This window comes from Ovis canadensis, chromosome 2 (genome assembly GCF_042477335.2).
Source record: "Ovis canadensis isolate MfBH-ARS-UI-01 breed Bighorn chromosome 2, ARS-UI_OviCan_v2, whole genome shotgun sequence".
NCBI classification, from domain to species: Eukaryota; Metazoa; Chordata; class Mammalia; order Artiodactyla; family Bovidae; genus Ovis; species Ovis canadensis.
The window spans coordinates 205217973-205352061 of record NC_091246.1 but is presented as its reverse complement, the minus strand read 5'-3'; the positions used below and the strand labels follow the sequence as shown (position 1 = coordinate 205352061).

The following is a 134089-nucleotide window of genomic DNA, read 5'->3' as shown; positions in this document are numbered from 1 at the left end:
TTTAAGGAAAGTCAAGTATAAAGGCTTCAAAGTAAATGTCTCAAAATTTTTAGCATTTATTTTCCTCCCATTACTTAGTATCAAGTTTTATGACATTCTTTCTAGATCTCTGTCTTTAATATGTTTCGGTGCTTTTTTCATTTTCCCTAAAATTACGAGTGAAAAATTCAAAGTACAGTTAACCCTTAAACAACTAACTTGGGTATTAAGGGCACTGACTGACACACACACGCTGACACCCACATACACTGACACACACACCCTATCTGCGTATAATTCATTAATCAGCCCTCCATCTACACACACAAACACACACACACCACCTACCTGTGTATAGTGCATTAATCAGCCCTTCATCTGCAACATTTTATATCCATGATTCTCCCCTGGTTCCTTACCTGCAGATTCAACCAATGGAAGATTTCCAGTATGATAATGTAACTTGAAAACATTCAAGCAATGTGGGGAACAATGTTGGAAAGGTATTTTCCAAAGGAATTTGGAAATCCAAAGGAATCCAGCTCACATAACTAGTTGATACTTGAGAGTATCATTCTTCATTTTCACAGCTGCTTTCCTTCTTCCATTTCTGAACCCATTAGTACTCTTGAAGCTTCATGTTTTTCACAGTGGTTCCTAATTATAACAGAGTGATCATTTTCTAGGTATGAAAAAAGAGAACTCAGATAGCTTTTGCTTGAACATAGAATGTTTTATCCTTTTCTTTCTTTTGTTTAATGTATTATAAATATTATAAAAGGAAACTTTAAAAGATGGTTGTCAGGCACAGTTATCTTTGAATCTAATTCTTAAAGATCAGATCAAATTAGAAAGGTTGTTAGTTAATAGTCATCTTATTGTAAATCTGTATCTTACTAGATTTCAAAAGGGTTATCCTATTTCCTCAAAGAATCTCATAACTCTAGATAATGAAATACAGACATTTTGGTTTACACTTTAACAGATTTATACTTTTGAAGTTAAAACCATTTTAATCCATTGACCTGCTTCTTGAAAATTACTTTCTAAATCATCATCACCTTTGCTTAAATTTTGTATACCCATTACAGAGAATTCAACTTCCCTGACTTTCTTCGAAAATGGACTGTTAGGGAAAATATCCAAAATTAATTATAAAGATCATCTCTTCATGTAAGTCGTCCTGTTGATCTACTTTATTTATTAAACATCTTTCAAACCAAACATCTCGATACACTCTAGGTAGAAAGGTAGAAAGTGTTAGTCGCTCAGCTGTGTCTGACTCTTTGTGACCCCATGGACCATAGTCTGCCAGGCTCCTCTATCCGTGGAATTCTCCGGGCAAGAATACTGGAGTGAGTTGCCATTCCCTTCTCCAGGGGATCTTCCCAACCCAGGGAGCGAACCAGGGTCTCCCACATTGGAGGTGGATGCTTTACCATCTGAGCCAACAGGGAAGCCCTAGGTAAAGGTTGCCAACCATATTGTATTTAATCTCAGGTCATACAGTTTCAAAAGACTCTTATCTTTATTGATAATAAATATAGTTCTAATAAGACAAGCTAATCATTAGAGTCTGTCTGAGTGGGGTCATGTGAAAGAATGTAACTATATCTTTTCTCAGAGATAGTTACATCAGAGACTTGTCAAGTTCCAAAATGAATATTAGCTTCTCCAAAATGATTGTATGAGTTCAGTATTATGAGTCCTTGTTTTCTAGTACTTATTTCCTCTTGAATCTCAGCATCACCTTCATTGATGAGCAGCAGACAGATGATTTGATTATCTTATAGAAATCAAAGCTATTTACCTATAGATGAGATCCTCTGATGTTTTATCAATCATATTAAGTTCTGTTTTCACTTCTCTCCTTCTAGTAGTCAGAAAGATCTTGACTTTGCTGACCTCTGCTCCCAGTCCTTAAATGTGGAAATTATATATTTATTATTCAAATTGGGACACTTGAAAGTAGACACTAAAAGTAATTTATTATATAATTTTTAAAATATGTACTTCAGTTCAGTTTAGTCGCTCGGTCGTGTCTGACTCTTGGTGACCCCATGAACAGCAGCACATCAGGCCTCCCTGTCCATCACCCAACTGCTGGAGTCCACCCAAACCCATGTCCATTGAGTCGGTGATACCATCCAACCATCTCATCCTCTGTTATTCCCTTCTCCTCCGGCCCTCAATCTTTCCCAGCATCAGGGTCTTTCAAATGAGTCAGCTCTTTGCATCAGGTGACCCAACAAAGTAGATTATCCTATTAATAAACCTATTAAAATAATTCTATTCAAAGACTTTTTTAGAATAAAATTTTGATATTACAAAAGGCGTAAACCTAGATTGTCTCAGGGAAATCGAAATGTAAGTGATCCTATTAATACATTAAAAAATGAATGCAATATTAGGATCAAAAAGTATAGTCTGAAAGACATTAAGCCATAAAAAATAGGTGTGAATTCCTCTTACTTTAACCCTTGAAGCTTTATGGTTTCTGGCTTAGCCATTGATACCGCTGTATAAGTAAACTGAATTTTGCTCAGGTAGAATAAGCCTGTTTCCCTGTGTTATAAACATGAAATTGTAGAATCTCATAACTGAGGGACCATATGGTCTACAACTGGAATAGTCTTTTGATATTAGTCTTAAAATGTAGTAACTTAACCCAGGTAACTCACTTTGCTATATAATTTCTAGGTAGTTCTAAAGAAAAGCTTTCGTTTAGTCATTGAAGATTGTTTCAAGTCTATGATAACATTCCTTGGGGCTTCCCTCGTGGCTCAGATGGTAAAGAATCTGCCTGCAATGCAGGAGACTCAGGTTTGAGCCCTAGGTCGGAAAGATCCCTTTCAGAAGGAAATGGCAATTCACTCCAATATTCTTGCCTAAAGAATCCCATGGACAGAGGAGTCTGGTGGACTGCAGTCCATGGGATCTCAAAGAGTCAGACACAACTGACCAAATAAAAACTGCATTAACTTTATTGATGGATGATAATCTGCTATAAAATGATGCTTAAAATACCATGTTTTTGCTTACTATATTTTTCTAAGACAAAATAACACTTTATTTATATAGCACCTTAAAATTCATGAGCACTTTACATGTATTAACTCATTTTATCCACTCAATATTTTTGTGAGGTAGGCAAATTTTTTTAAGAGAAGTGAAGCTTAGAAAGGTAAAAAAATGTTGCGAAACATGACATTACTATTAAGTGATAGAAACTCAAACTTCTGATTACTAATAAATAGTCACCTGTAAGGAGGCAAGTGGGAAGTGGTTGTGTGGGGAAATGAGAGGGGAGGATCCTTAGAGAACATATTACTTTGCAGAAATAGTGGTTGTCTTATTCAAGAGTTTATAGAACATCAGTTGTCGAATCACTAAAATTAGATCTTAGATACAAATGTCTATTCTAATCCCTTAAGCACCTGGGAGTTAGAATCAAAAAATATTTCAATACTGAAGTAAATTGATATCTCTTAAGGTAGCTAGATGCCTCATTATATAGTTAGTGACATCCATGAATGGATGAAGGAGACTCCCATTGTCCCTACCTACTATCTAGCAAAACCACAGCCAAGGGAACAGGTGTGGCAGAATCAGCAGGGAAAGAAGACCCTATTGAACTTGACTCTAGTCTGGCATGGTGAAGAGACCTGAGACATGTAGAATAAGTGGGAGGCCCTCTGAGGCCCCTAACCCTCCTTTCTCCCCATGGGGACAGGGGTGGGGCCCACTGGCTTTACAGGCCTCTGGTAAAATACTACTATTGTGATGGGGTTTTTTCCCACTGACTGGGGGGTAGGGAGAGATGAGGGGAAGCTCCAAAGGGCTCTGGATTCTGGTGCCAAGCACCAGGTTGCAAACCACAGAAATAAAAATGAAAAACTGTGATAAACTTGAAACTGTTTAATCATGCTTTTATCAAGTAACCTAAGTCTGAAGAGTTCCCCAACCAAAACAGGGTAATAGAATCATCCTATAATTTAATTTTTAGATTGTTAATCAAAATTTGTCCTAAAAAGTGTTGTGCTGACCAAGTGGGCTTTATTCCAGTGATGCAAGGATTCTTCAGTATTCACAAATCAATCGATGTGATATACCATATTAACAGATTGAAAGATTAAAAACAATATGATTATCTCAATAGATGCAGAGAAAGCTGTTGACAAAATTCAAAACCCATTAATGATTTAAAAAAAACAAACTCCAGAAAGCAGGCATAGAAGGAACATACCTCAACATAATAAAAGCCATATATGACAAGCCTACAGCAAACATTATCCTCAAATGGCAAAAAAAAAATCCTCTAAAATCAGGAACAAGTCAAGGGTGCCCATTATCACCACTACTATCAACATAGTTTTGGAAGTCCCAGCCGCTGCAGTCAGAGAAGACAAAAGAAATAAAAGGAACCCAGATTGGAAAAGAAAAAGTAAAACTCTGTAGATGACATGATCCTCTACATAGAAAATCCTAAAGATACCACCAGAAAGTTACTAGAGCTAATCAATGAATATAGTAAATTTGCAAGATATAAAATTAATACACGGAAATCCCTTGTATTCCTATACACTAACAATGAAAAAATCAAGGAAATAATTCTATTCACCATTGCAACAAAAAGAATAAAATACTTAGGAATAAATTTACCCACAGAAACAAAAGACCTATATATAGAAAACTCTAAAACATTGATGAAAGAAATCAAAGATGACACAAATAGATGGAGAAGTATACAATGTTTGTGGATTGGAAGAATCAATATAGTGAAAATGAGTATATTACCCAAAGCAATCAACAGATTCAATGCAATCCCTATCAAGCTACCCATGGTATTTTTCACAGAACTAGAACAATTTCACAATTTGTATGGAAACACCAAAAAACCTCCAATATCCAAAGCAATCTTGAGAAAGAAGAATGAAACTAGAGGAATCAACCTTCCTGACTTCAGACTATACTCCAAAGCTGCAGTCATCAAGACACTTTGGTAGTGGCACAAAGAAATATAGATCAATGGAACAAAATAGAAAGCCCAGAAATAAAGCACCTATGAACACCTTATCTTTGACAAAGGAAGCAAAAATATACAATGGAGAAAAGACAGTCTTTTTAACAAGTGGGAGCTTCCCTGGTGGCACAGCTGGTAAAGAATCTGCCTGCAGTGCAGTAGACCTGGGTTTGATCCCTGGATTGGGAAGATCCCCCAGAGAAGGGAAAGGCTACCCACTCCAGTGTTCTGGCCTGGAGAATTCCATGGACTGTATAGTCCATGGGTTTGCAAAGAGTCAGACATGACTGACTGACTTTCACTTTCACTTTAACAAGTGGTGCTGGGGAAACTTGTCAACCACGTGTAAAAGAAAGAAACTAGAACACGTTCTAACACCATATGCAAAAGTAAACTCAAAATGGATTAAAGATCTAAATGTAAGACCAGAGACTGTAAAACTCTTAGAGGAAAACCTAGGCAACAGTCTCTGATATAAATCACAGCAAGGATCCTCCATGACCCACCTCCCAGAGTAAGGACATGGAAACAACCTAGATGTCCATCAGCAGATGAATGGATAAGAAAGCTGTGGTACATATACACAGTGGAGTATTACTCGGCCGTTAAAAAGAATACATTTGAATCAGTTCTGATGAGATGGATGAAACTGGAGCCGATTATACAGAGTGAAGTAAGCCAGAAAGAAAAACACCAATACAGTATACTAACACATATATATGGAATTTAGAAAGATGGCAATGATGACCCTGTATGCCAGACAGCAAAAAAGACACAGATGTGTATAGCGGACTTTTGGACTCAGAGGGAGAGGGTGGGATGATTTGGGAGAATGGCATTGAAACATGTATACTATCATGTAAGAATTGAATCACCAGTCTATGTCCGATGCAGGATACAGCATGCTTGGGGCTGGTGCACGGGGATGACCCAGAGGGATGTTGTGGGGAGGGAGGTGGGAGGGGGGTTCATGTTTGGGATCGCATGTACACCTGTGGTGGATTCATGTCAATGTATGGCAAAACCAATACAGTATTGTAAAGTAAAATAAAGTAAGAATAAAAATTTTTTTAAAAAATGGGACCTGATTAAACTTAAAAGCTTTTGCACAAGGAAGGAAACAGTAAGCAAAGTGAAAGGCAGCCTTCAGAATACAAGAAAATAAAAGCAAATGAAACTTAGAATCTTCAAAATACACAAGCAGCTCATGCAGCTCAATAACAGAAAAACAAACAACCCAGTCAGAAAATAGGCCAAAGAACTAAACAGACATTTCTCCAAAGAAGACATACAGATAGCTAATAAACACAAGAAAAGAAAATAATCACTCGTTATTAGAAAAAGGGGAATCAAAACCACAGTGATGTATCATCTCACACCAGTCAGAATGGCCACCATCAAAAAGTCTACAAACAGTAAATGCTGGAGAGGGTGTGGAGAAAAGAAAACCTTCTTACGCTGTTGGTGGAAATGCAAGCTGGTACAGCCATTATGAAGAACAGTGTGGAGATTCCTTTTAAAACTGGGAAGAGAACTGCCATATGACCCAGCAATCCCACTGCTGGGCATACACACTGGAGAAACCAGAATTGAAGGAGACATATGTACTCCAGTGTTCATTGCAGCACTGTTTACAATAGCTAGGACATGGAAACAATGTAGATATCCATTGGCAGATGAATGGATAAGGGAGTTATGGTACATATACACAATGGAGTACTTAGCTATAAAAAGGAACACGTTTGAGTCAGTTCTAATGAGGTGGATGAAATGAGCCTATTATACAGCATGAAGTCAGAAAGAGAAACATTCTTAGAGAAATACTGTGTATTAATGATATATATGAAATTTAGAAAGACAGTAACAACAATCTTATATGCAAGGCACCAGAAGAGACACAGATATAAAGAACAGACTTTTGGCTCTGGGAGCAAGTGAGGGTGAGGTGATTTGAGAGAATAACGTTGAAACATGTATATCACTATATGCAAAATAGGTGAACAGTGCAAGTTCGATGCATGAAGCTGGGCACTCAAAGCCAGTGCTCTGGGACAATACAGAGGGATGAGATGGGAAGGTGGGAGGGGGGTTCAGGATGGTGGGCAACACATGTGCACCCATGGCTGATTCATGTCGATGTATGGCAGAAACCATCACAATTTGTAATTATCCTCCAATTAAAATTAATTTTTTAAAAACTGCAATTCAGCACTCTGGGAAATATAAAGAACTCAAGGTGAGAGAAGGGCCTTTTAAATTACCCCAGAAAAACTTTAATCCCTGGGGTAGCAAAAGATACTTACAGGCAGTGCCATCTACTTTATATTCTGGGAACATGACACATTTCCACATGTTTTTGAAAACGCAAAGGCTACCAACAAAACAAATGTTCGGTTGCTTTTCCTCTTCCTTTCCATTCTTGGTAATAACTGCAGTACACAGCCATCCAAGGTGAACGGGTCATGGTAGAGAGTTCTGACAAAATATGGTCCACTGGAGTAGTGAATGGCAAACCATTTCAGTATTCTTGCCTTGAGAACCCCTGAACAGTATGAAAAGACAAAAATATATGACACTGGAAAATGAGCCCCCAGGTCAGTAAGTGTCCAAGATGCTACTGGGGAAGAATGGAGAGAGAGCTCCAAAAGGTGAAGAGGCTGGACCAAAGTGGAAATGACGCCTAGCTGTAGATGTGTCTGGTGGTCAAAGTAAAGTTCAATGCTGTATAGAACAGTATTGCATAGGAACTTGGAATGTTAGGTGCATGAATCAAGGTAAGTTGGACATAGTCAAACCAGAGATGGTAAAAGTGAACATCGACAATTTAGTAATCACTAAACTAAAATGGATGGGAATAGCCAAGTTTAATTCAGATGACGATTAGATTACTACTGTGGGCAAGAATCGCTTAAAAGAAATGGAGTAGCCCTCATAGTGAACAAAAGAGTATGAAATGCAGCACTGAGATGCAGTCTCAAAAACGACAAAATGATCTCGGTTCATTTCCAAGGCAAACCATTCAACACAGTAATCCAAGTCTATGCCCCAACCACTAACACCAAAGAAGCTGAAACAGTTCATATATGAAGACCTCCAAGACCTATAATTAACAGCAAAAAAAAAAAAAAAGATGGCCTTTTCATCGCGGGGGTTTGGGATGCAAACTAAGGAGTCAAGAGATACCTAACGTAACAGGCAAGTTTGGCCTTGGGGTACAAAATGCAGCAGGGCAAAGGCTAACAGAGTTTTGACAAGAGAATGCACAGGTCATAGCAAACACCCTTTTCCAACAACACAAGGGATGGATATCATCAAATAATCAATACTGAAATCAGATTGATTACATTCTTTGCAGCTGAAGATGGAGAAGCTCTGTGTACAGTCAGCAAAGAAAAGACCTGGAGCTGACTGTGGCTCAAATCATCAGCTCCTTATTGCAAAATTCAGGCTTAAATTGAAGAACGTAGGGAAAACTACTAGGCCATCAGGTATGATCTAAATCAAATCCCTTATGACTCTAAGTGGGAGTGACAAATAGATTCAAGGGATTAGATCTCACAGAGTGCCTGAAGAACTATGGATACAGGTTCCCAACATTGTACAGGAGATGGTGACCAAAACCATACCAAGGAGAAAGAAATGCAACAAGGCAAAATCGTTGTCTGAGGAGGGCTTACAAATAGCTGAGAAGAGAAGCCAAGGAGAAAGGGAAAGATATATCAATCTAAATGCAGAATTCCAAAAGAAAGCAAGGAGAGATGAGAAAGCCTTATTAAGTGAACACTGCAAAGAAATAGTACTCTTGCCTGGAAAATTGCATGGACAGAGGAGCCTGGTAGGCTGCAGTCCATGGGTTCACGAAGAGTCGGACACGACTGAAGCAACTTAGGAGCAGCAGCAAAGAAATAGGGGGAAACAATAGAATGGGAAAGACTAGAGAGTTCTTCAAGAAAATTAGAGATACCAAGGAAATGTTTCATACAAGAATGGGCAAAATAAAGGAATGAAATGTTAAGGACCTAACAGAAGCAGAAGATATTAAGAAGAGGTGGCAAGAAGATGACACAGAAGAACTGTTCGAAAAAGGTCTTAATGACCTGGATGACCATAAAGGTGTTGTTACTCACCCTAGAGCCAGACATCTTGAAGTCTGAAGTCAAGTGGGTTGTAGGAAGCATCACTACAAACAAAGTTAGTGGAAGTGTTGAAATTCTAGCTGAGGCACTTCAAATCCTAAAGGATGATGCTGTTAAAGTACTGCACTCAATATGCCAACAAATTCGAAAAACTCAGCAGTGACCACAGTACTGGAAAAGGTCAGTTTTCATTCCAGTCCCAAAGAAGGGCAATGCCAAAGAATGTTCAAACTGCCATACGATTTCGCTCATTTTGCATGCTGGTAAGGCTCAAAATCTTTCAAGCTAGGCTTCAGCAGCAGTATGTGAACTAAGAACTTCCAGGTGTACAAGCTGCGTTTAGAAAAGACAGAAGAACCAGCGACCAAATTGCTAACATTTGTTGGATCATGGAGAATGCAAAGGAGTTTCAGGAAAACATCTACTTCTGCCTCACTGATTATGCTAAAGCCTTGTGTAGATCACAACAAACTGGAAAATTCTTAAAAAGATGGGAATACCAAACCACCTTACCTGCCCTGAGAAACATGTATGCAGGTCAACAATCAACAGTTAGAATCAAACATGGAACAGTTAGAATCGGCCAGGTTCAAACTTAGGAAGGGAGTGCATTAAAGCTGTACAGATTGTTACTTTGCTTGTTTAACTTATATGCAGAGTACATGTGAAATGCCGGGCTGAGTGAATCACAAGCTGGAATCAAGATCACTGAGAGAAATATCAACAACTTCAGACATGCAGATGATACCACTCTGATGGCAGAAATTGAAGAGGAGCTAAAGAGCCTCTTGATGCGGCTGAAAGAAGAAAGCTTGCTTAGAGGCTTCTGGTTCAAGATGGTAGAGTAGAAGGATGTGTGCTCATCTTCTGTAAGACCACCAAAATCGCACCTAGCTGTTGAACAGCTGGTTCAACAGGAGGATGCTGGAACCCACCAAAAAACAGATACCCCACGTCCAAAGACAAAAAGCCACAACAAGAAGGTAGGAAGGATCCAATCACAAGAAAGTCAAATCCCATACCTGCTGAGTGGGTGACCCACAAACTGAAGAACAGTAATAGCAAAGAAGTTTTCACACTGTTGTGAAGGTTCTGAAGGTTCTGTCAGGGCAGGCTTCCCAACCTGGAGTTCTGACAAAGGGAGTGCAAATCCCCAGGGAATCTGACCTTGAAGGCCAATGGTATTTTATTATAGGACTTCCACAGGACTGGGGAAAACAAGGACTCCAGTCTTGGAGTGCACAACCAAAATCTTGCATAAACCAAGACCCAGAGGAAAGGAGAAGTGACCCCACAGGAGACTGAACCAAAACTACCTACAAGTGTTGGAGAGTCTCCTGTGGAGAAATGGGTCAGCAGGGGATCACCTCAGCGATAGGTGCACTGGCAGCAGCAGTCAAGGAAGGACTCCCTTGTCATAAGCCCTCTTTTCAGTTCAGTTCAGTCGCTCAGTTGTGTCCGACTCTTTGCAACCCCATGAATTGCAGCACGCCAGGCCTCCCTGTCCATCACCAACTCCCAGAGTTCACTCAGACTCACATCCATCGAGTCAGCGATGCCATCCAGCCATCTCATCCTCTCTCGTCCCCTTCTCCTCCTGTCCCCAATCCCCCTCAGCATCAGAGTCTTTTCCAATGAGTCAACTCTTCACATGAGGTGGCCAAAATACTGGAGTTTCAGCTTCAGCATCATTCCTTCCAAAGAAACCCCAGAGCTGATCTCCTTCAGAATGGACTGGTTGGATCTTGCAGTCCAAGGGACTAAGAGTCTTCTCCAACACCACAGTTCAAAAGCATCAATTCTTCAGCACTCAGCTTTCTCCACAGTCCAACTCTCACATCCATACATGACCACTGGAAAAACCATAGCCTTGACTAGACAGACCTTTGTTGGCAAAGTAATGTCTCTGCTTTTCAACATGCTATCTAGGTTGGTCATAACTTTTCTTCCAATGAGTAAGGGTCTTTTAATTTCATGACTGCAGTCACCATCTGCAGTGATCCTCAGCAGTCAATGCAAAGAAATAGAGGGAAACAACAGAATGGGAAAGACTAGAGATCTCGTCAAGAAAATTAGAGATACCAAGGGAACATTTCATGCATAGATGGGCTTGATAAAGGACAGAAATAGTATGGACCTAACAGAAGCAGAAGATATTAAGAAGACGTGGCAAGAATACACAGAAGAACTGTACAAAAAAGATCTTCACGACCAAGATAATCATGATGATGTGATCACTCACCTAGAGGCAGACATCCTGGAACGTGGAGCCCTCTTTTATGTCGCTGTTAACATGACATATGAGGGCTGGGTCGCCTCAAGCCAAACAACTACCAGTTCGGTTCACTTGCTCAGTCATGTCTTGCTGGGGTCCAGCCCAAGTGGATCCAGGGAATTTGAAGTGGGAACAGCGTTGGTGAGGAAATTTTATTTATTTATTAATATAAGATTAGATTAGGAAGAAATTGTGTAGTAGGAAAATTAAGTGGAGAAAGAAGGCTGAATAACTTGGTTTACGTGGGAAACCAATAAAGTTCCAGACAAGGAGCTTGCACCATCTACATTAGGCCACTGGGGTCCTCTTGAATATCGGGGGGTGCCCCGCCATGGGCTCCCCCTCACATGGATCTTAAAAGCCGGGACAAGTAAGTAGACATGGTGGGCCTCCACGCCCCAGATGGAAATTCAGCCAGAAATTAGAGAGGAGACACGGGGGAAATCAGTCCAGCGACTGGCCCCGGCCTCTATTGTCTAGAAAGGCCTTTTATACCTTTTTGATTGTACATAGAGATCAATGGGTAATACAAAATTATGCAGTGTTAGCAGCCCAGACTCTTACCAAAACCAGGCTTTTCTCTCTGCATACCTAGTTGTATACACAAGTCTTAGGTAATTTACATCATCTTCCGGCCAAAAGGGCCAATTAACATTTTACAGCCTTTTTTCTGATAAGGGTTTGTCAACCAGAAGACTTATTTGTGTTGATCTTCCCAAAGTCTGGTGCCACTCTCAGAAAGCACTAAATAAAGTTACATTCTTACATAGCAAGGACACAAGAGGAGTGCAGTGATATATAACAAAGAGAAAAGTAACTCAAAAGTCTAGTGTTGCTAACATCAAAACTACTATATATCTTTTTCCATATCCCGTTTACATTGATTAACATCCTCCCAGGTGCCTAAAAGACAAAGAATATGGAGGTCTGGTGGCAATCATTGAGTCAACAGTGAAAACCCGTCACCAGTATGATTTTTACCTCTTTAGAAAAGGCTCTGTATCTTAAGATGCTTTAAGCTCTGTGCCTCTCGCGGTTGGGGGTGCTGTAAGCAATTCACAAGCTGTAAGAGGTCAGGGGGAACCTGTTAGGCAAGCTAGAGAGCTATCAGAGGGGTTTTAACTGAAACATCCCTTTCAAAAGTAGAAGACTAAAGCCCCGATTTGACTTTTTCCGGAGAATATTAGAAGAGTGGAAAAGCAGGCAGATTCTTATTTTTGAAGGGGGTGGATGCTCAGGAAATTCCAGGGGGAAAACCTGAGGTCTGATTAGCCTTGCCATCAGAGCTCTGCCACATGACCTTGTCACGGGTGGAATTCCTCACGCTGGCTCCTGGCAGTGTCTGACTCTGCAACCCCATGGACTGCAGCATGCCATCACAAACTCCCATAGTTTACTCAAACTCGTGTCCATTGAGTCGGTAATGCCATCCAACCATCTCATCATCTGTCATCCCTGTCTGCTCCCACCTTCTATCTTTTCCAGCATCAGGATCTTTTCAAATGAGTCAGCTCTTCGTATCAGGTGGCCAAAGTATTGGAGTTTCAGCTTCAGCATCAGTCCTTCCAATGAATATTCAGGACTGATTTCCTTTAGGATGGACTAGTTGGATCTCTTTTCAGTCCAAGGGACTCTTTAAGAGTCTTCTCCAACACCGCAGTTCAAAAGCATCAATTCTTTGGCACTCAGCTTTCTTGATAGTCCAACTGTCACATCCATACATGACTACTGGAAAAACCATAGCTTTGACTAGACAGACCTTTGTTGAGAAAGTAATGTCTCCGCTTTTTAATATGCTGTCTAGGTTGGTCATAATTTTTCTTTCAAGGAGCAAACATCTTACTTTTATGGCTTCAGTCACCATCTGCAGTGATTTTGGAGCCCAAAAGAGTAAAGTCTTGTCACGGTTTCCACAGTTTCCCCATCTGTTTACCATGAAGTGATGGGACCAGATACCATGATCTTCATTTTCTGAATGTTGAGCTTTAAGCCAACTTTTTCACTCTCTTTCACTTTCATCAAGAGGCTCTTTAGTTCTTCTTCACGTTCTGCCATAAGGGTGGTGTCATCTGCATATCTGAAGTTATCGGTATTTCTCCAGGCAATCTTGATTCCAGCTTATGCTTTATCCCTCCCAGAGTTTCTCATGATGTATTTTGCATTTAAGTTAAATAAGCAGAGTGACAATATACAGCCTTGACGTACTCCTTTTCCTATTTGGAACCCGTCTGTTGTTCCGTGTCCAGTTCTAACTGTTGCTTCCTGGCCTGCATACAGATTTCTCAGGAGGTCTGGTATTTCCATCTCTTGAAGAATTTTCCACAGTTTATTGTGATCCACACAGTCAAAGGCTTTGGCATAGTCAATGAAGCAGAAGTATATGTTTTTCTGCAACTCTTTTGCTTTTTTGATGATCCAACAGATGTTGGCAATTTGATTTCTAGTTCCTCTGCCTTTTCTAAAATAGCTTGAACATCAGCAAGTTCACAGTTCACAAGCTGTTGAAGCCTAGCTTGGAGAATTTTGAGCACTTCTTTGCTAACGTGTGAGATGAGTGCAATTGTGCGGTAGTTTGAGCATTCTTTGGCATTGCCTTTCTTTGGGATTGGAATGAAAATGGACCTTTTCCAGTCCTGTGGCCACTGCTGAGTTTTCCAAGTTTGCTGGCATTTTGAGTGCAGCACTCTCACAGCATCATCTTCCAGGATTTGAAATAGCTCAACTGGAATTCCATCACCTCCACTAGCTTTGTTTGTAAGGCCCACTTGACTTCACATTCCAGGATGTCTGTCTCTAGATGAGTGATCACACCATCATGATTATCTGGGTCATGAAGATCTTTTTTGTACAGTTCTATGTATTCTTGCCACTCTTCTTAATATTTTCTGCTTCTGTTAGGTCCATACCTTTTCTGTCCTTTATTGAGCCCAACTTTGCATGAAATGTTCCCTTGGTATCTCTAATTTCCTTGAAGAGATCTCTAATTTTTCCCATTCTATTGTTTTCCTCTATTTCTTTGCATTGATTGCTGAGGAAAGCTTTCTTATCTCTCCTTGATAGTCTTTGGAACTCTGCATTCAAATGGATATAGCTTTTCTTTTTTCCTTTGCCTTTTGCTTCTCTTCTTTTCATAGCTCTTTGTAAGGCCTCCTCAGACAACCATTTTGCCTTTTTGCATTTCTTTTTCTTGGGGATGGTCTTGATCCCTGCCTCCTGTGCAATGTCATGAACCCCCATCCATAGTTCTTCAGGCACTCAGTCTATCAAATCTAATCCCTTGAATCTATTTATCACTTCCACTATATAATTGTAAGGGATTTGATTTAGGTCATACATGAATGGTCTAGTGGTTTTCCCTAATTTCTTCAATTTCAGTCTGAATTTGGCAATAAGGAGTTCATGATCTGAGCCAGTCAGCTCTCAGTCTTGTTTTTGCTGACTATAGAGCTTCTCCATCTTTGGCTGCAAAGAATATAACCAATTTGATTTCAGATATAGTAGATAATCAAGTACCAGAGATAGTAGATAATCAGCTATCAGCAAATAATTAGATTAAAGCTTTCCTGAGCAAGGCCCTGCCCACTAGAGCAAGACCCAGTTTTTCCCACCACCAGTCCCCATCAGAAAGCTTACACAAGCCTCTTAGCCTCCTCCATCGGAGGGCAGACAGAAGAAGCACAAATAAGCACAGTCCCACAGTGGCTAAAATGAAAACCACCTTACAGGAAGTTACCCACAATGAAAAGGCAGAATATCACAGATGAAGAGAAGATAAAAACCCTAGAAAAACAACTAAGAAGTGAAGATAGGCAACCTTCCAGAAAAAGAATTCAGAGTAATGATAAAGAACATGATCTAGGATCTCAGGAAAACAATGGAAAAGATGAAGAAATGTTTACCAAAGACCTACAAGAACTAAAGAACAAACAGAGATGAAAAATATACTAGAAGGAGTCAGTAGCAGAATAACTGAGGCAGAAGAATGGATAAATGACCTGGAGAACAGAATGGTGGAAATCACTGCTGCAGAACAGAATATACCAAAAAAGAATGAAAAGAAATGAAGACAACCTAAGAGACTTCTGTGACAGCATTAAATGCACTAACATTTGCATTATTGGGATCCCAGAAGGAGAAGAGAGAGAGAAAGGACAATGAGAAAATATTTGGAGAGAGAATAGCTGAAAACATCCCCAACATGGGAAAGGAAATAGTCAACCAAGTCCAGAAAGCACAGAGTCCCAGTCAGTGTAAACCCAAGGAGGAACACATCAAGATACATAATAATCAAGCTGACAGAAATTAAAGGTAAAATATTAAAAGCAACAAGGCAAAAATGACAACACACAAGTGAACTCCCATCAGGCTATAGCTGACTTCTCAACAGAAACTACAAGCCAGAAGGGAATGGCATATCTATATATTTAAAGTGATGAAAGGGAAGAACCTATAACCAAGAATACTCTACCCAGCAAGATTCTCTTTCAGATTTGATGGAGATACCAAAAGCTTTCCAGGCAAGCAAAAGTTGGGAGAATTCAGCACCACAAAGCCAGCTTTACAACAAATGCTAAAGGAACTTCTCTAGGCAGGAAACACAAGAGAAGGAAAAGACCTACAGAAAATAAACCCAAAACAAGTAAGAAAACAGTAATAGGATCATATATATTGATAATTACCTTAAATGTAAATGGATTTAATGCACTAACCAAAAGATATAGACAGGCTGGACAGATGAAAACATGTGCATGTATGCATTTCTACTTACCACATCAGTCTACTTGACCCACCCAAATTGTTTATGTAATTATTTTGTATTGTTAGGTTAATCATGTTCCCATGATTAGCTAATTATCTAATTTTTTGTCTGGCTATTGATTGTGAAAACTGATAAAATATCTTTTACGATTGTGATTATGTAACTACTACTCACTCAGTACCATTGTAACATGATTGGTCAACAGAAAAGTAATAGAACTCTATATCACCAAAATTACCATGTAATAATAAGACCTGTAATCACTTTTTAAAATTCAGATGCATATCAGAATTATCCTGGAAATTTTTGGAAAATACAAATGCCCAGGTATTGGTTTTTCTTTTGCCAGGACTCCAGATATGTTTCTAATGAGCAACCATGTTTAAAAACAACTGGACTATATGATGATCTTTTACTTTTATCTAGTTTGTTTCACTTTTTCTATTTCATATTCAGTGCTCTCATTTCATTTAGTTTATATTTTCCAATTTCTCCATCTCTTTGTTTTTTTAAAATGTTCTTTCTCAAGCCTTTATCAAGTGTAGTGGAAAAGCTTTTGTATACATATATATAAATAATGTTAATATATAAGAAAACTTGAATATTTTTGCCTAACTAAGGAATTTATGACATTTTTATTCCACTTGTTTGACTTACTATGAATAGAATGTTAGATTCCTAATTTTAAAAAAATAGATGTGCAACAAGCAACAAAGGTTTACTCTATAGCACAAGGAACTGTAGTCACTATCTTGTAATAACCTATAATGAAATTAACTTCAAAAATAATATGTATGTATAACTGAATCACTTTGCTGTGCATCTGAAACATTGTGTCAACTATACTTCAATAAAATATATATATGTTAAGAAAAATTTTTTTAAAAAGCTGGCTTAAACTCAACATTCAAAACACTAACATCATGGCATCTGACCCCATCACTTCATGGCAAATAGATGTGGGAAAAGTGGAAACAGTGCCAGATTTTATTTTCTTGGGCTCCAAAATCACTGCAGATGGTGACTGCAACCATGAAATTAAAAGACACTTACTCCTTGGAAGAAAAGTTATGACCAACCTAGACAACAGAGTAAAAAGCAGAGACATTACTTTACCAACAAAGGTCCATCTCGTCAAGGCTCTGGTTTTTCCAGTAGTCATGTATGGATGTAACAGTTGGACTATGAAGAAAGCTGAGTGCTGAATAATTGATGCTTTTGAACTGTGGTGTTGGAGAAGACTCTTGAGAGTCCCTTGGACTGCAAGGAGATCCAACCAGTCCATTCTAAAGGAGATCAGTCCTGGGTGTTCATTGGAAGGACTGATGCTAAAGCTGAAACTCCAGTACTTTGGCCACCTCATGTGAAGAGTTGACTCATTGGATAAGACTTTGATGCTGGGAGGGATTGGGGGCAGGAGGAGAAGGGGACGACAGAGAATGAGATGACTGGATGGCATCACTGACTCGATGGACATGAGTTTGAGTGAACTCTAGGAGACAGGGAAACATGGAGTGCTGCAGTTCATGGGGTCACAAAGAGTCGGTCACAACTTAGCAACTGAACAAGGCAATTGCTAGTCTTTGTATAGACCCTCCACGTAGTGTTTGCTGTTGGGGATAAGAGCTATTCTAGTTATCTTTTTTTTTTAATTGGAGGCTAATTACTTTACAGTATTGTGGTGGTTTTTCCCATACATTCACATGAATCAGCCATGGGTGTACATGTGTTTCTCATCCTGACCCTCCCTCCCCATTCCATCCCTCAGGGTCATCCCAGTGCACCAGCCCTGAGCACCCTGCCTTATGCATCGAACCTGGGCTGGTGATCTGTTTGACATATGATAATATACATGTTTCAATGCTGTCTCTCAAATAATCCCACCCTGGCCTTCTCCCACAGAGTCCAACAGTCTGTTCTTTACATCTGTGTCTCTTTTGTTGTCTCGCATATAGGGTCATCGTTACCATCTTTTTAAATGCCATATATATGTGTTAGTATACTGTATTGATGTTTTTCTTTCTGATTTACTTTGCTCTGTATAATAGGCTCCAGTTTCCTAGTTATCATTTTTTATATCCTAATGACAAGTACCAAACTCATGCTGCTGTTGATACTGATGTTTTTCAGTTGCTAAGTCGTGTCCAACTCTTTGTGATTCCATGGACTCTAGCCCACCAGGCTCCTCTGTCCTTGGGATTCTCCAGGCAAGACTGCTGGAGTGAGCTGCCATTTCCTTCTCCAGGGACCTTCTCCACTTTCCTTCCTTCCTCCCGGACCAGAGGCTGAACCCACAGCTCCTGCATTAGCATGCAAACCCTTTACCACTGAGCCACCAGGGAAGCCCAATTTTTATACTAATAGAATGTGTTATTCCAAGATAAATGGATCACTATCATAATTGCCTACTGAAGTCTCCTTAGCTCAAAAATTCTAACAGTGCCCACAGTTAAATATAGCTTAATATCACTGGAATCACAACACTTATTTCTATAACTATTAGGTTAGTACAAGCATAATTGCAGTTTTGGACCATGAATTTTAAATCATTATAACTAGACTCAAACACATCTTTATTAATCAAAATAGGAACCATTAGAATCAACACATTTTTGCCAACAAGAAATAAGTTTGCTTATTTCTGTAGTGTAAAAATCTGTGCTTCGGGATTCGATGAACTTGGAAAGCATTTTCTGCCTCCTACTGGTTTTGAAAGCTGGTTTGGAAGCAGAAAAACTCCTGCTGGTTTGGAAGCTGGTATCAGAAGTGCTTTTGATATCTCCAAAAAATTGTCAAGATGCTTGAAGAAGTCAGGTGACTAGTGGCGAGAGGTCAGGTGAATATAGTGGATGAGGCAAAACTTCATAGCCCAATTTGTTCAACTTTTTAAGCGTTGGTTGTGCAACATGTATTCAGGCATTGTCATGGAGAAGAATTGCCCATTCTGTTGACCAATGCCAGCTGCAGGAGTTGTGGTTTTTCAGTGCATCTCATCAATTTGTTGAGCATACATCTCAGATGTAATGGTTTTGCCAGGATTCAGAAAGCTGTACTGCAATGTTGTAATTATCTTCCAATTAAAAAAAATTTTTTTAAGAACTGAAAAAAAGCTGTAGTGGACCAGACTGGCACCAAACAGGGATCATGACCTTTTTTTGGTGCAAGTTTTGCTTTGGGAAGTGATACAGAGCTTCTACTCAGTCCAACCATTGAGCTGCTCATCACAGGTTGCCATATAAAATCCAGTTTTCATCACACATTACAATCTGATTAAGAAACTGTTTGTTGTTGGTCGTGTAGAATATGAGAAGACAACACTTCGAAATGATTATTTTTGGTCAGCTCATGAGACACCTACTTAAGGAGTTTTTCACCTTTATAGTTTGCTTCAAATGCCAAATGACTGTGGAATGATCAACAGTGAGTTCTTCAGCAACTTCTCCTGTAGTTGTTAACAGGATCGGTTTGAATGATCCTCTCAGTTGGTCATTGACAAATTCTGATGGCTTGCCACTATGCTCCTCAACTTCAAAGCTCTCATCTCCTTTGCAAAACTTCTTGAAACACCACTGCACTGTACGTTTGTTAGCAATTCCAGGGACAAATGTATTGTTGATGTTAAGAGTTGTCTCCACCCATTTTGAACTCGAGCGAAAAATCACTCGAATTTGCTTTTTGTCTAACATCCTTTCTATACTCTAAAATAAATATAAAGTAAACAGCAAGTAATAAATCATTAGCAAAAAACTAAAGCGAGAAATGTACATTAAAATGATATATAACATAATCACATTTATTTAAGTATATATTCCAATATCAAATGAAAGAGTTAAATCTAAAACTGCAATTATTTTTGCATCAACCTAATAGCTTTTCATTTATTTTACAATTCTTTATACTTTTCTGATTAGAAGAGTTTCGTACTTTCACAAAGTATCCTTAAGTGATATTAGTAAATTCTCTATGTAACTGCACAATTGAAAACATTTTTTGACCCTAGAAGCATCTAGATCTGTACGCTATAGAATACCCATTGTTTTTATGACTTACTCCTGATGGTTAACTATTCTAGCATTGTCAGGTTGTTTCACTGTCAGTAGATGTGTTCAGTCTTAAGTCAATAGAATGGCATGTATGTCCAAATCCTGGAAATTACAATAATCAACCATGCCTCTTTAGAGAAATGAGGCTTTTTATCTTAAAAACTTTAATTTCCCTTAACTATAGATAAATTGCTAGCTTTTAGAAGAGCTACTAGAACACCTGTTCAATTTCTGTGGTCACATTCAAGCTGGACAATTGATTTAGCCTACATGCTACTTCCAATGTTTTATTCAGTTTTATGAGATAAACAGGCTCTTGATGCTTCCATTCTTCTTGAATCACAATGTGCATGCATGCTCAGTTTCTTCAAGTCATGTCTGACTCTGTGACCCATCAGGCTCCTCTTTTCATGGGATTTCTCCAAGCAGGAATACTGGAGCAGGTTGCCATGCCCTCCTCCAAGAGATTCGACCCAGGGATGAACAGTGTCTTGTGTCTCCTGCATTGGCCAAGGGGTTCTTTACCACTAGTGCCACCTGGGAAGCCCTGAATCATATTTAAATTCAAATCATCCAAAGGAAAAGGACTGTATAGTCAAAGCTATGGTTTTTCTAGTAGTCATGTACAGATGTGAGAGTTGGACCATGAAGGCTGAGCACCAAGGAATTGATACTTTTGAATTGTGGTGCTGGAGAAGACTCTTGAGTCCCTTGGATAGCAAAAAGATCAAATCAGTCATTCTTAAAGGAAATCAACCCTGACTGTTCATTGGAAGGACTGATGCTGAAGCTGAAGCTCCAGTCCCTTGGCCACCTGATACAAAGAGCTGACTCATTGGAAAAGACCCTTATGTTGGGAAAGATGACTGAGGGCAGGAGAAGGGAAAGATAGAAGAGATGTTTGGATGGCATCACTGACTCAATGGACATGAGTTTGAGGAAACTCCAGGAGATAGTGAAGGACAGGTAAGCCTGGAGTGTTGCAGTTCACTGGGTCACAAAGAGTCAGACATGGCTTAGCAACTGAACAACAATATCTAAAGGCAAAGCAAAGAAGAGCTTTTTTAGACAAAAGGATTGGGCTAAACACTAATGCTCTGAAGTAGGCATTTAGTCATTAAGAGATGCCTTAGCTAAAGTTTTTATATTTTCAAGTGTTTTGAGCAAAGTAGTATCTCCAGTAGTCCTATGTTCAGCAGTGGATCAAATAAAAATCATTTGTTGGAACTCAGTCTATTCATGAATATTTTACTTAACAGTAAGATGTTACTCCATTAATACGAAAGTTTACTAATATCTGGTTTTCTCTAGATAGTCACTTTCTAAATCATAGGATCTGCCTTCTAATTGTGTATATCAGTGTCTTTTTTTTTTTTAAACAAATCTTTACCAAAGTTCAGGGCTGGCACAAAGAAGGAAGTATAACATAATAATTTAGAAATGCCACTAGATATGGCTATTCTCAGGTTCTTTGCAGTTTTTTATAGCCCTAGGATGCCTTCCAGTTAAGCAGGTTATAAAGTAGCCTACTCTCTCTCATGGGAATTTCCTAAAGTACACCTTTCTCTCCTGAGAATCCAGGCCCCGTTAATATTATTTTAAAAATCTTTCCCTTTGGTAATAATAAAATAAGAGCCATTTACTATGCATAAAACCCTAATTTTCTTTAAATCTCTTAATAGGAACCAAGGTTACATTCTGTGAGAAGCTTTCTCAACCTTCATCTGTAGGTTTGAAACCTCGATTGATATTCTCGAAGCTCACACTTTCATCCTAGAAAAGATATCAGAGCAGAGGATTCAATTCTTACTCCACCTTCTTCCACTGATTCTGTTAAGTAGAGTCTCGGATAACTGTTTTATCCAGTAATAGAAAACAACTAGAGCCATGTGTGGTCTGGTAACATATATGAGGGATTTTGATGTGCCTAAGGTTAAATGTTTTTGCTTTTTTAAGGGAGGTAAAAACTCTTAGTAGCCAGAACACTGGAAGTACAGGATAAAATCATGGTTTCCTTTATTAATTCACACACACTTAAATAACACAGACTTATATTCTGTAACAAACAGAACAAAGGTTATATATATAGAACAAGTATCTTGATAAAGTTTGAAAAGTTTGGTCATCATCTGGCTCTTATCCACATGATGTCATATACAACCACTTAAAAACATCTTTGGTGTTTGGATTTTACAGTTTTATTCCAGATGTTTTATATTTTTTAGACACAGCATGGCATATATATAGAATATACATAGGAACAAGTCATTTGTTGCAATAAGATAAATTCAAAAAAACTATCTTATTAGGGAGATAATATCTATAGAAGATTCTAGCTTCCACATTACTTTGTGTTTGTTTATATTCTACTTACATTAAATATTTTTGATAAAACTTTTCAAATTCTAGGTTTACATTAGAAATTTTGCCAGATATTAATATATAGACAATTTGTATATATAATATCTGGAAATCTTTCATATGACCATGTATTTTATATCAATTACTATGGCTAAAGTTGACACTATTCTTAAATATACTTAAAGGTATCTCCATATCTGCTTTTTGCCATCTTTTGTTATTCATATGAGAAGTATAAGGGTTCTTATAGCATCTTAGCAAGTATAAGCATTCACTGCATATATCATATACAATTCAATACATTTTTCTTTTAACACAATGACACTGTCAATATTCCTTTGTATCTTTCTTTCAGGTCTTAGTTTGTGAGATTTCTGGACTTTCAAAACATTAACTTGGACTAAGTAAAACTTAAGCATAACATTATTTTTCACCTTTTAAATACAAAGCTTGATTGTCTGCTTTTACAGATTAGAAAAATTTATTATTAAGAAAACACCACACTAAGTAGAACTTTTTAAATTAAAAAATGGCCATGCCAATTTCTCTTTAAGTGCTGCCTGTTTAATATATATCCCAATTTTCTTCTGCAAAAACATTATATTCTTTTTAATAATAAAAATAGAAATTATTACATAAATAAGCAATATATAAACTGACTACATGGAAATTTATTATAGCATTTATTTACATTTGATTGCACAATGCTAGGAGTCTTATTTTTTTTCACTATTTTAATTTCATGTCCACTCAAATAACTAGAGTTGGTTTGCACCTCTATTAGGAAAGAGTAAGAATTACATATTTTTTAATTATATATTAAACTTTCTTTTATATTAGAAAGAAAAACCAGTTATAACGAGTTAAGTTTTTTTAACCCTGTCTCATAAAGAATAATGAACCACCATTGACGTATATATTTTTGGAGTATTTCACCAAAATGTTTCTGGGCTAAAATATTTATGTTTAGCAATAAGATATAGCACAGTTATAGAATAAATAATACAAAGATACTCTGACACATCCAAAGGCCAGTCCATCTATTGAGAATATTTTATTTTCCTACATTAATTTTGAAAGCATGCTGTTTGTTATGGTCCAGTGTTCTATAATTAGAGCCCTAATCAAAAAAAAATCATGAAACAATCTAATTACTCCATTTGTCTTGTATTTTCAGTATACATTTTAATCCCATATTTATAATTCAGGCTTATTTAGTATACACCAAAGCATTTTTTTCTAAAACTTTAATAAATTTCTAGAGTCCAAGAATAATTGCATTTTGCTTCAAAAACAGATTTACATTGGTATTTTTCTTAGGTAATATATTGTAGGCAAATGTACTCTTTGCCAAAATGTTTTCCTGTATTTCCACAGTGCATTCACTAAATTCTGTAAAGATTATATTACTTCATCTTTCTCTTCAGATATAAAATATTTTTAAGATGCAGGTAGTATTAATGTATCCCCCCAAAAAACCTGTTCCATTTAAATTGTGATGTTTTCCTCTTATTTTATAGCTAATATAACACATCCATGATAGCAAAAGCAGCTTTAATAACTATGAGATCAATGTTTTAGCTTTTAATTATCATGTCCTTTTCATTATAAGTCATGATATAAAAATGAACTAAGAAGACTAAACCTTAGCCTCATAGTTCTGAAACAACCAATGACAGTACATAAAGGAAATGTTTAATTAATATAAAAAGTATTACCTAAAAAAGCATATCTTTTTTGTTTTGGAGAAAAAATCTAAAGTATAACGATTTTAAAGTATACAGTAACAATTTGAGATTATTTTTAATACTTTCAGTGTGTTTCTTGCTAGTCATATTTAAGATCTTAGTTTTCAAAATGTCTTAACTTTGGTACCAAAGCAAAGAAAGCTACACAATATCCACTTCTATAACATACTTTTAACAACACAGAAAAGAAACTTCCTAAAATCCTTAGTAATATTCCTATTATGCAAATTATTTTTTAAAAGATACTAATAGATGTAAATTTTTCCTACCCTATAAAGTCAACCTTAGGATTATTTTATTCAGGCAATATCCAATTGTTTATGAGAATAGTTCTCAATAAAATAACACATTTAATATCCTAATGTCTACGTGGAAAGAAAACTGAAAATAAACTCAGCAACAATCCTATGTTTACAAATACATTTTTATGCCTGTGCCCTATCTATGTGTCTGTCTTTAGAGAATGACTTGTTTAAAACTCAAGCTCAGACTTACCTGTCCTCACATACTGAATATTTAAAACATCTACCTCTACAGACTTACCGATGATGGGTTTTGATAACTTGGTTGAATTTGGTTAGTCTCTTTCACACTTCACTAGTTAAGCAGTAAGTTTTCACTATTTTTCCTTTTTTTTTCTGTCTGAGATTAGGGTGATTTCTTAGTTTCTACACTTAGCTACAGTATAAAAACTGTTATACATTTATATTGGGACATTCTTTGTGTCCCAGAACTGATAGATTCATTTTTAGATGATCTTAATACATTATGGAAAAAGGAAGATGTGCTATATACTCTTAGGGTAGAAAACTGATTTTATGACATTAATTATATCTAAAAATGTTTTACTTAAAATTTGTTATGAATTAACTACATTCCAGAAGCTGATTTTTATGTGAACATTTTAATAAGAAAAAACTTTATTCTTTGAGGATTATTAACTAATAGACTTTTTTAACTGGGTCAATGTCATCATGAACATTAAGAATATTTCTATTACATTCAGCAAAAAATACTCCATCCAGATCTTAAAATGGTGTGAACATCCAACCATCAACTTTCATACAATTAACCATACAGATTTTCAAACAATTCATTTTATCTTAGTACTTAACAATTTTCTTCTATAATACCAAAATGGGCTTCTTATACACTGTAACATTTATTTAATCACATTCCAGTAATGAGTTGTAAAATGAAACTGAACTCAGGACTAAAAAGTTTCTCTTTTTAAAAACTTAGGGAGTTTCCATAGAGTAAGTTTTATAAAAATTTAAATATAAAGAGTTAATGCAATAATTTGAATTTACCAAGACTGAAGATTCTTTGCGTTAGGAAAGCCTTTGTAAATTCCTTTAGTAAGTGAATTTTAATGGTAATCTTAAGAATGTAGATTATGTAGACTATGTAGGATACTTTTTATATTTCACTCTGATTCTATTAGCAATTCATAATTTACCATGCAAATACTGGAAAAGTACCCATCATGCCTTGCTAACTATGGGACTGGATAGTTTGAATTTAAAGCATTTGGAAGAAATTACTTAAAACATAACATAAAGATGTAGCTGTTCCTAGCTTCCAAGTTAACAAGGACTTTAATATACAATTTAGATGATAACCAAGAGACCTATATACACATAGGTTTCATCCTAAACTTCTTCAGGGTGTAGCCCATGTCCAACTTTAGCTACATTTCATTAAAAAAGTAAAATATGACAGTGTCCTTTATGAAATTCATAATAAAGTCTATATAGAATTTGCAGAAGTTAAAACATGTCTTGACTGGCATATGTGACATATGTCAGATATAATTTACCAGTAGTTATCCAATATGTGGCATTTTAGCTAACAGGGTGGTATTTGCTTTAGTAGTAACTGGAGTCAAGGGCATTTAATCTGGTTCCTGCAAGCTTGTTAGGAAAGATGTCATAAGAATATAGTAATAAATGTTCAGTAAAGTCATACAACTTAAATTGTTAGTAAGTAGATGAGTCTTTTAATAAGTTCATTTGTATTAAAACTGTATGTATGAAATGAAAAAGTTTCAGTGTGACCTCTAATAAAATTCTCTGGCTTTATTACTATAATAGTTAATTCAAATAAAACTTGAATATTGCCATGTTTTCATGTTTAGTGATAAATGTATAAAGTATTAATTAGTAAAATGTTATTTTTAAATACTTGGATTCATGAATTTATGACAACATACTTTCACTTAGAAAACTGTTGGATTCAAAAATTTGGAACACTTCTGAAAATAAGAAACAATAATCTTAAGGAAAAAGAAAAAAGAGATTATAGAGTTATTAAAATTTTTAACCATTTACACCAATACACATAAGCACCATATATAAAGGAAACTGTTGAAAGCAAGAAAAGGAATATATTTCATTATAAGCTAAGTATTTTTCCTAGGTTTCTTTTTTGGCACTTGTATGTTTCGTAATCTAGCTATCAAGAACTAACTCATCTTGAAACACTGATTAATGTATTTCAATTAAGTGTTCTTTTTTAGACTTTTCATTTTCAGATCTTTGGATCTGATTTTACTATTTCCTCTTCCTCACAGTACAAGGCTCAGTATACACTCAGAGACTGTTGTGGTGTTGGTGTTAAGGATGGTGCTGAGGCTCTGGCACTAAAACAAGTTTGAGTCTAGGCTTGTTTTATAAACTGTTTAAGTTTAGCTAAGTTACTTAACTTCTTTGGTGTCTCAATTTCTTATCAGTTAAACAGAGTTAAAGGAATACTTACTAAGGTTGATGGAAAGAGTAAATGAGAACACAAATAAGGAACATAGAACTGGTGGTCCTCTCCCTTCACCTTCACTTATTATTGAATTAACAAAAAATTGGTAAAATTATGGCCATGGGATTGTTCTCTTTTAATAATCTAGAAAGGACTCACTGAACAGGTATATTTGTTGGCATTTCTACTGAAAAAGCAAGTTATTATTTTCACAGAAGCATGCATGGAAAAAGACAAGGTTTTAAGAGTCACAAAACCTTACCTGCTATAACTTTTTCATTTTTTTCTACCCTTAGAAATGATGATACACTAAGTGGTGAGCATTAAAGACTGAAATGCTAACATATAGTGTAAGTTATTTTACTTTCTCATTGCCTAGTTTCTCAGAACTCACAAATGGCAGTTTAATTTCTTTCCAAATTTGAACATTTCTTGTCATCTTCAATTTTAACTTTTTATATTTTGAGGCTGTTAGATTATACAAGTTTAATTGTTAAAACTTACTGGTATATTGTTATTTTTATATTCAGTCTCACTTCATCTTTAGTAATGATTATCCCTTCAAAATAGATTGTCTACTATTATGATGCCAGCTTTTTTTTTGGTTAATATATGCCTAATGTTTCTTCATGTCTTATTTTCTGTTATGTTTAAGTATATACCTTTTAACTACATATAGCTAACTTTTAAAATTTAAGCTTCAATATTGCTTCCTTTTGACAGAAAGTCCATCCTATGATATTTTAATTACCAATATATTTGTATTTATTTCTGCCATGCCATTATGGGTTTTCTTTTACCATATTTTTCATTTTTCTTTGCTCTTTTTTTCACCTTCCTGTCTTCTGTTGTATTGAGTTCTTTAACATTTCATCTGGCTAAGAAGAAATACATTCCAGTTGTGTTATTTTAGTGATTAACCAAACTGTGTAACATGCTTGTTAACTTTTTATTTTTAGTATTTATAGCCTTTTAACCAGTAGATATTTCTAGATTATTTCAAAGGAAGTCAAAACTACTGACACTATCATATTTAATGTGTTCCAAAGTAAAGGTTATTATCCTTTTAAAATATTTTAATTAGGAAAATGTATAATTAGTCACACTTTTATTGACTGTATTAAGAGAATAAAACAATGATTCATATCTGTATCAATCATAAACTAGTTCTCGAAGGTTCACTGCCTGTTCAATCCCATAAACCAGTAAGTGTCAACTAATGAAGTGGTATATGTACCTTGAGAGTGGTAGCATAGAGGTTAGTACCATTTTACCCATACCATACACTAAGATAACTGGCATCATCCATTTCCAGTTATTCCTAGAGCTGTCCCTTCAGCTTACCTAAGTGAGTCTTCTAGGCCCTCTGCAAATGTTTCATCCAAAAATCCTTAATGACGTGAAGGCAGATCTCATCTTTCCTTGGAGTTATTTTCTTCTTGCAGATCATACATTTGGTTTCCTGAAACATCCTGACATTTCATACCATCATGTTCTTAAGTAAGAAGCTGTGGACTTATGGTGAATAAACTGTCACGACCAAATGGGAGTGAAATACAGTTCATAGCCAAGGATGAACTTCTCTAGTCTCACCTTACTTTGGTGAAGATCCAAGTAAGGCTGAAGCTCCCAACAGCTATACACGAGAAGAAGCACAGTAGAGAGTATATTATTTGTAGTTGTCTATACCACAGGAAGATCCTCTTGGTATATACCTCTTCCCAATCCCCTTTACTCATCATGGAAATTTAAGTAGAAACTGATTAATATAATTAATGTAATCTAAAGCAAAGTATTTTAAATATGGTCAACTATTCCATTAGATGGTTCCTCTTAATTCACAGGATCTATACAGGGTAAAACTAAGAAGTCAATTTCACCTCTAAACTGTCTGCTTCCTTCCCCTCAAGCCAAAGTAGTTCTTGATAGAAGAAAGCAGCTTAGGCTAGGATTCTCTTATCCTCTGCCTCAAAAAAGAGTAAGACCCTCTCCTTGAAAGGTTAAAATCCTCACTAATTGACCTTAATTAACTTGGTTGTTACTGTTCTGGCCTTCCAGCAATATTAACCTCCAAATATAGTGTGTTCCTATTGATAGAAGTTAACCAACCCTATCTAAAGCTCCTAGAAGAAAAAGGGGCAGGGCCAACTGTGTTATGCTGAAATGACATATTTTATACCGTCTTAGTTTTGCAAGGGGCTACAAGGCTTTGTTCTAGAACTGATCCCCCTAATTTGTAATCTTGGTTACCTCCACCTGGGCCCAAGCTCCCTGCAGTCTCTCTGAACTAGTTAACTTTTGCAGCAAAAACAGACACATCACTGCCAGTAGGTCCACATCTTTTCAGGTCCACTGATATTCATTCTGGCAAAAAATGAGGACAAGGACCTATGAATGTTTACAGCATCCCAGACCTCATTAGCAAGAACAGTTATTCTGCATCTGGTAGAACTATGGATGGGGTGGGGACTGCCTCCAGGAGACAAATATTATACAGTAACTTTATGGACCAAGTCTTAAATCAAGAGACATGGCTGCTTCCCCACTGTAACTCAAAGTTACACTAATGCATGCTGACACTACAACTACCCACGCGCTCAGGGATGAAACAGATAGCCAGTAAACTATCCCTACCATAATGCCCAAGAAGCAGTCTGTTGATTGCTCAGTACTGCCGCCTGCTACTCAAAGTTCATGATTATTTCATCCTAGTTGGAGGCCCAAAACCTGACCAACTATTGGCTTTACTTCAGTTTCAGAACTTCCCAGATCCAGAGTTATGTGCCAATAATAGATACAGCTATGGGGGGTTGGGGGTCTTTACCTAAGTGTAAGGGTCTATACCTGAGAGCCCATGTAGCAGCCTAAGCCTTCTTGAGTGATCAACTTAATACTCAATTCCTCAGGCTCTTCTCAGTCCCTATAGAGTCACACAGGTGCTCAAGAAAAATAATAAGGCCTACTTCCAGAATAAGTGTGAGATTTCAATGAAATGAGACTGTAACTATTTCCTGTTCCTGCCTATTCTTGATCCCCATATAGCCATAGGTCTTCTGACTTCTGAGGTGTCTATCTGTGAGTTCACTTGTAGAATAGCCCTCTAATACAATGGTGCCATATATACATTGCCCACAACTTCTTGCATGACTTCATAGTAGACTGTAGTCTTCTGAGCTGACAGCTTATTATTACTTTAACATGACATTCCATGGACACCTGATCAGTGCTCTTATCACCTCCTGCAACACTGCCTCCAAAAATACCCGAATATCAATATTTGAGAGCCTTAGGGTAATATTGGGAGAAACTTCCTTTCTCGTCAAGGAATCCACAAGATGCCAGATAAGGTGTTAGCAGTTCTGGAACAGGGAAATTCTTAGAAGTCTACATACAAGTTTATCATCTTTTCCCACAAAGTGGTTAAGGTGTACTCTCTTAGAAGTGCACGTCTTCCAGTTTTAAGTTTCACCTATCCTCTACTTGCCATTCTTAAACTGCTCAATCAAACTGAACATACCAACTCAGTACTCAAAGGATCCCTGCTTTACCTATTCTGCCTCCTGCAGAGAATCTAACTGGTTCATCTTCCATATCACAACAGAGTAAGTCCTATCCAACTTACCACATTTCTTCACTCAAAATATCCTGTCTTCTGTAATAATTATATCCTTTCTTCTCGGCTCCCCCTGTTTTCCTGTGTCCTCTGCTACCACAAACACTCTGGTAGAACTTAAGTGCCTACAAATGACAAGACGGCACAAATGGAACTCCATTAACACCCAGCAAGCCAAGGTGCAGTGTACTAACCGGCATTCAGTTCAGTTCAGTCACTCAGTCGTGTCCGACTCTCTGCAACCCCATGAATCACAGCACGCCAGGCCTCCCTGTCCATCACCAACTCCCAGAGTTCACTCAGACTCATGTCCATCAAGTCAGTGATGCCATCCAGCCATCTCATCCTCTGTCGTCCCCTTCTCCTCCTGCCCCCAATCCCTCCCAGCATCAGAGTCTTTTCCAATGAGTCAACTCTTCGCATGAGGTGGCCAAAGTACTGGAGTTTCAGCTTTAGCATCATTCCTTCCAAAGAAATCCCAGGGCTGATCTTTAGAATGGACTGGTTGGATCTTCTTGCAGTCCAAGGGACTCTCAAGAGTCTTCTCCAACACCACAGTTCAAAAGCATCAATTCTTCAGCGCTCAGCCTTCTTCACAGTCCAACTCTCACATCCATACATGACCACTGGGAAAACTGTAGCCTTTACTAGACGGACCTTAGTCGGCAAAGTAATGTCTCTGCTTATTAGGCCATAGCAAAGACCATTCCAGTGAAAGACACTGTCCCCCAATTCATGATAGGGGTTGTAAGACTTATAATGGCACTACAAAGGCAGAGGTTATCAACACTGCTTTCCAAGTCTGTTTGCCTTCATCCATGTAAACATCCCATCTCTTTCACTGCTCTGCTCTCCAGCCCCAAGAGATATATGCCATCCTAGGTCCCAGTAATCTACCCTAGTAATCCCAGCAGATAACTGGAATATGTCCTATGGAAAGCCCAAGATTACATTATGAAGAATAAGGAGGATCTAAAGGAACACTGGTAGAAATGGTCCTTCCACCCTTAGAATGCCTTCAAGCATTCTTTTCTAAGCAATGTTCCCAAGCAACCAGAAATCTCTCACTACCCTAATAAACAGAAACTGAAGCTGAACAGTAGCACCCAGAATAAATGTAGGGGAACTACTAGCACAATAGTTTACTTTATAGTGAGCTCTCTCTGCTTGCTACCATGCTTAGAATGGATATCTCAAGGCAAGTTCCCATTTTAAACTTCGCCCTAGCTGTCTAATCACCTATGAGATTAGCCATGAGAGGTAGTCTGGGCAAATAATGCTGGCTTACTATGTTGTAGTCACTGTATAAATTGATACCCTAACATCTTCTCTGTGATGTTCTCTTATGGAGCCTCGGAGAGATCCCTAAGTCCAGTTTGAGATTCCTGGAGCACTGATCATTTCCTCCCTTCACCATCACCTTCAACAAACGCAACAGAACTGATCTGAATAAGGTACTTAGAAAACTTTTAAACTTTTAATAAGTTAAAGGAGCAAAAGAAATAATAAAAACTACTTGAAAGTAAATGTATTAAATTTATAATAGCTATTCCACAATTTCTATACTGTATTATACATACTGATTGACCAAAAGAAATCATATAAGGTAAATTATATATGTGGATAACAAAATTAAGACCAAGAAATATAAAGAAAAGATTACCCTTCTGAACTTTCTACAGATTTTTTAAATCACACCTGTAAACCTGTTATTAAAAGTTTAAAAAAATTTTAACATACCAAGTAAATCAGGAGAGCTTTATAATTTATCATGGTCCAAACACATGGGATAGTTACTTATTAGCTGACTAAACAGCTAATGCAGTGAATGTCCTTTTTCAGTAGTCTGAAATGAGGATTTTGATCTTTTTTATTGCTTACTGTAAAACAGCAGTGATTGCAGTTATCCTTATTTTAAGAAAATAAAATTTTTTCTTTAAATTATACAAATTTATAAAGCAGAAAATTTATTTTAAATATTCTAAAACCTCATTAAGTAATTAAATATGTGAGACTAGAGCCATCTACCGGTTAAAGTATAATGGTACAAAGCACAACTACTGGAAAATTAACTAGCAAAACTGGGAGTCAAGATTGTTAAGAATTAAAAATAAACATAGGCAAAAATCATCTAATCTAGGACACTGGTTTTTAAAGGTTTAATGAAACAATGTTTTCAACAGGAGACTCAACATATATAACAAAGTAAAAGCTGAGGTAGGGGGCCTCCAACCCCCACTCTCATTTTGCCTAGCAGAGGCCAGGCCAATGAAAAACAAGCCAAGAGAGGTAGTCTGGGCAAATAACTGTGGTTTGGACGGAGGTACACAATGAGAAGGAATAGTATCAGCAAAGTTGTCTCTTACCCCTGGAGACATCTCAGAGACACTGGGGTACAAAGGACAGTGGTTAATGGACACACAGAACTGAAGAGTAGGGAGTAGGCTCCTGAAAGGCTATCAAAATTCACAGGGACATTACTTATGTGCTCATTTGATGCAACACTTTAGAAAGCATTAATATAATTTCCCTGAAAATGCAAAAAATTAGAAAATAACAAATTTACTTTTTGACAACAAGCTAGTAAGAACTGAGTTTCTAGGTCTTGTGGGCTTTTATGAGCCAGGACCTAGACTGGTCCAGTCTTGGAAACAAAACCCCAGTTTCAGGTCCCAGTCTCCTTCCTTCAAAAGGTGATGGATGTCCATAGAATCGAGACAAGAAATGGAGCTCTCCAAGGCTCCTCTCCGTGGAAGAAACCCCCAACCTAGACAGCAGCCTGTCAGCTAGGCTTGGGGTGACAGGCTGGAGCAGAGTTCCAAAGACTCGCAAACACTCCAAGGCCACATGAAGCACAGTACCCAGCCAGGGAGCATCCACCGGGCTCTCCCAGTTCAGCTTCCATGGCGCATGCCTTTGGACAAAGCCGTTAGTCTGCCGGACACAGCTGGACACTGCCTCCAGAGCCTTATAGATCTGAAAGTTATCGTAGTGGTCTGCTACCTGCTTGGGCAAAGTAGCCACTGCGCTCACTAGAGCATAGTCCTCTGCCTGAGCACGACCTGACGGCCCCACCAAGCCTGGCTCACTGGGAAAGCAAGTAGTGCAGAAAGCCGGATAGATCCCAGAAGGATTGATCCTGTTGGCAGTACATCGGTTCAGGAGACCTCCCAAAGCATCTGCCAGCTCAGAATCCAACAACTTAACCACCTTTTCATCATAGTAATCACAATCCCAGCTGGGGACACCCTGCCGAAGAAGAAAGTAGCGGAAGCCATCCACCGTATAGCGGTCAAGACAAGTCCTGGGATCCACCACGTTACCCAAGCTCTTGGACATCTTCTGACCACAGACTGTCCAGTGGGAATGGACATAGATGCGGTGTGGTGGGCTCATGCCGGCCCCTAAGAGGAGGGCAGGCCAATAGATAGCATGGAATTTGAGAATGTCCTTGCCTATGATATGAGAGGTGTTCGGCCACCAAGATTTGAACTCAGCGTTTGGGTAGCCGATTACAGTAAGGTAGTTGACCAAGGCATCCAGCCATACGTAGATGGTCTGTGAATCGTCCCCGGGCACCGGAATGCCCCAGTGCAAGTGGCTACTCCTTCGAGAGACCGATAGGTCCGGCAGCTCCTCCTCCAACCACTGAAGGACTGTGTGATGGAATGGCTCCGGTGTTATGGCCTCAGGGTCGCCCCGCAGCCACTGCTGGAGCGGCTCCCGGAACTGGGAAAGCCTAAAAATGTAGTTTTCTTCCTTGGTCCAGGAGACCGGGTGTCCGCTCTCGAGAGATACAGGACACAAATCCCCCGACGGGCCGGGCTGCCTGGTGACCTTGGCTTCAGGCAGGAAGCACTCGTCGGAGGCGCAATACCAACCTTCATAGAGGCCCTTGTAGAGAAGACCCCGAGCCTTCAGCATCCCCCAGAAGTGCTGCACAGCTACCCGGTGCCGGGCCTCGGTGGTGCGGATGAAGTCGGTGGAAGAGATGTCAGCCTCCCGGAAAAGCTGCTGGAACTGGGCAGAGACTCTGTCGCACAGCTCGGACGGAGCCAGGCCCGCGGCGGCGGCTGCCTGCTGAATCTTCAGGCCGTGCTCATCGGTACCCGTGGAGAATCCCGTGGCGGCGTCACTGGGAACTCGGAGGCGATGGTGTCGGCACAGGGCGTCCGCCAGTAGCGCGGAGTACAGGTGCCCGATGTGCGGCGCGGCGTTCACGTAGAAAATGGGTGTGGTAAAGTAGGCGCGCGAGTCGCGGGTATCGTCGCGGACACCAAGAGGGCCCGAGCTGTAGTGGCGTAAGCTAAAGTACTCCGAGAGCGAGACCCTACTCGCCCCCCTGCGTCGTAGCAGCCGGAAGGCAGAAACTCGCAGCATGACGCCCGCGGATCTCAAGTGGCGGAGGGGGCGTTCTGGAAGCACGTGTGAGGGGCGCATGCGCAGCCGGGCCGCACCGCCGCTTCCGGCCAGAAAGCCAATGAAGTCCGGCCCCGAGCTCCGGCCCTCCGCCGCCCCTCCCGCGCTCCTCCCTCCACGGGCCTCTGAGCAGATGTTGTGAATTGTGGGAGCGAGCGAGCATAGCTTAGAGGAGCTGAGTGTAGGAGAGGTTGTGAAAGCAGATAAGTTTGTATCTGTAATATGCTGCTTGTCCTGCTCTGGGATATAATTTTATATTTATGGATCTGTTTTTTGGTTTTTGTTTTTTGTTTTTTTCTCCAGGCTGAGTTGCTTGTGGGGAAGAATTTTATATTCAGGCATTCCTCAAACTCCTGTCAGTGACCAGTTAGTTGCAGGAGTATACCCTCTACATAGCCCGGTCAGCGTAGGAATCTAAAATATCATATACATTTTCCTCTCAGAACCTAGTGGATACAATAAATCCAGAAGGGAGGAGGGAGAAGGGAAGGAAGAAAAATAATGACCTAAATAAAGCACTTGAGGAAAGGGTAAGATCTGAAAAAGTAGCAGAAATATTTTCTTCAAATGCATTTTTTGTTGAATCCATGAAAGAGGTTAGCCTGTGATATGTCCAGTCTTTGCAGAGATTATTGAGATTCAGAAAGCTGGAATGCTTTCCCTGTGCACCTAAGGAGAAAAACAATCCTCAGATTTATTTCTCAGGGTAGTTGCCAGTAGTATTCTTCTAAAATGATCCTGAGGTTCTCCTAGAGAAGTGTTTTTCATGTTTGCTTTTAGTAAGGGAATCCTAGCATTTTCAAAAAGGATGCCTCCAGAGCCCAGAACTGGATTCATATTAAACCTTGCTTCTTGACAAACTCTCATCTTTGGTCTATGACTGGCCATCTTTTTTCTCTCCCATTTAACTTAATGATTTAATAATAACATAACTTTATTATATTATTTTAATAAAGCAAATGTAATGCCTGTGAACCTACAATCCAATTTATAAACTGGAAGTGGTTTTCTCTGTGTGATCCCAGCAGAGCTGCATTAAAACAGCACCTGGAACCTTGTTAGAAATGCATATTCTTAGGCCCCACACTCACCTCCTGAATCAAAAAACCTGGGGGCTCCCAGCCATCTAGGTTTTAATGAGCTTTATAGGAATTCTGATGCACACTAAAATTTGAGACCCACTGAACTAGAAGATCATTGGCAATTTAGGTCTATGTACTCTTTTTCTCCTTGTATTCCTGTCTTCTTCCCAGAGGTAATCATTGTCCTGAATCTTGCATATATGTTACTATATATATAGTATGTCTAAGTCTATAGAGACAAAAGCCTTGAGAATCCCTTGCACTGCAAGGAGATCAAACCAATCAGTCCTAAAGGAAATCAACCCTGAATATTCATTGGAAGGACTGATGCTGAAGCTCAGTCCTGATGCCAAGAGTGGACTCATTGGAAAAGACCCTGATGCTGGCAAAGATTGAGGGCAGGAGAAGAGGGGGACAACAGAGGATGAGCTGGTTGGATGGCATCACTGACTCAATAGACATGAATTTGAGCAAACTTGGAAATAGTGAAGGACAAGGGAGCCTGGTGTTCTGCAGTTCTTGGGGTCGCAAAGAGTTGGATAGGATTTAGAAAGTGCACAACAACAAAGCAACATATTGTTTAATTTTGCATGTATTAAACACTCTAAAAAATGATATCATGGGAATTCCCTGGTGGTCCAGTGATTAGGCCTTTTCACTGCATGGCCCAGGTTCAATCTCTAGTCTGGGAACTAAGATTGCAGAAGCCATGCTGGCACAGCCAAAAGAAAAAAAAGATATACTACCTGTAGTAGATTCATCCTTTTTGCCTGTAACTCTATAATTCATTTTGACTGCTGCACAGTAATTTATGAGTTGAGGTGTACAGTAAGTTGGATCTGATTTCTGTGGTGATAGAGAAAGTAGATGCTCTATAAGAGTTACAACAGATATACAAATAGCCTTTGGGTACTTAGTTGATATGCTGTTTGGCCAAGTAGTTTAAGAAAGGGCAAGAGAAGGATAGATAAAACTGGAAGGTATGTACAGTACCCTCCAAAACTAGGAGAAAAATCCAGTATCTGAGAAATCAGATTCTCCAGAAATTTTTTCTCCATATTTCTTTCTTTTACCTTGTCCATGTAATCGATTCTTAAACATAAAAATGTGCTATTTTCCCCTCATCTTAAAAAGAAAAAAATTCTCAATCTCCACTACTGCTCCATTTTTTTCCTTCCCTTTATAGCAGAACTCCTTAAAATAAATGGCTGGTAATACACATTTAAGTGGTTCAAGTTTTTTACTCTTAGAAACAGTACTGCTATTAACCTTCTCATCTATATATATCTCCTGGTTCTTACATGCTCAAGTTTCTCATGGGTGTATATCTAAGAGTGCTATTGCTCAATCATATAGGATGTAAAAGTTCAATTTCACAAGATAATGCTATTTTCTAGCATGATTAAACAAATTTAATTATTGATTTATTCCCATCAGTGCTGTTGCTGCTGCTGCTAAGTCGCTTCAGTCGTGTCCAACTCTGTGCGACCCCATAGACGGCAGCCCACCAGGCTCCCCCGTCTCTGGGATTCTCCAGGCAAGAACACTGGAATGGGTTGCCATTTCTTTTTCCAATGCATGAAAGTGAAAAGTGAAAGTGAAGTCGCTCAGTCGTGACTTACCCTTAAAGAATTCTCCCTAATTCTTGATATCATCCACTTCTTCATTTTTGACAAATAAGTATAAAATGAGTTATCTCACTAATATTCATAGAAACACTAGTCTCAATAACCAAAAGGTAGAAACAACCCAAATATCTATGTTCTGATGACTAGATAATCAAATATCCAGGCAGTGGAATATTATTCAGCCGTATAAAGTACCGATAAATACCACCACATAGATAAATCTTTAAAAGTAACCGGACACAAATGACCACATGTTTTATATTCCATTTATATGAAATAGAATAGACAAATGCACAAAAATACATACTAGTGGTTGCCTCGGGGTAAAGGAAGGTTGGAATGGAAGGAAAGTGAATGCTTAAAGGATAGAGTTTACTATGTGGGGGGTAATAAAAAATTCTAGTGCTAGATAATGATCATTGTACACCACTGTGAATGTACAGCTGACCCTTGAACAACATGGATTTATCCACTTATATGCAGATTTTTAAATACACACTACACAATTCACTGTTGGTTGAATCCACTGATGCAGAGGGGCTTACTGTAAAGTTACACTCAAATTTTCCACTATATGGAGGTTTGTGCTCCTAACCCCCATGTTGTTCAATGATCAACTGTCCTTAATGCCACTGAATTGTACACTTTAAAATAGTTAAAATGAAACCCTAAAGAAGCCACCAGAAAATTACTAGAGCTAATCAATTAATACAGTAAAGCCACAGGATATAAAATTAATACACAGAAATGTCTTGCATTCTTCCTATACACTATCAATGAAAAATCAGAAAGAGAAATTAAGGAAACAATCCCTTCACCATTGCAACAAAAAGAATAAAATACTTAAGAATAAACCTACCTAAAGAGACAAAAGACTGTATACAGAAAACCATAAGACACTGATGAAATCAAAGATGACACAAACAAATAGATATACCATATTCTTGGATTGGAATAATCAATACTATGAAATTGATTATAAGATATGGTAACTCACTCCAGTATTCTTGCCTGGAAAATTACATGGATGGAGGAGCCTGGCAGACTACAGTCCATGGGGTCACAAGGAGTCGGACACAACTGAGTCTGCACACCCAAAGCAATCTACCAATTCAGTGCAATCCCTATCAAATTACCAAGGGTATTTTTCACAGAACTAGAACAAAATTTTTCACAATTTTATAGAAACAAAAGACCCCAAATAGCCAAAGCAATCTTTTCTTTCTCAAGCCATGCCTTCCTCCCAAACTCGTGTCTCTTATGTCTCCTGCATTGGCAAGTGGGTTCTCTACCACTAGCAACACCTGGAAAGCCCTCTCAAAGCAATCTTGACAAAGAAAAATGGAGCTGGAGGAATCAACCTTCCTGACCTCAAACTATACTACAAAGCTATAGTCATCAAGACAGTAAGGTACAGGCATAAAAACAGAAATATAGACCAATGGAACAAGATAGAAAACCCAGAGATAAACCCACACACCTATGGGCATCTTATCTTTGACAAAGAATGCAAGAGTATTCAGTAAATAAAAGACAGCCTTTTCAAAAAGTTGTGCTGGGAAAACTGTACAGCTATATATAAAAGAATGAAACTAGAACACCTAACACCATACACAAAAATAAAGTCAAAAATGGATTGAAGACGTAAATGTAAGGCGAGAAACTATAAAGCTTTAGTGGAAAATGTAGGCAGTACACTCTTTGACATAAATCACAGCAAGATCCTCTTTGACCCCCCACCTAGAGTAATGCATATAAAAACAAAAATAAACAAATGGGACCTAATGAAACTTAAAATCTTTTGTACAGCAAAGGAAACAATAAACAAGATTAAAAGACAACCCTGAGAATGGGAGAAAATAATTGCCAATGAAACAACTGACAAAAGATTAATCTCCAAAATATATAAGCAGCTCATATAGCTGAATATCAGAAAAACAAATAGCCCAATAAAAAATAGGCAGAATAAAACAGACATTTCTCCAAAGAAGACATATAGGTGGCCAATAAACAAAAATATGCTCAGCATTGCTCATTATTGGAGAAATGCAAAATAAAACTACAACGAGGTATCACCTCACACCAGTCAGAATGGCCATCATTGAAAAATCTACAAAAAATAAATGCTAGAGAGGATGTGGAGAAAAGAGAACACTCTTACACTGTTGGTGGGAATGTAAATTAATATAGCCACTATGGAGAACAGTATGGAGATTCCTTAAAAAACTAAGAATAAAATTAGCATATGACCCAGCAATCCACCATAATAGAAAAAGACACATGTACTCCCAATGTTCATAGCAACACTATTTACAATATCTAGGACATGGAAGCAACATAGATGTCCATCAACAGATGAATGGATAAAGACAATGTGGTACATACATATAATGGAATATTACTCAGCCATAAAAAATGAATTTGAGTCAGTTCTAGTGAGGTGGATTAAACTAGACCGTGTTACACAGAGTGAAGTAAGTCAGAGAAAAACAAATATCATATATTAATGCATATATATGGAATCTAGAAAAATGAAATTGATGAACTTGTTTGCAGGGAAGGAATGGAGATGTAGATATAGAGAACAGAATTGTGACTATAGTAGGGGAAGGAGAGAGTGGGATGAATAGACAAAGTAGCATCAACATATATACACTTGCTAAGTCACTTCAGTCGTGTCCGACTCTGTGTGATCCCATAGACGGCAGCCCACCAGACTCCCCCGTCCCTGGGATTCTCCAGGCAAGAACACTGGAGTGGGTTGCCATTTCCTTCTCCGATACCTGAAAGTGAAAAGTGAAAGGGAAGTCGCTCAGTCGTGTCCAACTCCCAGCAACCCCATGGACTGCAGCCTACCAGGCTCCTCCATCCGTGGGATTTGCCAGGCAAGAGTACTGGAGTGGGGTGCCATTGCCTTCTCCACTACCATGTATAAAATAGCTGGTAAGAAGTTACTATGTAACACATGCTGCTCAGCCTGGTACTCTGATGACCTAGAAGGGTGAGATGAGAAGAGAGAAGGGAGGGATGTGATATGCACATAATTATGGCTGAATTGTGTTGTTGTACAGCAAAACCAACACAAAATTTTAAAGCAATTTTCCTCCAATTAAAGAATAAATTATAAAAAATAAACATTAAAATGGTAAGTTTTTATTGCTTGTATTTTACCGTAATAAAATGTTATCTCACTGTGGTCTTGATTTGCATTTCCCTAAACAGAAGTAGGGGGCTCCCCAGGTTATGCTAGTGGCAAAGAACCTGCCTGTCAATGCAAGTAGACATAAGAGACGTGGGTTCAATCCCTGGGTCCGGAAGATCCCCTGGAGGAGGGCATGGCAACCCACTCCAGTATTCTTGCCTGGAGAGTCCCATGGACAGAGGAGCCTGGCAGGCTGCAGTCCGTGGGGTCGCAAAAAGTCAGACAGGACTGAGCAACTAAGCACACAGCACGGTGCTTTTAATAAGTCATTAATTACTTAGGAAATTTGACTACACTTTGAATCTAACCTTACATTAAATAGTTAAAACTCAATGTTGGTCTGCTAGGTTGTGAATTCTGGAGAACATAAACTGGCTTTTTGATCTTTGTGTCCACATAGTGCCTTACTATATAAGTAGGCATTTCATAAAACTGTTTTGAGGGGTTTTTTTGCCTTGCTTGCATGCAGAGTCACTTTCAACTCTTAGTGACCCCTATGGACTATAGCCCACCAAGCTCCTCTGTCCATGGGATTTCCCAGGCAAGAATACTGGAGTAGGTTGCCATTTCCTCCTCCAGGGGATCTTCCTCACCCAGGGATCAAACCCAAGTCTCCTGAGTCTCCTGCATTGGCAGGCAGATTCTTTACCACTGAACTACCAGGGAAGTCCTCTTTTTTGGATCAGGACCACATAAAATAGATTGAATTTTAAAATTTTATGATTATGCAAAAACTTTTCTCTCTATGGAATGGGTTGGATGATACATATCTCTTAGAAGCTTTAAGACGTCAGTGAACTCACATGTTCCAAACTTGAGTAGTTACCATGAGAATAATATGCTACCGATTACAAAGAAAGCTGAGCACCAAAGAAATAATGCTTTTGAACTGTGGTTCTGGAGAAGACTCTTGAGAGTCCCTTGGTCTGCATGGAGATCAAACCAGTCAATCTTAAAGGAAATCCACCCTGAATTTTCATTGGAAGGACCAATGCTCAAGCTGTAGCTCCAATACTTGGCCACTTAGTGTGAAGAAGACTGACTGGAAAAGACCCTGATGCTGGGAAAGATTGAGCGCAGGAGGAGAAGAGGGTGACAGAGGTTGAAATGGTTGGATGGCATCACTGACTCAACTGGCATGAGTTTGAGCAAACTCCAGGAGATAGTGTAGGACAGGGCAGCCTGGCGTGCTGCAGTCCGTGGGGTCACACACAGCTTAGCAACTGAACAACAAATTATGGAGAATGGTTTCACAAAGCTCATTCATTCATTCATTCATTCAAAGACTAACTGGGGCCATAGTGGAACATAGACAACTGATATTATATCTTCATCATATCTAACCACATAAGAGTCTGCACTTGGGAAAACCCCCTATACAGTACAGAACTGAAAACTGTCCCTGAAATCTATAATTGACAGCAAATATAAATCAATAGAAAAAAATGACCAATGTTAAGAAACATTTATTCCAGAAATGTATCCTACTTAATGTGATTACTCAATATACAACAAACCTGGGGATACACGACAGGCAAAAGATTATCTATGAAAACAAATATGATTGTGACAGTTGAATATCAGAGGGGGGAAAGAACTGACTATCTTACCATTTATATTACAATTAGCAGATACATCAAAAGTTAAACAAGAAATAAAGATGGGATGAATAGGTAGAGCACAGATTTTTAAGACAGTGAAAACAATTCTGTATGATACTGCAATGGTGGATATATGTCAATATATATTTGTCAAAAATTTGCTGTACCTATTTGTCCAAAGGTACAACACCAGGAATTAACTCTAATGTCATCTAAGGACTCTGAATAATAATGATGTATGAGTGATGTGTGATTGATTGTAACAAATGCACCATAACAGTGCCACAATGGTGCTGGGTGTTAGTGGAAGGTTGTGCCTGAGTGGGGATAAGAGGATTTATAGAAACTTTCTGTACTTTCCACTCAATTTTTCTGTGAATCTAATATTATTCTAAAATATCAAGTTTATTTAAAAAACAAAATAACAAAACCAGAAAACAGACATTTTTTTCAAATGGAAAAATATATTATTGAAGAAATGTACGTTTTTCTTAAGTACAAGTTGGAGATGCAAAACATTGTTTCACCAAAAGTATTTGTCTAAAAATGTACAAGCATTAAAGAGATATGGAGCAAAGATGTATGATAACAAACAAAAGCTTACTGCCCAAAATATAGTTATAAAGAAAAATCTAAAACTTCCCTGTTGTTCCAGTGACTCCAAGCTTCCAATGCAGGGGGCACAGTTTCCATCCCTGGTCAGGGAACTAAGATCCACATGCCATGCAGAAGAGACCAATAAAAAGAAAAAATATCTAACATTAATATCTTAAACAGTTTATATTTCTACAGTTTATATTTCTACAGAAACTACATATTTCTGTAAATAATGTAAATAAATTATTTACTCATTAGAATACATTTTCTCAGCTTATTTCTGATTTCCTTGTATGTAAACTATTTCCTCTGACCATTTATGAAGTAAAATCAAAGAATTTAGGAATTAATCCAAAGTAGGGAAAAATGTAATCTTTATAAAATTCTTCACCATAAAACATTGAAAATAACCAAAATGCTGTTTATTAAATGCACAATATTAATATAAATCCTATATAGTTAAAATAGGAGGAATGTGTGTCATATTGACATGGAAATAGTGTTTTGAAATCTCGTTAATAGTCAAAAATTTCTTTTGTTGGACTTTTTGAGAGAAAAATGATTAAGCGAAGCAATTTTGAACTAAAGGAAGTGCATTTCCTTTTTCTAGAGATAATAGAAATTCTTTGAGGACATAATGATGCATCTTAGTCATTCATCTGTTCAATCATCAGCTCTCAACTGGACTACTGCTGTACTTTCCAGAATGACTGGCCTTCCCCCATTTTGATCCTATTAAGACCATCTTCCTCAAATCAACCATAGTAACCCACCAAAAACACTTATGTCACTTGCTTATTGCAAACTCCTCCTTTAATTTTTCCATTTGATTATATGATTTTCCATTGTTGCATACAAAATAAAGTCAAAATTCCCTTTGTGCAACTTAGAAAGCCCATTACACTGACTCTTGCCTCCCTTAAAGCTTAGTCTTCTTTCAAATTTTATGCTCTAGTAATTCTCAACCGTGTTGTACTCCTTCAAATTCATGCCATACTTTTTCATGATTCCGTAGTATGGTTCATGCTTTTGCCTTTTCCTGGCACATACTCCCCAGCTCTATTTATCTATCTTATACATACTCATCCTTGAAAACAGCTCTGTTATACTTTCCAAGCTGAGTTACAGGCTCTTTCGAGAGTTTCTATAGCATCCTATGCATGCTATCTTCAGTTCAGTTCAGTTTAGTTCAGTCGCTCAGTCGTGTCTGACTCTCTGTGACCCCATGAATTGCAGCACGCCAGGCCTCCCTGTCCATCACCAACTCCCAGAGTTCACTCAGATTCACGTCCATCGAGTCAGTGATGCCATCCAGCCATCTCATCCTCTGTCGTCCTCTTCTCCTCCCCATCCCCTCCCAGCATCAGAGCCTTTTCCAATGAGTCAACTCTTCACATGAGATGGCCAAAGTACTGGAGTTTCACCTTTAGCATTCCTTCCAAAGAAATCCCAGGGCTGATCTCCTTCAGAATGGATTAGTTGGATCTCCTTGCAGTCCAGGGGACTCTCAAGAGTCTTTTCCAACACCACAGTTCAAAAGCATCAATTCTTCAGCTCTCAGCCTTCTTCATAGTCCAACTCTCAGATCCATACGTGAATACTGGAAAAACCATAGCCTTGACTAGATGGACCTCAGTAGGCAAAGTAATGTCTCTGCTTTTCAATATGCTATCTAGGTTGCTCATAACTTTTCTTCCAAGGAGTAAGCGTCTTTTAATTTCATGGCTGCAGGCCCCATCTGCAGTGATTTTGGAGCCCAAAAAAATAAAGTCTGACACCGTTTCCACTGTTTCCCCATCTATTTCCCATGAAGTGATGGGACCTGATGCCATGATCTTAGTTTTCTGAATGTTGAGCTTTAAGCCAACTTTTTCACTCTCACCAAGAGGCTTTTGAGTTCCTCTTCACTTTCTACCATAAGGGTGGTATCATCTGCATATCTGAGGTTATTGATATTTCTCCTGGCAATCTTGATTCCAGCTTGTGTTTCTTCCAGTCCAGCATTTCTCATGATGCTGCATATAAGTTAAATACACAGGGTGACAATATACAGCCTTGATGTCCTCCTTTTCCTATCTGGAACCAGTCTGTTGTTCCATGTCCAGTTCTAACTGTTGCTTCCTGACCTGCATACAGATTTCTCAAGAGGCAGGTCAGGTGGTCTGGTATTCCCATCTCTCTCAGAATTTTCCACAGTTGATTGTGATCCACACAGTCAAAGGCTTTGGCATAGTCAATAAAGCAGAAATAGATGTTTTTCTGGAACTCTCTTGCTTTTTCCATGATCCAGCAGATGTTGGCAATTTGATCTCTGGTTCCTCTGCTTTTTCTAAAACCAGCTTGAACATCAGGAAGTTCACGGTTCACATATTGCTGAAGCCTGGCTTGGAGAATTTTGAGCATTACTTTACTAGCATGTGAGATGAGTGCAATTGTACGATAGTTTGAGCATTCTTTGGCATTGCCTTTCTTTGGGATTGGAATGAAAACTGACCTTTTCCAGTCCTGTGGCCACTGCTGAGTTTTCCCAATTTGCTGGCATATTGAGTGCAGCACTTTCACAGCATCATCTTTCAGGATTTGAAATAGCTCAACTGGAATTCCATCACCTCCACTAGCTTTGTTTGTAGTGATTATTTCTAAGGCCCACTTGAAATCAGTGGAGAAATAACTCCAGAAAGAATGAAGGGATGGAGCCAAAGCAAAAACAATACCCACCTGTGGATGTGACTGGTGATAGAAGCAAGGTCCAATGCTGTAAAGAGCAATATTGCATAGGAACCTGGAATGTCAGGTCATGAATCAAGGCAAATTGGAAGCATGCTATCTTAGCAGCTACCAAATCAAATTAAAATTATCTGTTTATAAGTCTGTCTTCCCCATTAAGAATTCAGTTTCTTTAGGGCAGAGGCCACATTTAGTCCGCTTGTGTACCCAGCCAGCATTTAATTTAGTGCCTGGAACATAGCAGATACTTAATAATACAATGATTATTTAATAAATAATTTACCAAGTTCAGCAATAGGGGTTCAGTTCAGTCATTCAGTCATGTCTGACTCTTTGCAACCCCATGAATTGCAGCGCACCAGGCCTCCCTGTCCATCACCAACTCCCAAGTCTACTCAAACTCATGTCCACAAGTCGGTGATGGCATCCAGCCATCTCATCCTCTGTCATGCCCTTCTCCTCTTGCCCCCAATCCCTCCCAGCATCAGGGTCTTTTCCAATGAGTCAGCTCTTCACATGAGGTGGCCAAAGTATTGGAGTTTCAGCTTTAGCATCAGTCCTTCCAATGAACACCCAGGACTGATCTCCTTTAGAATGGACTGGTTGGAACTCCTTGCAGTCCAAGGGACTCTCAAGAGTCTTCTCCAACACCACAGTTCAAACGCATCAATTCTTCAATGTTCAGCTTTCTTCACAATCCAACTTTCACATCCATACATGACCACTGGAAAAACCATAGCCTTGACTAGGTGGACTTTTGTTGGCAAAGTAATGTCTCTGCTTTTCAATATGCTATCTAGGTTGGCCATAACTTTTCTTCCAAGGAGTAAGCGTCTTTTAATTTCATGGCTGCAGTCACCATCTGCAGTGATTTTGGAGCCCAAAAAAATAAAGTCTGACACTGTTTCCACTGTTTCCCCATCTATTTCCCATGGGAAAGTGATGGGACCGGATGCCATGATCTTAGTTTTCTGAATATTGAGCTTTAAGCCAACTTTTTCACTCTCCTCTTTCACTTTCATCAAGAGGCTTTTTAGTTCCTCTTCACTTTCTGCCATAAGAGTGGTGTTATCTGCATACCTGAGGTTATTGATATTTCTTCCAGCAATCTTGATTAGTGAGCTTCAGATATTCTATTTGTGCCATTCTACAGCTCATAGCAAAAGAGAACATGAAAAATGACAGGTATGGAAACACTGGGAATAGTCGAATCAGTCACACTAAATCAGAATCTGCTGTCTTTCTAGCCAAATTTACCCAGAAGTTGCTTATGACCAACCCTGCTCATCCTTGAGAATGAAAGACTATGGAATTTTCCTCTGTTAAAAAATACTTCTGAGAAGTAAACTATTTAAAGAAGGCAGAAAGAAGAGACAAGAGGTCACAGTGATCTACAAACTAAATAATCTATCCCTTTTTGAGAGTTTTCATGTGCACTCTTCAATGTAACTGAAAAATCTTTTCAGACTTGTGTTCTATAAAATCTGAAATTGATCAAGATTTGCTTTGTAAATAATGGGAATGGTGGCAGAATCACTTCCTTTCTATTACTATTCTCAACCCTGTTTTATAATGTAAAAGCACATTAACAAATTTATTTTATGCTATTTGCCAATCATGATGTTAAGATATGAGATAAGATTATCTCTTACAACCTTCATAACAAGCCTGTGAGGTAAGTACTATTATTAACTCCATTTTACAAGGGAGGAAATTGAAACTTGGGAGGTCCGTAACTTGCCCAAGATCACGTCTCTAGTAGGCATTAGAAGTTGTATTTGAACCCAGGTAGTCTGATTCCAGGGCTCACAGTTCTGATTAGTATATCATACTCATCAGAATATGTAAATAGTAAAATACAGTAACACTCATTACATTGTTCCATTATGAATTGTTCTTGACTTCAGGTAAATAGCAACTTGTAAGGCTGAATGAATCAAGTTGCCAGTTGTTGTTGTTTAACTGAGGATACTCCGGGACCTGTGGAAGTGTTAGTTACTATCATAAGTCTTCTAACAGAATATTTTAAACTTAATAGATGTTAGTGAAATTAATAATCCACATTAATGTCTCTTCTTTGCAGTTAAATCTTTTTATTATGTTTAATATAAACATTTTATTTGTGGCAGTTTAGAATATGATTTTTCCAACCACAACAAAAAAAAACCTTCATGTGAAAAGAAATCCTCAAAAGTGCTATCTAAAGACTAAGAATGGAGTTTTAACTTTAACTTTTTTCCTTCTAGACTCCAGAAATAGTTTCCTGACTTCCTTTCTGGAAATGATTTTTGTTTCCAACCACGTTGAGAATCCATTTTTTTCATTCTCTCTCTCTCTCTCCTTTTGCTTTCTTGGTAGTAGCAGGGAGGAAGGAGGGGGTGGGTGCAAAAAGAGGGAAATGAGAAAACAGAAAAAGAATTGCATGCCACTATGTCTGAATATAGCCTCTACTTGTAGGTATTTCCATCTGATTTGCACTTTTGCCTTTTTATTTCCGTTTCTGGACACCTTCTTTATTATCCAGCCAACTGGAATAGACAAAGCACTGTTGGTGCCCTGAGCGACAGAACTCTGGTAGGGGGCTGGCTGTAAATTGACGTGGCATGGAAATTCTCCGCTAAGTTGTAGCAGCTTGCATGTTTCTACTAAGATCAAGCCCAGCCTCCCAGAGCTGTAGCTTAATCATCATGGGTTCAGCGACTTTACAGAAAAATGGATAGAAAAAATCTTCAGCTCCTTTCTTTGGACTCAAATGTTTTCTTTTTGAGTATCTATGTTTTAGCGGAAAAAATCCAAGCAGTTAAGTCTGTAACTTTCTCTTTGCAGCTTAAACAACAGAGTTTGCTGGTCTCCCTCCCCTATTCTGCAATTTAATTCCTTACAGATTTTGCCATGGGGTGCGGACTTAGAAAGCTAGAAGACCCTGATGATAGCAGCCCTGGAAAAATATATTCTACCCTGAAGAGACCGCAAGTGGAAACAAAGACAGAATTTGCTTACGAATATGTATTGCTGGACTTTACATTACAAGGTATTTTTGCTTCTATTTTATTTGTTAAATGAAAGATTTCAAAGATAAAGGACTACTAGTTTTTTAAAGGGTTGATTTGTGGCTTTTTACATGGTGCTTCATAATTAGATTGTGCAATCAATCTAACAATAATGCTTTGTTTCTTAATTACATTCTGAAAGATTTCAGTTCTGTTTGCTTTGTTTTTTGTAAATTTGGCTCATATGTACTTTATAAAATTAGAAAAACTGCTTGGAAACAGTTCTTTCACTTTTAAATCAAATGCTTATTTGTAGAAGGATACATGAAAAACGCTTGCTATTCTCGGCCAAGTAGCTATAGCCTTAATGACAGTTTATGTTTTGAAAAAGATCTGAAAGGCACAAGAAGGTGGCATGTAGGAAATGTTACTTGCATCATGTGGAAGGATATTTGCTAAGACAATTCTGAGGCCTCCAACTGTGTTAAATGTTGTGATTGTGCTAGTCACTTGATATTTTTGACCAAACTAAACCTGAAGTTTGAAAATACAGTAAAAAAGAAAAAACTATAGTCTTCTGTAAGATACTTCCTTTGCTGGATACCAGGTCTCTAACAGAGAAACTCCCTGTTCCAGAAAGTTGGAAACACAAATAAACAAGCCCAGATGGCAGCCTTGTGCACGGAATAGAGGCAGCTCGACTTCACAAATACTTTACCTCACTTCTTTTGGAAACTTTACTGTACAATGACATTGATAAAACTTAGTTTTTAAAAAGCAGAAGTATATCTTTAATTATAGGGTACTAAAAATGAAGTTGAGTGTCTTGCTTGCTATTAGAATGTCCAGATATTAGTATTAAGTTCTTGGTGGCAAGTTATGCTTTTAAATTCTAATAAGCTGCACATTCATCAGTTAATAGATTTATACTAAGTATATTATCAGGTTGGATATTAATTTCTTTTAAACACAAATTCTCCATTTTTTGGTTTGTTCTGTAAACAGTGCATCTTTGTGCAAATAGCAAGAGCAGCCCATTTTTCTTTGTCAAAAACTGAGCTAGCCAGCAAACAAACTCCCTTCTAGAGGCATATGCAAAGTCTGTACATATTTTTAATGTATTTACTTTTCCATTTTTACCTAAGGTTAAGGCTACCAAAAGGAAAACTGTCAATATTCTTACTTTTCTTTTTAATGATGAAAGTTAAAAGTAGATAAAGATAATGGTGATAATCAGAGAAGTAACTACTCAAATGAATTTTTCTATACTTTTTCAAAAACCATCATTTGAGAAAATATTTGTAATGCGGTGCTATATTTTCTCCATTGATTGTCGTTGTCAGTTAATTTTTAGGACTGATTTTTATAAATTCAAGGACACAAACACATATTTTCCTTAACCTCAAAACCTTATGTGTTCATAAATATTAGGCCAGAGCCATTCTGATCTGTGCTTTAAGATTTGCTACACAAATCCCCATAGGTCTTAAAGTAACTTGAATTTTCTTTCTGATTTATTTCTTCCCAACAGTGTTAGCAATGTCAAACAAATTTGTTTAAATGCAACCATCCTTGAATCAGAAAGATCTACAGTTTTCTTCAAAAGTCATTTTTGTTTTGTTATTATTAGAAGCCCTTTTCTCTGTGAAAGGAGTAAAATTTCTACCTTTCACTCTACGTGTTTGGATGAGATGATAGAGTATTATAATATAAACTGGAGATATGGGCATAGTTTGCAAACACTAACTCAGAAAGCAAGCATGTATTTTAAAGTTGCACCTGGTTCCTATTTGGTCCAGGCGCCTAGTCTCCTGGTGTTCCCTTTCTCTCCGATTCTTCCACATGTTTTTGGTTTTGTTTTGTTTGTGTCTCTGCCTTTGCTTCAGAAGCCAAAACTCAGTATCAGCCCAGCTCCACAAATCACCTTGTTCTCTTCTGTTGTATCTCACCCCCACCTATTCCTCTAGTGTACAGAGAAGTGAGTCACATGGGGGTTAAAGCACGCCAGCCTTCTAGGTTTAGCCCCAGCCATTCTGACCTGGAGTTGCTGTAAGGACTACTGAATAGTGGCATCTTCTGCCTCTCAGAGGCCATGTGCAGTGAGCAACCTTCCAGGAAACAAAATGGTCTGGTGGCAACAGCTGTGTGTGCTCATGAAGAGCCTGTCTCTTACATTGTTCTCCTCTGTTTTTCCCAATAGAGAACATGGGATAGGGAGTTAGTCCCAGTGGGGCAGGAGACCCTTTGAAATTGTCAGTGCCCTGTGTTATAGTGGCTATAATTATCTTGAACAATTTGTTTTCCATTTAGTTCCATTCCCTCTATGTGTGTGTGTGTGTGTGTGCCTTTCCCACACCTGTTTTTTAGTGCAGTGGGGACTTTGAGCCATTATTTATATATCTCTGGTGGTGGTGGTGGTTTAGTTGCTAAGTTGTGTCCGACTCTTGCAACCCCATGGACTATAGCCTGCCAGGCTCCTCTGTCCATAGGATTCTCCAGGCAAGAATACTGGAATGGGTTGCCATTTCCTATGGGAGAAATAATAGTCTAATCATTAAGCACACAAGGGTCTGGAGTCAAGTTCCTGGCTTCTGAATCTAGGCTCTTTCACTCACTAACTTAGCAAGTTTATGAACTTTGCTGTATCTCAGCTTCCTCATCTATAAAATGGGGATTCTAATGGTGCTTACATAATAGAATTGTTTTAAGGATTAAAGGAGATTATACAAAATAATCCCTTTGAAAAAGTACTTGTCATTTAGTAAGCAGGGCTTCCCAGGTGGCTCAGTGGTAAAGAATCTGCCTGCAATGCAGGAGACACAAGTTCAACCCTTGGGTAAGGAAGATCCCTTGGGTGAATAAATGGCAACCCACTCCAGTGTTCTTGCCAGGATAATCCCATGGACAGAGGAGCCTGACAGGTTACAGTCCATAGAGTCACAAAGAGGCAGACATGACTGAGTGACTGAGCACCCATGCGCAGAACCACTTATTAAAAGTTAAGTATTAAAAAAAAAAAAAGTTAAGTATTATCCCTCCTAGCTTTATGCCAGGTCTACTAATTGCACTATTGAGATTTCAGCACAGTCTTTGTGATAAATTTTCTGAATTATTGTATAGTAATCTATACATGTGTATTTATGAGAGTGTGTGTCAGAGTTTCTGACACACATTACAGAATTTATTAGTGAAAAGTTAAATGAATTCTGCAAATGATCGAGAAGGGTTGGTTTGCCTTCTTGTGCAATCCCAGAAAATAATCTGAATAACCATGGCCTTAAAGATTTTTAGAGCATGTATAGCTTTATGATTAAAGAGAAATTTCTATAATATTAGAAACCCAAAAGAAGGACGGACAGTAACTTCCTTATTTTACTTTCTAATAGAATTAAAAATGCATTGAGAAAAATTTTGCTGGGCCCTGGCTAGCTTTCTTATTATGAGAACAGAAACTCTCATTGTCTTTTGTTATCATTGTTACAGTAATAAATATATTGATGTATGGATTCCATAGAAGATGCTGATAAGTAATGAAATACAAAAAGAAATAACACATAGTTTTTGCCTTATGGTATTTTAAATTCTAATTGGTCAGACTGGACAAGATTATGAACTCCTCAAGGTCAGGAAGTATACCATGTCCACCTTTGCATTGCTGTGTTTGGCACACTGTTTGGCACAAGACTGATGGCCAATAAGTGGTGCTGAAATAATGGGCTTCCCAGGAGGTGCTAGGGGTAAAGAACCTACCTGCCAGTGTAGGAGACATAAGAGACGAGGCCTCAATTCCTGGATTGGAAAGATCCCTGGATCAGAAAGATCCCCAGATTGGGAAGATCCCTTGGAGGAGGGTATGGCAACCCTCTTGAGTATTTCTACCTGGAGAGTCCTGTGGACAGAGGAGCCTAGCAAGTTACAGTCTATAGGGTGGCAAAGAATCGGACTTGACTGACAACGTGGACCTGCAATGAGGAGAGGATGCAAGGGGCATTTGTAACAGACATTACCAAAGAGGAACTTAGCCTGTGGCTGGCTGGATAGAAAGGAACAGAAAAAATGAGAAATCCAGGATAACTTCCCAGTTCTGAGCCTAAGTAACTGTGGGAATAACCATGCCTCCCACAGTACGAGGGGCATCCCACAAAGAGTCAGTGGGTGAAACAGCAATTCCATTCCAGGCACGATGCCTGTGAGGTGGCAGTGGAACATCCTGGCAGAGAGAGTTATAGGTACACAGCTGGAGATGATGACTTCCAGGAGGACTTGAAGTAAATAAAGTCTTAAAAGAGGAGAATATGGGCACAGCATAAGTGTCTTGGGCTGAGTCATCAGGCATATTTAATGATATTGAGGACTATTCAACAAAAATGACAAAGTCTACAAGTCATTCCCTTGTAGCTCAGTCAGTAAAGAATCTGCCTACAATGCAGGACACCTGGGCTCAATTCCCTGGTTGGAAAGATCCCCTGGAGAAGGAAATGGCAACCCACAACAGTATTCTTGCTTGGAGAATCCCATGGAACAGAGGAACCTGGAAGGCTACGGTCCGTGGGGTTTCAAAGAGTTGGACACGGCTTAGCAACTAAACCACCTCCAATAAAAATGATAGAGTCTGAGGACAACTGCAACTTATATAGCACCAGAGAAAACAAGGAAATGAAAAGTTTCAAAAAGCAAGAAATTATCAGTAATTTTAAATACTAGAGAACTTTCAAGAAGAATGAAAATGCAGGACTGAAGAGAATGCATCTAAAAATCATCAAGAGATGAATAAAGTATCAGAAATGAGGGAAGGAAGGAAAGAAAGAAGGTCAGTCCAGCTAAATTTTCTTTATCTGTTTGACTCATAAGTTCTTGAATATTTTCTCAAGCCGTCAACAGATTTTCAAATGTAAAATGCTGCATAAAAAGAAATTTATAGCAAAAATTGCTAAATTTACTCAAGCATCAACATAATCTTTGACATGGTGCCTAGTGCAAACTCCTACCAGGTGAAAAACTGCATACAGACTTTTCTTATGTTTAAATCGGTGGGATATTTTGGTTTAAAAATGTAATAAAACCTCACAATTTCAGAGTGTTATGAAAGAGAAAGATCCCATTCTGACCTGGGGGAGTAGGGAATCTCTGATAATAGCATACAGTTAACCCACCTGTTAGCTAAGATGGTAAGGCATCTGCTAACAACTTGGGAGACCTGGGTTTGATCCCTGGGTCGGGAAGATCCCCTGGAGAAGGAAATGGCAACCAACTCCAGTACTCTTGCCTGGAAAATCCCATGGACCAAGGAGCCTGGTAGGCTACAGTCCATGGGGTCACAAAGAGCTGGACACCACTGAGCAACTTCCACTTTCACTTTTCAACCCACTTGGATGAATATTGATGTTGGGAGGAAAATACATTTCTATTGGCAATCTACATTATATTGGGGTTTTTTCTTATATCTGGGTGGACATTTATTTATTCTCTGAACTAACACTTACTCAGCACCTACTGAGCTCGGAATGAGGATACAGAGATAGGTAAAGCCTAGTCCTTGACTTGTAAGAACCTGCATCCTAGTGAGCATCCTGCTGAGGGGCATTCATTTACGGTGCAAACACTCTATGCTGTGATACAGGCTTCGCTAGAAACCTGAGGGTTGTAGAGGTGGAAAGAAGAGCACCTCCACTTGATAGGTAGATCCAGAAAGACTCCTTAAAAGACATTCCACCTCAGGCTTCCCCCAAGTGGTAAAGAATCCACCTACCAATACAGGAGACACAGGTTGAATCCCTGGTCTGGGACGATGGCACATGCCCATCATGGCAACTAAGCCCATGTGCCACGTATACTGGGTCAGTGCTTTAAAACCAGGAACCACAACTACTAAGCCCATGTGCCAAAACTACTGAAGCCCATGCCCTACAGTCAGTACTTCACAACAAGAGAAGCCACTGCAATGAGAAGCCCACATATCGCAATGAAGAGCAGCCCCCACTCACCACAAGAAGAAGCACGCACAAAGCAACAAAGGCCCAGTACAGTCAAAATTAATAAATAAAATTATTTTTTAAGAAAAAAAGCTTGCTTAGTTGCTAAAAAATGTTTAAAAAAAATTTTTTTAACTGCCACCTCCTATCATCTAAAGAATGAATGGAAGTTAGACAAAGATTTGTATCCATAATACATAAAATGAAATTGAAAATCAAGAAGGAGAAAACAACTGAATAGAAAAACGGACAAGAAATTTGGACAGGTAGATGACAAAACAGGAAATCCAAATGGCCAACAGACATATGAAACTGTGCTCAGCTTCATTAGTAATCAGGAAAAATACATGCTAAAACCACAATGAGAAACCACTACAAATTATCCAAAAAACAGCTAAAATGTTGAGAAAATGAAAGTCATTTTCAACTCTTTGTGACCAGGCTCCTCTGTCCATGGAATTCTCCAGGCCAGACTATTGGGGTAGGTAGACATTCCCTTCTCCAGGGGTTCTTCCCAACCCAGGGATTGAACCCAGGTCTCTTGCATTGCAGGTGGATTCTTTACCAGGGAAGCCCCTAAAATGCCAAAAGACTGCTGATACCAGGTGTTTTTAAACTGGTACAACCACTTTGGAAAAAAAATGCTTTATCATTATCTCTTTAGCAAAGATCCATATCCCAGTGGAAGCGTGGCTATGCATTCACCGGCAGCACATACAAAAATACTGATAGAAGGACTACTTGTAATAACCCCAAAAGAGTGAACAACTTAGAAATCTACAAACAAGAGATTAGAAAAGTAAATCATGGTATATCATATGGTGCAGGGCTTCCCAGGTAGTGCTAGTGGTAAAGAACCAGCCTGCCAGTTCAGGAGACACAAGAGATGCAGGTTCGATCCCTGGATCAGGAAGATCCTCTGAATTGGGAAATGGTAACCCACTCCAGTTCTTGCCTGGAAAATTCCATGGATAGGGGAGCCTGGAGGGCTACAGTCTATGGGGCTGCAAAGAGTCAAACACTACTGAGCGACTGAGCACATGTACCTGTACATACAATGCAACCCTATACTATGGAAGCAAGACTCAGTTCAGTTCAGTTCAGTCGCTCAGTTGTGTCCAACTCATTGCGACCCCATGAACCACAGCACACCAGCTTTTTCTGAGAAGGGCCAGATAGCAAATATTTTAGGCTTTGTGAGCCATGTGATCTCTGTCCTGACTACTCAGCTCAGCCAATGTAGAGTCAACATACCATATGCAACAAAACAGGCCATAGGCAGTACTTTTGTGGTCCTCTACTATAATGCAATCAGGAAAACAAATCATAACTACACAAGCTGTACCAGATGAATCTCATGAGCTTAATGTTCAGTGAAAGAAAACAAACACAAAAGCACATATTGTATGATTCCATTTACATAAAGCTCCAAAAATTGGGAAAACTGAACTATAGTGTTTATTTACATGCTTCAGTCATGTCCGACTCTTTGCAACCCTTCGGACCATAGCCCACCAGGCTCCTCTGTCCGTGAAATTCTCCAGGCAAAAATACTGGAGTGGGTTGCCAAGCACTTCTCCAGGGGACCTTCCTGACTCAGGGATCAAATCCACGTTTCTTATGTCTCCTGCTTTGGCAGGCATGTTCTTTACCATGAGCGCCACCATTCTTGTATAGTTAATTAAGAAGAAGAGCAAGGAATTGAGGACCATAAAAGTCAAAGAAAAAGTCAAGTTAGCACGGAGTGGGAGAGAGGGATTGTGATTGGAAAGGGCGGAATGGTAGGCTTCTGAAGTGCCTGTCATTTTCTGATTTTTGAATGGATGGCATTACCAAATGTTGGCACTTTTAAGTATGTTTTGTGCTTTTTGTATGTTATGTTTCTACCCCCAGACAAGGTTAAAAAAAAAAAAAAGCCAAGTAGGAAGTGGGAGTAAGGCAAACAAGGCTGAAAGACAAGATGAACAGACTCAGAAACAAGAGAATATTTCATGGTTTGGGAACTGCAAATAGAATAGGTGGAGTGCAGCACATGAAGGAGGCAGCCGTGGAACACAGACTGCAAGAGTTTTAAGTGATCATGTTGTGATCTTTTGCACAGCTGCCTATAATGAACTATGTAGTTCCTCGAGTTGGAGTGTATTTCAAAACTACAACTGTATTACTTCAATTAAATATACTAATGAGTGACTACAAAGATGGTAACTTTTATTGAAAACAAAAAGTTACATAATTTGGATGTTCCTTATATAGTAGTTTATATTTCTAAGCAACAAAACATTTTGACAAGTAGTTAAACCAGATACTCCTTTTAATATCCATACATTAAATTGCTTAATAATTTATAGAAATCAAAAGCTTTAGTGCAGCTCATGTCTGAATTTTCACAAATTTTGAATTAACAAAATTGCAAATGAAGTTTTACTTTCCTGTAGGTGCTAAAAGGGCTTCCCAGGGGGCACTAGTGGTAAAGAATCCGCCTGCCAATGCAGTAAGAGACACAGGTTTGATCCCTGGATCGGGAGGATCCCCTGGAGGGTATGGCAACCCACTCCAGTATTCTTGCCTGAAGAATTCCTTGGAGTCATTCTGTCTGGTTCAGTCACAGCCTTTGTTGTTGTTGTTGTTGTTGTTCTGTTGCTCAGTTGTGTCGGACTCTTTGCAACCCCATAGATTGCAGCACACCAGGCTTCGCTGTCCTTCACTATTTCCTGGAGTTTGCTCAAACTCATGTCCATTGATTCAATGATATCATCCAACCATCTCATCCTCTGCTGCCCCTTCTCCTGCCTTCAATCTTTCCCACTCTCAGGGACACAGCCTTACCACTCACTAACAATCTGGGCAAGTTACCAAACCTCTCTCTTCCTGAGTTTCCTTATCTGAGAATAATTACAATATCTACTTTATGGAGTTTTTGTAAGGACTTATTAATATTAGGCATGTACAGCACTTCACATAGTGCCTGACACAGAATACCTTGGTATATGTTACTTGTTATTTTTTACTATAATTGCTAAATAAAATAGGGAGTTTGACAGTCTGTTCCCTTTTGAAAATATGGTAAAATTACTTGCCAGTGTTTGCATATTGTATCTTTATCTGAGGAACTAATGTTTCATAAATATTTCAAAAATACATACCAATCTTCACAGAAAAACACATTTATATGTGTTGGACTTTTTTCATAGAGTTACATCATCAGGGCGAAGCTTTTGGTATTGAACAAGTTCTTAGCTTTATACTAAAAGAATGTGACTTTTTTTGTATTTTTAAAATTTGATCTTGTCTATGAAGTTTTTAAGCAAAGGACCATAAAAAATTGTACTGATATTTTATTTCAGAAACTATGAGGAAAAATGAGAGAACATTACATAACCTTCTATATGTTTACATTTTAATGAGAAAAAAATCCACACTGCATGTGGGTAGTTTTCAAAGCAACTACAAAATACTTTCCTTCACAATGGCCTTGTAAAGTATAATAAAGTATTACAAATCATGTAGCATTGATTGAATAGCAACCAACCCCACCCATTACTGCTGTCAACAACATTTGTTCCTTCTCCCAAGGAACTGAGAAGGAACTCTTGGTGGCTGAGGAGCTAAGAGCAAGATGGCTCACAGCTGCTGCTAACTGCCTGTGCTCTACAGTTCTAGCCAAAACAACCACGCCTCCCCCCTAATTTCCTAAGTTTTAAAGTAATAGAGTCTCTGATATTACCACCCCAGTGTAAGGAGATCAAATTAAAGGCTTGACGCAGACACCAAGCCTATCACAGAGACGTAATTATCCACTCTAGTGAGCACTTAGGCACTCTTGGTGGCTCAGAGGTTAAAGCATGTGCCTGGAATACTGGAGACCCAGGTTCGATCCCTGGGTAGGGAAGATCCCCTGGAGAAGGAAATGGCAACCCACTCCAGTACTCTTGCCTGGAGAATACCATGGAGGGAGGAGCCTGGTAGGCTTCAGTCCATGGGGTCACAAAGAGTCGGACAAGACTGAGCGTCTTCACTCACTCACTGAGCGCTGATGAAAATACCTCACTCTGTGGGTACAGCTCGCCCTTCCTAACATCTCTAAGCTGAATCAGGTTGCCAGTCTCTATTCAGCACAGTTTAAAGCATTATTAAGAATAGACGGGATTACATGAAGGGATGTTCTCAACAAAACTTCCAGATTTATTTCTCTTTTCCTTGCTCCTGGATTTACTTTTCTTGAATGACACTGGCATGTTTATTTCTTTATTTTATTTTATTATTTCTTTTTTTTTTTACTTTACAATACTGTATTGGTTTTGCCATACATTGACATGAATCCACCACAGGTGTACGGTTCAGTTCAGTTCAGTCGCTCAGTCATGTCCGACTCTTTGCGACCCCATTACTCGCAGCAGGCCAGGCCTCCCTGTCCATCACAATCTCCCAGAGTTCACTCAGACTCACGTCCATTGAGTCTGTGATGCCATCCAGCCATCTCATCCTCGGTCGTCCCCTTCTTCTCCTGCCCCCAATCCCTCCCAGCATCAGAGTCTTTTCCAATGAGTCAGCTCTTCACATGAGGTGACCAAAGTACTGGAGCCTCAGCTTCAGCATCATTCCTTCCAAAGAAATCCCAGGGTTGATCACCTTCAGAATGGACTGGTTGGATCTCCTTGCAGTCCAAGGGACTCTCAAGCATCTTCTCCAACACCACAGTTCAAATGCATCGATTCTTCAGCGCTCAGCCTTCTTCACAGTCCAACTCTCACATCCATACATGACCACAGGAAAAACCATAGCCTAGACTAGACGGACCTTAGTCGGCAAAGTAATGTCTCTGCTTTTGAATATACTGTCTAGGTTGGTAATAACTTTTCTTCAAGGAGTAAGTGTCTTTTAATTTCATGGCTGCAGTCACCATCTGCAGTGATTTTGGAGCCCCCCAAAATAAAGTTTGACACTGTTTCCACTGTTTCCCCATCTATTTCCCATGAAGTGATGGGACCGGATGCCATGATCTTCGTTTTCTGAATGTGAGCTTTAAGCCAACTTTTTCACTCTCCTCTTTCACTTTCATCAAGAGGCTTTTGAGTTCCTCTTCACTTTCTGCCATAAGGGTGGTGTCATCTGCATATCTGAGGTTGTTGATATTTCTCCCAGCAATCTTGACTCCAGCTTGTGTTTCTTTCAGCCCAGCGTTTCTCATGATGTACTCTGCATAGAAGTTAAATAAGCAGGGTGACAATATACAGCCTTGACGTACTCCTTTTCCTATTTGGAACCAGTCTGTTGTTCCATGTCCAGTTCTAACTGTTGCTTCCTGACCTGCATACAGATTTCTCAAGAGGCAGGTTAGGTGATCTGGTATTCCCATGTCTTTCAGAATTTTCCACAGTTTATTGTGATCCACACAGTCAAAGGCTTTGGCATAGTCAATAAAGCAGAAATAGATGTTTTTATGGAACTCTCTTGCTTTTTCCATGATCCAGCGGATGCTGGCAATTTGATCTCTGGTTCCTCTGCCTTTTCTAAAGCCAGCTTGAACATCCGGGAGTTCACGGTTCACGTATTTCTGAAGCCTGGCTTGAAGAATTTTGAGCATTACTTTACTAGCATATGAGATGAGTGCAATTGTGTGGTAGTTTGAGCATTCTTTGGCATTGCCTTTCTTTGGGATTGGAATGAAAACTGACCTTTTCCAGTCCTGTGGCCACTGCTGAGTTTTCCCAATTTGCTGGCATATTGAGTGCAGCACTTTCACAGCATCATCTTTCAGGATTTGAAATAGCTCAACTGGTATTCCATCACCTCCACTAGCTTTGTTCATAGTGACGCTTTCTAAGACCCACTTGACTTCACATTCCAAGATGTCTGGCTCTAGATGAGTGATCACATCATCATGATTATCTGGGTTGTGAAGATCTTTTTAGTATAGTTCTTCTGTGTATTCTGCCACCTCTTCATAATATCTTCTGCTTCTGTTAGATCCATACCATTTCTGTCCTTTATCAAGCCCATCTTTGCATGAAATGTTCCCTTGGTATCTCTAATTTTCTTGAAGAGATCTCTAATCTTTCCCGTTCTGTTGTTTTCCTCTATTTCTTTGCATTGATCGCTGAAGAAGGCTTTCTTATCTCTTCTTGCTTTTCTCTGGAACTCTGCATTCAGATGCTTATATCTTTCCTTTTCTCCTTTGCTTTTCGCCTCTCTTCTTTTCACAGCTATTTGTAAGGCCTCCCCAGACAGCCATTTTGCTTTTTAGCATTTCTTTTCCATGGGGATGGTCTTGATCCCTGTCCTGTACAATGTCACAAACCTCCATCCATAGTTCATCAGGCACTCTATCTATCAGATCTAGGCCCTTTAATCTATTTCTCACTTCCACTGTATAATCGTAAGGGATTTGATTTAGGTCATACCTAAATGGTCTAGCAGTTTTCCCTATTTTTTTCAATTTGAGTCTGAATTTGGTAATAAGGAGTTCATGATCTGAGCCACAGTCAGCTCCTGGTCTTGTTTTTGTTGACTGTATAGAGCTTCTCCAACTTTGGCTGCAAAGAATATAATCAATCTGATTTCGGTGTTGACCATCTGGTGCTGTCCATGTGTAGAGTCTTCTCTTGTGTTGTTGGAAGAGGGTGTTTGCTATGACCAGTGCAGGCGAAACTCTATTAGTCTTTGCCCTGCTTCATTCCGCATTCCAAAGCCAAAGTTGCCTGTTACTCCAGGTGTTTCTTGACTTCCTACTTTTGTATTCCAGTCCCCTATAATGAAAAGGACATCTTTTTTGGGTGTTAGTTCTAAAACGTCTTGTAGGTCTTCATAAAACCGTTCAACATCAGTTTCTTCAGTGTTACTGGTTGGGGCATAGACTTGGATAACTGTGATATCGAATGGTTTGCCTTGGAGACCAACTGAGATCATTCTGTCGTTTTTGAGATTGCATCCAAATACTGCATTTCAGACTCTTTTGTTGACCACGATGGCTACTCCATTTCTTCTGAGGGATTCCTGCCCACAGTAGTAGATATAATGATCATCTGAGTTAAATTCACCCATTCCAGTCCATTTTAGTTCACTGATTCCTAGAATGTTGATGTTCACCCTTGCCATCTCTTGTTTGACCACTTCCAATTTGCCTTGATTCATGGACCTGACATTCCAGGTTCCTATGCAATATTGCTCTTTACAGCATCAGATCTTGCTTCTATTACCAGTCACATCCACAACTGGGTATTGTTTTTGCTTTGGCTCCATCCCTTCATTCTTTCTGGAGTTATCTCCACCGATCTCCAGTAGCATATTGGGCGGCTAATGACCTGGGGAGTTCCTCTTTCAGTATCTTATCATTTTGCCTTTTCATACTGTTCATGGGGTTCTCAAGGCAAGAATACTGAAGTGGTTTGCCATTCCCTTCTCCAGTGGACCACATTCTGGCAGACCTCTCCACCATGACCCACCCATCTTGGGTTGCCCCACAGGCTTGGCTTGGTTTCATTGAGTTAGACAAGGCTGTGGGCCTAGTGTGATTAGATTGACTAGTTTTTTGTGAGTATGGTTTCAGTGTGTCTGCCCTCTGATGCCCTCTTGCAACACCTACCATCTTACTTGGGTTTCTCTTACCTTGGGCTTGAGGTATCTCTTGCTGAGGAGGAGCAACCCGAGGAGCGGTGGCCGAGCAGGCACAGGAGGGCCTAGAGGAGCTATCCCACGTTGAAGGTCAGGAATGGCGGCAGTAAGGAGATATCCCTTGTCCAAGGTAAGGAGCAGCAGCTGTGTTTGCTGGAGCAGCCGTGAAGAGATACCCTACAGGTGTACATGAGTTCCCAATCCTGAACCCCCTCCCACTACCCTCCCCATATCATCTCTCTGGGTCATCCCAGGGCACCAGCCCCAAGCATCCTGTATCCTGTATCAAACCTAGACTGGCGATTTGTTTCTTACATGATAGTATACATGTTTCAATGCCATTCTCCCAAATCATCCCACCTTCTCCCTCTCCCACAGAGTCCAAAAGTCTGTTCTATACATCTGTGTCTCTTTTGCTGTCTCGCATACAGGGTTATCATTACCATCTTTCTAAATTCTATATATATGTGTGTTTGTATACTGTATTGGTATTTTTCTTTCTGGCTTTCTTCACTCTGTATAATTGGCTCCAGTTTCATCTACCTCATTAGAACTGATTCAAATGTATTCTTTTTAATGGCTGAGTAATACTCCATTGCGTATATGTACCATAGCTTTCTTATCCATTCGTCTGCTGATGGATATCTAGGTTGCTTCCATGTCCTGGCTATTATAAACAGTGCTGCGATAAACACTGGGGTACACGTGTCTCTTTAAATTCTGGTTTCCTTGGTGTGTATGCCCAGCAATGGGATTGCTGCATTGTAAGGCAGTTCTATTTCCAGTTTTTTAAGGAATCTCCACACTATTCTCCATAGTGGCTGTACTAGTTTGCATTCCCGCCAACAGTGTAAGAGGGTTCCCTTTTCTCCACATCCTCTCTAGCATTTATTGCTTGTAGACTTTTGGATCACAGCCATTCTGACTGGTGTGAAATGGTACCTCATTGTGTGTGGTCTTGATTTGCATTTCTCTGATAATGAGTGAAGTTGAGCATCTTTTCATGTGTTTGTTAGCCATCCATATGTCTTCTTTGGAGAAATGTCTATTTAGTTCTTTGGCCCATTTTTTGATTGGGTCATTTATTTTTCTGGAATTGAGCTGCAGGAGTTGCTTGTATATTTTTGAGATTAGTTGTTTGTCAGTTGCTTCATTTGCTATTATTTTCTCCCATTCTGAAGGCTGTCAACATAATAAAAGCTATATATGACAAACCCACAGCAAACATTATCCTCAATGGTGAAAAATTGAAAGCATTTCCCCTAAAGTCAGGAACAAGACAAGGGTGCCCACTTTCACCACTACTATTCAACATAGTTCTGGAAGTTTTGGCCACAGCAATCAGAGCAGGAAAAGAAATAAAAAGAATCCAAATTGGAAAAGAAGAAGTAAAACTCTCACTGTTTGCAGATGACATGATCCTCTACATAGAAAACCCTAAAGATTCCACCAGAAAATTACTAGAGCTAATCAATGAATATAGTAAAGTTGCAGGATATAAAATCAACACACAGAAATCCCTTGCATTCCTATACACTAATAATGAGAAAGTAGAAAAAGAAATTAAGGAAACAATTCCATTCATCATTGCAATGTAAAGAATAAAATACTTAGGAATATATCTACCTAAAGAAACTAAATATATATATATATATATATATAGAAAACTATAAAACACTGATGAAAGAAATCAAAGAGGACACTAATAGATGGAGAAATATACCATGTTAATGGATCAGAAGAATTAATATAGTGAAAATGAGTGTACTACCCAAAGCAATCTATAGATTCAATGCAATCCCTATCAAGCTACCAGCGGTATTTTTCACAGAGCTAGAACAAACAATTTCACAATTTGTATGGAAATACAAAAAACTTTGAATAGCCAAAGCAATCTTGAGAAAGAAGAATGGAACTGGAGGAATCAACCTGCCTGACTTCAGGCTCTATTACAAAGCCACAGTCATCAAGACAGTATGGTACTGGCACAAAGACAGAAATGTAGATCAATGGAACAAAATAGAAAGCCCAGAGATAAATCCACACACCTATGGACACCTTTCTTCGACAAAGGAGGCAAGAATATACAATGGATGAAAGACAATCTCTTTAACAAGTGGTGCTGGGAAAACTGGTCAACCACTTGTAAAAGAATGAAACTAGAACATTTTCTAACACCATACACAAAAATAAACTCAAAATGGATTAAAGATCTAAATGTAAGACCAGAAACTATAAAACTCCTAGAGGAGAACATAGGCAAAACACTCTCTGACATAAATCACAGCAGAATCCTCTGTGATCCACCTCCCAGAATACTGGAAATAAAAGCAAACATAAACAAATGGGATCTAATTAAAATTAAAAGCTTCTGCACAACAAAGGAAACTATAAGCAAGGTGAAAAGACAGCCTTCGGAATGGGAGAAAATAATGGCATGTTTAAAGTAAGTTACAATGTCAGATAAGAAAGAGAATCTGCCAACAGAGTGAATCCCAGCCCTCTTCTCACCACCATCCTCCTGTCTCCACTAAGAAGAAGATTCAGTGACACTGGGCCCACATGGCCACATGGCAACTACTGGACCAGGGCTGCTGCACTCTCAGATGTGGTATTAAGTCTTCCCCAGGTCCCTTCTCCAGCACAGCCCCTTTCTTTGTTTTATCAAGCTGGTACCTTTGGACATGTGAGTCTGGGACTCCATGGAATAGATCGGTGTGAGTTAGGGACCCTGGTCTGGAGAGTGAGCTGGGGACACCTAATCTACAGGGTGACTTAGGGATTTGAGGTCTAGAGAGTGAGTTAAGGGCCTCTGATCTAGAATTCTACAGACAGGGAGCCGGGCTGGGCTTTTGAAGTAAGTCCAGATCTCTAAAATGAACTTCTTCCTGGAGATTTTTTTTAAACCAACAATGACTTGTCTCTGAGAACAGCTTCCATTCAAAACCATATTTTCTGAGCTGGGCCATCAACAGAGACACATCTCTGATGTCTGTGTGTTTATTTTGTACCAGGCCCTGGGCTCATGTTTTACAGTTACTATCAAAGCAACTCTATGAAGTTAATTTGTCCCCATCTCAGAAAGGCAAAGTAACTGATTCCAGATCTAGTACATGGCATAATTTGAGCCCAGGTGATTTGCTTTCTGATCCTAATGCTAACAGTGAGAATAGTGTGCTGCCCCTCTTTGTGCAGGAAAGGACTTTATTTAACAAAGCAGCCAACAGTTGTATAGCACATGCTAGCTACATGCCAGATACTTTCTAGGAACAAATATAAATTTATAAATATAAATTTATTCAATCCTAACAACCCTATAGAGACTATTATTATTCTCACCTCACAGATGAGGAAACTGAGGCACATAGGTACAAAGTACCTTGCCAGCCCTCAGCAGTGAAAGTGAAAGTGCAGAGTCCTAACCACCGGACCACCAGGGAATTCCCCATAGAATCTACTTTCTAAACTGCTGCTCCATGAGCACCCTGGAGCTCTGTTCATTGAATATGTTAATGTTACAACCAATTTTTCATACAGCTGGTCCTTTAATAAGTATATTTTAAGCATTTACGGTAATTGTCATGTCTATGCTGAGTGCGATTTATCAAAAGACACATAAACCTCCAAATAGAAGAGCATGCACATTTGAGACAGTTGAATAATTAATGTAAAGCACTGGGCCCAAAGTGGTATGATCTTTACAAAAACTTATGCTAAGATATGCTTATAAGTATTGATGTACAACTTTTCTTTACCCCCTTTGTGGCTTTCTTGGACTTCTTAGTTTGTAATTCCTCCCAAAACTTCTCTCTGTTTCTATGTTTGTGTTTTGGGCATTAACATTATTTTGCACTGAACTCAAGACAATAACCTTACTTCACTGAGAGTGCAAGAGGATGTAGATTAGACCAGAAAAACTGGATTTGTTCCATTGTCACAAAATTTCTCTGACATCACCAGAGAACAGGGTGTTCCTCCGAAATACATTCTCTACCTGAATGGAAATCTCTTTGAGCACCAATGTCATTCTGTTACAGCCATCTTCTCCATGATTGCATTTAATGTGCTACAAAAGTCTGCCTTTGAAAACAGTGTTGTGAAACAATAGAATGGGGGGAATGACTTCATTATCATTATCAAGTGGGCCAGTGAATTGTAGAAGGTATTTTAAGTGACCTCAGACTGTAAAGTTTTTATATTATTTATCTAGTTTTAGAATTCATTTTATTCCCTCTGATGTCCTCTGCCCCCTTGCAGGCCATCACTCTTTCCTTGCTACTTCTATCCAAGTAGGGTCTCCAAGCCTCTACCAAAAGACTTAGCACTAAACATAAGATGCCTTTAAGTTGTACACACAGACAGAATTAACTATCATTGAATCTCACAACCAGAAAGCTGTGCTCTTTTCAGTTCTTTTTAAGCCATCTAATCAGTTTAGAGTTAGACAGCTAATTGTCCCTTTCCACAAAGGTAGAGCAGGGCTGTGTAGCTCAGCCTTTGGCAGATAACAGTCTCCCACTAGAATCTGGTAAGTGTTTTCTTTTTGTTGCATTTATTCACATGTAACTTTCTACTCATGGTAAGTGATTCTGGTTTTATGCCCATAAGGAATTATCAGTCGAATAGCAGAGCCAGATATATAAACAAGAAACTATAATATAGTTTGGTAAGGGAACTAGTTATGCACAGTGCAGAGGAAGGAGTGATTAACTCAGCTTGGGGAGCAGGAAAGGAAATGAAAGTCTGTAGGCATGAAATAGTGTGCCTGGCTCAGGAACACCAGTAATTCAGTCCTGCCAAAGCAAGACATATGAGAAAAAGAACAAGACTGAAGGCTTGAGTACGTAGAGGCCAGACTCTGAAGATTCTTCTGTATTATGCTAAGTATTCCCATTTTCTACAATAAGCAATGAGATCTATTAAAAGACTGAAATTTTCTTTAGAACTGTATAGGATTAGTATGCTGCTGCTGCTGCTGTTAGGTCGCTTCAGTCGTGTCTGATTCTGTGCGACCCCAAGGACAGCAGCCCACCAGGCTCCCCGCCCCTGGGATTCTCCAGGCAAGAACACTGGAGTGGGTTGCCATTTCCTTCTACGTCTAAAAATAAGTTTAGGCTACATTTCATTCCTTAGTCTTAACAGTTTATTCTCTTTTATAGTTTCTTAGTTCCTTTGTTTGGAAATCAGGGTTGGTAGTTAAATACTAAAAAAGTAAAACCAAATGAATTACAGAGTGATTGCCACACAAGCAGGCAGAACTGGGTCATTTTGCAATGAAATCCAGCTGTTTCTTCCAAGACCAGGATCACTCTCTTTGTTTTTATTCCTATTCATAATGATGAAAATATATTGTATATAGATTAGTTTAAATCCAAAAAAGGATGAACATTTGAGTAAATGGATTCATCATGGTTTATATAACTTTTCTTGGAGTGCTTTATTTTATTTTAAAAGTTGGCATGAACCCACATGAACCCAAGTGGTATGTTTCTGTTCCATCATGTGGATCTGAATGTAAGAGGCCGTGGGGATTTCCTCTGACCCTTCTTCCTTGTCTGCTTCTTAACCTACTTCCGGTGTTTGGGCAGTTGGCAGCAGCGCTTTGCTGGACAGCACTGACCACGCTAACAGAAGGCCAACAACCAGTGCTACCCATACCTGGAGTTAATTTCATATGTTTTGTTACTCAAGAGATAACCAAATTACAGCTCTGTTTATAGCTATTAATTCTTGGTGGTTTTCCAGAACATGAGAAATAATGTTACAGAAAGTGAAGTTGTTTTTAAAATTAATACTGAAAAAATATTCATTTCCCATATAACACACCCTTTTCCTTTTACTGAAAACTATACAGATTCTACTTTTCTATAGTTTCTACAGATTTGTCCTGCTTCAAAGGGATGGTTCAACTGCATACCAAATTTTGCATTTAAATTTCCTTTATATTTAGAATTTTTGCTCATTAAAAAGAACTTCTGGGTACCTTTACTTTTTAAATTTCTTTACTCAAATATTTATGTAAGTGCCATAAGAAATCATATTTTTAGTTTCCCAGAGAAACTTAAAACATGGTGTTTTGAAGTGTAATTGGAAATAAGAAAGCACTTAACAATTCTTGCTTAACAAATATCATTTCTTCCATTTTTAATCTTTAAATTTGTATGAATATCACTCTTAAGAAATTTTACATCTCATCTTGTCCAGAATCATAAAAACAATTGGCTTCTAAACCTAATGCTGTTTATCCTATATATGTCTTCTATATCTATTAATGGAAATATAGTCACTCAAATGAAATCCTAAGATATAAAACTGCCTTAATTGAAATTGAAACATACATATATATATATACAAGGTATTGTATTTCCACTTTAAGACATATTGGTAATACTATATATCTGCCAGCTTTTAAGATTGCTAAGCTAAGTCACTTCAGTCGTGTCCAACTCAGTGTGACCCCATAGACGGCAGCCCACCAGGCTCCTCCATCCCTGGGATTCTCCAGGCAAGAACACTGGAGTGGGTTGCCATTTCCTTCTCCAATGCATGAAAGTGAAAGGTGAAAGCAAAGTCACTCAGTCATGTCTGACTTAGCGACCCCATGGACTGCAGCCTACCAGGCTCCTCCATCCATGGGATTTTCCAGGCAAGAGTACTGGAGTGGGGTGCCATTTTGCTTTTTTTTCTGGAATTAACTTAGAAAATATGTAATCCCTGTTAGTGTAACTTTATTTGAGATTAAGACATATGAATGAGTGTGTTTTCTATTCATTAGTATTATCACACATAGATAGAAATAATGTATAGTGTTCAACTTTATGAATGTGCAAATGTCTCTTTGCATTTAATATTTCAGCTTCGCCAAACCCAGAAGTCATCAAGATAAATTCCATTCTTGATATAGCAACAAAAGTGGAAGACTACTATCTTAAAGGATATATTGTTGGAGCTATTCATCCTGTTATACAACCTGTGGGGCAGCAAAAACACTTGCCTGCAAGTTACCTATACAGAGTGGTGCTATCGCGCTTGAAATTAAGGTAAGGCTGGTGCTCAAGAAAACTGTCATACTGAGAAGCTGTTAAGAGAGAAAGTTTTCTTTGGCTAAAAGAAAAGACAGTTTGAACACAGTGATGGAGAATAAAGGACAATTAGGGGGTTTGGCTTAAAGGCACATTTTCCAACAGTTGAACATGGATTGGGAGAAGAAAACATCAATCTCCTTCCTTAAAATTTCTCAGGATTGAGCCCCTTGCAGACATACAGGTCCTTGGTAAGGATGTCAGTGAACAGAAGAAAAGGAAAATATACTCAAGAAGAGTGGGAACACTCCTGTAGCAACTTCACTGAGCTGAAAGGGCTGACTGAACAAGTCCCCTTTCACTGAGCATTTTTTCTGAAGTGTCCAATGTAGTTTTACTAACAGTAGCCACAGAAACTAACTTCCAAAACTTCTACAGCAAAAAGGCCTACATGCTAAGTTCTCATAAACTGGATAGATCTCTTACCAGCTTTTTCCAAAACATAGGAGGTAAAAGTCATCCTTTTTAGATTTTTTTTAGCTTTTTAAATTTTAATGGCTGCTTTTCCAGACAATACCACAAATGTTTTCCCTAACCTAGCTTGTACATTTGATAGTATTCAAAATACTGTTGTTCCTTACAGGTGGAAAAGTAAAAATAACCAAACCAATGTCTTTGAGATACATATTAAATATTTGTTACACAATTCTTCAACTGTATCAAAATCATCTCAAAGACCAAGGTAGAAATTGTGTTTTCTCTTTACAGTGATGGACTAACAATCACTTTAACTGTGAAAGGAGTAAGCAGAGAAGGGAAAATGAAATAAGAGGGAAAGAGAGAAGAAAACAGAAAGATTGGGGGGAAAGAAAAGGCTTTTTTAAAAGAATTTAAAAAAAAAATTCCCAATGTGCTTTTTTCCCTGTCTGCTACTGAATAACTAACTGCCCACTTGGACATTCTGAGAGGACATGTATACAACCAGCTTTCTCCATGACAGGGTGCCACATCAAGTCTTTACTAGTTCAAGCATTACTAGGTAAATAGGCCACTTACCACACAGTAGCAACACTTTATGTCCTAACTACAAATCTTATAAACCATGGACAAGTTATTTTTCTCTTTTTGCTTTACTTCAGATAGATTTAGCAGTGCCCTGCCATGGCTAAGAATAATCAAGGGGGGAAGGTGAGAAAAGAAGAAAAAGGAAAAAGATAGGACAATATTTATCTGCACTTAAAAAGGATCACTTTTGCGCAATAATGAGGTATAGCTGTGATCTAAAATCATTTCTCATAACTTATCAAAACAATCGACGTGTAGTTTTTCTTTCATGTTAAATTAGAAATTAAATTCTTAGAGATTTTAACCAAGGTAATCTAAATAGAAATTATTATTTTTTTCTGATAACTTTACATAAGAAGACAACCATTAAAGTTGAAATAACAAAGAAAAAGGGATACCTTGACCTTATTTGTAAGTAGCTCACTCATTTTCACATGAGCTTATTAGTTAAAAATTAGCAATTGGCTTCCAACCATAAACATATTCTCTGTTACAGCACGAAGCATTCGACAGCACCCAGTGGACAAAGACGCCCAAGGCTTGTGATTGAGGAATGTCCTTTAACTTATGAGACACAAACAAATGACGTAACAAAAGAACTGATAGAAAAGGTACTAAAATACATGTTTTTTCATGGGATATTGAGAAATATTTCATATTTCTTCATCAGTTTCCTTTCCTAATTTAAAAAGAACAGGGAAATGATAGGTGACTTAGTCTACTAGACTTTAAAACAAATTAAAGCACATTACCAAATTGTAGAATTAAAAACAGAAATAGAGGCCAGTGAAACAGAATGGAAATTCCAGAAATAAATTAATACATATATAAGAAAGTTCATAACAAACCTGATAAATAAAATGGAGTAATAACCATTACTTAGTGAAAGGTGCTGGGAAAATGGGCAATCGATTGGTAGAAAATAAGACTCCACACATTTCACATAAAATAAAGAGTTAAGTTTTTCAAGTTCAAAAAATCCAGAAGAAAATGAAAGACTGGACATATTTAATTATAAGAGTAGGTCGAGGAACTTGAGTTTGAATATGTAAATATAATTATATACTAGGAAAAAAAGAATCTGGAGAAATGGTCAAGAAATATGTCTTACGGAAGCTTCATTTTCCGAGTATATAGGAAATGAACACAAAAGCATGAAAGTACATTCAGTCTTGAATGGACAGACAATCCACAGAAAGTACAAAAGGAAACAAAAATAATGAAGAAACATTTGGCAAAGGGTTCAACCTAACTAATAAATTTTAATGTAAGTAAAAACTGAGAAGTAATACCTCACCAGTATGGACTGAGAAATTAAATTGAAAATATTAAATTGAGTGCTGTAAAGACCTTTAAGAAAAAATTCAGATATATTCATATACAATGCAGTTAGCATTGGAATAAATTAGTACAGTGAATATCAATTTGGTTATAAAAATCATAAATCTTATTTTATTTTCCTTTTTAGGAATCTATTCCAGGAAATTGACTGAAAAGGGAAAAGTCATGTTTATACAAAGATACCTTAAACAGGGGCCAAATTCTCAACAACTGGAAAACTGAGAAGGAGGCAATGGTCTATCAATAAGATAGAATACTTTATGGGCATTGAACATGACAAGTGCTGTTGAGAGAAAAAAATCTATTCAATAGAACTTCATAAACCTTAAATGAAAAATTAAACACTATATGTATATTGATTGAAAAAATTGTACATTCATAAGTATTTGAAGTTGACAGGATTTGATGGCTAAAGTTTGGATTTTTTAACTTTAGTTGCATTGACATATGTGTAAGGTTTAGCTTTATTTAAATGAATACAGCCAAAAACCTAAGGCATTTCCTGTCAAATAAGAAACTGTGAAATTTGTTCACTGTTTCTATTGTGTTGTTCCCAAGCTTTAAATGACCGTGTGTGTAAGACTATCTGTGGCTTGTGTTTTGCCAGTTATAGCAGCTAAGTCTTTCCCATTTAGATATAAAGTCACCATTCATTAAGGTTTTTTAGGAACAGTTTTCAAAACAAGATTTTTATAAACAAGGTACTCACACTATTTACTTCTACTATTCTGGGAAATATTTTTTTATGGGAATAAATTCACTCTAGAAACAAAAATGAAACTGCTAATTTAGTCTTAATAGATCATCATGAGAGCCCTTGTTTTGCATTTGACTTCCTGAACACAGTTAAAGATCTATTTAAACAGGAAAGTACTGTTATTTCAGCAATTAGAGTAATGGGGTTATTTTATGAAGAGAACAGCTTCAGGAAACATAGCATGTGAAATGTTTGAACATTGCCCCCTGTATGAACAAGAGCAACAGATAAGTGCCAAATACTATTTTTGAACAAGTGCCTTATATAAAGAGTTGATTATTGAACAGCTAGATTTTAAGTTATTTTAATATTATGTCAATGTTTGCTCTTTTTTTAATTTAGATTTACAAATGTTTTCCCTAGGATTTCTAAATAAAAAACATGAAAAACATCAGTCTTCTAAATTAAAAATTGAAAAGACAGTACTATTCCATAAGATAACCAAACTTTTCCAGACAAAACTTTTTAGTAATAGAGAAAGCCTTCTGCACCCAAATCAACAAATAAGACCTAGAAAAAGTACTTTGACCTGTCTCCTTACCACATCTCCTCTCCTCTCCCAGGAGTCCTGATATAAAGGACAAATTATGGTTATTTTTGAGGCTTCTTACAGTGCTACAATCTTTATGTGTTAATTTATAGGAGTAAATGATGCTGTGTCAGCAGTGTTTGTCCTAGCTCCATATACCCATAGTCTCTGCCTGGCTCAGAATTCCCTTCTCTTCGGCTAGAGCTAAGTTACAGTCGGCCCCTTTAAGTGGATATTGCAGCCTGATTTCACCCTGCTTCTTCTTTTTTAAAAAAATATTTACTTATTTGGCTGCACGGGTCTTAGTTGGGCTTCCCCAGTGGTTCAGCTGTAAAGAATCTGCCTGCAGTGCAAGAGCCGTGGGAGACACAGGCTCGATATCTGGGTCTGGAAGATCCCCTGGAGGAGGGCATAGCGACCCACTGCAGTAGTCTTGCCTGGAGAATCCCATGGACAGAGGACCCTGGCAGGCTACAGTCCATAGGGTTGCAAAGAGTTTGTCACAATTGAAGTGACTTGGAACACACACATGGTCTTAGCTGTGGCATGCAGAATCTTTAGCTGTAACATACAAACTGTTAGTTGGGCATGTGGGATCTAGTTCCCTGAGCAGGGATTGAACTTGGGCACCCTGCACTGGGAACACGGAGTCTTAGCCACTCGACCACCAGGGAAGCCCCTCACCACTCTTCTTACTGGCCTTTTTCATTCCCTTTCATTTCTGGCTATAGATGTTTGCACTTGCAATCCGCATGATAACTCTTTCTTCCCCTTCCAAGTAAATTTAAAACACTTAAAACATTTAAAGTAGTGAGAATATAAAAGATGTTGCTACTTCTTCATTTTAACGTAATTAACGAATACTTACAGAGCATGTATAGGTACAAAACATTGCAACACAAAAATGAGTTAGATAGTGCCTGCCCTCAAAAGAACTGTGTTTAACACAGGAGAAAGACATGACACAAAAAGAACAAAGAAATGATGCAAAAGCAGAGGGAAAAAAAAGTGCCAAGTGTGAAAATAATCACTCTTAAGCTCTCAAATGATTTCACTGGCATGTCATGTGTTTCTGAACCCTACTCAGTAACTGACAAGATTGAATCTAATTATGTGTATTTGGCCCAGAAAGGAGACAATAGCTTCAAGATATGAGCAGAGCAGAGTGGGAGTATGAATTTGGCTTATGTATATGCATACACATTTGTAAAGAGTAAGTCTTTTAACATTTTTCTTTTACCTAAATCAAGCAAACAAGACTGCGTGTTTTCTGCTTTTAAATTAATGTCTCTTCTTTATTAATTAAGATGCATTTGGTAATGTTACTTTTAAGCATTTCTTAGAATAGTTTTATATTTTACTTCAACTGGAGAAACCATTGTTAACAGGGCTGCAAAAATCATGCTATAGAATTATTAGTTCTTCCCAAATAATAACTTTTTGGAGAAAATACAATTCTTGTTTTCATAATTTCTAAAGTATATTAGTTCTGTTTGAAGAAGTCAGAATAATAGTGTGACACTGTCTTAGGCTTGGTGCTGTATTAGAGGTCATTAGTTTGTTTATGAATAGGCCTTTAGTTACTGGTCGATTTACTCCTTTTCTAATGGATTTCCTTAATAAGCCTAAAGATTAATTGATAAAGTAATCAATGTAAATGAAGTTTACAGTTTGTTCTACCATCTCTTTTTAAACCTCAGGTTAATGTAGCTGCTAAAAGAGGAATGAGATTTGTTGGATTCATATCCCAGCACTACCCACCACTTAAATTCTGCAATGGAACCAACCTCGATGGAGACACTGAATCAACACTGCATGTGAGACACAGTCCAGAGGAAAACTGTAAAAACTGGAATGAAGGAACATTAAGTGGACAATCATCTGAAAGTGGAATCGAGGAAGAACTGCGTCATGAAAGTGGACAGTGTCAAATGGAACGAGATGGCAGCCCCAGTTTCTCTAAATCAAGAAAAGGAGAAGGTAATAATAGACAAGAAGAGTCGAAATAGGATCTATATTCATTTAAATTTAGCAAAAATATGTTTTGAAGGGTTTTTAACAAATATGAGACTAATTATATCTCTAAAGATTAATGAATAAACTTGTATAAACTTGTCTGGATTTTTTAAAAATTATTACAGATGGATGTAAGGTAGGACAGTTTTCCAAACAGTTATCCCTGGCATGGTCATACACCATCCACGTAATGAAACTTTGTGTTAAAAATTGGCTTCCATTTAGTCATGAGCCAATACCTCTGTAAAATGAAGGCTGTGCATGTGTACCAAAACAGTGATTCTGTAAAGAAAGCTGTTCTGATTTATGTTTTTCCCTAAAAACAGTCCGTGAGAATTTTAGTTTTGGCCTTTCCCATTTCATGGATGGTTTTCACCTTTGAAGTTAATTGGCTTCCTTTAATCACCAGTTGGAATATGAGAATGCACATCATGATGAAACAATTAATATAACAATAGTGCCTGCATCCTTAAATAACTTTAAACAATAGTTTTATTCTTCTTTGCAGCTAGCAAGCCTTCCCAAGAAACCGAGAGTATTTTGGACTGTTCTAAGTTTTCTGATACATTTATGGGCATGCTTTAAAAAGCACTAATAGAGAAAATCAAAGACTATGTAAACCTTAGAGTTAGGAGTTTACAGTCAGACTGCCTCAGTGTCTTTATAAAAAGGTGTTGCTGTGATAAATAGAAATGAGATGTCTACAAAGTGCTTATTCTGCCTGGCGCAGAATAGACTCTGTATCGTTGGCTGCTATTAACTGATCCTTTGATCAGTCTTGGTGCTGAGGCCACATGCACTGGTGGTATCAGCTTTCTGGGTTGTGGTGAGATTGCTTAATATTTGCGCGCGGCAGACACTCATTGGAGTCATCATGGCCTCCTTAAGAAAGAACCAAGAGCATTTCCCAGCTCATCATCTCACCACCTCACCACCACCAACACCGTTCCATTTTTTTTTTAACCAGTTCTTTAGCTATCTACCACCCTGATTTTTCTGTAGTGTGAAAAATTTAGGAATGTAAGAGTGAACGAGTGTTGGAAATATGGTCATTGTTATATTCTACTTTATATCCTATTATATGGTCAACTATTATATTCTATCCACATGTGTGTTGCATGCTAAGTCCAACTCTTTGCGACCCTATGGACTATAACCCACCAGGCTTCTCTGTCCATGGGACTCTCCAGGCAAGAATAATGGAGTGGGTTGCCATACCCTCCTTCAGAGGATCTTCCTGACCCAGGGATTGAACCCAAGTCTCTTGCATCTCCTGCACTGGCAGGAGGGTTCTTTACCACTAGCGCCACCTGGTATCCATGGCTACTTTTAAACTTCTGCTCATTCCCGTTCTGACTTTGATTAGATCAATTGTCTATTCCTAATCTTTTAAATTCCAAATCAAACGTGTTACTTAATTATCAGTCTTTAGACTCTGCCTTCTATTTAGTTTATTTTAAAACCCTGATAACTTTTCTATGCCAGGGGTTGGTTCTTAAATTTTGGTGCAGGGGGTTGGGAGTAGACACATAATAAAGACCTCTTGGAGAGTCTGGTGAAATCCATGGAGACTCACCAAGAAAAATACAGATAACACACATATTCCCTAATACTGTCTGTGATGCAAATGACGTTAGACTTCCTAATGCACAACCAATGATGTGAGTCCATGGAACTCCAAGTTAAGACTTTGCTAACTTCCGTGGTGGATTCATGTCAGTGTATGGCAAAACCAATACAGTATTGTAAAGTAAAATAAAGTAAAACTAAAAATTAAAAAAAAAAAAGAATTTGCTAACTTAAAGTAGTATGCATTCTAGAGTCACTTTCACATATGTATCCAAGGAATGAATAATGTTTGTAATAACAGAAATTCAGTAATAGTGTCTATTTCTATCAATAGGAAAAAAGTAAACTTGAATGCTATGTAACAGTTAAACTAAATGAACAAGACCTACATGTATTAATTATACTTGTAAAGCATAATGTTGAACAAGAAAATTAATTTATAGATTGATACATACAACACACCATTTTAAAAAAAATTTTAATTGCAAAACCTCGTTTATCTGTATGCTGCTGCTAAGTCACTTCAGTCATGTCCAACTCTGTGCGACCCCATGGACTGCAGCCTACCAGGCTCTTCCGTCCATGGGATTCTCCAGGCAAGAGTACTGGAGTGGAGTGCCATTGCCTTCTCCTTATGTGTATAGACATGTATTTTAAAGAACAGAAGTACTCTTATGAGAATGATTAACACCAAATTCATTACAGTAGCTATTTCTGGAGAACAGGATTAGGAGAGATACATTGTGAGTCTTAACTACATACATCTCTCGTTTCCTTGAAAAAGCTCTGATGCAAACATAGCCCAAAGTTAACTTTTTATAAAACTTGCATGGTAGGTAATTTTATTATTATCTGTGCCCGTAATCTTGAAATAGCTTGATTAATTAAATTTTTTTAAAAAACAATTTTAGTAATCCTTTCCCTTTTTTCTTCCTTCTAAACACCCATCCTCAGATAACAAGTTGTATACAGTCTTCAATGTTTTTGATGATGAATCAACCTGCTGGAACTATCAGGAAGGCATCCTGTCAATGAAAGTAACAAGAAAAGGCTCTGTCATTAGTACACTTGATGCTGATTGGCTGGAGTTAACTACATTTTATTATAAACAAGGCTTGTCTTTAATTGATTCTTTTGTATGCTGGGAAACATCGAAAGGTAAGTTTTATATTATGATATGTTGATACCTAAAAAATTTGACCTGTGTCAGAGTTGGTGGCAATGTTTTTGCCTCTCAAGTTCAATGGCTAAAAGGACAGATATTATTACTAAGAAAAAAGACTATAATTATTGCACAATACAGTTCAGTTCAGTTGCCCAGTCGTGTTGGACTCTGCGACCCCATGAACTGCAGCACACCAGGCCTCCCTGTCCATCACCAACTCCCGGAGTTTACCCAACCTCATGTCCATTGAGTCAGTGATGCCATCCAGCCATCTCATCCTCTGTTATCCCCTTCTCCTCCTGCCCCCAATCCCTCCCAGCATGAGAGTCTTTTCCAGTGAGTCAACTCTTCGCATGAGGTGGCCAAAGTACTGGAGCCTCAGCTTTAGCATTATTCCCTCCAAAGAAATCCCAGGGTTGATCTCCTTCAGAATGGACTGGTTGGGTCTCCTTGCAGTCCAAGGGACTCTCAAGAGTCTTCTCCAACACCACAGTTCAAAAGCATCAATTCTTCGGTGCTCAGCCTCCTTCACAGTCCAACTCTCACATCCATACATGACCACAGGAAAAACCATAGCCTTGACTAGACGGACCTTAGTCGGCAAAGTAATGTCTCTGCTTTTGAATATGCTATCTAGGTTGGTCATAACTTTTCTTCCAAGGAGTAAGCGTCTTTTAATTTCATGGCTGCAGTCACCATCTGCAGTGATTCTAGAGCCCCCCAAAATAAAGTCTGACACTGTTTCCACTGTTTCCCTATCTATTTCCCATGAAGTGATGGGACTGGATGCCATGATCTTCGTTTTCTGAATGTTGAGCTTTAGGCCAACTTTTTCGCTCTCCTCTTTCACTTTCATCAAGAGGCTTTCTAGTTCCTCTTCACTTTCTGCCATAAGGGTGGTGTCATCTGCATATCTGAAGTTATCGATATTTCTCCTGGCAATCTTGATTCCAGCTTATGCTTCTTCCAGCCCAGCATTTCTTATGATGTACTCTGCATATAAGTTAAATAAGCAGGGTGACAGTACACAGCCTTGACGTACTCCTTTTCCTATTTGGAACCAGTTCTAACTGTTGCTTCCTAACCTGCAAACAGGTTTCTCAAGAGGCAGGTCAGGTGGTCTGGTATTCCCATCTCTTTCAGAATTTTCCACAGTTGATTGTGATCCACACAGTCAAAGGCTTTGGCATAGTCAATAAAGCAGAAATAGAACTCTGGAACTCTCTTGCTTTTTCCATGGTCCAGCAGATAGATGTTGGCAATTTGATCTCTGGTTCTTCTGCCTTTTCTAAAACCAGCTTGAACATCTGGAAGTTGACAGTTCACATATTGCTGAAGCCTGGCTTAGAGAATTTTGAGCATTACTTTACTAGCGTGTGAGATGAGTGCAATCGTGCGGTAGTTTGAGCATTCTTTGGCATTGCCTTTCTTTGGTATTAGAATGAAAACTGACCTTTTCCAGTCCTGTGGCCACTGCTGAGTTTTCCAAATTTGCTGGCATATTGAGTGCAGCACTTTCACAGCATCATCTTTCAGGATTTGAAATAGCTCCACTGGAATTCCATCACCTCCACTCGCTTTGTTCGTAGTGATGCTTTCTAAGGCCCACTTGACTTCACATTCCAGGATGTCTGGCTCTAGGTGAGTAATCACACCATCGTGATTATCTGCATCGTGAAGATCTTTTTTGTATAGTTCTTCTGTGTATTCTTGCCACCTCTTCTTAAAATCTTCTGCTTCTGTTGGGTCCATATCATTTCTGTCCTTCATTGAGCCCATCTTTGCATGAAATGTTACCTTGGTATCTCTAGTTTTCTTGAAGTGATCTCTAGTCTTCTCTATTCTATTGTTTTCCTCTATTTCTTTGCACTGATCACTGAGGAAGGCTTTCTTATCTCTTCTTGTTAGTCTTTGGAACTCTACATTCAAACGGGTATATATCTTTCCTTTTCTCCTTTGCTTTTCGCTTCTCTTCTTTTCACAGCTATTTGTAAGGCCTCTCCAAACAGCCATTTTGCTTTTTTGCATTTCTTTTCCATGGGGATGGTCTTGATCCCTGTCTCCTGTACAATGCCACAAACCTCCATCCATAGTTCAACAGACACTCTGTCTATCAGATCTAGTCCCTTAAATCTATTTCTCACTTCTACTGTATAATCATAAGGGATTTGATTTAGGTCGTACCTGAATGATCTAGTGGTTTTCCCCACTTTCTTCAATTTAAGTCTGAATTTGGCAATTGCACTGCTGCTGCTGCTGCTGCTGCTAAGTCACTTCATTCGTGTCCGACTCTGTGCGACCCCATAGATGGCAGCCCACCAGGCTCCCCGGGCCCTGGGATTCTCCAGGCAAGAACACTGGAGTGGGTTGCCATTTCCTTCTCCAATGCATGAAAGTGAAAAGTGAAAGTGAAGTCGCTCAGTTGTGTCTGACTCTTAGCAACCCCATGGACTGTAGCCTACCAGGCTCCTCCGTCCATGGGATTTTCCAGGCAAGAGTACTAGTGTGGGGTGCCATTGCCTTCTCTGAGTATGCATCTGACTAGCATCTATCTCACCATCCAAGATGGATCTCATCTCGTCCTCATCATCCCTCCATCAAGAAAGGTAGGACACACCTGGGAACTTTCTTCACATCTTTTGGAAAATAAGAACCATATCTTCACTTCTTCCAGATTCCTGAGTTGCACATGCAACTTTAATGTAAAATCTTAACAACTCTGTGTGGTACTATTGTAATGGTTGCCTTTGGGTTGTAACTATCAGAAATAGACAAACCTCTGTGTGATCAACTAATAGAATTTTCCAAGTAAGATGTACTACAACAGCCCAATCAGGAAGCATATGATGGCATTTAACAATTACTATCCAAATTTATTACACTAACCCAGTTTTGGATCAGAGAAGCCAATGGCAACCCACTCCAGTACTCTTACCTGGAAAATCCCATGGACGGAGGAGCCTGGTAGGCTGCAGTCCATGGGGTCACTAAGAGTCAGACACGACTGAGCGTCTTCACTTTTACTTTTCACTTTCATGCATTGGAGAAGGAAATGGCAACCCACTCCAGTGTTCTTACCTGGAGAATCCCAGGGCCGGGGGAGCCTGGTGGGCTGCCATCTGTGGGGTCACACAGAGTCAGACACGACTGACACACAGCAGCAGCAACCCAGTTTTGAATACTACCTACCATGTCCTCCTCTCTAAACCCGACTCCTCCTAAAATTTGTATAGAAAAATAAACTTTGGTTCAGGAAATGATTTATATTTATTTATGCCATTCCCTTATCTTTTGTCTCTATCTAATCTTCTTTTAGTTACAATGAATATTTAATCATCTGTCAATCACAAAAACAAGCAAAACTTTCCAAAAATTATTTCTAAGAAAAGTGTTTTTTGTTGTTTTTTTAAAAGAGATTAGTGCCAAAAGAAAAGAAAAAAAGATAGGAGACTGGAAAAATGCCTTAAGAAGGATGAAGTTTATGCAGATCAGGATAGTTAGGGACCATGATTCACTGAGGTTAGAGAGAGGAATGAAAAAGCAAACCAGATGAGATCTCAATAAACCTCATTATTATTAGATCAGCCTAGTGATGCCTTAACTAATAGAACTGAAGATTTTGGTTATTTAAAATTGTCAAGTCATGTTCCAATTGGTCCCTTTAACTAGCAACCAAGAGTAAGGATCTAGCTCATTGGAGCACCCCAAAATACAGCCCTTTGCATAATGTTTGGCACTTAGCAAGTACTCAATAAATATTTAATAGTATTTTTGGTTATTGGAAACTTCTTCCAAGTTGATCTTTTATGGAAACAGCTAGATCTGATATAAAGTCTGTGGACTTTAGGATTTAAACAGTTTAAATTCTGTGTCTTCTACTTAGAGCTGTGTGACCTGGGGAAGTTAGTTGAGCTCACTGAGCCTCATTTTCCTAAAAGGGGTGTAAAAACATTTCTACTAACTGTTGTGAGAATGTGGTAGGATATACTTTGTACAAAGTGACTCCCACAGTGCTTCACCCATTGTCAGAGTTCATTTTCTGGGATTGGTTTTCTCTCCTGACACTTACAAGATGTTCTTACAATACTTTTAGTATGAATCAGCTATTTGGAGGTCAGTTTATACTTCACATATTTCTCTCTCTGTGTCTATGTCTTGCTCTTCCCTCCAAAGAGTCTAAGTTAGAGCCATTCAAAAAAGGCACTGGGGTGTGTGGAATTCCCTGGCAGTCCAGTGGTTAAGACTGGACACGCTTTCATTATCAAGGCCTGGGTTCCATTCCTGGTCAGGGAACTAGGATATCCTGCAAGCTGCGTGATGTGGCCAAAAACAACATTAAAGAGCCATTCCAAATTTTGGATTATGACTAATTGCTGAAGGAAAGACAAAGAAATCCTCCTTTCACAATGTCTTTCAGGCATCCCTGCCTTGAGCCTTGCCTGGTGGAAATAAAATTAGCCACAGCAGTTGCCAGGCAGAGGCTCTGTAAGGCTTTTGTTCTTAAAGCCTCAGAAGCTATTTAGAGAGCCCCAGGGAGAGTCTCTCCCTGTCAGCAGCTCCGGAATGTCTCATTAGGCGTGTTGCATTGCAGGCCATGCCAAGCCCTAATGAGCCATGGTCTGTAAGGTCTGGTGACTGGGTGTGTCACTCAGGACTTTCCTGGGAGTACACAGGGAAGCTGTGGAGGGGAAATTGTGACCTGTGCTGTGTCACCGTAAGAAGCAAGTCAGAGGAAGCAGGGCTGAATGGGCCACTTTGTCCTAGAACATCTGATGCCTGACATCCAAAGCACGTAGGGGACAATGCATATTTTGTTTTGTCTTGCTTCCATCCTCTTCCAAAATACTGTCAGAAGCCAGCCCACACATGAGGAGAAGTACAAAACCAGATATTGCTCAGAAATTTAAATATATTACTCCACAAATCTCATTCTATAAAATTCTCCAGAAACAGAGAGAAGTAGAAAAAAAAAATTTAAGTCAGGAAAGTCATGGTGGAAATATTGTAAGGTCTGTGAAATTCCTCATCAGTGCCCTTTCCCACTCACTTTCGAAACTTTTTCTGTTTTGAAAAGTCCCACACACAGGGGCACCCAGCGACTCTCCTGCTGTTCTTGTGGCCCGAGGGTCTCACTGCATGACCTTCTCCGGTTCCTGGCCTTCTCCAGCATCTGGCCTTCTCTAAACTGGCCTGCAGCTGGGTTCTCTGCACACTTACAACTCCCAAATGAATCCAGAGGAGCCTACAAGAGGCTTATCCAATTATGCCAACAGAGACAAAGCACTTTATTCTACCAGAACATGTAGAGATCCAGCAGGCAGCTGACATGGATGAGATGGCTAACTCTGCCAACTGGTACAGAACACACACACACACACACAAACACAACCCTTGAGGTTCACTAGTCTACCAATGCCCACCACCCTCAGAGCATAGCCTCTTCCTACCCATGGTATACACACATCTGAAGGCTATACTTTCATTTTTTGTGGATTCTTTTCAGACTGCACTTGATAGTCATTTCAGTCTCTTCACTCCTATAAAAATGCTTGTGTGGAGTTGGAGGTGTATCAGAATGAGGAGTAGGGTAGAGTAATGACACTGAAACATGTATGTATTCATTTCATATATACATATATGTATGTATGTGCTACTGTGCATAGTTGCTCAATCCTGTCCTACTCTTTGCAATCCCATGTACTGTAGCTCACCAGGCTCCTCTCTCCATGGGGATTCTCCAGGCAAGAATACTGGAGTGGATTGCCATGCTCTCTTCCAAAGGATCTTTCTGACCCAGGGATTGAACCCAAGTCTCCTTCATTTCAGGCAGACTCTTTACTGCTAAGCCACCAGGGAAACCCCATATGTATATGTATACACAGCAGGCCCTAGACCTGGTACATAGGGTTTATACTGATGAGCAAAATGGACATCTTCCCTATTCTTAAAAGCTAACCACAGAACTTCCTTGGCAGTCCAGTGGTTAAGACTTGTGTTTCCACTGAGAGGGCACAGGTTCTGTCCCAGGTCAGGAAAAACTAAGATCTCACATATTACTCACAGCAAGGCCAGAAAAAAAATTGAGAAGCAGTGGATCAGGTCAACTCTTTGTAACTTTTTAATACTATGCACACATGCATGCTCAATCACTTTAGTCGTGTCCAACTCTTTGTGATGCTATGGACTGTAGCCTGCCAGGTTCCTCTGTCCATGGGGTTCTCCAGGCAAAAATACTAGAGTGGGTTGCCATTCCCTCCTCCAGGGGGTCTTCCCAACCCAGGGACCAAACCTGTGTCTCCTGCACTGTGGGCAGATTCTTTGCCCACTGAGCCACCTGAGAAGCCCTCTGCACACATAGAAAATGATAATATTGTACATCATGCAAAATGCCAGGCTGGATGAAGCACAAGCTGGAATCAAGATTACTGGGAGAAATATCAATAACCTCAGATATGCAGATGACACCACCCTTATGGCAGAAAGCCAGGAGGAACGAAAAAGCCTCTTGATGAAGGTAAGAGAGGAGAATGAAAAAGTTGGCTTAAAACTCAACATTCAAAAAACTAAGATCATGACATCCAGTCCCATCACTTCATGGCAAATAGATGGGGAAACAGTAGAAACACTGAGAGACTTTATTTCCTTGGGCTCCAAAATCACTGTAGATGGTGACTGCAGCCATGAAATTTAAAGACCCTTGCTCCTTGGAAGAAAATCTATGGCAAACCTAAACAGTGTATTACAAAGCAGAGACTTTACTTTGCCAACAAAGGTCCATATAGTCAAAGTTATGATTTTTCCAGTAGTCATGTATGGATGTGAGAGTTGGACCATAAAGAAGGTTGAGTGCCGATGCTTTTGAAATGTGGTGTTGGAGAAGACCCTTGAGAGTTCCTTGGACTGAAAGGAAATCAAACCAGTCAATTCTAAAGGAATTCAATCCTGAATATTCATTGGAAGGACTGATTCTGAAGCTGAAGCTCCAATACTTGGGCCACCTGATACCAAGAACCAACTCGTTAGAAAAGATCCTGATACTGGGAAAGGTTGAAGGCAGGAGGAGAAGGGGATGACAGAGGACGAGATGGTTGAATGGCAGCACCGACTCAATGACCATGAGTTTGAGCTCCAGGAGATGGTGAAGGACAGGGAAGCCTGGCATGCTGCAGTCCATGGGGTCACAAAGAGTCAGACACGATTGAGTGACTGAACAACAATATTATAGGACACGTGGATATAAGAAGAAAAGCTGCTCTGGGCAGGAGGGGGAGCCCTGTACCTTAGCTCATTTGAACCCCATTCTAAGCTCACCAGTGGGCCAAGGCACACAAGGTGGGAAGGTCTGAGATACGTGCTGTTAAGATGAGTCAGTTCAGGACAGTTGTTAAGTAATTGTTTAGAACTGTCACCTTACCCCAATACCTGGAATATAACACACCAAGCACCCCAATGGTCACTCCTCATGAAGTCTTCCCTGCCACCCTCCCCAGCTGCTGGTTCTGTCAGGGAGAGTTTCTTAAGAGATAGAAATAGTCCCTCCTGGGAAGTATCATTCTTCTGTGGCTCTGAGGACCAGCATGGTCCCTAAGAAAGCTTAGCCAGGGGACTTGGGGAGCTCTAAAGTGAGAAGGAATGTCTTTTGTTTTTAACTGAAGTTATAAGATACAAGGAGATCCAACCAGTCCATCCTAAAGGAGAGCAGTCCTGGGTGTTCATTGGAAGGACTGATGTTGAAGCTGAAACTCCAATACTTTGGCTACCTGATGTGAAGAGCCAACTCATTTGAAAATACCCTGATGCTGGGAAAAATTGAGGGCAGGAGGAGAAGGGAATGACAGAGAATGAGATGGCTGGATGGCATCACGGACTCGATGGACATGGGTTTGGGTGAACTCCGGGAGTTGGTAATGGACAGGGAGGCCTGGCGTGATGCGGTTCATGGGGTCACAAAGAGTCGGACACGATTGAGCGACTGGACTGAACTGAACTGAACTGAATAAGATACATAGAACAAGAGGCATTTATCTTATGCGTACAACTGAATAGAACACAAATGTTCAAGATACAGAACATTTTCTTATATGTCAACTATATCTCAATATTGAGAGGTAAAAGGCAAAAAAAAAAAAAAAGGATACAGAACATTTCTGAAATCCCAGAAGGCTTCCTCATGGCCCTTTCCCATTAATACCCTCCCATGCAGAGAGAAGCATTGTTCTGACTTCTAGCACCATAGATTAATTTTGCTTAGTTTTGAACTTCATATAGATTGAACTGAACAGTATGTTTTCTTTATCTCCTCATTTCTTTTCTTCAACATAGTATCTCTGACAGTTATCAATGTTGTTGTATTCCAGTGAGTCTTTCTTTTTTATTCTTGGTGGTATTGCAGTGTGTGAGTCTACCACATTTTCATCCTTTTAGCAAAGAGAAGTTTAGAAGTACTAAGGAATCTCAATACTGAGAACAAGAAAACAGATACCACAAAACCCATAGTTCTCCAACTATATAATCCTAAAGTAAATAAGAAGAGATTACAATTAACTACATAATTATCACAGTATATAATTATTCTTAAAGTTCATGTTAACTGCTACTGCTATGTCAGTCGTGTCCGACTCCGTGCGACCCCATAGACAGCAACCCACCTGGCACCTCCATCCCTGGGATTCTCCAGGCAAGAACACTGGTGTGGGTTGCCATTTCCTTCTCCAATGCGTGAAAGTGGAAAGTGAAAGGGAAATCTCTCAGTCATGTCCGACTCCTAGCAACTCCAAGGACTGCAGCCTACCAGGCTCCTCCGTCCATGGGATTTTCCAGGCAAGAGTACTGGAGTGGGGTGCCATTGCCTTCTCCACTTAAAGTTCATACCCCAACTCTGAAAAAGGATTTGAAACAAATATACAATTTTAAAGATGATCTTGTGATGCTCTAAACTGACAATCAAAAACAGGTTTAATTCTGTGGGTCACTTTGATATGACAGTAGACAAGTACATTTAAAGGAAGTGGAACATATATTGTAGTTAGAATAGCAATTTCAACAAGTAAATTAAACTTTACTGGATTTTGGGAACCATGCTGAACAAAGTAAATTCTTCACGTTATTCTGCCCAAACTGTAACTGATATAAAAATAGTAATAGTGATTTTCTCTTAAAGTTTTATAGCTCATTAATAAAAATAAGAACTGAAAATTACACTTGAATTACTTTGGTGCTTGTTTGTTTGTTTGTTTTTTGGCCTTTAAGCTTAATAGATGTTTTGAAAATTTTGTAGGTTATTATTTGGACAATCATCCATCAGGGAAACTTTGATGTGACATTGTGCTGTATAAAAACAAAATGTTTAACCAGCACATGATCATGGGAAAATTGTCTCCTACTGCAAAGTAGGAGACAAAAGAATTTCCATAAAATCAGTTTAGTTTTGGCCAGCTGGTTATTGTCAACTGTTCAAAAAAATGTCAGAGAGGCCCTCCCTCAAAACTTCCTTCCCAGCAGGAATTCTTTTGACAATGACTTCTGTTTAGGATCTTCCTGTTACCATTCTTTTTTTTTTTTAAGCATCATTGAAGCAAAGAATTGTTCTGTATTTATATATTTTTAAATAATCTTACCTCACCTTGGTTTTGATCTCACACTTGTCATTTCAAGGATTAATATTTTTGATGTTGTTTTTCTTAGTGGTATGATTGGCATGCATACAATATGTAGAACAGAAACCAACATTTGATTTCCAGGGGAAGGTGATTTCCAGATGTTTTTAGGCTTAGGAAATCCATTTGCTTCTCACTGTATGATATTATTTTATCTTGTGTTTGTTATTGTAGTCTTCATGTTTACAATTTGATTTTAATTCAGTTAGGTATAAAACTGTCTTAACTTTTGCCAAAAAAAGAAAGAAATTACCTCAAAGAGAAAGGAAATGTCATAGATTCACCTAAAACAAGTATTTATTAATTGATATTTTTTTCTTTCAGCTTCCTGTAAGGGTTGTTTATTAACATTTTAGATGACCTGAAAAGACACTGAATATGTGCAACTCTCCTTAATTGTATCTTTTTCCTCACAGGGGATCACTTGTCGAAATCTTTGGAAGGATTCTTCATCTATGAAGAAGAAGGCTCTGGAGTACCAGGATTCAGCAGGAAGGGAAATGATGCCATCGTAGTAGAACAATGGACAGTTATTGAGGTAAACTGCATTTTTTATGTAATTTAGCTTTACTTTTATATTGAGTTTTACATTTAGATCTTCATTGCCTAACACAGACAATATTCTTCAAACACATGTTTATTCCGTGTTCAGAATTTCATCACAAATACTCGAACAAACTTCTTGCAAATTTGGGAAAAGGTGATTTGTTTTACCCATTGTTCAGATTTGTTTAAAGATAGCAAAATAATTATACATAAATAGCAGTAGATTCCCAAACGTTCGACATTCTTATTCTAAACAACATCCCCCACACTGAAATTCTCTGTACACAATGCCAAGACAACTAGATGAAAGTGAAGAGAAATTCAGTCAGTTTTGTCTTTGAGCAACCAATGTGACTGACTTTTTCACCTTTTGAACTGACTTTCAAAGGCAAAAATATCCAAAGGTATTCTCTCTCTCACCAGACCAAATGTATACACACAGCATTGTGCTTCCTAATAAGAGGTGACTTTGCTGTCAGCATTGTGCGCTCTAAATTCAGGTATCACCAAATGGACTGCCGTTGAGGTGTACAGAGTGAATTCAGGTATATTTGCTGGTGTTTGAGGCCCTCACTGACAGCCTCTCTCAAGGACACTTTCACCTTTCTGGCCTTGCCAAGCTTAGCGAGACATAGACCATTTTCAAGGAAACTGGAAACCCTATTGAGGGGGGCACAAGGATGTGGGATAAGAGGAAAAACTCCAAGTAAGAATCAATTCCAAGTGAGTGAAAAGCAGTGAATATTCTTTGCTCACTCTCTACTCCAGTCCTCACTTCCCAGGCCCTAGACCAGTGTTTCTGAAAGTGTGGGCTCTACTTGGATCCAAATCACCCAGGGAGCTTTTTAAAATGCAAATTCCTAGCCCCCATCCTATACATTAAAGTATGATGCCCAAACAAGACCTAGGGAAGGAAGGCACAAACCTTAGAGAACCTCACTCCACTCCGATTCCCAGGGTTTCTAGCTCGGTTGAATGGTTGGGAAGCAGCAGGAAGCAGAAAAGAAGACTGGAGCCGGTGAAACTGCACTTAATGGAGCATGAATGCCCCTTATCCCAACACTCCTCACCCTTATCCATCACTTGTGTAGCTGGCTGTCTTTGTCATTAGACTGTGAGCTCTGTGCTTATTCACGCAGGGCTGTGAAATCAAGACAGATTATGGTCCTCTGCTGCACACTCTGGCTGAGTTTGGATGGCTCCTGACAAGTGTGTTGCCGACTCCTATACTGAGACATGACAGGTAATGCTGAAGTACCTGACACACCCTTATTTCATGCTAAAACAGAGCTCATCTGTAAGATAATGCAACCTAACAGTGCTTATGTAAGGCCTACGAAAAGCATTTCACTGAACTTCTAATCTGATTTCATGGGCCTTGGAGATCAGCAAATCTAACCCTCTCTTGTTATATATATCCCTCAGTATCCATGAGGGATTTGTTCAGGACCCCCACAGATACGAAAATCTGGGATGCTCAAGTCCCTTGTATAAAGTGGCATGAAGTGTTAGTCACTTATTTGTGTCCAGCTCTTTGCCACCGCACAGACTGTAGCCCACCAGACTACTCTGTCCATGGATTCTCCAGGCAAGAATACAGGAGTGGATTGCCATTCCATCCTCCAGGAGATCTTCCTGACCCAGGGATCAAACCTGGGTCTCCTGCATTGCAGGCATATTCTTTACCATCTGAGCCACCAGGGAGTTTTCAAATGTGGGCAGGGAATGGGGCAGGCAAAGAGAGGATGATGGCATGTCCTGGTGTTTTCTAATGGACTGTCTATTCCAGGGCCCAAAACTATTTGCTTGGTTCTTTGTAACCCTTTCCTGACCAAAGATAAAGTATGTTAGCCACAGTTTATTGTGATCCACACAGTCAAAGGCTTTGGCATAGTCAATAAAGCAGAAATAGATGTTTTTCTGGAATTCTCTTGCTTTTTCCATGATCCAGCAGATGTTGGCAATTTGATCTCTGGTTCTTCTGCCTTTTCTAAAACCAGCTTGAACATCTGGAAGTTCACAGTTCACGTATTGCTGAAGTCTGGCTTGGAGAATTTTGAGCATTACTTTACTAGCGTGTGAAATGAGTGCAATTGTGCAGTAGTTTGAGCATTCTTTGCAATTGCCTTTCTTTGGTATTAGAATGAAAACTGACTTTTTCCAGGCCTGTGGCCACTGCTGAGTTTTCCAAGTTTGCTGGCATATTGAGTGCAGCACTTTCACAGCATCATCTTTCAGGATTTGAAATAGCTCAACTGGTATTCCATCACCTCACTAGCTTTGTTCGTAGTGATGCTTTCTAAGGCCCACTTGACTTCACATTCCAGGATGTCCAGCTCTAGGTGAGTGATCACACCATCATGATTATCTGGGTCATGAAGATCTTTTTTGTACAGTTCTTCCGTGTATTCTCGCCACCTCTTCTTAATATCTTCTGCTTCTGTTAGGTCCATACCATTTCTGTCCTTTATCGAGCCCATCTTTGCATGAAATGTTCCCTCGGTATCTCTAATTTTCTTGAAGAGATCTCTAGTCTTTCCCATTCTGTTGTGTTCCTCTATTTCTTTGCATTGATCGCTGAGGAAGGCGTTCTTATCTCTCCTTGCTATTCTTTGGAACTCTGCATTCACATACTTACATCTTCCCTTTTCTCCTTTGCTTTTCACTTCTCTTCTTTTCACAGCTGTTTGTAAGGCCTCCCCAGACAGCCATTTTGCTTTTTTGCATTTCTTTTCCATGGGGATGGTCTTGATCCCTGTCTCCTGTACAATGTCACGAACCTCCATCCATAGTTCATCAGGCACTCCATCAGTCTAGTCCCTTAAATCTATTTCTCACTTCCACTGTATAACCATAAGGGATTTGATTTAGGTCATACCTGAATGGTCTAGTCACTTCCCCTACTTTCTTCAATTTAAGTTTGAATTTGGCAATAAGGAGTTCATAATCTGAGCCACAGTCAGCTCCTGGTCTTGTTTTTGTTGAATGTATAGAGCTTCTCCATTTTTCTTAAGAAACCTATATGCAGGTCAAGAAGCAACAGTTAGAACTGGACATGGAACAACAGACTGGTTCCAGATAGGAAAAGGAGTACATCAAGGCTGTATATTGTCACCCTGCTTATTTAACTTATATGCAGAGTACATCATGAGAAACGCTGGTCTGGAAGAAGCACAAGCTGGAATCAAGATTGCCAGGAGAAATATCAATAACCTCAGATATGCAGGTGATACCACCCTTATGGCAGAAAGTGAAGAGGAACTCAAAAGCCTCTTGATGAAAGTGAAAGAGGAGAGTGAAAAAGTTGGCTTAAAGCTCAACATTCAGAAAACGAAGATCATGACATCTGATCTCATCACTTCATGGGAAATAGGTGGGGAAACAGTGGAAACAGTGTCAAACTTTATTTGGGGGGGGCTCTAAAATCACTGCAGATGGTGACTGCAGCCATGAAATTAAAAGACACTTACTCCTTGGAAGGAAAGTTATGATCAACCTAGATAGCATATTGAAAAGCAGAGACATTACTTTGCCAACAAAGGTCCGTCTAGTCAAGGCTATGGTTTTTCCTGTGGTCATATATGGATGTGAGAGTTGGACTATGAAGAAGGCTGAGTGCCGAAGAATTGATGCTTTTGAACTGTGGTGTTGAAGAAGACTCTTGAGAGTCCCTTGGACTGCAAGGAGATCCAACCAGTCCATTCTGAAGGAGATCAACCCTGGGATTTCTTTGGAAGGACTGATGCTACAGCTGAAACTCCAGTACTTTGGCCACCTCATGCAAAGAGTTGACTCAATGGAAAAGACTTTGATGCTGGGAGGGATTGGGGGCAGGAGGAGAAGGGGACAACAGAGGATGAGATGGCTGGATGGCATCGCTGACTTAATGGACATGAGTCTGAGTGAACTCCGGGAGTTGATGATGGACAGGGAGGCCTGGCATGCTGCAATTCATGGGGTCTCAAAGAGTCAGACACGACTGAGTGACTGAACTGAACTGAACTGAACTGATGTTAGCCACATCTGACTCCTTGCGACCCCATGGACCGTAACCCACCAGGCACCTCCATGGGATTCTCTAGGCAAGAATACTGGGGTAGGTTGCCATGCCACCCTCCAGGGGATCTTCTCAACCCAGGGATCAAACCCAGGTCTCCTGCATTGCAGACAGATTCTTTACCACCTGAGGTATGAGGGACACCCTATAAAGTAGCATAGTATTTGCATATAATCTACATGCAGCCTGTATACTTTCAGTCATCTCTAGAGTACTTATAAAAGCTATACAATTTAAATGCTATGTACACAGTTGCTGGCAAGTTCAAGTTTTGTTTTTTGGAACTTTCTGAAATTTTTTTCTCGAATATTTTCCATTGGCAGTTGGTAGAATCTAAACTGCAGATGCAGAGAGCCAACTGTGCATACAAGCTATTATTAAAGGCACTGCCTACTTAAGGGCATGTGAGTTCACATTGGCAGCGCCAGAGAAGGGGCAAAGTAGATCAACTCCCAATTCACTGCGGCTTCCAGCACTCAGAGGTGCCCCTCCCTTCAAAGGCCATACTACTATACCTTCTTTTTTCCAACTTGAGATGCTGACTCTTCCCTAGAGTGAAGATTGAGTCCATATGAATCTGCAAACAGAAAATACAGCCCCCTTTGCAGGACCCTTTGTGCTGCTCTTGTGCACTGTCTATGTGAAACTGCCCTCAGTCCAGCACACAGTTGGCGTTAGAGCTGCAGTGGGGCCCAGAGGGTGGGGTGGAGAGGCAACAGTGCTGCCTCCATTCCACACCTCCAGTGTGGGAGGAAGGGTAGCTTTCTCCTGCAGCATGAACTTGTTATCTGTTTCCACTAAAATAAACACTTACATTAGAACCACTTCATAAATACCAACTTTTCCTTTTGTCCCATTTCTGGGTAAGGAAAAGTTCGAGTTGTTATTTTTTGTTTGTTTGGAAAAAGAGACAAATTAAGCCCTCTGTATGAAGTGCTTTGCTATCCCTTGGACTCAGAAATATTCCCTCTGCTCTATTTGGCATCCAGAAAATGACTGACTGCCAAGGCTGTCCTGTCTGGGCTGGTACAGCCTGCAGAGGACAGCACAGTGTTGCCTGGGCCTTCCCTTTGAGCAGAGACAACTGGACCATAGCTTAACACCGATAGCGTAGCTAAGGGAAGCAACTTCCCTTTCCTCGGTTGCATCCACCCTTTAGTTTAGCAACTTTACCCGTGCCCAATAATGCTACCTCCCCACAAACTTTAAAAACATTGAATTGACATGGTTCTATAATAAAGCCACACCTTCTTCAGGTGGGGAAAGGGATAAAAGTGGATACAGGGTAAAGACACTCAGGCTTTAAAAGAAGAGGTTCAGTTCAATTCAGTCACTCAGTCATGTCCGACTCTTTGCGACTCCATGAATCGCAGCACGCCAGGCCTCCCTGACCATCACCAACTCCCAGAGTTCACTCAGACTCACATCCATTGAGTCAGTGATGCCATCCAGCCATCTCATCCTCTGTCGTCCCCTTCTCCTCCTGCCCCCAATCCCTCCTAGCATCAGAGTCTTTTCCAATGGGTCAACTCTTTGCATGAGGTGGCCAAAGTACTGGAGTTTCAGCTTCAGCATCATTCCTTCCAAAGAAATCCCAGGGCTGATCTCCTTCAGAATGGACTGGTTGAATCTCCTTGCAGTCCAAGGGACTCTCAAGAGCCTTCTCCAACACCACAATTCAAAAGCATCAATTCTTCAGCACTCAGCTTTCTTCACAGTCCAACTCTCACATCCATATATGACCACTGGAAAAACCATAGCCTTGACTAGACAGACCTTTGTTGGCAAAGTAATGTCTCTGCTTTCAATATGCTATCTAGGTTGGTCATAACTTTTCTTCCAAGGAGTAAGCGTCTTTTAATTTCATGGCTGCAATCACCATCTGCAGTGATTTTGAAGCCCAAAAAAAGTAAGCAAAACAATCTTTTCTTCTCAGAGATTTATTGGTAACTGTTCTCAAATTATGAGTGAAGCTCTCTGAATCATTACTCAGCTTCTAAAAGTCTGTGACATAGGGGCTTCCCTGGTGGCTCAATGGTAAAGAATCCTCTTGCCAATGCAGGAGACACAGGTTGGATCCCCAGTCTGAGAAAATTCCTCATGCGGAGGAGCAGCTAAGCTGGAGTGCCACAGCCAATGAGCCTGTGCTCTAGAGAGCTCAACTACTGAGCCCACATGCTGCAACTGCTGAAGGTTGTGCACCCTAGAGCTGTGCTCTGAAACAAGAGAAGCCACTGAAATGAGAAGCCTGCACACCGCAACTGGCAAGTAGCCCCTGCTCGCCATGACTAGAGAAAAGTCAGTGCAGCAACGAACACCCAGCACAGTGAAAAATAAATTAATTATTATTTTTTTAAATCTGTGACACACCTGTCAGATCACAGGACAGCAGTAATTCTCAAGATTTGGCCCTCAGACCAAGCGATGTGAATACTGTGGAATGCCCAGGAACATACACACGCTGGAGGCTTATCCCAGCAGGACGGTTAGAGGCTGCAAGGGTAGGGTCCATGAAGCTCCATTTTCACAAGCTTCAGAATCTCATCAACATTTGAGGAACTTTGCATAGGTGGTGAAAAAAGAAAGAAATTCCACTTCCCTGCCACCCCTCACCTTCCATCTGCCAAGTCAGTGGTCTGCCTGACTCACCCTCCAATCTCCCTCAGAATAACTTCTGTATTTAGCCTCCTTATTTCTCCTAGGTGTATAATCTAGGGCATTATTAACCCTTCCTAAAAGTGCTCTAAGTGAACCTTTCATGTTCCTTTTTTTCCCAGTGGAAAATATATTTATCATTCCTCCTTCCTATTCACTCAGGACTTCCATTCCTATGAGTCTAAATATTTCCTAAAGTGATATGAATGACCAGAAGGGCTCTAGATTAGATAGCAAGACTTAAATGTTGGATGCTGAGCCATAGAACATGGGCTGCCACTCGCTGAGCAACTCCTATTTGGTTTGGGAATGAGAACAGGACTGAGACCACAGGTGGGAAAGGAAGACCTCTCAAGTATACTGTGATGGGAGAGGGTGGTGGAGCCAGAGCCATGCTTTGCCTGACCACCTTGTCCTGTGTGTCACAGGCCAGATCAAGTGATTAGGAGGCTCTCTGCAGTGGGGAGGGGCTGTCTGCTGTCCTTGGGGCAGAGGTAGCACCGCTGCCTCACCACAGTTCCAGTTTCCTCTGGACCCCTGCGTGTGCATGTGCTTAGTCGCTCAGTCGTGTCTGACTCTTTGTGACTCTATGTACTGTAGCCTGTCAGGCTCCTCTGTTCATGGGATTCTCCAGGCAAGATTGCTAGAGTGGGTTGCCATGCCCTCCTCCAGGGGATCTTCCCAACCCAGGGATGGAATCCAGGTCTCCCACATTGCAGGCAGATTCTCTACCATCTGAGCCACCAGGGAAACTCAGTGTACTGCTAGTATCCACCAAGGTGCTGTGGAGACAGAATGGACCTTACAGGCCCTCCTTGTGAAGGCTCATCTTTATGTGCAATTAAACTAGCAACAGGGCATGAATTCCCTTGTAGTCCAGTGGTTAAGTTTCCGTGTTTTCACTGCAGCGGCCCGGGTTCAAAACCTGATTGAGGACCTGTGCCTCACACTGAGCTGGCACAACCAAAAAAAAACAAAGCAAGGGGGCTACTAGGACCCTCCAGGGCCCTGCAAGCCAGTAGGCTTGTCACCCAGCCTCACCCACCAGTGTCTGGCACAAACCTCCACACAAGGTTGGACCTTTTTATTCCTGTCCAAATATGCTGTCCCTTTGACAGTCACACGCTGGTCTTAGCTGCTTCACTACACACAGAATAGTAGTCACCTTCAGCCAGGTCATCTTTTTTTATTTTTTCAGGTCATCTTTAAACATCAATAAACATATTACATACAGTTCATCTTGGTCCAGGTAGAGGATAGAGCCTAAAAGTTTTTAGTTTCTGAAACTAGAAGAATGGTTCAGGCTTTGAGATACACAGATCTCATCTGAATTACACCATCACCATTTTACCAGCTATATGATTGGAGAACTTCTCTGAGTCTCAATTTCCTCATCTGGAAAATGATATAATAATATCAGTTTCACTGGATTATCATGATGTTTGAGTGTAATAAAGCAGGGCCTGTGCATGATGTCTGTCCTAAATCAAGATATTTCAGAAAATGGAAACACTGTAGTTCACTGTATACAAAATCAGCACTGAGTATTCAGTTCAGTTCAGTTCAGTCGCTCAGTCATGTAAAACCAATTAAAAAGACAAAAATAAATAATGACACTATAAAAGTTCATGCCTATACATGATGCTTACACTCAGAAAAACAAATGTTATCATCTTTTTTGGGGGGCCCACATGTCTTAAAACATAACTTAGAACCAGTGAAAATTTTCTTCCTAAATATTTTCAACTCATATACAACAATTGTGTCTTAAGCAATTTTCAGTTCTTTTCTACTCTTCTATCATGTAAGCCATAATTTGAATGGTCTCTACATGAAGTATTTTCTTTCATTACTCAGATATGTCCTGTTAGATACAGAAAACAAGCTTATGGTTACCAAAAGGAGGAGAGAAAGCAGGAGGAAGAAATTAGGGGTTGGGACTAACAGATACAAACTGCTACATTTACAATAGATAAGCAACAAGGATATATATTTTTTATTTATTTTTAATTTAAGGATAATTGCTTTACAGTATTGTGTTGGTTTCTACCAAATATCAACATGAATCAGCCATAGGTTTACCCAACAAAGATATGTTGTATAGCCCAGAGAATTATACCTGTTACCCAGAAACTGCATTTGCCTCTTGGTGGGTGTCTAGCCAAAAGTTACAATGAAGCCAAAGATCAGGAAAAGGAAGGATTTATTACTTACAGCAAGTAAGCAAACCATGGAGGATCTTTTCCAAAGTGGTGACTCCCCAAACAGCAAAACTGGCCTGGGGCAGCGGGAGTGGTAGTGAGAGGGGGAGAAGTTTGGTAACATGCATTCATGAAGGGGCTTGAGCGGAGGAGAATTCTGCATAGATCAGAGTAAATGTTGACCAGAGTCCAAGCTTTCAGTCAGGTCGGTCGCTCAGTCGTGTCTGACTCTGTGCAAACCCATGAATCGCAGCACGCCAGGCCTCCCTGTCCATCACCAACTCCTGAGTTCACCCAAACTCATGTGCATCGAGTTGGTGATGCCAACCAGCCATCTCATCCTCTGTCGTCCCCTTCACTTCCTGCCCCCAATCCCTCCGAGCATCAAGGTCTTTTCCAATGAGTCAACTCTTCACATGAGGTGGCCAAGTATTGGAGTTTTAGCCTCAACATCAGTCCTTCCAATGAACACCCAAGACTGATCTCCTTTAGAATGGACTGGTTGGATCTCCTTGCAGTCCAAGGGACTCTCAAGAGTCTTCTCCAACACTACAGTTCAAAAGCATCAATTCTTCAGCGCTCAGCTTTCTTCACAGTCCAACTCTCACATCCATACATGACCACTGGAAAAACCACAGCCTTGACTAGATGGACCTTTATTGGCAAAGTAATGTCTCTGCTTTTTAACATGCTGTCTAGATTGGTCATAACTTTTCTTCCAAGGAGTAAGTGTCTTTTAATTTCATGGTTGCAATCACCATCTGCAGTGATTTTGGAGCCCCCCAAAATAAATTCTGACACTGTTTCCACTGTTTCCCCATCTATTTCCCATGAAGTGATGGGACCAGATGCCATGATCTTCGTGTTCTGAATGTTGAGCTTTAAGCCAACTTTTTCACTCTCCTCAAGAGGCTTTTGAGTTCCTCTTCACTTTCTGCCATAAGGGTGGTGTCATCTGCATATCTGACATTACTGATATTTCTCGGGGCAATCTTGATTCCAGCTTGCCAAGCTTTAGTTGATTGAAATCACAAGGATTAGATAAGGTCTTACCATCTTTCCTTAGGTTCTGACCAGGCTGGGATCAAAGCACATAGTCACAGCCCTCCACATGGGTGGAATCTTAGTTCTGCTCAACCTAAGATCTGTAACAGATTGCTATCCACAACCTTTGAGGAGGAATTCAGTTTGGTTCAGTCACTCAGTCGTGTCCAACTCTTTGTGACCCCAGGAATCGCAGCACGCCAGGCCTCCCTGTCCATCACCAACTCCCGGAGTTCACTCAGATTCACGGCCATCGAATCAGTGATGCCATCCAGCCATCTCATCCTCTGTCGTCCCCTTCTCCTCCTGCCCCCAATCCCTCCCAGCATCAAAGTCTTTTCCAATGAGTCAACACTTCGCATGAGGTGGCCAAAGTACTGGAGTTTCAGCTTTAGCATCAGTCCTTCCAAAGAAATCCCAGGGTTGATCTCCTTCAGAATGGACTGGTTGGATCTCCTTGCAGTCCAAGGGACTCTCAAAGTCTTCTTCAACACCACAGTTCAAAAGCATCAATTCTTTGGCACTCAGTCTTCTTCACAGTCCAACTCTCACATCCATACATGACTACTGGAAAAACCATAGCCTTGACTAGACGGACCTTAGTCAGCAAAGTAATGTCTCTGCTTTTCAATATGCTATCTAGGTTGGTCATAACTTTTCTTCCAAGGAGTAAGCATCTTTTAATTTCATGGCTGCAATCACCATCTACAGTGATTTTTGGAGCCCCCCAAAATAAAGTTTGACACTGTTTCCACTGTTTCCCCATCTATTTCCTATGATGTGATGGGACCGGATGCCATGATCTTCGTGTTCTAAATGTTGAGCTTTAAGCCAACTTTTTCACTCTCCTCTTTCACTTTCATCAAGAGGCTTTTGAATTCCTCTTCACTTTCTGCCATAAGGGTGGTATCATCTGCATATCTGAGGTTATTGATATTTCTCCCAGCAATCTTGGTTCCAGCTTGCGTTTCTTCCAGTCCAGCATTTCTTCCAGTCCAGCATTTCTTCCAGTCCAGCATTTCTCATGATGTACTCTGCATATAAGTTAAATAAGCAGGGTGACAATATACAGCCTTGACGTACTCCTTTTCCTATTTGGAACCAGTCTATTGTTCCATGTCCAGTTCTAACTGTTGCTTCCTGACCTGCATACAGATTTCTCAAGAGGCAGGTCAGGTGGTCTGGTATTCCCATGTCTTTCAGAATTTTCCACAGTTTATTGTGATCCACACAGTCAAAGGCTTTGGCATAGTCAATAAAGCAGAAATAGATGTTTTTCTGGAACTCTCTTGCTTTTTCCATGATCCAGCAGATGTTGGCAATTTGATCTCTGGTTCCTCTGCCTTTCCTAAAACCAGCTTGAACATCAGGAAGTTCACATATTGCTGAAGCCTGGCTTAGAGAATTTTGAGCATTACTTTACTAGCATGTGAGATGAGTGCAATTGTACGATAGTTTGAGCATTCTTTGAAATAGCCTTTCTTTGGGATTGGAATGAAAACTGACCTTTTCCAGTCCTGTGGCCACTGCTGAGTTTTCCAAATTTGCTGGCATATTGAGTGCAGCACTTTCACAGCATCATCTTTCAGGATTTGAAATAGCTCCACTGCAATTCCATCACCTCCACTCGCTTTGTTCGTAGTGATGCTTTCTAAGGCCCACTTGACTTCACATTCCAGGATGTCTGGCTCTAGATGAGTGATCACGCCATCATGATTATCCAAGTCGTGAAGATCTTTTTTGTATAGTTGCCACCTCTTCTTAATATCTTCTGCTTCTGTTAGGTCCATACAATTTCTGTCCTTTATTGAGTCCATCTTTGCATGAAATGTTCCTTTGGTATGTCTAATTTTCTTGAAGAGATCTCTAGTCTTTCCCATTCTGTTGTTTTCCTCTATTTCTTTGCATTGATTGATGAAGAAGGCTTTCTTATCTCTTCTTCCTATTCTTTGTAACTCTGCATTCAGATGCTTATATCTCTCCTTTTCTCCTTTGCTTTTCACTTCTCTTCTTTTCACAGCCACTTGTAAGGCCTCCCCAGACAGGCATTTTGCTTTTTGCATTTCTTTTCCATGGGGATGGTCTTGATCCCTGTCTCCTGTACAATGTCACGAACCTCATTCCATAGTTCATCAGGCACTCTATCTATCAGATCTAGGCCCTTAAATCTATTTCTCACTTCCACTGTATAATCATAAGGGATTTGATTTAGGTCATACCTGAATGGCCTAGCGGTTTTCCCTACTTTCTTCAATTTAAGTCTGAATTTGGTAATAAGGAGTTCATGATCTGAGTTGGATTTCGTTTTATCGCTGAACTCTTGCTTTATGACTACTTTTCCTTTGTCCTTTCATTCTTTTTTTCTCTTACAATCATTATTTACTGACTCACATAGTACAATAGTAGGCAATCAATGAATATTTGTTAAATGAAAGGTTAAATGAAAGAGAGCTATGAAGGAAAAATAAATAGTGGTAACAAAAGTTTTAAAATATTTTTTAAAAAATTATTTACTGAGACCTGTTCAAGGGCAAGCATTGTGGCCTGGCTTAGATTACAGATGGCTTAGGCCAAAAATGACTTTTTTCTTTGTCAAGAAAGCCGTGCCTGTTCTCTTTTTCTGGGGATCCCCACCCACCCACCCTATTTGCTCACATACTCATTATCTTGTAATAGTGGAATATGACCTGCAAAAGTACTGAATTACTGTTTTATACACCTGAAAGTAACACAGTATTGTAAAGCAACTATACTTCAGTAAGAACAACAAAAAGAAAAAGCAAGAGAATTCCAGAAAAACATCTACTTCTGCTTTATTGACTACACTAAAGCCTTTGACTCTGTGGATCACAATAAGCTGTGGAAAATTCTTAAAGAGATGGGAATATGAGACCTCCTTACCTGCCTCCTGAGAAATCTGTATGCAGGTCAAGAAGCAAAACTACGAACTGGTTCCAAATTGGGAAAGGAGTATATCAATGCTGCATATTGTCACCATGCTTATTTAACTTATCTGCAGAGTACATCATTTGAAATGCCAGACTGGATGAAGCACAAGCTGTAGAAATACCAATAACTTCAGATATGCCAATGACACCACCCTTATGGCAGAAAGCAAAAAGAAACTAAAGAGCCTCTTGATGAAAGTAAAAGAGGAGAGTGAAAAAGCTGGCTTAAAACTCAGCATTCAAAAAAACTAAGATCATGGCATCTGGTCCCATCACTTCACAACAAATTGATGTGGAAACGATGGAAACAGTGAGGGACTTTATTTTCTTGGGCTCCAAAATCACTGCAGATGGTGACTGCAGCCATGAAATTAAAAGACGCTTGCTCCTTGGAAGAAAAGCTATGACCAACCTAGACAGCATATTTAAAAAACAGAGGCATTACTTTACTGATAAAGGTCCATATAGTCAAAGCTATGGTTTTTCCGGTAGTCATGTATGGATGTGAGAGTTGGACAATAAAGAAAGCTGAGCACCAAAGAATTGATGTTTTTAAACTGTGGTGCTGGAGAAGACTCTTTTGAGAGTCCCTTGGACTGAAAGTAGATCAAACCAGTCAATCCTAAAGGAAATCAGTTCTGAATATTCATTGGAAGGACTGATAATGAAGCTCTAATACTTTGGCCACCTGATTCGATGAACTGACTCATTGGAAAAGATCCTGATGCTGGGAAGGATTGAAGACAGGAGAAGGGGATGACAGAGGATGAAATGGTTGGATGGCATCACTGACTTAATGGACATGAGTCTGAGTAAGTTTTGGGAGTTGATGGACGGGGAGACCAGGCTTGCTGCCGTCCATAGGGTCACAAAGAGTCAGATACGACTGAGTGACTGAACTGAACTGAACTGAAAAACAGCTATATCTTGTTATCAGATTATATAAAGTTGTTTTCCTAGGGTGTCCTTAAAGTTATTGCTTCATTGCCAAAGGCAAGATCATACCACTGAGATTTAAAGCTGTGCTACCATGGAATCATCAACATGGGGTCATCTGATATCACGACTTCATTCCAGAGTTATCAGTTCTGAAAACTTGCCAGAAGGACTTTTAAATATGTATTTAATATATACATATTAAATTAAATACATTTAATATATAATTAATATATATTAATATTATATATATATATATAATTATACAAATAGGTACAATCTTTTTCCAAAAAATCAAGGTGAAAATTTACATCAAATTCTTCAGGACAAATCTGGTTAGGGGATCAGATTAGCTGAACCAGCAGCTAATATTGCTGACCTCAAAATAATCACCAAGAAAAAAATGAAAAGAGGAGACAAAATTCCTTCTGTCTACCTCAGATCAGCTCCCCTCTCTCCAGTAATAATCTAGAGCAGGCAGGGAAGGGAGAATGTACATTTCAATAACAATCCAAGGTGATTCTGATATACTTACAGAAATATGGAATTATAATCTTACACTGAGAGAGAAATAATTTTTAATCTATTAATTTTTAATTAGAAGATGGTTGCTTTACAATATTGTGTTGGTTTCTGCCACATATCAACATGAATCAGCCATTGGTATATGTATGTCACCCTCCTCTTGAACCTCCCTCTCATCTCCCTCTGCCATCCCATCCCTCTCAGTTCAGTTCAGTTTAGTCACTCAGTTGTGTCCGACTCTTTGCGACCCCATGATTCACAGCACGCCAGACCTCCCTGTCCATCACCAACTCCCAGAGTTTACTCAAATTCATGTTCATCGAGTCAGTGATACCATCCAGCCATCTCATCCTCGGTCGTCCCCTTCTCCTGCCCCCAATCCCTCCCAGCATCAGGGACTTTTCCAATGAGTCAGCTCTTCACATGAGGTGGCCAAAGTATTGGAGTTTCAGCCTCAGCATCAGTCCTTCCAATGAACACCCAGGACTGATCTCCTTCAGAATGGACTGGTTGGATCTCCTTGCAGTCCAAGGGACTCTCAAGAGTCTTCTCCAACACCACAGTTCAAAAGCATCAATTCTTCAGCGCTCAGCTTTCTTCATAGTCCAACTCTCACATCCATACAAAACCACTGGAAAAACCATAGCCTTGACTAGATGGACCTTTGTTGGCAAAGTAATGTCTCTGCTTTTTAATATGCTGTCTAGATTGGTCATAACTTTTCTTCCAAGGAATAAGCGTCTTTTAATTTCATGGCTGCAGTCACCATCTGCACTGATTTAGGAGCCCCAGAAAATAAATTCTGACACTGTTTCCCCATCTATTTCCCATGAAGTGATGGGACCAGATGCCATGATCTTCGTTTTCTGATTGTTGAGCCAACTTTTTCACTCTCCTCTTTCACTTTCATCAAGAGGCTTTTGAGTTCTTCTTCACTTTCTGCTGTAAGGACGGTGTCATCTGCATATCTGAGGTCATTGATATTTCCAGCAATCTTGAGTCCAGCTGTGCTTCTTCCAGCCCAGCGTTTCTCATGATGTACTCTGCATATAAGTTAAATAAGCAGGGTGACAATATACAGCCTTGACGTACTCCTTTTCCTATTTGGAACCAGTCTGTTGTTCCATGTCCAGTTCTGTTGCTTCCTGACCTGCATACAGATTTCTCAAGAGGCAGGTCAGGTGGTCTGGTATTCCCATCTCTTTCAGAATTTTCCACAGTTGATTGTGATCCACACAGTCAAAGGCTTTGGCATAGTCAATAAAGCAGAAACAGATGTTTTTCTGGAACTCTCTTGCTTTTTCCATGATCCAGCGGATGTTGGCAATTTGATCTCTGGTTTCTCTGCCTTTTCTAAAACCAGCTTGAACATCTGGAAGTTCACGGTTCACATATTGCTGAAGCCTGACTTGGAGAATTTTGAGCATTACTTTACTAGCATGTGAGATGAGTGCGATTGTACGATAGTTTGAGCATTCTTTGGCATTGCCTTTCTTTGGAATTGGGATGAAAACTGACCTTTTCTAGTCCTGTGGCCACTGCTGAGTTTTCCAAATTTGCTGGCATATTGAGTGTAGCACTTTCACAGCATCATCTTTCAGGGTTTGAAATAGCTCAACTGGAATGCCATCACCTCTACTAGCTTTGTTCGTAGTGATCCTTTCTAAGGCCCACTTGACTTCACATTCCAGGATGTCTGGCTCTAGATGAGTGATCACACCATCGTGATTATCTGGGTCATGAAGATCTTTTCTGTATAGTTCTTCTGTGTATTCTTGCCACCTCTTCTTAATATCTTCTGCTTCTGTTAGGTCCATACCATTTCTGTCCTTTATCGAGCCCATCTTTGCATGATATGTTTCCTTGGTATCTCTAATTTCTTGAAGAGATCTCTAGTCTTTCCCATTCTGTTGTTTTCCTCTATTTGTTTGCATTGATCACTGAGGAATGCTTTCTTATCTCTTCTTGCTATTCTTTGGAACTCTGCATTCAGATGCTTATATCTCTCCTTTTCTCCTTTGCTTTTCACTTCTCTTCTTTTCACAGCTATTTGTAAAGCCTCCTCAGACAGCCATTTTGCTTTTTTGCATTTCTTTTCCATGGGGATGGTCTTGATCCCTGTCTCCTGTACAATGTCATGAACCTCCGTCCATAGTTTATCAGGTACTCTGTCTATCAGATCTAGTCCCTTAAATCTACTTCTCACTTCCACTATACAGTGGAAATATCATAAGGGATTTGACTTAGGTCATACCTGAATGGTCTAGTTGTCTTCCCTGCTTTCTTCAATTTAAGTCTGAATTTGGCAATAAGGAGTTCATGATCTGAGCCACAGTCAGATTCCGGTCTTATTTTTGCTGACTATATGGAGCTTCTCCATCTTTGGCTGCAAGAATATAATCAATCTGAGTTCAGTGTTGACCATCTAGTGATGTCCATGTGTAGAGTCTTCTCTTGTATTGTTGGAAGAGGGTGTTTGCTATGACCAGTGCGTTCTCTTGGCAAAACTCTATTAGCCTTTGCCCTGCTTCAATCCTCATTCTAAGGCCAAATTTGCCTGTTACTCCAGGTATGTCTTGACTTCCTACTTTTGCATTCCAGTCCCCTATAATGAAAAAGACATCTCTTTTGGGTGTTAGTTCTAAAAGGTCTTGGAGGTCTTCATAGAACCGTTCAAATTCAGCTTCTCCAGTGTTACTGGTTGGGGCATAGGCTTGGATTACTGTGCTATTGAAATGTTTGCCTTGGAAATGAACAGAGTTCATTCTGTCATTTTTGAGATTGCATCCAAGTACTGCATTTCGGACTCTTTTGTTGACCACGATGGCTATTCCATTTCTTCTATCCTGCCCACAGTAGTAGATATAATGGTCATCTGAGTTAAATTCACCCATTCCAGTCCATGTTAGTTCGCTAATTCCTAGAATGTTGATGTTCACTCTTGCCATCTCCTGTTTGACCACTTCTGATTTGCCTTGATTCATGAACCTAACATTCCAGGTTCCTATGCAATTGGCTCAGCTGGTAAAGAATCCACCTGCAATGCAGGAGACCTCAGTTCGATCCCTGGGTTGGGAAGATCCCCTGCAGAAGGGAACAACTACCCACTCCAGTATTCTGGCCTGGAGAATTCCATGGACTATACGGTCCATGGGGTCGCAAAGAGTTGGACACAACTGTGAGACTTTCACTTTCACTTTCTTTTGGCTTCCCTGGTGGCTCAGAGGTTAAAGCGTCTGCCTCCAATGCAGGATACCTGGGTTAGATCCCTGGGTCGGGAAGATCCCCTGGAGAAGGAAATGGCAATCCACTCCAGTATTCTTGCCTGGAGAATCCATGGACAGAGAAGCCTAGTAGGTTACAGTCCACGGGGTCACAAAAAGTCGGACATGACTGAGCGACTTCACCTCACCTCACCTCATGCAGTATTGCTCTTTACAGCATCGGATCTTGCTTCTATCACCTGTCACATCCACAACTGGGTATTGTTTTTGCTTTGGCTCCATTCCTTCATTCTTTCTGGAGTTATTTCTCCACTGATCTCCAATAGCATATTGGGCACCTACCAACCTGGGGAGTTCCTCTTTCAATATCCTATCATTTTGCCTTTTCATGCTATTCATGGGGTTCTCAAGGCAAGAATACTGAAGTGGTTTGCCATTCCCTTCTCCAGTGGACCACATTCTGTCAGACCTCTCCACCATGACTGGTCCATCTTGAGTGGCCCCACACAGCATGGCTTAGTTTCATTGAGTTAGACAAGGCCGTGGTCCATGTGATCAGATTGGCTAGTTTTCTGTGATTATGGTTTCAGTGTGTCTGCTTTCTGATGCCCTCTTGCAACACCTACCATCTTACTTGGGTTTCCCTTACCTTGGACATGGGGTATCTCCTCCCATCCCTCTAGATTGTCACAAAACACCAAATTTGAGCTCCCTGTGTCTGGCTAAGACAGTAAAGAATCTGCCTGCAATGCAGGCAACCTGGATTCAATCCCTGGATTGGGAAGATTGCCTGGAGGAGGGCATGGCAACCCATTCCAAAATTCTTACCTGGAGAATCCCCATGGACAGAGGAGCCTGGCTGGCTACAGTCCATGGGGTCGCAAAGAGTCAGACATGACTGAGTGACTAAGCATAGCACAGCATCATACAGCAAATTTATTGGAACTCAGGGAAAACCTAGAAAACTAAAGCCTTTTTTTTTTTTAACAAAAAACAGGGGACATGGAGGGGCTTTGGGCCCAACAAAATGTCATAGTACATAAACAGATACATGGTATATCTTTGTCATTAAAATTTAATGGGACAAGTGGGAGGAATTCCAGAGAAAATATATTAAAATGCTCCTTGGGGAAGCAATAAATGCAAAAAGAGTTGCATGTCAGGCCAATGGATATGGTAGAAAACATCTGTGAAAAAGGAGAGAAGGTCATTGGAGGCTGAGAAGTCTGAGGTGTAGGGACTATTATGAAAGAGTAATGTTTCCAAAAGTAGTTTTAGACAGGATATTCCTGGTGCCAGATAGGGCTAACCGGGAATAGTGAATAGGAGTAATCTCACGTAGCAGCACTGGTCTGTTGGTAGTAGCTGCCCAAACACCATAGAAACAAAGATTGTAATACCAGGGTCAGCAGAAAAAAATGGAATCAGTTAGTGAGCATTTTCTGCTATGAGCATGAAAAGTGGAAGTATGAAGATCGCAAAATAGTTCCTCTCTCTGGAAACCATAAGCACAAAGCAGAGTCAGCAAAGTGCAGGACTTATTCAAGGAGAAGTAAGTGCATGTGAATGAATTCCTAAAGACCTCTCCTAATTTAAGACTCATAGATCTAACAACAAAAGAGTAGGCCCACACAGATATAGAGAACGAGCTAGTGGATACCAGTATGGAAAGGAGGGTAAATAGAGATAGGAGTGATAAATAGAGATAGGTGATTAAGAAATACAAACTACCATGTATAAAATAAATAAGGTGTGAGGATATATTGTACATCACAAGGAATATAGCCAATCAGTTCAGTTCAGTTCAGTCGCTCAGTCCTGTCTGACTCTTTGCAACCCAATGAATCACAGCACGCCAGGCCTCCCTGTCCATCACCAACTCCCAGAGTTCACCCAGACTCATGTCCATTGAGTCAGTGATGCCATCCAGCCATCTCATCCTCTATCGCCCCCTTCTTCTCCTGCCCCCAATCCCTCCCAGCATCAAAGTCTTTTCCAATGAGTCAACTCTTCACATGAGTTGGCCAAAGTCCTGGAGCTTCAGCTTTAGCATCATTCCTTCCAAAGAAATCCCAGGGCTGATCTCCTTCAGAATGGACTGGTTGGATCTCCTTGCAGTCCAAGGGACTCTCAAGAGTCTTCTCCAACACCACAGTTCAAAAGCATCAATTCTTCGGCACTCAGCCTTCTTCACAGTCCAACTCTCACATCCATACATGACCACTGGAGAAACCATAGCCTTGACTAGATGGACCTTAGTCAGCAAAGTAATGTCTCTGCTTTTCAATATGCTATCTAGGTTGGTCATAACTTTTCTTCCAAGGAGTAAGCGTCTTTTAATTTCATGGCTGCAGTCACCATCTACAGTGATTTTTGGAGCCCCCAAAAATAAATTCTGACACTGTTTCCATTGTTTCCCCATCTATTTCCCATGAAGTGATGGGACCAGATGCCATGATCTTCGTGTTCTGAATGTTGAGCTTTAAGCCAACTTTTTCACTCTCCTCTTTCACTTTCATCAAGAGGCTTTTGAGTTCCTCTTCACTTTCTGCCATAAGGGTGGTGTCATCTGCATATCTGAGGTTATTGATATTTCTCCCAGCAATCTTGACTCCAGCTTGTGTTTCTTCCAGTCCAGCGTTTCTCATGATGTACTCTGCAAATAAGTTAAATAAGCAGGGTGACAATATACAGCCTTGACGTACTCCTTTTCCTATTTGGAACCAGTCTGTTGTTCCATGTCCAGTTCTAACTGTTGCTTCCTGGCATGCATACAGATTTCTCAAGAGGCAGGTCAGGTGGTCTGGTATTCCCATCTCTCTCAGAATTTTCCACAGTTGATTGTGATCCACACAGTCAAAGGCTTTGGCATAGTCAATAAAGCAGAAATAGATGTTTTTCTGGGACTCTCTTGCTTTTTCCATGATCCAGCAGATGTTTGCAATTTGATCTCTGGTTCCTCTGCCTTTCCTAAAACCAGCTTGAACATCAGGAAGTTCACAATTCACATATTGCTGAAGCCTGGCTTGGAGAATTTTGAGCATTACTTTACTAGCCTGTGTGATGAGTGCAATCGTGCGGTAGTTTGAGCATTCTTTGGCATTGCCTTTCTTTGGAATTGGGATGAAAACTGACCTTTTCCAGTCCTGTGGCCACTGCTGAGTTTTCGAAATTTGCTGGCATATTGAGTGTAGCACTTTCACAGCATCATCTTTCAGGATTTGGAATAGCTCTACCAAAATTCCATCACCTCCACTCGCTTTGTTCGTAGTGATGCTTTCTAAGGCCCACTTGACTTCAGATTCCAGGATGTCTGGCTCTAGATGAGTGATCACACCATCGTGATTATCCGGGTCGTGAAGATCTTTTTTATACAGTTCTTCTGTGTATTCTTGCCACCTCTTCTTAATATCTTCTGCTTCTGTTAGGTCCATACCATTTCTGTCCTTTATCGAGCCCATCTTTGCATGAAATTTTCCCTTGGTATCTCTAATTTTCTTAAAGAGATCTCTAGTCTTTCCCATTCTGTTGTTTCCCTCTGTTTCTTTGCATTGATCACTGAAGAAGGCTTTCTTATCTCTTCTTGCTGTTCTTTGGAACTCTGCATTCAGATGCTTATATCTTTCCTTTTCTCCTTTGCTTTTCACTTCTCTTCTTTTCACAGCTATTTGTAAGGCTTCCCCAGACAGCCATTTTGCTTTTTTGCACTTCTTTTCCATGGGGATGGTCTTGATCCCTGTCTCCTGTACAATGTCATGAACCTCATTCCATAGTTCATCAGGCACTCTATCTATCAGATCTAGTCCCTTAAATCTATTTCTCACTTCCACTGTGTAATCATAAGGGATTTGATTTAGGTCATACCTGAATGGTCTAGTGGTTTTCCCTGCTTTCTTCAATTTCAGTCTCAATTTGGCAATAAGGAGTTCATAATCTGAGCCACAGTCAGCTCCTGGTCTTGTTTTTGTTGACTGTATAGGGCTTCTCCATCTTTTGCTGCAGAGAATATAATCAATATTGTCCAAATCTTTGCCACCCCATGAAGTGCAGCATGCCAGGCCTCCCTGTCAATCACCAACTCCCGGAGTTTACCCAAACTCATGCCCATTGAGTCAGTGATGCCATCCAACCATCTCATCCTCTGTCGTCCCCTTCTCCTCCTGCCTTCAATCTTTCCTAGCATGAGGGTCTTTCCAAATGAATCAGCTCCTCGCATCAGGCGGCCAAAGGATTGGAGTTTCAGCTTCAGCATCAGTCCTTCCAATGAATATTCAGGACTGTTTTCCTTTAGGATGGACTGATTGGATCTCCTTGAAGTCCAAGGGACTCTCAAGAGTCTTCTCCAGCACCACAATTCAAAAACGTCAATTCTCTGGTGTTCAGCTTTCTTTATAGTCCAACTCTCACATCCATATATGACTACTGGGAAAACCATAGCCTTGACTAGATGGACGTTTGTTGACAAATATACATAATTATAATTATAAAAACACTGTGTAATTACCACTGGACAAGACAGTGGCACCCTAGAAGTACCCCATCATACCCACTCCCTTCATGGAGAGGTAACATGACCCGAACTTTTAGGATAATCACTTCCTTCTTTTGCCTAATAGTCTTACCATTCATGCTTGTATTCCTAAATAAACAATTTCGTTTTGCTTGTTTTGAATCTTATAGTAATGGAATTATATATATTCTTTCATGGGCTTCCCTGGTGGCTCAAATGATAAAGAATCCACCTGCAATGCAGGAGACTCAGGTTCGATCCCTGGGTCAGGAAGATCCTGAGAAGGGAATGGCTACCCACTGCAGTATTCTTACCTGGAGAATTCTATGGACAGAGGAGCCTGGCAGGCTATAGTCCATGAGGTCACAAAGAGTCAGACACTACTGAATGACAAACAGTTTCACTTTCTTCCTAGTCTTTCACATGTTGCTTCTTTCACTTAGCGCTGTAAGAGTTATCCACAACTCCACTGTAAGAGTTGTGTGTAGGTGTTTATTTATCCATCTTGCTGCTGATGCTTTGGTTGCTTTCAGGTGTTGGCTGTGACAAGCATGCTATTCTGAACCTGCCAGGGTCCAGCCCCAGTGGATCCAGGGTAATTCGAAGCAGGGACGGAGTCAGCATCATAGGAATTAATTGCTTAATTAAAGCTATGAAGGGAGATTAGAAAGAAATAGTGTAGTAGGAAAATACTAGTGGAGAAAAAGAGGCTGAATAGCTTGGTTTACGTGGGATACCAATAAAGCTTCGAGACAAGAAGCTTGCACCACCTACGTAGGCCACTGGCGCCCACTTGAATAGCGGAGGGTGCCCCTCCTTGGGCTCCCTCTCACGTGGATCTTAAAAGCCAGGGCAAAATTAGCAGGCATGGCGAGCACCCACGCTCCAGATGGGAATTCAGCCAGAAAAATGGAGAACAAGAAAGAACGACACGGGGGAATCAGTCTTTCCAGAAACTTACCGTTTTCTTTATTTTCAGGTTTGCTTATATACCTTTTGTTACACATAGCAACAAATGGAAATTTTAAAGTCACGTGGGGGTCAGCAGTCCTGACCTTTATCAAAATCAGGTGCTTCATATAAATGTATACAAAAAGGTCTTAGGGGTTTTACATCATCTTCCGGCCAGGAGGCCTACTAACATTTTATGATCCTTTCTTTCTGATAACGGTCAGTCAACCAAAAACTTATTTTCCAGGGGTGATTTTTCTTAAATCAGGCACCACCCTCCGAAGATACCAGATAAAGTTGCATTCCTATAGGGTAAGGGTGTAGTGGGTTACAATTAAGAAAGGAATTTACTTAGCCTAAGGTTAACATGATTAATCTTAAAGGTTAATAATTATTTCTCCTATATGCTAGTTATATTCATTATAAAGGCAGGGAATATGGAGACTTAGCAGCAAATATTGGCTCAACAAATGAAAAACCCTTCACCAACATGGTTTTTATCTTTAGAAAAACCCAATGCTAACTAAGACTTTCAAAATACTCCAAACTCTCTGTGCTGTTTATGGTTGAGAGGTTGTAAACAATCATGTACATAGCAAGAGTGTGGATAATCCTGTCACAAAAGCTAGTCTGCCAGCAGAGAGGTTTGACCTGAGACACCCTTGTCACGCCCAGGAATTTTTATTAACTGGAGCTGTAGGTTAACTCCTTCTCCGAGAGAGGTGGGGGACAGCCCCCGGTAAAGTCAGAGGTGTAGGTGAGAGCATAAGGCAGTAAAGTAGGCAGACTCTGGTTTTGAGGGTAGATGCTTGGGAACAGGGGTTTCCTGAGGCTCAATCCCGCCTTTGTGTATGCCAAAGCCTCCTTCCTAATGACCTTTGCCATGGGTGGATTTCCTCACCCTGACTCCTGGCATGAACCTGAGCACATATGCCCAATTTTCTCACGGGTATAGACCAGGAAGTGGAATTGCTGGGTTATAGTTTATTTCTTTCGCTTTATGGATATAAATGCCAAACTCTTTTCAAGTAGAATATTGCAGCTTACTATCCCACCAGCAGAACATGAAAATTCCCATTGCTCCAACAAAAAAATATTGTCATACTTTTAAATTTTGCCATTCTGGTAATTGTATATATAGTATGATCTAGTGTGGTTTTAGTTTGTACTTACCTAATTGCTACTAAAATTGAGCACATTTTCATACATTTCTTGACCACTGAGATTGTTCTTTTGTCAAGTACCTATTTAAATCTTTTGCCCACATTTAAAATTGTATTTATAGGAGTGTTTAAATGTATATTTGATGAGGCTTTTTATTGGTTATATGTGTGTTGTGACGGTCTCCCTAATTCTGTCTGAGGCTTGTACTTTTTACTCTCTTTATGGATGTCTTTGTTTTAAGGGGTTTTTTGTTTGTTTTTTAATATTTATTTATTTGACCGCACCAGGTCTTAGTTGTGGCACGGGGGATCTCCTCCCTGATCAGGGATCAAATCCAGGCCCTCTGCACAGAAAGCATTGCACAAATTGAGTTATTTTTCTTAGTTTAGTTCATGAGATTTTCTGTTATCAGGAAGCTAGTCTGTTTCTTGATTGTTGACACCATAGCAAACCTCCCTCCCTTAAAAATAATCAAGTAGAGAGTTTTCTTTTTGTTTTCTTATGAAATGCATAGAAGAAGACAGGAAAGGGAGAAGGAAACATTTACTGAGCATGTGCTATGCTCCAGGGTCTGTGCTAAGAACTTTATATCCACCACTGGTATTCTTAGAACCATCTTTGTTTTACAGAAGAGGAACAGGGGGCTCAGAAAGATAGGACGACTTCATCAGTGTCACATAGCTAGTAAACAACAAAGCTAAGATGCAAACCCAGGGTCAGTATGACTCTAAAGTCATACATGATGTTTCTCCCAGACTCCACTGCCTCTCTGTTAAACACATCACAAAGAAATGATGTGTCCGGATATTGTGTAGTACAAAGTTGTAGAACTGGTTGAACACATTTCTCCCCCTTCTCTGTTCTGGCTCCTCTGCCTGTACTGTCAAGACAGTCCCTGGTTCACTCTCCCCAGATCCCACAATCCTATCTGCCCACATTGAAAGATGAGCTTATTACCAAGGCAGAGAGAAGAAGCCCCTTGTCCCAGGGACAGCAGCAGTTCTGGGGGCTTCTCTTGCCTCTCACAGGTCCACATATGTCCTCTGATCTTTGCTTAATCCTGGGTGTGACCCCAGAACTGACTCAGCCTTCATGCTTTCACTTTGTTGCAACTGGTTTCTTCTGGTCAAACACCTGGACCTGACCTTGCTTCTCCCACTAGTTTCACTTTTCCAATCAGCCTCACTGATTTGACCTTCGCTTTTCTTCCTTCAGTGTGGCCCAGGGTCCCAGATCCTACCTAGGCTTTGGCCTCAGGTGTCATGGTACTTTCCTGGACATTATTCTGGACTGATGACCCTCCTTTCCCCTCTAGGCCCTTGTATCCATTCTCTCTGCTTTCCACCATTGCTTCAGGGAACCCAGCCCCCCAGGCTGCCCTGGCTAACCTGTACCTCATGATGACAATGGCACCAGGGAGCTATCTACTGCCCTCAGGAAGGAAGGACTAGCAGATATTTTCACATCTTCTTTGAAGACTATTCCCTTGAGCAGCTTTTATGTGCAGTCTATGTGTGTGTGTGTGTTAGTTGCTCAGTCGTGTCCTGCTCTTTGCAACCCCGGGGACTGTAGACTGCCAGACTCCTCTGTTCATGGAATTCTCCAGGCAAGAATGCTGGAGTGGGTTGCCATTCCCTTCTCCAGGGACTCTTCCTGATCCAGGGATTGAATATAGGTCTCCTGCATTGCAGGCAAACTCTTTACTGTCTGAACCCCCAGGGAATCCCCTACTTGCAGTCTATACTCTTCACCAAAGCAGGTTGTGCCATAACTTTTACAGAGTTTATGCGGAAAACAAGCATTTTCCAAAAGCTGCATTGATTTTCTATTATATCAAAGCATGACCACCCATTAATAACACTCTAAAAGAGAATCTAAAGGTTCTTAACTCTCACAAAAAAGTATTAAGTTACTCAGTTAACTAATAGTACTTTCTGGGTAAAAAATTTCTGTAGGTAATAGCAGGTGTAGGCTCTGTTCAGGAACTTCCAGGAGAGCATTTGAAGATCTCTCTGATCCCATAATGACTTTACAAGTCAAATCCTTTCAGAAACCTGTGCTACAGAGCAAATGTCTTATCCAAGCTCAGTAAACAGAGTTACCTCTGGAGCTCCTGGAGACTCTGAGGGAGTCACTTGCCCTGTCAAACAGCTGTCCCTCTGTATGGTTTCAGACCTCTTTCCCTTTCATTCTACCATGATTATCATTCTTCAAATCAAAAGGCATTCCACATCTCACAGATGTTCTGAAAATAGCAGGGAATCTTCCAGATCCAGGAATCAAAACTGTATCTCTTACGTCTCCTGTATTGGCAGGTGGGTTCTTTACCACTGGCACCACCTGGGAAGCCCAAAAATAGCAAGACTTTTTTTTTATTAACAGAAAGCAGTTTATTTCATGGAACTAATTAATTAATTTTTGGCTGCTCTAGGTCTTTGTTGCTTTGCGTGGGCTTTCTCTAGTTGCAGCGAGCAGGAGCTACTCCTCATGGCCATGAAACAACTTCTCATTGCAATGGCTTCTCTAGTGTGCAGGCTCAGTAGTTGTGGCACTTGGGCTTAGCTGCTTTGAGGCATGTGGAATCCTCCTGGCCCAGGGATTGAACCCATGATCTCTGCTTTGGCAGGTGGATTCCCATCCACAGCACCACCAGGGAAGTCCCAGGAGGACCTATTTTATATCAGAATGTCCTTTAGAAAACCAGAGACAGTGAGGTCTCAGACATATTTCAAATTAAGTCTAACTCTAAGGAGCTTCTAAAGTCTTACCTGGGCAACCAAAGATTGTCCTAAGATAGGCAGCCTTTGAGTAACGTCTCCACACTTACTGTTTTACCCCATTCATAAAGGTTGAGAAGCCTGCTGTCAGCCAAACATCACACCCTAGTACACTCAGATTGCCCCATCCTATAATCTTTTGAGAAAAACTCATCAAGGGTCACCCCCAGTCCCTACCTCAGGGCTCCAGGAAGCTTTCCATTCAAGAAGACTAACTGTTGCCTGACTCCTCACCTTTGGATAGTTCTAGGCCTGGTTCCTGCATGTGATTCTCTACCTGCGTCACATACCTTGAACATTATCCAGAAACCTCTGCTCTATTCTTGTGCCCCCTCTCCCTTGACTGTTCTCTCTGGAAGATGTTCTTGATTCTAAGATATTTTCCTCCCACTCGACCCTACCCCACATTTCATTAAATGAATGGGGGAACTGGGAGGAAATCCCATTTGCTGTGCTCCTTCCAGTGGCAGGCACAGTGGAGGCTCTTCATATCCACTGACTTATTTATCTATCACAAAGCCCTTGATAGGAAATGAAAGAGAATTTTAAAACTTCTCCAAAGTCACCAGGTATTAGATGGTATCATCAGCCATTTCAGTACTGTCAACTGGGGGGTTGGGAGGGAAGCACAACCTGAGAGCTGTGAGTTCTGAGGGACTTACTAAGAATTCTAGTGCAGGATACAATCTTTCAGAGAGCTCTGAGGAATGCTCCCAAGAGGTGAGGCAGACAGGTCAGCATGTGCATAGTTTTGGAAAAGGGTTACGTCCAGTCAAGCACACATCTTGGTAGAAGGTTAGTCATAAGGAACAGGTATCTCAGTTCATGTCCTTAGATCTTTTCTAAGTATGGGAAGATATAAGATACCAGGTTCATTTAAAAAAATCCTAAAATATTTATAACTATGTGAGGGCCTGTTTTCCCAGAGCACCAAGTGCTTCATTCTGATCTTCACCTGAATTCCTTTCAGAGTGAATTGTAAGTCAGTGGTTGCATTGGCTAATGACTTTATTCTTGTAGAACTAGATGGTGAGCAACATTCTTTGTTTTACAGTAGAATTGAGCCTTGAATCCTGGGCCGTCTGCTTCTAAAGCCACTGCCCTTTCCAGTATTCTCCTTGCTGCCCAAATAGCCAGCCTGTTCTGTGCACTGCCAGTCTCTTCCTGCTCTCATGCTGACGTCTCCAGATGACTCAAGCTGTTCCCCAAAGCTAGGAGATATTTCACATCATGTCTTTTTTTCAAAGATAGAGTCAAACTAAAATGGGATTAGACTAAAAGCAGTCTTTAATAAAAAAAAAAGAAGCAATCTCTCATTACCACTATGTGGGAAGATTTGCTTTTTCTCAAAATTCAACAGTATCAGTAAGTTTGGGATTTTCAAATTGTGTGGGGTTGACCACTAGGGCCAGAGTTTCAATGTTTCATTTGTTTTCCAGAAAAAAGAGCTGAGCATAAAATGCAGCTAATAGTGAGGTTTTGTTGGGGTTTTTTGCATAATAAAAGTCGTAACTGAGCAACATTAGCTACAGACACTCCTCCCCATAAATCCATGGAGACTCTGTGAAAAGCATTTCAGAGAAATCCAAACCCCAAGTAGTCTTTGGCAAGGGGTAATTTGCCATGATGGTAGTTAAATAAGGAGAATATTGAGTAGCTGACTACAAAGAAGCATCTGAAAATGAAACTAGCTGTGGCTAATGTATAATGAAACTAGCAGTGGAAAATGTATATAAATTTCTCACACATGGCAGTCCAAACTGGTCTCTTTCTTTCATAAGACAAATTTGACAATGCATACCAAGAAGTTTAAATCATACCCTTTTGGCCTAACAATCCCATGCCTATGAATTTATCTCAAGGAAATAAGTCATAAAGAATAGAGAAGACTATACATATTTCTGCATATTTCTACATATGCTGCTATACAGCATTATTTATAATTAGCAGAAAGCCGGAAGCAACCTAATTTTCCAGTAATAATCGAAAGGCTTAGTACATTTTGGTATCTTAATTCTTTGGGATATCATGCAGCTATTAAGAATATGATCATAATGTACAAACAAGAAAAGAGATAAGCATAGAATACAGAATACAGAATGCAAATAAGTATGCAAAACCAAGTATGTTAGCACAGTGAGATTACAAGTTTTAAACATTAAGAATTTCTAAGGACCGTATTTAGCTTTTAGGGATTTTTTTCCCTTGTTTTATCTGCTGCAACTTATATAGACTATTTCATAATTATTATTGGATCAGAAGATTATTTTACAAAGAATACATGTGGAACATTCTAGCCAAGTGTGAAATATAGAGAATTACTAATTTAGAAATGCTAACGCTGTTGTTTTAATTTTCAGTGAAGGGAATTTGGCTACAAAGCAGGTTGTATTCCTTCAGAGACCAGTTATGTGGAATTCAGCAGCTCAGACACCAGAAGTGAGTAAAAGTGATGCTTTATGAACTGTTAAACTGAACCATGTAATCCTTAATCTCTCACTGTAATTCTAAATGGTGAACAGATGAGGAAGTGGGAACTTGATAAGGAAACAGCCTTCTGAACCAACATATAACAAGGGAAATGTGCCAGCAAACAGGAACATGAGACAGTTCTGAAGGAAATCAGAATATGACCCCAAAGTATGCCATTTGGGTGTGAGGATTACTATTTTGAGCTAAAGGCAACGAAACAGAACCTCTCCCTTTCTGACGAAAGCAGGACATAAATTTTCCTTTTGCCAATGTGACAAAAATTTCCGTGTGTAAAATTGCTTCTCTCTCCTGTACCGGAATGGAGAAGGCAATGGCACCCCACTCCAGTACTCTTGCCTGGAAAATCCCATGGATGGAGGAGCCTGGTAGGGTGCAGTCCATGGGGTCGCTAAGAGTCAGACAAGACTGAGTGACTTCACTTTCACTTTTCACTTTCATGCATTGGAGAAGGAAATGGCAACCCACTCCAGTGTTCTTGCTTGGAGAATCCCAGGGACGGGGGAGCCTGGTGGGCTGCCGTCTGTGGGATCACACAGTTGGACACGACTGAAGCGACTTAGCAGCAGCCTGTATCAGAGATGACGCATCACTGGGAACAACACCTGTAGTCCCCACAACTTACTAAACCCTCTCTTGCTTTAGTTTCCCCAAATACATGCTCAGTCATCTCCAGACTCTTCACAACCCTATGGACTGTACCCTGCCAGGCTCCTCTGCCCAGGGGGATTCTCCAGGCAAGAATATTGGAGTGGGTTGCATTCCCTCCCCCGGGGAATCTTCCCCACTCAAGGATTAAACCTGGGTCTCCTGCACTGCAGGTGGATTGGATTCTTTACCACTAAACCATTCCCAAATACTTAACTTCCCATAGTTTACTGCCGCTAAAACCCCAAATCCCTTTTTATTTGTCTGGTCACTTCACCACAGTGTATCAACCTTTGTAAAATGAAAATCATCTCCCAGGTCTAACTGTCGCTTTGGGTTTTTACTTCTCTGTGCAGACCTCGTGTGCATCCAAAATAAACCTTTTCTCCTATTAATCTTTTTCTAGTTTAATTTGCAGGTCTGAGATGCTGAACCTAAGATGATAGAGGAAAAATTTTCCGCTCCTACAGTTATAAGCTTCATTCACATAAGTGAATGTACCTGATATTATGATAGATCTGTGCAGTCTTGACTTCTGACGGCACTTTTGTATTCTCTCCTCAAGGTCGTATTTTTTCAGTTCTTTACTGAAGGGCTCTGATGAGTCTCAAGTCACCTTATTCTTACTAGACTCCTAGTAGATGCACACTTAGAATAGTATCATTGAATGAAGCAATCTTAATTAAGGCCTGCTGCTGCTGCTGCTAAGTCACTTCAGTCGTGTCCGACTCTGTGGGACCCCATAGACGGTGGCCCATGAACACTGGAGTGGGTTGCCATTTCCTTCTCCAACTCATTAAAGTGAAAAATGAAAGTGAAGTCACTCAGTCGTGTCCGACTCTTAGTGACCCCATGGATTGCAGCCTACCAGGCTCCTCCGTCCATGGGATTTTCCAGGCAAGAGTACTGGAGCGGGGTGTCATTGCCTTCTTTGTAACTAAGGCCTAATTAATCTTAATTAATTAAGGCTTAACTTTCAAAAAAGGAAGTTTGCAAATGGACCAGAAAATTATTTAAAGTGAGTCTGTATTATCAAGAAAATAATGTTTTATAAAACTTCAAAGTTTTTCTAAACTAGCAAAGCTATTAATAGATTAACAGTATATGTAATTCAACCATGCTGTTGTCTCACATTGGTTTTGAACAGACTCTAGCTGGCCCCACAGGCAAGCAGGTAGAGGGGCTGTAAGTGGTTAGGATGATAACTCCCTTAGGAGGAGAGCAGAGTGATCAAGTTAACAAAGATTTCAGAAAGACTGAATTAGAGCCCAGAGGTGAGCAGCGCCTTCCAGTCCTGGGGAGAATGGCTCAAGTTCACAAGTTCACAAGAAATATTCTGTCAGATTTCCCTGGCAGTCAGGTGGTTAAGCCTCTGCCATTGCAGGGGGCACAGTTTCAATCCTTGGTCCTTGGTAGTAAGATCCCACAAGCTGTGCAGTGCCACCAAATAAAAATAAAGTATTATATATATATATATATTTTTTTTTAATAGGAGATATATATATATATATATATATATTTTCTGTCAAGAAAAAGCCAGGGTAGACCTATATAAAGAATGGCCAGAAAAAGTTTTTGTTCTTTCTCCTTCCCCAAAGCAGCTTTTCACCATGCTATAGCCTTCTCTTTTTCTTTTTTTTCTTTTTTAAACATTATGCAAATAGTCATCATTTCTGAGAAAGATCAACAGAATTCACAGCCTAATAGGATTTTGACTAACGAGGGCTGTGTACTTGATGTTTGTGAAGATATAAGACCACATTCAGCTGCTTCACAGCCTCCTTTCTTAGGGTTATGTATCAATTCTGTGATTCCCTGAAAATATCTGAGCTCTTTTTGTTTAAATACCATTCAGTACTCTAGTGACAGCTTTTCTTTGGGTAATCTTTATACTTACATCCATTATAATCTAAAACTACTTCTTCATTTATTTAATAGTAAGGAAGTACATAAATGGTCAGTTTGGGACTTTCCTCATAGTCCAGGGGTTAAGACTGTGCACTGCCACTGCAGGAGGCAAGCTTTCGGTTCCCGGTAAGGGATCTAAGGTCTCCTATGCTGTGGGGCACAGCCAAAAGAAAACTTTTTTAATAAAAATTAAATGGTCAGTTTGCATCTCATGAGGATCCCAGCAACAACATATTTTATAACTTAGAATTCTACTTCTAAATGGATTTAGTATTTTTTCCTTTGACAAATGTTTAATTTTCCTAGCAGGAAACCTCAGGATACTGAGATTATTTCAGGGCAGAACATGTAAGTGGTTCAGTCTGGAGCTAACGTATCTAATAACTATAACAGAAAATCAACTTGTAAATACTTTTTATTTTCATAGTGGAAATAATTTGTTATTTTATTTCAAGAAGACAGTAGACTATCAGTATCACCACAGAGTTAATTTAGCATCTAATATGTATTTTGTAAAAGTTATACATTTATAACATGCCTTAAAAAAAACTCTTATATACTTTTAAGACCATAATGGCACCATTCTTTGCTTGTACCTTGAAATCAGTTGTTGTTGGGAAGGGGTTGATGGGGGATTGCTTCATTTATACAGGTTTACAAATAATTGTTTCAAAGGTGAAAACTGTTAGTCACTCAGTCCTGTACAACTCTTTGTGACCCCATGGACTGTAGCCCATCAGACTCCTCTGTCCATGGAATTCTCCAACAAGAATATTGGAGTGGGTCGCTTCTTCAGGGTATCTTTCCAACCCAGGGATTGAACCTGGGTCCCCTGCACTGCAGGTGAATTCTTTACCATCTGAGCCACCAGGGAAGCCTTTTTCAAAGGTGTTTGGTTCTAAAAACCAGTTGGTAGAAATTTGAAACATTACAAACATTGCCTTATGATTGTCAAGAAGTTTTAATAACATTATAAATTTCATGGGCTATTGGAAATTGATCTAGGGTTTAATCCTTGAAAAAAATTTTTCTCTTTCTTTTACTGAGACTAATGTTAAGATATATAAGACTTCTTGTTTCAATTACACTCAACATGGAACAGTACTTTTATGTTAAGCAAAGCCATTTCATGCCTCTGTTATAAAGGAGGGAATTGAGAATTGCAAAATGAAGAAAACATATCACTGGAATTTTTTCTTCTGAAGTTATAAAGACCTTTACTTTTGGAATTTGTTTCACAGATGTTTTATACAATATTCTAGATAGCTTGAGAAATTTTAAAATATGGTCAATATAAACTCAAATATTTATACTCCCAATTTCTGCTGCAATTTCTTTAAGCTATTGAGGCTTCCCAGGTAGCTCTAGCAGTAAAGAACCTGCATGCCAATGCAGGAGACAAGAAGGTTCAACTTCTGGGTTGGGAAGCTCCCATGGAGCGGGGAATGGCAACTCATTTCAATATTCTTGCTTGGAGAATCCTATGGACAGAAGAAACTGGCAGACTACAATCCATAGGCCTGGACAGAGGAAACTGGCAGGCTACAATCCTTTGCAACCATGGGGTCACAAAGAGTCAGACACGACTGAAGCAACCTAGCATTAGCACTAGCATTGAGAGAGAGTTTGTTTTAGGAAAATCAGAAAACTTTTAGAAAAAAAAATAGGAAAAAGTCTTCATGAACTGGGGCTAAGCAGAGTTCTCAGATATGACTCTAAGAGCATAATTCATTTTAAAAAATTGATAAATTAGACTTTATCAAAATTTAAACTTTTGCTTTGTGAATAACACTAAGAAAATAACAGACAGCCACAGACTGGGAGGAAAAAAAAAATTTGCAAATCACATATATAACAAAAGACTTGTATCCAGAAGGTATCTTAAAACAAAAAATAAGAAATAAACAATGCAGTTTAAAAAAATAGTTAAAAGTCTTGAATCAATGAGGATATGTAAAAGAGAAGTAAACACTTTTTATGTGTTTAAATTATCGGTCAAGGGAAATGCAAATGAAAACCATAATGAGACCATACATCTACTAGAATGACTAAAATTTAAAAAAATATTGGCAATTCTAAGGACTATCAAGAATGAGGAGCAATCAGAACTATAAAACACTGCTGGTGGGAATGCCAGGTAGTACAACTACTCTGGAAAATGATTTGGCAGCTTTTTATGGGGTTAAACGTGCACTGAGATATGACCCAGCAATCCCTCTCATGAGCATTTGCCCTAGAGAAAGAAAAACTTTTGTTTACACAAAAAGCTACACATAAAAGTTTGAATGTTCTATTCATCATCTCCCCAAACTGGAAACAATCCAAATGTCTTCAACAGATTTATGGATAAACAGCTGTGGTATTTCCATACAATGAAATACTACTTAGAAATAAAAACATATGTGCTGTTTTTCTTTTTTTGGCCATGCAGAATGTGGGATTTTAGTTCTCCAACCAAGATTAAGTCCTGTGGCCCCTGCAGTGGAAGCCCAGAGTCTTAACTGAACTGCCAGGGAAATCCCCACATACACACTTAATAGCCACAATTACATGGATTAATCTCAAAAATGGGGAAAAAGTGGAAACAGTGGCAGATTTTATTTTCTTGGGCTCCAAAGTTGCTGTGGACGGTGACTTCAGTCACAAAATTAAAAGACGCTTTCTTCTTGGAAGAAAAGCTATGACCAACCTAAACATCGCTTTGCTGACAAAGGTCCCTGTAGTCAAAGCTTTGGTTTTTCCAGCAATACTGTACGGATGTGAGAGTTGGACAATAAAGAAGGCTAAGTGCCACACAATTGATGCTTTTGAACTGCGGTGTTGGAGAAGACTCTTGAGAATCCCTTGGACAACAAGGAGATCAAGCCAGTCGGTCCTAAAGGAAATCAACCCTGAATATTCACTGGAAGGACTGATGCTAAAGCTAAAGCTCCAATACTTTGGCTTCCTGATGTGAAGAACTGACTCATTGGAAAAGACCCTGATGCTGGGAAAGGTTGAGGGCAGGAGGAGAAGGGAGCAACAGAAGATGAGATGGTTGGATGGCATCACCGACTCAAAGGACATGAGTCTGAGGAAACTCCTGGACATAGTAAAGGACAGTGAAGCCTGGCGTGCTACAGTCCATGGGGTCACAAAGAGTAGGACACGACTTAGTGAGTGAACAACAACAGCAATCTCAAAAAGCATGCTGATTAAAGGAAGCCAGTCTCAGGGAGTTCTCTGCTGGTCCAGTGGTTATGACTTGGCACTTTCACTCCCTGGACCTGAGTTGAATCCCTGGTCAAGGAGATAAGATCCCACATGCTGCAGGCCAACTAAGCCTGCACACCAGAGCTAAGACCCAACGAAGTCAAGTAAATAGTTTTTTAAATATTTAATAAATAAATGGAATATAATCTATAAAAATATTGAATCACTATGTTGTATACCTGAAAGTAATGTAATATTGTAAATTACTTAATGTTTAGAAAGAACTTTTTTTTTAATGCTTTTTTTTTAACTGCGTTTGGTCTTCATTGCTGCTCCCAGGCTTTCTTAATTGTGGTGAACTCTAGTTGCAGTGCTTGGTCTTCTCACTGTGGTGTCTTCTCTTGCTTCAGAGCACAGCCTCAAGGGTGGGTGCACGGGCTTCAGTAATTGTGGCTTGAGGGGTTTAGAGTGCAGGCTCAATAGTTGTGGCACACAGGCTTAGTTTCCCTGCTTTATGTGGAATTCTTCTGTACCAGGGATTGAACCCATGGATTCTTAGCCACTGGACCACCAGGGAAGTCCGGAAAGAGCTTCGTTATTCTAGAGTCAATTTAGCAATCCCAGAGAAGGACTCTGATTGGATCTGATTGGGTCATGTGCCTATACTGCAGTAGAGAAGGTGGATAAGAAAGCTGGCTAGAAAAGTGGTTGTCTGGCTGGAAAAGTGGTTGTCCACGACACCTTTTCCCCTCCCAGGCTTGACTGATTTTGATAGCACCAAGCTTGGATGACCTGACCCAGGAACATACTTTGTGAGCAAGCATATTCTGTGGGATTTCTCTGTGTAATTCAAAGCCTCTGACTCTTCTAACTGGTACTAGAGCTACACTTAGCCTTTCAGTGGCTTTCTAATCCTCCCTCAAGCCTGAAACACACAAGGGGGAGAAATCCTGAATGTCTACTCCATGTTTTTATTGCTATATAAATCGTATTTTTTAGGTACTATTCCACTCTATCCATCATGACACTGTACAAGGCATGCGATATCTTATAATTGCTGGTATAATTCTGCTTATGTTTTTAAGACATCATGTGTGGAAAATGAAAGCTAGACTGGCAGGGCACCCTAAATGCAATTGCTTTGTCACTGAGTCTCATGTATTTGAAATGGGTAACTCATTTTTAGTAAATGAGGATGATTCTCAAAAGTTGATCAATTGGGGACTTCCCTGGAGGTGCAATGGTTAAGATTATGCTTCCAATGTAGGGGGCCCGGGTTCAATTCCTGGTCAGGGAATTAGATCCCACATGCCGCAACTAAGACCCAGCACAGTAAAAAAAAAAAAAAAACAAAAGTGACTGACTTTATCAATGGTGGCATTAGATCTGCATGCAAATCTTGATAGAATCTCCCTAAATTTATAGTGAAATATCAGAAGAAAGAGAACCCGTATGAATTCTGAGAACCTATAGGAATAAGCCTAGCAATGTAGCATGAAAAATCTCTTTATAACATAGGGAAATACTCAAAATACAGTGAACGCTAAGTGCTAAAGTGAGCTATACACCTCTTTGTGTGCATATGCAAATGCAGTGTTGTTGCTCAGTCGCTAAGTCATATCTGACTCTTTGCAACCCCATGGGCTGCAGCATGCCAGCCTCCTCTATCCTCCACTATCCCCAAAGTTTGCTCAAACTCATGTTTATTGAGTCCAATGATGCTATCTAACCATCTCATTCTCTACTGCTCTCTTCTCCTCCTGCCTTCATTCCTTCCGAACATCAGGGTCTTTCCCAAAGAGTCGGCTCTTTGTGTCATGTGGCCAAAGTATCGGAGCTTCAGCTTCAGCATCAGCCTTCCAATGCATATTTGGGGTTGATATCCTTTAGGATTGACTAGTTTGATCTCCTTGCTGTCCAAGGGACTCTCAAGAATCTTCTCCAGCACCAGTTCAAAGGCATCATTTCTTCAGTAGGCCGCCAGGCTCTTCTGTCCTTGGGATTACCCAGGCAAGAATACTGGAGTGGGTTGCCATTTCCTTCTCCAGGGAATCTTCCCCACCCAGGTATCAAATGTGTCTCCTGCATTGGCAGGTGGATTCTTTACCACTGAGCCACCAGGGAAGCCCATAGAAACATAGTAAAACATGCCAAATATTAACAGTGGTATCTCTGTGAGATGGGATTGTGGATGGGCTTTGCTTTTTTTCTTTGTTTTTACCAGGTTTTCTACACTGAGCATGTATTATTTTTGTAATTGGAAATCTTTGAGAAACATACAAATCTTTGACCATAAATCTACTCACATTTTTTGCATAGTGAAAAATGTAAAAAGAATAAGATAAGACACTTAGGTTCCAGTTCAGAGCCAGCTACCCTTTGACTTTGGACAAATGCCATCTTGTTTCTGGGTCCCATGTCGGTAGAAGGAAGGATTCGAGTGGATGATCTTCTTGGACTGGTCAGGTTTCCATCTCCTACTCTGTAAGTTATAAGAACATTGCAATTTGATTTGTTGGCAAAGCTATTATTTCATGTGGAGTTGTTGTTCAGTCACTCGGTTGTGTCTGGCTCTTTGCAACCCTGTGGACTGCAGCATTCCAGGCTTCCCTGTCCTCCACTGTCTCCCAGAATTGCTCAAACTCAGGTCCGTCGAGTTGGTGATGCCATCCAGCTGTCTCGTCCTCTATCATCCCCTTCTCCCCCTGCCTTCAGTCTTTGCCTGCTTCAGGGTCTTTTTCGATGAGTCAGTTCTTCGAATCAGGAGGCCAAAGTATTGGAGTTTAGCTTCAGCATCAGTCCTTCCAAGGAAAATTCAGGACTGATATCCTTTAGGATTGATGGATTGATCTCCTTGCTGTCCAAGAAACTCTCAAGAGTCTTCTCATGTGGAGTAAGAGAGGCAATATCACTGCTGAAGATGTATTTATTAAGAGTCATTTAGCAAAAAAGAAAAGCATTTGTTGTGACATTTTGTTGTTGTTGTTCAATCCCTAAGTCGTTTCTGACTCTTTGTGACCCCATGGACTGCAGCACACCAGGCTTCCTTGTCCTTGTCTCTTGGAATTTGCTCAAACTCATGTCCACTGAGTCAGTGATGCTATCCTACCATCTCATCCTCTGTCACCCCTTTCTTCTGTCCTCAGTCTTTCTGAGCGTAAGAGTTTTTTCTAATCTTTTTTAGAGTTAGGTATTTAATTATCTTCTAATATTTGAAATTTGTATTTGGTGGTTGTTTACTTATTAATTCTTGTCTAAAAGTGAATTACTGTCTTATTATCCTAATACATAATTTTTATGAAGAAATTTCTCATTGAGTATGTGAGAGCAGGCCTCTATTAGCTGATACACAATAAGGAATTTATTGCAAAATTTACCTTTGACCCCGGTGCTTATGAAGAAGGAAAGATCCAGACTGCCAAGTGCCCCTAGGCACCTCCTCTTTCCTATTTCATTCAGGCAACAGGAGAGGTCATTCAGAAGTGAATGCATCCTTTGTGCATACGGAAAAGAGCCAGCAGCCAGGCTTGAGAAAGGAGCAGTACCCATCAGGCCTGACTGCAGCCAAAAGCCTCTGTTCTCATCCACCAGCATCCCAACACCTGGGAGAACATGCCATTTTCAACTTCTGTACCTTGAGGTTAAGTCTGTCAGGTTCAACTGCTTGTGTTAAACTCGGTACATTTGGTGAATGAGAATAAAAAAGAAAAGGATTTGAGATCTAATATTTGCACTTGATGAATGCAAATGCAAATGCAAATGTCCCCGCCATCAAGTTATATCTGACTTGAGACATGAGGGTGGGCCTTTATTGAGGCAGGTCCCACGGCAGACTTGTTCCTTTAAACTTGCCCAAGAACTCAGGTAACCAGCCAAGAAAAAGATGAGCTGCCAACACACTCCTTTCTAGACAGCACACTGCAGCCTGCATCTCCCTATATAAACAATGCTGTCAACCACCATCAACCATGGTTACATTCCCTAGCAGTCCATAAAATTCAATTTAATACAGCTGCTTGTTTGTATTGTGTATTTGCCATGAAAACCAGTAGAAAATACTTTTGTATTTTATACACAGTAGTTCAACAAATCTATGGTCTAACAAACTTTTGTAAGACTAGCCTAGGAATCTGACCTCTATATTTTTTTCTAAGGGTTTTTAAAATTTATTTTAGTAATTTTACCTCTCACATTTGAGAAAATATAATCCTAGTTCTCAGCTAACATGTAAATGAGCTTTAAGAAAATAAACTCTTGATAGTATGGAAAATACTGGGCTTTAAAGTTTTTTTTATCTTATCATGGGCTTCCCTGGTGGCTCAGCTGGTAAAGAATCTGCCTGCAATGCGGGAGACCTGGTTTGATCCCTGGGTTGGGAAGATCCCCTGGAGAAGGGAAAGGCTACCCACTCCAGTATTCTGGCCTAGAGAATTCCATGGACTTTTTAGTCCATGCAGTCACAAAGAGTTGGACACGACTGAGTGACTTTCACTTTTCACTTTATCTTTTATTATGTATCCTTATTCAGTTTCTGTGCCTAAGTATATGCACATGATCCAATATATGTCATGTTGTCAGTATTAAAGAAACCCCCGTAAGAAAATTTCATCAGAAGTCTGAACATGAAAGTTGTCTCCCTGAGCTCTCCTTCTACTGACTTAGATATCTTTGTTTGACTTAGTTTCCTTGGCAGGAAAACCATGTCCTTTTATTCTGAACCGCACCAAGGGCGTGGTCAGGCCTCAGTAATATTTCATAGTGAAAATATCTACAGCTTCTCAGACAGCCTGCAGAATGAGCTGGTCCTGTCACTGAACAATCCCACGATGCCAGGCAGAAGCGGTCTGTAGTAGGACAAGGAGAGGGGTCCACCCCACCTGGAAAGGCACCCCTTCTTCCAATATGATCTCTATCTGAATTATCTGTGCAGACTATTTCTATAGAAATGGGGGTGAGGTGGCCTCTAAGGCACTTTTTCTGCTGCTCAGATCCTAACAAATACCAAGATGAAAAATGGAAGCTTCAAGTGTATCTCTATTTGCTTTGTTCCCCAAAATATGATCTCAACAGGTCTCTCTCCTCAGAAGTATTGTTGAGGGCCCAGACAGGGCCACACAACCAACCTGACAACGAGAAGGGTGGGCCAGGAAGCCACAGATGGTTATTAACAGAGAGGGGAGCACACCTTCACCTGGCAAGGGGGTGGCGCTGAGCTGGTCCTTGAAGAGGAGCAGGATTTCGAAGAGAAGTGGACAGAGAGCTAGAACAGAGGGGCAGGACGACAACCAGCCTTTTATTAACTCCTAGTTGCTAATCTCTTGTGTTTCAGAGGAAAGGCAGCCGGCACGTGAAAAGTGAAGACAGGAGTAAAGCTCCAAGCAGGAGCGTCAGCTTGGACACAGACCTGTTACAGCCTGCAGAGAGCAGAAGCCCGCCTGAGGAGTGCCTACTCGCCCCTTCTAGAGAATGTTGGATGAAAAAGAGGCCAGGCCAGCCCAGCAGCTTCTCCGGGTTCAGCAACAGTGACAGCGTCCTGCGGGAACTAGATGATGGACAGTTTGACCAGGAAGATGGAGTAACTCAGGTCACTTGTATGTGAGCAAAGAAGGAAAGCAACAGACATTCTGTAAATAATTATTTAAGTATTTCCCAAGTTACTTTACTGTATTACTTTATCTGCATTTATGGGATACTTTGAATCTTTCCAGACTCAGGCTTTCCTCCAATCTACATGAACTTTGGCTCAACCTCCCAGGCAAGGAAGAGTAACCAACATATTTGTAAATTTAGAAGCATGTTTCACAGTTTTCTCAACTAAAACATCTGTTTAAACAGATGCCTCATTAGGATATTAACCAATAATGTACTTCAGTTTCTCATGAATATGCAAAGTATATTTTTCTTACAATTGCTGGTAAGACAACTAAATATCTCAATCAGTATTTTTACCTAATTAGAAAATTCTCAGGAAGTTAGAGTCTTACTTAAGCTGGAAAATTTTCTTTCCCTCTGTCTCATACACATATAAAAGGCTAATTAATAAAATACCTATTTCTTGAATATAACAATTAATCCAAGTTTTGTCTTTAAGTATGGCATGTATATACAAAGCAAATCCTTATTTGTTAAAATATCCTTGAAAAAAAATCTTTTTTTTTATGTCTTTGGTTTTAAAAGATCACCATGTTACCAACATTGTACTGATTCATCAAGCTTAAACTTTCTTGCATCTAACAGTCTAGAAATAGAGTGAAGCATCATCCCTTAAAATTCAATACGAAAGGAACTCACAATGTCCATGTTTAAAAACCTTAGTAGACAGAATTAATTCTCTTTTTAAAACTGTAAATAGTCTGAAAAGGGAAACACCAACTTTAAATGAAAACTGAAGCATTTTACATCTACCTAGATGTAAATTATGCTTTCATTTTGATTGCTAAAGCATGAAAAATGTTAGTGTTAGTTGCTCAGTAGTGCCCGACTCTTTGCAACCGCATGGACTGCAGCCCTCCAGGCCCCTCTGTCCATGAGATTTTCCAGGCAAGGATACTGGAGTGGGTTGCCAACCCAGAATTTTCAGTCCTACAGGAGTAAAGAGGTGCTCACAACATATGTGATATGTATGGTGACCTATTTGTTCCATCTCTGCTTTTTTTCCTCTGCTAACAGGGGAAACTTTGCCTTGCCAAACCTTTAACAGGTAAAGATTAAAATTTTACAAAATAGAAGAATTTCATTTTACCTATGAAAGACTTTGAAATGTGGGAAACTTCAAATGAATTACAACTGTACCATTGATGAGTTCGGCCTATTATATATTTTTATTAGCATTGGTGTTGACATTATAAGATCATTTGAATAACAAAATGTCATTTGTTATTGGGCTATTGTCTTACTGAACACTAATGCTCATAATGTGTTTTACACATATGCCAGGTATGTATTACATGTTATCAAATATATGGTGTAACTGATCTCTGTGAATTGATGGTAAGATTGACGTGCAATTATTCCGCTTCTACCATGCACAAGCATTACCTTTGTATGTATAAAGGAACGTAGAATATTCTGCTCAGTACTATTCTGTGGAAATAGCTACTAACATTGTTTGCAGAAATGTTTTTGTTTTGACTTTTAGAGAACCTGAGTTCCATATTTAAGAGCTGGTGAATTTTTGGTAGAAATAAATACTGCTGCTGGAGCCCACAAAATGCCATGAGTTATGAAACACAAGTAATAAACTCAGAAAAATGGGACTGTTTTTCCCAAAGGCAGGGTTTGCAACAGGCAGAGATTCTGGTACATATTCTGTCAGTATGCAGAAGGAATTTGATGTATTAAAGACAGAGATAGAAATTTATATTGGCTAAAGAAAAGCTCAGAAATCTTGCTTTTAATTTTTTAAAATTTGCATAAGAATGCTTTCTTTTCAGTTTGTTTTTATGTTATTTCTTATTTTTTTAAAAGAATCTTTTATTAGAATGGACTTAGTAGTTGTACCCTGAAAGCCTATCTTATAAGCATTTACTCCAGTATTCACCCCTAAGTTATATGACAAATTTTTATGATGGTGAATAAATCATTACCAAGTGGTTCTAGAGCACTATATGTAAGTAGCTCTATCTTTTAAAAAACAAAAAGTAACAAAACTTGGACTGTATATGCCTAAGGAGTTACATGTGACTAACCTTAGAGTTAGTTATCTGCCAGTTGCACAGTCAGTTCTTTTCATAATGCTATGGAATTCCTTAGGGTCTCTGGCATGTGATTTTTTTTAATACTTGTAAGTTATAATGAGAAAGTATGGAGATCATAGATGTTGGTGGGAGGTTTTGACATTCCCCTTTGGTAGAGCATCTATGCACTTCTGTCTAAGGTTTCCATAGCCACCTGTTAGTTCCATCCCATTTGGGTTGAATATCCCCGTTATTTCCGTGGACAGCATTTAACACCTAATCACCAGAGAAATAGCCACTGAGCTAAGCAGCAGCTCTATCAATGTCACTTAAAGACAATAGAAACATCACTCTCTTTAAGAGACTCAGCGCTTTCAGGGGGTTCAGACACCCCTAGAAGCAGGAGGCAAGCTATGGTAAGTCCATATCACATCTCCAAATTGTTTATTTTACCAGGACCAGGCGTTTATATATTTGACTATAAATGTACCAGATGCATTTGCATTTCTTTCATAGTGGAAGAGCTCAGGAGCTGTCTCCTTCCTAGTCTTTCCTCACTATCTGGACATCTCACTACCATTCCTCTGCGCTGGCAGTATCATGGCTCTTTCAGCATTATGATTAAGAAGGTTTCCTCCTCTCAACTTCTAGAGTGAGTGAGTGAAGTCGCTCAGTCGTGTCCGACTCTTTGCGACCCCGTGGACTGTAACCCATCAGGCTCCTCTGTCCATGGGATTCTCAACTTCTAGGGCCCCAGCAACTCCCTGTGTGGAATGACTAAATTTCAAGTGAGCACTGAAATAGAGTAGGTGATAACAACGGGGAGTCTCTAACCAAGAATGTTAAATCAAAATACACTGGTGGATATGTAGGAAAATAAGCTAAATGCAAACCATCAGAACCATATTTATTTAAATAGTATTAATTGTGGCAATTTATCATACCTCTAGAGTGAATTTTACTTGTGCAATAGCCCAAAGTTTATAAAGCCAGTTCTGACAGATGATTAGACATAAAACAAATATAAGATGACCAGTGGTGAACTTCTTGGTTTTATTTTTGGCTCATATATCTCACTCAGACTTGGAAGCTGAAGAAACCAGCAATCTAGAAATGCTAATGTCACAGACCAAAAAACCCTAAAATAGCTGGGAGAAGTAGAAGATTTGCCTACATGGAAAGAAACTTAATTTTTTAAATTTCTTTCAAAGGAAGCTTGACCCTCCGTTTCAATAACGCACTCACTGTGCCCTCCCCGTTAATCACTGCTGTGCCTGGCCAGCGGGAGACCTGGCTCTGGGCAGGGCAGCCAAGAACCGCTTCCACGGACATCTGGGAAATTTGAAGTCCAGGCTTTCTAGTTTATGTGCTACAGAAGTGAGCACAGACCAGGCTTTCAAATGTAAGAATTTCTTAGGTTGGTTACGGAAAAAAAACCCCACACAATTTCAACTCCTTTGTGTCTTAATGGGGATACTAATCCTCAGGGAAAGAATTGTTTTCAACACCTAAAAGTTTCAAAAGTAGAACCACTCGGCACTGTAATAGATGTGGTCAGGCAGCATGTGGGGTTGGGAGTGGCTTAACCAAATAAGGTTTTGCTTTTCTGTGTAACAAGACCAGAAATCAGCAGACCTGGGCTTGAGTAGCATCTTCCTTGGTGTCCCAGGCTCCTCCTGACTTCCCATCCCACCATCCCTGGGGCATGGTCTCCTTCCTCAACACTATTTCTTGGTTATGAGCACCCTGCCTAACACAATCCTATAAAAAAGAAGTCTTCCAGGATAGGTAGCAGCAATGCTCAGAAACATATGAGGTAGGATATCAAACAAAGAAGTCTGAACTTTGGAGCCAGGATAGAGTTTAGATCCCTGGCCCTGCTTGCTTGTTCCTGTGGACACTGAACTGCTACTTTGAAGTTCAGTTTAAGAAAAGAAAGTGTTAGTCAGGAAGTCATGTGATCTCATGGACTATAGCCCACCAGGCTCCTCTGTCCATTGACTTCTCCAGGCAAGAATACTGGAGTGTGTTGCCATTCTCTTCTCGAGGGGATCTCCCCAACCTAGGGATCAAACCCGGATCTCCTGCATTGCAGATTCTTTACCATTTGAGCACCAGTGAAGCCCTGAAGTTCAGTTTACTCCTGGTAAAATGGAGACGGTAACAAATGAATTTAATTGTATGAAGATTTAGTGCAATGGTGTGGGAAATGTATCACAGTTCCTGACACCTGGTTAGGTGCTCAATAAGTTGAAACCATTTTTTTCCCCCGCAAAGGTCTAGTTTTAAGTTTGCAAAGTTCTGTTTAGTGTGGTGAACAACCTTATACCTGGGGAAACTCCAGAATAAATATAAAGCATCCTTTTTAAAAATTTACTTTTAATTAGAGGATAACTGCTTTACAATATTATGCTGACTTCTGCCATACAACTATGTGAATTAGCCATAAGTATACATATGTTCCCTCCCTGTTGAACCTCCCCCACCCCCCACCCCATATGAATACAACAGCTAAACATTTAAATGTAGTTCTGTGCGGTAAATAAAAAGATTCATCACGACTTTGCCAAGTATATTAGGTAGCTCACAGGGTCTCCAGAAGGGCCAGAGACCCAAGACCAATGCTAAGCAGCCAAGAATAAATTATGTCTTCAGAAGACCATGCTGCTGTCACTACAGGCACATACAATGTTAAAGGCAGATGTTCCAGATAAAACATGGAGGAGGGCGGATATGTTTTAAGAATGCTTTTTAGGTTTTGACATTCAGGCTCTCATCAGTGATGAAACCCTCCTCTGGAACAGATTTCCTGTGAGAAGATGCAGGTATGCTCTCAATAGGCTAGCAGAGAAAAAAGACTGTGGATAAATAGTAATAGCAATAATTAGGTAATTACAGTTGATGGAAATACTGCTGGGAAGCAGAGTTTGCTAGGAGAGCATATGACAGACAAGCCTAACATACTCAAGGTCAGGGAAGACTTCCCTGAGCAAATAACAG

At 39.7% G+C, this 134089-nt stretch overlaps 2 protein-coding genes across 3 annotated transcripts; one reads left to right on the top strand and one right to left on the bottom strand.

The window, feature by feature from the left end:
- Positions 1-32833: 32833 nt before the first annotated feature.
- On the bottom strand, positions 32834-35153 carry MARS2 (methionyl-tRNA synthetase 2, mitochondrial). Its single transcript, XM_069574478.1, has one exon. It carries the CDS (start codon positions 35126-35128, stop codon positions 33287-33289), a length of 1842 nt encoding a protein of 613 aa, XP_069430579.1. The 5' UTR covers positions 35129-35153; the 3' UTR covers positions 32834-33286.
- Positions 35154-48279: 13126 nt separating this feature from the next.
- On the top strand, positions 48280-131019 carry RFTN2 (raftlin family member 2). 2 transcript variants are annotated; one of them, XM_069577923.1, is made up of 10 exons: positions 48280-48397; positions 48829-48975; positions 69374-69557; positions 71101-71215; positions 74932-75211; positions 77771-77974; positions 88054-88175; positions 89323-89426; positions 117536-117614; positions 128743-131019. In XM_069577923.1, the coding sequence occupies exons 1-10, from the start codon at positions 48343-48345 to the stop codon at positions 129010-129012; spliced, it is 1560 nt and encodes a 519-aa protein (XP_069434024.1). In that variant the 5' UTR covers positions 48280-48342; the 3' UTR covers positions 129013-131019. The 2 variants fall into 2 exon arrangements, with proteins under 2 accessions (XP_069434024.1, XP_069434025.1); XM_069577924.1 differs by having other exon boundaries at positions 48298-48397; positions 48771-48975.
- The last annotated feature ends 3070 nt before the right edge of the window (positions 131020-134089 follow it).

What these genes read in the sequence shown, in the direction of transcription:
- RFTN2 (XM_069577923.1), top strand. Translation starts at nt 48,343, where the DNA reads ATGAGAAAACAGAAAAAGAATTGCATGCCACTATGTCTGAATATAGCC. An exon ending in TCTGAATATAGCCTCTACTT is followed by an intron (nt 48,398 to 48,828) that starts GTAGGTATTTCC and finishes AATTCCTTACAG; the next exon opens with ATTTTGCCATGGGGTGCGGA. An exon ending in ATGCTGGGAAACATCGAAAG is followed by an intron (nt 77,975 to 88,053) that starts GTAAGTTTTATA and finishes TTTTCCTCACAG; the next exon opens with GGGATCACTTGTCGAAATCT.
- MARS2 (XM_069574478.1), bottom strand. Translation starts at nt 35,128, where the DNA reads ATGCGCCCCTCACACGTGCTTCCAGAACGCCCCCTCCGCCACTTGAGA.